Source organism: Psittacula echo (genome assembly GCF_963264785.1).
Source record: "Psittacula echo genome assembly, chromosome: 3".
In the NCBI taxonomy this organism is placed as follows: Eukaryota; Metazoa; Chordata; class Aves; order Psittaciformes; family Psittacidae; genus Psittacula; species Psittacula echo.
Window position 1 is genome coordinate 117,403,946 of NC_137736.1, and position 128,428 is coordinate 117,532,373.

General features: G+C 39.7%; 2 protein-coding genes across 2 annotated transcripts; one reads left to right on the top strand and one right to left on the bottom strand.

Annotated features, from left to right (window-relative positions):
* Positions 1 to 5,598: 5,598 nt before the first annotated feature.
* SMCO4 (single-pass membrane protein with coiled-coil domains 4) lies at positions 5,599 to 5,778 on the top strand (the record flags this gene model as incomplete). Its single annotated transcript, XM_080613217.1, has 1 exon — positions 5,599 to 5,778. One exon carries the CDS (start codon positions 5,599 to 5,601, stop codon positions 5,776 to 5,778), a length of 180 nt encoding a protein of 59 aa, XP_080469343.1.
* Positions 5,779 to 14,222: 8,444 nt separating this feature from the next.
* Positions 14,223 to 62,723, bottom strand: DEUP1 (deuterosome assembly protein 1; the record flags this gene model as incomplete). Its single annotated transcript, XM_080613216.1, has 13 exons — positions 14,223 to 14,393; positions 20,892 to 21,111; positions 27,682 to 27,881; positions 30,824 to 30,910; positions 31,913 to 32,104; positions 33,666 to 33,771; positions 34,386 to 34,522; positions 38,289 to 38,501; positions 40,834 to 40,947; positions 43,489 to 43,623; positions 51,467 to 51,562; positions 53,775 to 53,946; positions 62,680 to 62,723. 13 exons carry the CDS (start codon positions 62,721 to 62,723, stop codon positions 14,223 to 14,225), a joined length of 1,887 nt encoding a protein of 628 aa, XP_080469342.1.
* Positions 62,724 to 128,428: the final 65,705 nt, after the last annotated feature.

The following is a 128,428-nucleotide window of genomic DNA, read 5'->3' on the forward strand; positions in this document are numbered from 1 at the left end:
GTTTAGCATCTCTTCAGGCTTTACCTTTAGCTCTGCACTGGTTCCTCTGTGCAACTTGGGTTGAAAGGGAACAAACTGGGTGATCCAGAGCATGGGACAGTGCAGAACCTGGAATTAGGTGTGTGGCTGTTCCGGCAGAGCCCTCATGTGCTCAGGTTGTTTCATTAGGGGGTGGCTTGTACAAAGGCTGTTTCCTTTTTGAGCACGTGATAATCATTTCCCCTTGTTAGCGGTGGCACAGAGCTGTGCTTTGGGACCAAAAGGAATCATCCTGCAGTTGGAATATTCACTTTGTCACGAGGCCACTTTTGTGTTGCTGAAAGTGGGTTGGCTGGGGAGGTTTGAGGGGAGGGAGGAGGATGTGGCTGGGATTAAAGCGTTCTGTTAATCCTCTGGGCAGGCGTGCTCTTTAGGGTTCAGCTCTCTTAGTCAAATTGGCAAATCCCTGCTGTATCCATCTTTGTCACCCACACAAGTGATTAGCCAGAGCATTTTGCTCCTTTAGAGCCTGTCAAATAATGAAGATTTAACTATCATTTTACATTTAGTGTTTAAAACAGAGTGTAGCAATTGTGCTTGAATGGGATTGAAATAATGCTGGACAACCACTGCTGCAGTTGCATTAAAACTCTTACAATCAAGCTTTCCAAAGCAAAATCTCCCTCTTTGGAGCCAGGTTTGTGTCTGACACAAACACAGGAGCAGGTTTAGCTTCTGTCTCAGTGCAGGAGTTGGGTGCAAACTGGTCTAAGTGCTCCTTGCAAATCATACGCAGGTAGCAGACACCCAAGAGGGTGAAGATGTTCTTTAGAGAGGGCATAAGGATTGTTACTCCACACTCTTAGACCTGCCAAAACTGAAACACCAGTTTAAAAACAAGGACAGAGCTGGACATGGGTGGATGGATGGATGGATGGATGGATGGATGGATGAAGGCTGCATACGGAACTGAGGTCTCTGGAGATTCCAGCAAGAGCTTTGTACACAAGTATTCCTCTTGTGTAAATCTGTCCCAACCTTCTACTGAAATACTCCTTAAAAAGTCCCATTTAGCTGCATTTCTACGCTGGCCAAATCACCTTAGAAATTGGTGACCTTGCTGATGCTGCTCTAGCAATGGCCAGACCTTAAAGCTGCAGGAAGGAAAATTCCACGTCCAGATGTGGTATTTCACCTCAAGGTAAAATCAGTTCTGGAGTAATGATAAAAAAATATGGGGTAGCCTCAAACAAGTCTTGTCCTTTATTAAGGAGTACCGAGGGTTTGTGTAACAGTGTTTCAGTTCAGTCATTTATTACAAAAGCCCCAAACATCTGCATGGTTTCAAAGGTAGGAAATAACCTGTATCTGTCGTTTAGACCTCGCTTTAATTAAGGGTAGGAGTAAGAATGATCCTACTTCAGTCAGTGTGGTGTGCCTGGCTTGTGTCTGGTCTGCTGGGAACGTCCAAGCAGAGCACCCTGTGCCCATGGCCCGGGGCTTGGGCAGCACTGCAGGGAACAGTCCTGCTTCACTGGTGGGAAGCGTGGTCCTTAACCACCAGGCCAGGGAGTGCTCCTGTTGCAAGGACTGTTCAGCATGGAGTGGTGGTTCCTGCTAACGAGGCTTCCTTCTGCCCCTGGGGTCCCCACCTCCGCCTCTTTCCATCTCTTGGCTGCAGTTCCCTGAAGCAATCAGCCCAGCAGCAAAACAGGTAAAAGCCGATAAGCTTGTTCGTTTTAGTTCTTGACTGATGCTGGGGTGTGCTGGTGATTGGGAACTGCTGGGTTTGGGGCTGTTTAACACTCAGATAATCTGATAATTGTTGCTGCTTTGGTGTCTTGTGTCCTTTCTCGCTGCTGTTGGCAGACAGTTTGAATACAGCCTGTCCTGATTGCTGCTTTGTTGTTTGGGTTTATTTTTAATGTCTCAGTAACATCCATGGCCCCAGGGGGTAAAACTTAAATGATAAAAATTAATTCTTGTCAGATTCATTGTTTGAATTTCGAGATGTTTTGCTGTTGCAGAAATGTTACAGTGTCAGCAGCAGGATCATGAGGCCAGCTAAATCCAAATTGCCTTGCAAACTCTTGTAATTCGGGATTTGGAGGAAAATTATTCAGTTTAACACCGCTAATTTGTGCTGGAAGGCTGGTGATAATAAGTTCTTTAGACGTCTAGGCGTACGAGTACACTAAGTGCAGATAAATGAAATCATCTGTGCATGTGTTGCATGTAGAAGGAGATGCAGAATTACAATACTTTATAGCAGATTGCCATTAATTCTGGTTGGGAGATGGTTGATGTGTTCTGAATGGTATCAATCCCCCAAGTTTCACTGCAGCCTTTTGGTACAAAATGATCCCTGCTTAACCATAGCTGACTTGCTTTAAGATGATGGCAAGTGCCTCAGCATTGGTATGAGTGACTTCAGCAAGTCCACTGATTGATGCTTTTAGGTTTTGAGGTTAGCTCTGCAAAAGCAGTTCAGAAGTGACTTAACCCAGAAGGTAGAATGGAGAGCGCTTATATGTATAGGAATCAATGTGGATGATGGGCGAGGAGGGATATCATTGCTGTAGATGTCAAGGCAGGGTACTAAATTTGTGAATTTTTATTATGTTGAAGAATGATGTGTTTAGGTTTGTCTTCAGTAGATGGAACTTCTTAGTGATTTGCTCTGCTTGAAACCTCAGCCTTTCAGTGTCAAGATGGAGCACTGCAGTGTCAGAGAAGAAGAAAGAGTTAGGCTCTGCAAAGCGACTGCTTCAAACATGTATCAAGTCAACACTCTATTTTCTTGACCATTGGGATGGTTTCTTTCTAGCCAGCAGGTTCCTGCTTGGGGAGGGGGAAGGAACTTTGCTATAGTGAACTTAATAATAATCTCATCACACCAGGCAATTCTATTACCAAATTTTAAATTGCAAAATTCATAGAAGGAAGGTGAAGTTCCAGTCTCTGGTTAGTGCCTGGCTCCTGTCATGCTGTTGTAGACTACAGATATTCCACTTCTGCTGGAGTCTCTTAAACTCTTCTGTTGCTATTCCTACAAGTACCCCAGTGAAGGGAATTGCTGATTTTCCTAGTGTGATAATTTCCAGCCTTGGCAGATACTTGGCCCAGGCTGAGCTGTTAAGAGAAATGGGAATCAGCCTTAGTAGGATGTGTGCGGTCTGCGGCAGTGAGCCCTCTCCTGTTCTGGGAGACTGGGAGTGGGAAGCTTGTGTTTGAGGAGCAAAGGTGAGTTTCCATTTCTTCTGCAGTGTGAGTTGGCTGGTCACTAAGGTTAGAGTGTGCACAACATTGAAGGACCTGCAGGATATTGCTTTCTTATTGCCCTTCTGATACCAGTTTGCTCGAAGATGTTTTAAATGGACATTGCTGACTAGCCTAATGACACCCATCCCAGTGCTATAGTATTTCCTTCTCTTCACTTGAGTTCAGCCTTCTCAGGGCACAGGCAGGGTGATTGCTGGCCGAAGGAGGACACAGCTCAGTAACATGAGATAATTTATGCTCATGGGCCATGCACACCACAGGGCCTGAGACCCTGTGTAACCCTCGCTCTGGCCTGGTGTACTTCATGGATCTGTTTCTCCCTTTCCACTATCAGTAGTTACTTGCCTTCCAGCGGAGTCCATGGGTGGCTGGTAAGAGCCTTGGCAGCAGAAGGGGATACCTGTGGCACTCTTACTCTGCCTGCACAGCATGGGCTGTAGGATTTAGTCTTGTGTAACTGAGCACCAGATTTTAAGTGCTGTTTCATACCCACATGAACACGGCAGCATGTACAACATCCCAGACCTTTCCTGTGTGGAAGCGCTGTCTCTTGCAGTGATTGTCTAATCCTGGCAGGAGCCCCCGGGCTCCTACCGGCAGCAGGAGCCTGGCAGCAGCTTGCAGAGATTCACTGCTTCCATTTCATGGTTCAGTTAAGATGAACCCTAAGGCTCATCTCTGTGAAAACGAGGGGCCAGTTTCTGTGCAAGTCCTTCTCTGCCAGTAGCAAAGCCAAGTCACCCAATCTACTGGAAATGTACTTGGAGATTGATGCCAGGTCCCCAAACTGGAGAGCATCAGCTCACAGCTCAAGTGGTGCTGACATTTGCAGGAAGGCTTTCTCTTCTAAGCCATCAGATGTTAGCTAGTGTATGTAATTAACTTGGTATAATTTTGCTTCAGAATGAAATACTCATTCAAAAGAGACTTAAAACCACACTGATGTTTTTAATGTCTAGGTAGCTAGTGATGCTGTGTGGAGCAAGGCATACATTATTGTTGGAGAGATTAGTTTTCATGGCAACCCTGTTCGTTACTGTGGCACACGGAAGTTCCAAAGGCTTTTACTGTCCATCACTTCTTGAGTCTTGTGAGAAATCTGAATACAAACCCGCCTGACGTACATTAACAGTGGAGACAGAAAACATTAGGAAAACACTGCAGCCGAAATGCTCTGGTTGTCTGATTACCCAAAGGGCAAACATCAAACTTTAATTTTGCACAGTCATTTTTTTCTAGAGTTTGAAACTAAAGCTCATGACCAAGCAGGAGGAGAGGGCATGGAAAGGGAAGGGGTAAAACAGATTTCTTTTGCCCCTGAGGAGATTCAAGAGTTAGCTATTGGAAGTGATAAGCAACAAAACCAAACCAAAAGCCCACAGCTCACAGAAGGTGGAATACCAAAAAGGCTCTGCCCTGAATTGGTGAGAATTGAGGATTTGCTGAGGAGAAACAGTTATGAAAGTTTAGAAAGGAAGTGGTCCCATTTGACTGAAGGATGGAATGGGTGGTGTGTGTAGTTACTCCATCCAGTTCCCATTTACCTCCCCCTTATGAAGTCCACTGACCACTTCTGGTCTCTCTAAATCTGTTCTGTGTTTTAAATTTAACACTGCAGCTGGCATTGTTTCTTCTTTTGCAGGCGGTAGATTTAGATTAGATATTAGGAAGAAATTCTTTAGAAGATTTACCAAGTGGAGCTGCAAATGGCTTTAATAAATAATAGAATCCCAGACTGGTTTGGGTTGGAAGGGACCTTAAAGTTCTTCCAGTTCTATCCCCCTGCCATGGGCAGGGACACCTTCCACTAGAGCAGGTTGCTCCAAGCCCCTGTGTCCAACCTGGCCTTGAACACTGCCAGGGATGGGGCAGCCACAGCTTCTCTGGGCACGCTGTGCCAGTGCCTCAGCACCCTCATAATGAAGAATTTCTTCCTAAAATCTAATGTAAATGTCCCTTCTCTCAGCTTAAAGCCATTCCCCTTGTCCTGTCACTACCTGCCCTTGTAAAAAGTCCCTCTCCAGATTTCCTGTTGGCCGCTTTAGGCACTGGAAGCTTCTCTGAGGCTTCCCTGGAGCTTTCTCCAGCTCTCTCAGCCTGTCTCTATAGCAGAGGTGCTGCAGCCTTTGGCACATCTTTATGGAATCTAACTGGAATGCATGTAGATCTTGTTCAAAAGAATTGTTTTCTTTCCTTCTCTTGCAGTTTCTTGGGCAGCCAACCCCTTGAAGGAGTAGGAATTCTTCAACCTCTTGTTTCAAAAGACTGTGGACTGTTTCCTGCTGTGCAACTCCCTTCTCTCTCCCATTTCAACAAACAAAAGATCCTAAGAGGAGGATGAGGCAGCTGAGAGGAAAACCCAAAAAAGAGACCTCCAAAGATAAAAAGGAGAGGAAACAGGCAATGCAGGAGGCCCGGCAACAGATCACCACCGTCGTGCTGCCCACACTGGCGATTGTAGTACTGCTGATCGTTGTGTTCGTGTATGTAGCCACTCGCCCAAACACGACAGAGTGATGCAGCTCCTCACACTCCCAGCCTTGGGGTTTTAACTGTTTTATTAAGAGCCAGAAGGAACCCTCTGCCGCTCCCTTAGTACTTCACAGAGGAACTTGTCAACTTCTCACTGTTTCTCTCATAGGGTCCCGTGGAGTCTCTTTAGGAATGTAACATAAAACGTATTTGTGAGCGTGCCGGTACGTTTTATGGTCAGTTCATGTGCCTTTCAGACTTTTAAAATGGTGTTTTTCTGAAATCCATTGGAAGCTCTATATTGTAAAAGGAAATTGGGCTCTGCTATAGATTTGTATAAAATCAGCTTTCAGCTTTTATCACTGTTATGGATAATGTTGCTCCCATGAGCTCCTGGATGTCTGTTTCAGAACTTCCAAAGAAGTGCATTTCTTCTTTGTACTTACTGTCATATGAAGTGCTTTGATTCAGAAAGGAGATATTTATTTTTTGAATAAAAGAGAGATGTCTTGGAATCTTCAAATTATTTTGCAAAGAATGTGACTTACTGTGAAAGCTGACATTGTGTAGTGATTTTTTTCATTAAACACACTAGAGTTCACCCAAAAAGAGTTCCTTTTGCTGTAAGATGCCACCACATCGATTGAATTCTTCAGGATCTGCCAAAAGGAATCTTACAAAGGTTGGAAATGGAGGTTTCTATCAGTTTATGGCAAAGTAACTAACAATGAGTGATGTGAACACAGTTGTTTATCTGAATGTTAAATATTTAAATCTGTGTGAGTGGCAATAAAAGATGATTTTGGATACAACCCTTGATTTGATTTGATTTATTTTAAAGGAAGGAAAAGTAACAGTGGTAGAACTTAAGTCTGCTGTGTTTGCTGCAGTGAGCTGCTGTCCGGTGACATTCCCCTCTCTTCCTCACTCCAAGGAGGCTGTGAGCAGAGCTTGGGTAGTTTTATTCTAGGAGATCAAGCTTTAAGTGCTTCCAGAATCCCATATTCCTCTACAGCCCTTTCTCATCCAAATATTTTAAGGCACTTGGTAAGCATTTACCTTCAGCAGACTTGAGGGAGGGAATCCGAGAACCCTTGGCTGCTGCTTAAATACAAGCCAAGGAAGGAAGAATGGGATGCTGCAGTGCACTGGAGCACAACAGGGGATGTTTCTGTGCCAAAAGGGGAAGACCTCTTGAATCATCCTTGTAGGTGCTACCTTTTGGCACGGGGATGACCCCAGCCCCTCACATGTGTGCTAGTGACAGCCCTGCTTTGCTGCTGCGTTATCCTGGGTATTGGTCCTGTGTGGAGTGATGCTGCCACCCGAAGCATGATCTAGACTAGATGGCCCAGCACTTTGTCCAGCTGAATCTTAGAAATGTCCGACACTGGGGAATCCACTAACTCTCCGGGGATATTATTCCAATGGCTGGTTGTTCTCAATGTGAACATTTTTCCTGTTGTTTCCAGTTGGAATCTCCCCAGGTGTAACTTGTGCCCGTCACCTCTTGTCTTTTTCATGTGACTCCTTGTAAAAAGAGAGTCTCTGTCTGCCTTGTAGCTGCCCTTTAAATACTGGAACATGGTGATAAGGTCTCCCTGAGTCTTCTTTTCTCTAGGCTGAACAAACCCAGCTCTCTCAGCCTTTCTTCACATGGCTTCCCAATCACAGGATTTTCTCTGTGGCCCTTCTCTGGACCCTTTCCAGGCTGTCCACATCTATTTTGTGTATCAGGGACCAAATCTGAACACAGTATTCAAGGTCTGGCCTGACCAGCGTTAAGTATAGCAGGACAATGACATCTTAACCTGCTGCTGATGCCCTTGTTGGTGTCACCAGCACCCTGTTTGCTTTCTTTGCTGCAGCTGCACACTGGTCACTTCTCAAGCTTGGTGTAAAAACACTCTAGGCAAGCAACATGTAGTTCCCTGCAGTGGACTTTGCCCTGAGGCATCAAGTGGGTGAGTCTGGCCAGCTCTGAACTAACCCAGTTCAGAACAAGACACACACCTGGTGATGCTGGGATGTGCTCACCAAACCATGCTCTGCTGCTGGAAAGTATTTGTGCTTTGGTACAGGAGCCACTTCCTTCAGCTGGAGAGATCTGAAACGATGCAGCTGTAACAGTAATTGCTCAGTCTGTGCCATTTTCCAGCTGCTCCTGTTCTCCCGGCACCAGATCCTTTCTGTCCTATTTTAATTTTATCCTCACTCCGGAATAAAATGACATGGATCTCCGGTCATTTGCCTGTTTCTGAAGGGAGGTGTTGAATAAAGCTATGCCTGAGGATGTGAGCAGATGTGTGTGTGGTTTAGTTAGGTACTCGTGTTCTGCAGCGTGCTTGCTACCTTGACTGTCTAGAAGAGAAGCAAAGTTCCTGCTAATCTCTTCTGTAGGTTTGTCTTTATCATCTTCCTCTTTGTACATTCTTTACCAGGGTTTTCCTGGCCCTGCTCATTCCATGGTACTGTCCGACAGCTCTGTCGTAGTCCCTGCGATTTCCCATCTCAGAGCAGCAGGTGTATTTCAGCCCCTTCCACCTCAGGGCTGTTTTATCAGCACAAGCAATAATTTGCCTTTGGAAAGCCTGTTCAGAGCCCTGAGGCATTTCCTCCCCCCTTCATTTTCTGCAGGAGCCCAGTCTGTGACACATAAGAGCAATTAACTGGCTGGTAACAACTGAAGAGGTAGAAGGTCAGCTGGGTTAGGTAGTATTTAAGATTACTTCTCTAATGAGATGTTTCATTTCTGCTGCCTTCTCTTCTGCACTCCCTTTCTCTCTTGTCATCTGTGAATTCCTCAGGTCACAATAATAATCTTCTCTGAGCCAAATGTTTATTAATATGAACTATAGCTTAATGCTAATAAGAGACACTGTTGATTTCAATCCCTGAAATGTGCAATTTTACTGGGTGCTAATTGAGAGGAAAACTGTTGCACATTTGGAATTGTTCCTTATGGAGAAGCCAAATTGATTTCACAGTTTGATGCTTCAAATAAAAAAGAGGAATGTATTTTTCTCTAGTAAACAATGAAGTTGCATTCTGACATTTTCAACCAAATTCCCTTTTGCTGGTGCTGGATGTGAGAATACACGTTTGGAGAAGTGGGGGGGAAGCCTCTGTAGACAGGAGCTGTCAAAAATCTCTGGGAAGTAATGGGCAAGTAAATTAATGGCAGTTGCCCAAATGTCAGCTCCTGTGAACCTTCGCAGCCCAAGGTGTAAGTGTGTCTCTGGTTTTTAACAGTGTGTATTACTCCAGCTGTCAGTTGCCTTCAAAACTGTTTTGGACATAGGATTTCAAACTTTTCCCCAGCACACAGCAGCTCGTGGGCAAAATGGAATGATTTATTACAGGCATTTTACCAGAAAACTCATGCTGAGAGACTTCTTCCGCAGTGTCTGTGGTACCTTTTGCTTTCCGTAAGTGCTCATTATCAGGTCAAGTCATTAAAACTTGCCATTGACTTCTGGTAAATCAAGTTATAGAAGCAATTTTTTTACACCCCATTTTTCAAAGCATAAATCAAATCTGAGTCATATACTTGAAGATCATGGTTTGAATCGAGTTTTGTAAATGTCTTCTAAGTGCTAAGAAAACGGTGGAATTGTGTCAAGTATCCTTGCCGTGGGTATCCTTGCCCATTGGTGTCATCCATGGCCCCACTCCCCAAAGCCAAGCAAGAGAAGCCAGCACCAGTGCCCATGGTCTGAAGGAAGAACAGCACATATTTTCAGAGCTCAGAGAAATTTGCTCTTGGTCTTCTGCTTCAATCCATCTACAAGAAAATATTTATTCACATCCTGATGTTCAGAAAATGGTGCTTTTAAATACAGGCAGCAGAGAAAACGCACTGTTCTTCCTCCAGACTGTATATGTTCAGTGCCTGGATAGTACATGCACAGGCCTGGATGCTCCCATAGCTCTGGAAGGTGTGAACTGGAACCTGCACTTGGATTCTCTGGATTGAATCTGCACCACAGAGATATTTCTTACCTGGAGAAGTTTCTTCCCAAGGCAGGTGGTTCCAGTTCACATGCCACACACCAGCAAGCTAAATCCTGCCATGCATGTCCCAGTCAAGTATCCCCATCATTGCTAGAGGTGGAGCTGCCAGCTGCTGTTGTCTTCTCTGCACCATCTTTATTTGGCTGAAAAGTTTTAACCAGAACTTTTCTTGTTACGGAGCTTCCATGGAATGCTGAGAACTGGGACTTCATAGAATCCCAGACTTCATAGAAGCCCAGACTGGCTCACCCAGTTCCAACCCCCTGCCACGGGCAGGGACACCTTCCACTAGACCAGGTTGCTCCAAGCCCCATCTAACCTGGCCTTGAACACTGCCAGGGATGGGGCAGCCACAGCTTCTCTGGGCACCCTGTGCCAGTGTCTCAGCACTCTCATAGTGAAGAATTATTTCCTAATGTCTAATGTAAATCTCCGCTCAGCTTAAAGCCACTTTCCCCTTGTCCTGTCACTACCTGCATTTGTCAAAATTCCCTTTCCAGCTTTCTTGTATCCCCATTCAGGTATTGAAGACTCTTATAAGTCTCCCTGGAGACTTCTGGAGGATTTCTTGCTCCATCTGGGATTGTACAAGGATTCACTTCAAGTAAAGTAAATCCTACAGCTGTTGCAGAAATCCAGTGAGAGCTTGGTTTAGGACTGTTCTTTGCATTCAAACATGTTCTCTTAAGGTAACTGGACAAACATTCTCAATAGATCTGTTTTAAAGCCACTAGCAGTTTGCTGCAAAGTAGATTAGAGGAACAATCCGATGGCTTTGTTGGTTCAGGGACACCGCAGTGCGGTGTATCGGTGTCCAGGGGTATTGCTCAATCCACTAGCAGTAATTTAGATGCAGTACATTAAATTACAGCCTATTTATGGATTTGAGGGGGCCCATGTGATTAAATAGTAACTCTGACACAGTGAACTTTGAGATCTGAACCCTGCAGTGAGTTAAAAACAAAGGAGTTCCCGCATTGTTTTGGCCAATTCAAATGAGCTCTGCTATGACACATCTTGCACCGAGTGTTTTCTCAACAGACTGCGGTGTCTGAGAAGAAAAAAAACTTCCCTAGCAGAAGGCTGAAGGTGTAAAATCTAGTGGATAGCTATGTTGCATAGAATTACATGGGAAATTGTGGTCGGGAATGATGTAATTGGCTGTTGTAGGTTGTAAAGCCACCGTCTGTATAAGGCCAAGGACCTTCTGGCCATGCCCTCAGCCTCCTTCCAGCTCTTTGGTCTCTGGGAGCCGCTGGGCAGAAAGTGATGGGACAGAACAGAACACATATCGGCACACACCTGAGCTGGATGCGTAAATAAAACTATGATGACTCACTGACATTCCATAGATGTAAAATCACCCAGGGCTCCTCCCATTAGACAGTGTCTGGGGACGACTTCTTTCTCATTCACAGTGGTGGTGTTTAGTCTACTTTTGAATTGTTAAGTGGTGGTGGGCTTGTTCCTGTGCACTGCCATGCCACTGTGAAACCAGGAATTATAACCAGTTACACTGTGATAAAGCCAGAACAGTGGGATTGGAGGGTTTAGGTGCTTTGCGTGAAATTTAGCTCCTAAATTTCCCACACAAAAAGGAAGAGAGTACAAAATGGTAGGAAGAAAGTGCTCTAAATACCCAGCGTTTATGTGAGCCTCTTTCAAAAGGTTCTGTTCAGTTACTGGCAGCCCCGTCAGAGTAAGTCTGGGGAAGTGAATTGGCAGCAACAGTTTGGTAGCTCCTATACCACCAAGTATTTCAGTATCATACCTCAATGAAACATAGTTGGCAGCTGTGTGAACATGACCTCTGGTTTTCCTTCAGCCAGAAAAGCTGGTGGCAGCCTGAATCGTTGTTCTTTTTATTTAAAACAAAGCCTTCAACTGGGAGCCAAAACCATCCTTTCTGGTAAAGCTTTGAAAAATCATAAAAGAAGTCCAGCAGCTCACAAGAATTTTTCATTGCTTGGCTCTTTACAAAGCAGAATAGTGATTTTCTGTATGTTTTGGGTAATCTGTAGCTCTTGAACATTGCACCTTGTCCTGTCAAATGATTGTACAATTAATAATTCATTTTTATTGGTGATTTTAGACATTTATAGCCTTGGACCCTCCTGGTTATTCTTTTTTGTACAATATTCACACATTTCCCACCCCTCTTCATAAGATACATCATTCTTGGTCTTTATTATTTCTGCTGTCCATCATTTTTTCAAAAGTTTTTCGAATAGCTCGAAATGCGGTACATGTTGTACAAACTATTTTTGCCACATTGACATCAGGAATATGTATGTGCCTTCAGAAACCTCTCAGCAGTTCAATCACATTTCTACCTTTCAATACAATGGAAGTATTCAGAACCAGCGGTGTGGCTCCAGCTGTGGTCTGGCAATTGACTCGTTTAATTTGGGGATTGTCAGATGAGCAACTTCTCCTGGTATTGGCTAGCAAGGAGAAGGGCACTTTGATCCATACTGTCTTGGCATATTTGTGGCATAGTATGTTCTGAGCAGGACATAAGAGTAAACTCAGGTTGGAGAGAGCTTTGAGCATCCTGGTCTAGTGGAAGGTATCCTGGCCCTTGGCAGGGGGTTGGAAATGGGTGAGCTTTAAGGTCGTTTCCAACCCAAACTATTCCATGATTCTATGACAAGGCAGGCTGAAACTAACTGTTATTTAATTAGCCAAAGATAGTAGTTTGGTGAGATGTCACAAGGATTTAGAAAAAATTCTTACTCATTTTTTGATCATTTCATACATTCATTCTGTATCATCACACAGACCCGTGTCATGAGATGTATCCTCAGGCCTGGACTGGACTCAGACCTGTTGGTTCTTTGAAGATCAGGAGCACACTGTCTTGTATTTTTAAACGGTGCAGTTGCGACAGAATCTGGCCAACTGCTAATATCCCATATTTTTTTTCTCTTGCCTCTCTGAAAGACAACACTTTGACATCTTTTTGCTTCTACAGATCTTTCCCAGCTTAAAATTTAGCTTCATTTTCCAGAAGTTCGTAAATTTCTTCATTAGTTCTTTTGAGACGCCCAGCTGGATCTCCCCTTAAGTTGAGGACACATATATATTTAGTTTGTTCAGATGTCTTCCCATCATCTTTTCATTCAGTCCTCGTTCCTCCAGCTGAGTCTAGCAATTTTCCTGAATTTTCCTCTAAAAGGTTCTTTGATGTTCTCATTTGCATTACTCATTTTATTGCAAACTGAGCCAAACCCGTATTTAAAATCTTGGTATTTTGTGTGAGTGTGATGTAGTGTATTTTGTCTTAATGGAAACAGAGCTTCCAAAACCAATTCACATTTTTTGCTATGATCTTGAATATTAATGAGACTTCTTTTACTCACAAACTGGAGCTATTTGACAGTCTGGTATTATTTTTATCCATATTTTTCCAGGAAGTTGCCAACAGTCTATGCTGGGAGGCAGTTCTTCAGTATCTCGTTCACTGAAATTGGTGCTTCATCCACACCGTCTGTAATTTCTGTTTCACTTGCACAGCAACAGAGTTCAGGATGAATTGCAAATAAAAGGAATCTCAACATTATGCAGTTTTTTGGCACATTGAACTCAGTTAACTCTGCTCAGTTTTGCAATGTTTTCCTGTGTTGTAGAGAACTATAAAGACTTTAGCCCCTTACCTAAGACTGACCACAAATTGTCTAAAGTATTTCTCCCTGTTCCAATGTATTTAAACAAGAAGCCAACAAAGCATCAAAACACTGTTACAAGAGTTTTTCACCAAAAAGTGAAACATCAAAAGTGTTTTTCAAGATAGGATTAAAAAATTATGCAGAATTACTGTAAAGCATGGAAAGCACCTGAGATCATGCTCTGTCCCGGGTGAAGACTATAGGTCTGGTAAAAGGGGCAATATGGGTGCCTTCAAAATACGTGCTTTGTCTATTCATGTTCCTCTCACAGACCTGCATGGCTTAGAGGTAAGAAAGAAAGAACTTGAACTTCTCATTTCAGGAGTCCCAAGGGCTGTTTCTATAGCCAAGAATAACTAGAGCATAGATAAGCTCTTTATGCCAGGAGCTATGACATGGCTAAAGGCCCCTGTTATTCTTGTTCTGTGCAATCTAGAGAATTTCTTTTGGCTGATTGTATTTTCAAGAGAATAATTCCACTTATATATATATTCCACTCTGTATATCACAGAATTCAAAGTATCTTACTTAATTCACAGTGCTGCACCAGGGTAACTGTGGCACATAATTTAACTATGCAAAACCAACCTGTATATTTTAGAATATGTTTAGAGTACAGTATTTTGTAATGTAGTTGAGTTACAATATACCTAAATCCTAAAATTATTATCTCACTTGAAACCTTGGTGTTAAAAATACATGCTGTTGGCAATGGGCCTAAATATATTAAGCAGCTCGTTCCAGATTTTAGTTCTAGGAAACTCATGGGTGATTACTTGGTTTTATTTCCTTAATTTTGTGACTGGCTTAAGTGTGTCTGCTTTGCTGTAACCTGGTATATTTTTGGAGGGTATTTTCAGATTGTCTTTGCAGTTCTTCAAGGTGCAAATTTAAACGTTCTTCAAACTCTCTTGTGTGCTTCTCTTCCTCTTGAAGGAACTTTTCTGCTGTTGCAAGAAAGGACATCTCAGGGGAGGACTGAGCAATGAATAGAAAATGATGGTTAGTAAAAAGCAGATAGTACTACAACGTGTTTGCATTATCAAGTTTATAGATCTGAAAACCATTTCAACCTAGAGCAGCTAATAATTCTAAAACACTTTATAGCTCTCCAAGAGAGCATGTATTTAGTCATATATTTTTAAAGGCATAATGCGAACACGATGTTTGAATACCTGTGATATCCACAACATTAGGATGTAGACTTGACATTAAAAACTTAAAAATCCCATTAGACAGAATTAAGCTGCTTCAGAACCTCCAGAATCTTTGAATCAGCTACAGGTTATGTTAGTCACTTGTGTAATTTAGACCAGGACAGAGGACAATAATCTGTTTCTTGGGATTACAGTATTGGATATGGCTGATTGCCTCCTATAATATTAGCTCTCTCTTCCCGTGATGTGCTGCTTTCTGAGGAAAGGAGGAAAACCTATGTTCATTTCAGTGCCATCAACTTCAGACCCTGACATTCTGGAGAGTGTACTAAATTTTATTCTCTGCAAGTAGTTCACTAAAAAATCTTCTTTCCATTTAATGAGCATTTAGTAGACTGAGACATAAACCATACTGAAATTGGTCTTAAAATGGTTGTCACAGGATGCAGAGTTGTATAAAGCAAAGGACATGAGTGAGTTTTTGATGGAACAAGTTCTAAATTTTTAAGCAGCAATTTTTCTTAGTTCTTTTGCTAATACTTATGATGCATTCATTGGAATGTGTTTATCAAAAGAAATGTGAAGCAATTTTTCTTTGCCTAAAGACATTATGCTTGTTTAAATAAATTCAGTGTTTGTTTGTATAGGGAAGTAGTTTTATGACATGAATTTTTAAGTTGACTGAGAAAAAAACTTAGTATAGGAGCTGTAACACTCAGTGAGAGAGATCATTTTCTGTCTTTATATGATCATATATTGAGAAAGGTGTTTGACATTATCTTAATTAAACCATATGTAAAATAGTTTTAATAACGGAGTTGTAAGTCTAGAATCTCTAGTTTTGTTCCTCCTAGAATTTAAAAAGGAGAGTTTCTCTGTCAGCACATCAAATAAGAATGGCTTCGAATGGTTTATATATTCAAATGTTTTGTGGAAAGGCCAGTTCTATGATGTCTGTACATTTTTATTCTAAGCTGCAGTCCATCAGAATGGGCCATTCCCTATTTCCACAGCAACTAGAGGCAGATTTGGTCTTTGCTTTCAGCCAAGTTTAAAACTGCCCTTTAGCAGTTTTTGCAGGCCAAAAGATACTAACTAGATAAATTCTTTAAAGCAATATTCTCTCCACACTCTTTGCAGCAGACCTTGAGATAAAATGTAGAGATTTCCTATAAGAAACTCCTTTTCTTTTCAAAGGAGAGCAAGTAAGTGATAGGTGGAAATAAATTCTGAATGAAGTACTATCCTTCTAGAGTGAGGCAGACTTTCTGATGTATAGGGCTCCTAAAATGAAATTCACAGATAAAGCAGAATCTTCCTTTTCTCAGTCCCTCCAAATATTTAACAGGACAGGGAAGAAACAGTGATTTAATCTGCCACATATAAAGAACCCAAAGCTATTAGATCACTCTGTGCCACAACACTATTGTATCAGTCCCTGCATTAGCAGTGATTAGAATGAATGTTAATCTTCTAATGTTTGAGAAACTCTGGAGGGAGATCACCTGCCTTCTGGTTTTCCTTATAGACACATGCATGATGGCCCAGTCATAAATCATCAATGTTTTCACATGAAGAGTTGTTGCTGACAGTTTGAGTGCCATGGCTACATGAACATCGATTCTTTCATGGGCTGGATCACAAACCTATCCTTGCAACATTTGGATTCAACGATACAGGTGGCACTACTACTATGAAGTATTGAAGAAGGCCTTTGTATTATGAAGAAGACACTGGATTTGGAGGCTTTACTTAGGGAATCACCATGTGTTTCATTTACTGAATACCAGCTCTGAAATTACTGATTCAGCACTGTGCAAATAAAATACTTCCAGTGAGACGCATGAGAAACTGGGAAAATGTGAATCTGAAATACAAATATAATAGGTGGCGTCAAGAGAAAAAAAAGTTATGTTGGGCTTTTCCATATGGACAGCAAATTTACATGAGTGTGAGTCTTCAGAAATGTTGCATCAAGTTATGAGAGATTCTCAAAGATTCATTATAACACTGTTTACAATTGCTGACTTATCATTAGAAACACGTTGACTTGATGACCAAGCTATCTTCCTAAAAAGCTAGTGTCCTTTGCTTTAACTGGGGCTTACTTTGATGTGTTTTTTCTTCAGATACACTGTAAACTCCAAACGAGACATTTCTGAATTTCCTCAGAGATCAGAGAAGAATGTTCATCACTTAGAATAAGCAGATCATGGTTCCCTACAGCTCCTTACCCGAGGGTCAGACATCTGATTACCGTTTCAGATAGGTCCCTAATGCAATGGGTTTTATGCACTTTGAGAGTAGGTTGTATCTGAACAGGTCTAAAAGGCAACATTTCTTGTTAGCAATTAAACTTTGCTTTCCAAGCCTCTGGTCTGTTCTTTCACTGTGTTCTTTATTGTCTTTACTTTTGATGCCTGAGGAATTAAAACTAAAGAAACTCCTTTAATCCATGTCTCAGCTGAGATTCATGGTCCCTAGGTTTGAACTTCTTTTCCTCAGATAACACTTCTTTATGTCTTTTGGTTTTCTGACTGGAGCTGAATAGAAATTGGTTCATTGGTAAGCTTTCAACCTAAATTGTTTGGGGAGTTAGGCAACAAGGACTCTATGTCTTCATTTCTACAGACTCAGCTGATCCCATATTTCTTTGCTGTACACCAAGAATAGTAATCACCTTTTTGCCTCATGATTTGCTGGAAATGAAGGAGTGCACTTGACAGAGATGTGTATTTCCATGTTTGAAATATGTGCTAAATATGTCTTCTCCTTAAGCAAGAACTACCCAAAGTGCCTATGAATTACCTCTGGATTGCTGGGGAGAGGCACTACAGGAAGCTAGGTCTATTCTCTCTCACAGACTGCCTAATTAATTTGCTTAATCTCTTTCTTTCCCCATGAGTTGTTTCAGCATTCTTGGATGCACCTTCAGCGGGGGCAGCAACAGAGCTTTAACATTTGGGATATTACAACATTTAGCGGTCAAATCATGAGTGGTCAAATCCCAGAGTGTTAAAGTCTCCTGATGTTTAGCCCCTTCTGCTTTCCAGGAAAGTTCTTGTAACACCAAGAGTAGAAATTGGTCTGGCTAATTTTAGTCTTGCTGTGACTACATTTGAGGGCTTTGGTGAGCAGTTTTCTCCAACCCTACACTGCAATACATCCTAGGTAGCAGATATAGATGCCTGTCTTCAACATGCTTCTGCTCATATATGAAAAATAAAAATCGAGATGCCTAGGAAATTGCCAAGAAACACAGGAAGGCTTTCAGAGGGCCTAGCAACCTCATCAGCTAAGTAATCACAATAGCTAAGAGTAGGGGCATGGACCACACCATGCCTCAGGGTAGGATCAAGACTGTCAAAATCAGTCCTAATAGTGTCCAGTGTCAGAATTTCCACAACTTTCCATTGCAATCTACTTATCAAGCAGTTTTCCATACTTAATATTACAAAGTTTCCTAATGTCTCATTTAATTTTTACTTGCTACAGCTTAAGTCTTTCTTGTCTATCCAAGCCCCGGAAGCAAGAACAGACGATGTCTGTCCACCATATGAAGAGAAACATGAGAAGGTATTTGTGACTAAAAGTTAAAGCTCTAGATTAAGAAGCACAGTGTACACAACTGCTTGCTGAAATGGAGAAATTGTGTAGAAACTCAGTATTCTGAAGCTGCAAATAATCTTTTTGGGTATCTATCATCTATCTATCTATCTATCTATCTATCTATCTATCTATCTATCTATCTATCATCTATCTATCTATCTATCTATCTATCATCCATCTATCTGTCTATCTATCTATCTATCTATTTTCTGAAGCAGGATATTGGACTGTTCTATGGAATAGCCTTCCCAGAAACTGGGAATAGATCAGGCAACCATTTTCTGAAGTTGCTAATTTCAGAGGGAGAGCACAGCTCGAAGTACTATTCAGAGAAAAAGTATTTCCGTAGATTTGGAAAGCCTTAAACCGAGAAGTATGGAGGTTATGTGAATTCCCACTGAATCCCAGCTCAGCTTTCTAGTTCAAGGTAGGAGTGACTTTCTCCTATGTATATGTATATGTATATGTATATGTATATGTATATGTATATACAGATATGCATATATGTAATATATGTATATACATATATGCATATGTAACCTCTAAGTAAGAATGTGAAAGGACAGAGATTCCAGTGGAACATTTACTAAGGTTGTCTGAAGATTCATTACTGAGAGGAGAGATATTAGTCTCTGAGTAAAGCCCTAGAGGCTATTTTCTCTCTTCCCTAGATACTGACAGAGTAATTTTGGTAGGTATCAGGACATCACCTGCAATGCTGATGCTACAGTTGGTGCTACAAATATTCTCCATAAAAATATAACATCTTTAGACATTTTGAACATACTGGAGATTTCACTTAGGTGAAACACCAGTCCTGAAAATTCTGTCAGAGAACTCTGTTTACAACGTATTGTATGTTTTTTTACTCTTTCTCCTTGATGCAATGGCTTCTCATTTGAACACAGAACTCCAGAGTAATAGACTTGAGTATTCTCTGCACTAATGCTGTGGTATCCAATGTCAGTCTGAGTAATTTCTTCATTCTGGGGATCTTCTGGGCTTGTACTTGCTTCAGTGTCACTGATTTGGACTTAGACTCAGTATGAGAAATATACCTTGCTTAATAATTTCATTTTGTACTTTGCCACACAGGAGCTGGAAAGTGTTTTCCTTTAAATCTAGTCTTGGCACCAACCCTGTCCTGAGTGCCAGATGGGAAACAGTTCCCCTGCAGATTGCAGAAGTGTCTCAGAATGGATGTTTTACCTGGGTTGGCTGGAAATAGAAGCTCTGGGGTCTGTAGTCTGTAGTCTCTGTCTGACACTTCTGACAGAAGAGAGGAGGAGACCTGGTATTTATCAAATTCTGCTGAAAAAGTCCAAACAATTATTGTCATGATTAATAATTTAAAGAGAAAAACTCTCAAGCCATAAGGCTCAGCCACACACCTGCAGTTCAGGACCTGCTGGGTACAAAGATGCATATATCACAGCTGGACAGAGAGATGGCTACGGTCTATTCCTACTGATTTAGAGAAAACTCCAGGAACTCGCCAACAAAGTTTTAGGTTGACAAGTGGGTATTCTTTATTGTGGCGCTGGAAGACACGGGGGATAGCTCCTCCAAGCGTGTCTTTCCCAGGTATCAACCAGGCTGTGCTTATATTGTCCTTGAGTGTACATATTCTTTAGATTACATACATTACATCATACTTTTTAGAGAATGCCTCCTGTATGCATACAAAAATGTGGTAGTGGACTTTTGAACCCCCGGTGGTTATTTCTTCATCATTTTGTTTTAGGATCGTTGTCGTATCAGTAACCACCAGGTGGTTCTGGCAAAGCTTATCTTAGTAATTTCCTTTTCTCTATAGTGGCTAACAAAGCCTAACGTTCTTGAGGTTACTTATTTACAACCCTATTCTTCAATCAACCCCATTCTTCAATCAACCCCATTCTTCAATACGAATCTGTTAGTTCCATTACTTAATGATGGTGTGGTTGTATGGTTTGAGGTCTGGAAAACAAGTGCTAGATTTTCTAGCGGAAAACCATAGTGGCCTTTAGTGGAGGCCTCAGGAAGAATACAAGATACTAAGGAAGAGGATAAAGCTCAAATTTAAAGATAGATCTAAAGTCAAAGAATTATGGAAAGTTTTTCCTAAGAAGTTGCCCCAGGTAAAGGGAGATTTATCCCACTTGTCATGGAACTTGGTAACCTTCAGCCTTTGAAGACTGAAAGGCAGAATGCTGCACTATTACTCTTTCATTTCAAAAAAAGAGAAAGATTGCAGCAGTTATCGTTTCTGTTCCTTTTCAAATACAATAGCTAACACATAGAAAATAGTTGCTGCAATTCCTCTAATTTCATCTGTCAGTGGAATGCTGTAGAAACTTGATTTGTCAAACAGCACTTAAGACAGTAAGTTTGCTGGCATTATGGAAATACACTTAAAGCAGAGTGCCCTTACAAAAGTCAGTATGAAGGAGTGCCCCAATATAGAAGACAGTAAGCTAAAATGTAGAAATCTCTCTCACAGTCACATAATGGCAGGTAATTATCACCATCGTTATTAGAACAAAGGTATGGCCCAGCAGGGGATGTTTAATTTCCAGAAAAAACTGCTTTATGTGTTAAGGTATTTCCATTTTTGCTGGGCTGGCATTGTATATGTACTAATGACAACAGGGGTGATCTAGTTTTTGGCTCCTCCAGGGCTGCGGTTGGTCAACAGATGGATTTGTGTTACAGGAAAATAGTTACTTACTGATAATTTAATTTCTTCTGCACTGTAAGCAGGGCTCAGTAAACTGCCTCTTCTGCCCTCTTCAGGAAAGGTCCCACTGAAGCCCAAAGGATACTTATCATTTTTCGAAACAGTGATACTGCCTTGGCCATATAAAGCAGGACTATGGTTTCTGTGGTATCCTGTGAACGTAGCAGTCTGTTGACATTCCATTTCCCATGCATCTTTCTTTTGAGAAGTTCTAGAAGAGAAAAACAAATCAAAGTATGAAAACCAGTTGTAACTCTGAGCTATCACAGCAAAGCCAAGCATGATTTTACTTTTGTTTGTTTGTGCAATTTTGATTACTTACCTGTGCAAACTGCTTCATGCAGATCAAAAACTATCAAGCTGCAGCAATTTTGCAGCTTTCTGACTAAGTTGCCGTAAACATCTGAGTGTGCATTCTCTGTCTGCCTCGGCTATGACTTAAATCACACAAATTTAAACCTATTCACTGGAGGTGAAGTTGAATAGCCTTGCCATATAATTATGGCAGGAGAAGAGCTAAACCACAGACCTGCTTCAGGTATTGAAAATACCAATATTCCTTAAGTATTTGTTGGCCATCCTTTGCCAAAGGATATCATCCTGTTAGTTTTCCAGTGGGAGAAGCTAAATAAGCAGTCTTCAGCCAGGTCTTCACAACCTAGATTATAGTCTGATAGGAACTAGAGTGAATTTAGCCAACAAATAGAGGAAATGAAATATGAATGTGAGATGAGAAACAAAACCTGTTATTAGTGGTTGAATAATTAGTCAATTTTGATCTAATATAACTTTAAACATATGTTCAAATAGGTAGGATTTTGCTGAATAACAAAATGGTACAGGTATCTTTGATCCTGCATTTTTACTGCAATACTAATTTTGCCACTGATTTAATGATAACATATAGAACAAAAGAAAGCTATTTTCTTCTCATTCAAAATATCTTCTTGTCCTGATAGTTAACTGAACAATTCTGAAACCATATTGACAAGAGCAGCTTACCCACATGCCTGCTTGATTAGACTAATTTTCAGTTGCATCTTTCCTTGTATTTATTATTATGTATTTACTTCAGCCTGAAGAAGAGAAAGCTGCGTGGAGACCTCATAGCAGCCTTCCAGTATCTGAAGGGGGGCTATAGGGATGCTGGGGACAGACTATTCATCAGGGACTGTACTGTACTGTAGGACAAGAGGTAATGGGTTAAAACTTAAATGGGAAGTTTAGATTAGATCCAAGGAAGAAGTTCTTTACTGTAAGGGTGGTGAGGCACTGGAATGGGTTGCCCAGGGAAGTTGTGAATGCTCCATCCCTGGTGGTGTTCAAGGCCAGGCTGGACTGAATCTTGGGTGACATGGTTTTAGTGTCCGAGGTGTTACAGGAGAGGTGTCCCTGCCCGTGGCAGAGGGGTTGGAACTAGATGATCTAAGGACCTTTCCAACTCTAACTATTCTATGATCCTATGATTATACAGCAAAACATGCAAAAAAAAATTATACATTTCTGTTACAATATTTCTGACTGAGGTAAAAATTTCCATTGTACTGAGGCCTGTGCTTATGATAAAATTGGAATTTCAGTCTTGGGAGGTAATGACTATACTTAAACATGATAGCTGTTTGAAAAGATTCCATCATTGCAATATCCTAAAACACTTCACTAATTCAAAATGCAGTTATAAAAGCTTTTAAAGACAAGTTCTCTGACACTAAAGTATAATTATAAATATTCAAGACTATGCATTGCTGTTCAGATCCAAGGAAAACAACTCTTTTTTTATAATAAAGAAGAATAATTTGCCAAGCACAGGGAAAGGACAGCATTTCCTGCAGAAAGAGCACACCATGATTTTCTAATCTTAATTTCAATATTTGGTGTTGGGAGAGGGTGGCTGTGGAGTCTTAATGAACCCTGCTTGTATTTAATCCCTTGTGCTGGTTTTGGCTGAGGTAAAGTTAATTTTCTTCACAGTAGCTGGTATGGGAATGTTTTGGATTTGTGCTGGAAACAGTGCTGATAACACAGGGATGTTTTAGTTACTGCTGAGCAGCGCTTACACAGAGCCAAGGCCTTTTCTGCTCCTCACACCACCCCATCAGTGAGTGGGCTGGGAGTGCTAACTGCGGCTGACCCAATGGATATTCCAGTCCATATGGTGTCATCCTCAGTCTATAAACTAGGGGGAAAGCTGGCTGGAGGCCACTGCCTGGGAACTGGCTGGTTGGTGGGTGGTGAACAACTGCACTGTGCATCACCTGGTTTGTATATTCTGATTGTATTATTATTGTTGTTGTTATTGTTGTTACTATTATTATAACCATCATTATCATTGTTATCATCCCTTCCTTTTCTGTAACCATTAAACTCTATCTCCACCCACAAATTTTACTTTTTTTTTTTCCAATTCTCTCTCCATCCCACTGCAGGAAGGGAAGGAGAGTGAGGAGAGCCTGTGTGGTGTTCAGCTGCCTGCCAGGTTAAACCCTGACAGCCTTAAGCATGAAACTGAGCACTCCATCAACAGACTGTGCAGAACGACTCAGAGAACTAATGAAGAACGTATTTTTCTCTGGCTTTAAAAGAGGTAGTGATTAAGATACTCTGAATGCTACAGGAAAGCAAATTATAAGCATGATTCTGTAATATTATTATTATTGTATTATTATTATACGTTCTAAAATAAAACTCTCTGAGAACATTCACCCAGCCTTCCAGTTTTCTAACCAGTTAAAATGTTTACTTTCATGGGGGCAGAGTTTCCTCCTTTCATTCATTCTCTTCTTTAAATAAACACACTCTGCTCTTTGGCCACAGATGATTCTTTAATTCCCCCCCCCCTTTCAAATTCAATTCCATCTATTGTTTGGATGAAGGGCTCAGAAGATAGATGGTATGAATAATAAAATCACAAATATTTTTTTCATCTTGTGTTCTGACCTTTTTGGAAGTAATTTTCTCTGTAAACCCACAGTAAAGTCTGTGATCTGTGTTCTTTTTTATTTTCCCCCAGAACTCCTTCTCTGTGTATTTCATAACAGTTATTACTGTTATGCTATAGCTTGCTTCACTAAGACCAGAATTTTCTGACTCAGGTGCCTACAGTTCTGGTGGCTTTTAGATAGCAAAATCAGATACCTGCCAAAAAAGGACTGACTTTTTAAAGGAACTTCATTCCTACTGTAATCCATAGCATTGCTGGGGCTGTTTGCTATCGTGGAAAAACATGACACCTACATTTAGGTGCTTTGATATGGATACTGTGCCTTCACTTCAGGCAGACTTCACAGTTGGGTTTTAAATATCTGCCAGTTTAGTGCAATATAATATGTAAGAACAGAGTTCTTCTTTGAATGCAAATGTAAAGGTAGGTAAATATCTGCAATTTTTCCAAACTGTCCATTTGTTAATACTGGCAATGCAAATACACTATAACTGCAGTTGAAAACTTATGCTTTCAGTGGGTTTATTGTCAGAGAGTATTGAACATATCCACATACTTCACAAAAATAATATCACTGTGGACATGGTGACATATGGGAAAAGAAGTGAAAGAACAATGTCCTTATAAAGGGAGTTTATATGGACAGGATCGATTTTTCCAGACTCATATATAAAATCAGCCTGGTCTTTTTGTGATCAATGACTTTAGTGGTGCAAAACAAATTCCTTACACAGCTTGTGCTGGTTGTCGTACCGGGTCTTGAGAAAGAAAACAACAGATCTTCAGTGACCAGAATGTCTTCAGAATTTGTTGCTTTTCCCTCGCAAGTGTAACTGCTGGCTTGGTTTGTAAAAATGGTTAAAAAGTATTTTCCTAAGAGACTGTTTTCACTGCTTCCAGTTTATCTACTGCAACACCCCATCCAGGGTGAGCATGACGAAGAGTCTGTGAACTCCAAAAGGTAGTGAAAACTTCCTTGAGACACATAGTTCACTGTCAAGAGAGATCCTTTAAGTGATTCCTAGCTACCTTAGTAGACATTCAGTCCTAGCCTTTACCCCTCACTTTTGCCACGTGATGAAAGAGCACTTTGGCTTGACCAGTTACCTGGTTTGTGTGTATTTTTGTGGTAAATAAGTAGCCTTTCATTGGGAACTCACATGCATGTTTTAATTTTGGCAGAAACGGGCTAAATAAATCAGCTTCATCAGAGAAAGCCCTCTTCAACCGTGCCAAACTTTAAATGAACTGCATGTGGCTGAGGTCTAAATAAAGGATTGGAATCTTGAGGGCGGGGAAAGCTTCTGTGAATGGCAATCAGAAGTAAGTCAACTACCATATATGAGAACAGTAGTTACTTAAAGTGGTTGTAGGTAGGATGTGACTACAGGCTTTTTTAGGTAATAGATGCCACTCCTGCATATCTTACTCTGTAATATTTAGAAATTCCCTGCATACTGAATGAAAGCAGAAATCAGGGCTCTTTCTAAACTGCCAATAAAACCTCCTGCAATTTCATGTGTTTTCTCTAGAGGTCTCCTATCTAACTAATGCCAGTGCCCATGCCTTGCAGTCTAGTACTGGTTGGGAGACATGACTGAAAAACACTATAGAATATAGCTGGTTGAAGACTTCACTTTTTGTAGTTGTGCAAACCTTCCTAGGTTTCTGAATGCAAATAGGAAAAACGAAAAGTAAAGCTTCTGAAAATGACTCTGTAAAACACAAACACCCCCCTTGCACAAACACCATGTTTTCTACTTCTTTTATTCTATAAAAAACAGTGGTTTTGTTCTTTATTCAGTGCCATAATTACCATGGAAACAGAACTGGAAATTAAAACAGAAATAACATGGTTTATGCTCACAATAAAATAAAATATACCCTAGAGTTTGACTCAACCAACATAAATTGCCTGAATTATCTGCACACATTTGATTGTTGAAAATTTAATTTTAGTTTTCTGAGAAAATCTTGAGGTAGTTCCTGTTTGGGAACAGAGAACTGACAGTACAGAGAGGGCTCAGTCTTAAAGAGACTGGCTGGCTGATGTGTGTGTACACTACATGTGGAATTTGTGTATGTATTGATTTAGCTAAATAACTTTTCATTTAGTGAATCAATCACAAGTTTCAGATCTTGAAAACCAGGCTCAATGGATCTGTTTCACCAAATTCATTAGAATCATAATTTAAATTGTGTTCAGTTATGTGGTTGAGGTTTCTGTTGTTAGAAAGGTCCTCTCTCCCAGGTTTCTCCCTCCCAGTTTTGGTTTAATGTTGGTCTTCAATAGCTAAGTAATTAGAATCCTGCAAATTACCTGCATAGTTCTATTGTCTCAAACACTTACATTCTCATGAATGAAATTTCACAGTTCCTCATGTACAGCAAGTTTAATTCCTGAGAAAATCTGTCTTTCTCTCTATTAAAGAGAGTGGAAGCATGAGCAAAAAAGGTACTCACCAATTTTTGTTGAAATTATGAGACCTAGTGGTGCAGAATACTCTGTAACTTGGTTTGTAAATATTTGTTTCAGCAAAACCTTCAATATCAGGCTTCCTAGGGAGGTGGTGGAATCACCATCCCTAGATGTGTTCAAGGTCTTCAGTGACATGATTTAGTGGTGGACTTCTCAGTCCTGGGGTAAAGGTTGGATTTGGTGATCTTAAAGGTCTTGTCCAACTTAGTTGATTCTATGATTCTATCATTTGAAACTTAGGAAAACAACCATACCTGCCATTTCCATATATATATGTGTATTATGCATATGCATATATATGTACATGGACACATACTATATATATATATATGATTTGTATACACCTGAATACTACCTACAACACTAAACTATATATTTAACAAAATATTCCAAAGGAAGTTTTAAGCAAGAATGTAGCTACATATAATGAGCTTTCTACTTTGCAGCAAGAAAATGACTTCAAATTTTGCCAATGACTGAATGTATGAGCTTGAAATAACCTGTGTAATTTTGGCTTCAACTGATCCACATTAGTGTTACCATGTAAGTTCTTTTTACAAATGATCAAAATATTTAGCTTCTTATTAATTTTTACTCTCGTATACTGTGAAATATTGTTTAGCATGGAGCTTAATTTTCTTTTTATTACTGCAATGCCATGATTATAACATGTTTGAAGGTAATTCGGTGCTTCACTGAATACAGGGAAATAAGAAGGAAGTCATCACTACAATGTTTTCTGTAGCCTGAGTACTCTTGTCTCATTATTTTTCCCTAACAAGGAGTTTATTGTAGTAATTATTTATTCAGGGCACCTGAAATTATGTTTCATTTAAAAATCAGGTCACTCAAGAACACCAAAACTAGACAAGGCATTAAAATACATTTAATGAAACTTCCAACAAATGAAACTGGTGGGACAGAGAGGTTTTCAGCAGCTGCTGTAGTTCAAACTGCTTTTTAAGATAACCTCCTGTGGAGCAGTTTACCTCTCATGTTGGTTTTTATATTCTTTCCTTGTCTTGTTTTTATTTGGCAGTAAAAATGCATCCTGTCCTGTTTTGCAAAACCTGGAACTAAGAATAACTTATGCAGCACATAAAAAGTTTTTAAAGTCATTTCATGTGAAAAACATTTAAAAAATTATCAAATATGTCTAGGACTTCATTTATTGTCACATTCAGTCAGCCACCTAGAAAAATGTAGGGAATTCTTACAAATATACTAACTAGGTCTGATGTTTATGTTGGTGGGAGCTCTGAATGAGCAGAATCAGGAGAAAAGCTTAACAGTTCAGCCCAGTTAGATGCTTCCAAAAAACTTACAGGAAGATTCATGTATATGTACAATTTAAATATTACCTCTCTTCCTTTTCTTTCTTCTTTGAGTGGGTTTGGTAGCTGTGCTCTGTTTCTCCATATGTACCCATGTGACCCAGCAGTGATGTTTCTGTGTCATTTTGAAGCTTAACAAGACTACTTTGTAATCTTACATTCTCATGTTCCAGTTTGTGAATGGAAGATGTGAAATTTCCATGTTGTTTGTTACATAAATCTATACTCTGTGCAAGAAGATAAAGCCATCATTATATAGTTATCTTTTCCACAACAAATGGATGTTAGTATTTTTAACAAGCAAACACAAAACAATGTTCTATGCTAAAGAAAGACCTAGCTACTATATATAATCCTGCAGCACTTAGAGGAAACCAAGAGAATTGCCTCCGGAAAAAAAACCCACTGTCAATAAATGGAAAAGAGTGGATAACAGCCTCTATAACACAATAAAACAAATTAAAGTTTCTCAACTAACATGCATCCAAAATATTATTATTGTAAATTCATCACTTGCTTTGTAAAACTTATGACATAAAAGAAACCATAACAGCTATAGCTGCAGACTGTATTGCTCCCTCCAGTAGCAATCCCACAAGAAATAATAATAAAAAATTATCGAAGTTCATTACTTTACTAGATACAGGGTATGTCTACAGGCACAATTTAATATCTGTGTCAAGATACAGTCACCTTCAGCTTCGGAAGCAGTAAAGTAAAGCCACATTAGCACAGTGCTCTCTGTGTTACTAAACCATGCTTCTCAGTTGAGTTAGTCCACATGGTATACAAGTCATAATACTGAAAGTGTAAGCAACATGTGCTCTGCAACTAGGGCTTAAAGAGGCCCATCCACTAAGGTATAAAGAAGGGAAGATGGAGATTAGCTCTGGAAGTTGACTAGCCAGGATACTGCATTCCTTTTTTGTCCTGTCACTTTTTGTATAAAGCCTACGCTGCACACCAGAGCTAGCTAATTTGGAACTACTTCTCTGCAGAATACTGCATTGCATTGTGTTTGTATATCTGCAATAGCAGCATAGTGTCATAAACAGAAAAATCTCAAACGATTTCATAGAACCATTGAATAGTGTGGGTTGGAAAGGACCTTAAAGATCATCTATTCCAACATCTCTGCCACAAGCAGGGACACCTTCCACTAGACCAGGTTGCTTCAAGACCCGTTCACCTTGAACACTGCCAGGGATGGGGCAGCCACAGCTTCTCTGGGAAACCTGTGCCAATGTCTCACCATCTTCACAAAAAAACCACAACCAAACAAAACCCTTTCTTATGAACAATCTAAATATCCCCTCTTTCAGTTTAAGACCCTTGCCCCTTCTCCTGTTACTACAAGCCCTGGTGAGAAGTCTTTCTCCATTTTTTTTACAAGCTCTGATTAAGTACTGAAAGGTTGCTCTCCATAGGAGAGATGGTCGAGTCCTCTGATTATTTTTGTGGCCTCCTCTGGACTTGCTCCAACAGGTCCATGTCCAGATTATACACAAAATACTAAAATCCAAAACATTCTATTAAGTTTTGCTTTCATGTATTTCTAGATTTACCTTATTCTTTTGGAAGTTGGTAACTCATGAGTATTAATGATTTGGATCTTAGTATACTGTTAGCACAACTGAAAGCTTGTCTATTCCTTGCACTATCTGGTCTAATGTTATCTTTTCCTGTAACCCTTGGCCTCGCTTAGCTAATTTTAGGGGAAAGTTATAAGCCAAGCTGTCATGGAAATGCCAGAAAGTAAAAGGAAATCCAGTGTTTATTGCAAGAATGGCAGACAGGGGCTCAGCTGTGTCTCCAAAGTGAAGTGGCAGAACAGAGGAAGGACAGCACTAAGTCACACTACCACTACTAGCTCTCAAGTCAGCAGTACAGTTATAACAGCATGAACCCCAAAACTGAGCTGGCACAGCCACATTGCTTTTGAAATCTAAACAAGTAACCCTGCCTGGTGATGCATTACACTACACTGACTTAAGCTAGCGTTACTTTGAGGAGTCTGTGTAGTACTCTGCTGTACTATGCAAACACATCTCTAAAAATCTCTCCAGTTCCTGCAGTCTTAGAATGAAATACCTCACAATCTTTAATGTTTAGATTTTCCCAATACATTAGTAAAGTAAGAAAGACTTGTTAAGTCCATAAATGTATTGATATGTAGTGACCTTGGTATATCTACTGACTGGATTTTACCGTTCAAATTTAACAGACGTGGTATCTACAAGGATTCTTTTCAGACAGTTCTTCTCAATCTTTGTGAAGAATACCATCACAGAGAAGAGCTAGACATGCATACACATATCCATCCATGTTTCCACAATAATGTCATATATACACATACATATATCCATAATAGTGTACATGTATGTATAGGTAATACATCACCGATAGATGTATATGCTATTTTAAGGGTGTGGAAAAATGTGGCATTCTTTCATACATTTGTCAGTCTACAGTAAGGCAATTAACAGGCTACAAATCCCCCAAAGATGTATTTACAGCAGTATTTGCAAGCAACATTGCAGTGTTTTTTCTAGTGATAGATAAAATAACTGCAGATGTTCCGTAAGCAGAAGACATTTTGAAGCTTTGTGTGGAAGGCAGCATATGTAATATTTATTGTACCCACAAAAACTACAGTACTACATGATATTAAGGCACACTTTTTATGAATTAAACTTTAAAAATCCCCTGTTTGAAGAAAAATAAATGCTGAACTCCAAAAATAAGCTGGCTGGGGGCAAAATACATCTGGTTTTTACACTATTGTTTAAACATCATATGAAGAAACTGGTAATATAGTAAAACCAGGACATATCTTCATATCTGTGAGAATGATGACTGTTTAAAAATACATATTTTCTGAAATAAGTGATGTAACTTACAATAAATAAGCTCCAAGAAACTGTTTATTGTCTAGACAGTTACTGAAAAATTTACCTTCTCCTTTACTACAGTTAAGGTCAAAATTATTCCTAGCTATACTCACCTTCAGGCTGAGTTAAATCCTCTTGGTGTTGATTATGTCTCACACCTTATTTCTATTAATTTATTTTACTTAGGTCAGAAATCTCTAAATCTGCCATGATCTCAATCTGCATTTACAGTAAATGTAAGTAATTGTTCTGTGTATTGCATAGATTAAAAAAAATACCATGCAACTTTTACACACCTGGTTTTCCACCATCTCTTTTAGATGTGTGTTTTCAGAGCTCATAACTTCGTATTGGGAATCCAGGAACTAGGAAAAGATTAAACTCTCTGTTAAATACAAGAATATTACTGTTAACTTTAAATAACACTGAGTATAGATATATATGTTTAATTTTACAGAACATACATAATTATGAAACTAAATACAATGTTTTTTAAATACAGCAATACTAAAGCAGAAAGAACTCTTCAACCACCTATAAAAGATACACAGATGCAATGCTTCTGATTTTATTTACCTTTTTTCACTCAGGAAAATATGGGAGTTCCCTTGCATTAGGAGATACAAAGAGAGTTAGATTTTGCAGGCCACTGAAACTGGATGAAATCTTAGTCATGGAGCCTAGAAATGACATCCACTCTTTTAGTGCTATGGTAGAGAATATAGGCTGGTAAAGCCACAAAATAGGAGATGTCTCGTTTTCCCAAGCACTAACTTTCCTATTGTCAAAAATGAAGTATTACATTAAATACAACTTTCAATATGCAGTGACCTTCTCAAAAAACAGAGATCCCCAGAAAGCTATAAATATGAAGGTTCTTTTTGTTTACAAAACTAAGTAATGAAGGTAACATATTTGTTTTTAATAGTAAAAATTGACATTAAAACACTGGTATCTTACAGTTTTCAGCTTTCAAATTATCAGAATTTTCTAAGCAGATACGTAACATTCTTCAAAAAGCTTTAAAAAAACCCTGAAAAAGTGTTCTAGATACTTTAACAAACAGTTCTAATGATAAGGTGCATATAATAACAACAAACTTGAAGTTTTCAAGATCTTTTGCATGATAAAATGATAACTACAGTCAATAGTCAGAATGAATTGCAATTTAGATGTACAGTTGACATTTGCCAGTGCATTCTTGTTCCAGTATCAATTTGGCTGCTCTGCTTTGTAATTCACAGATATTACAGCACTGCTGACAAAAACTACAGCAAGAAATGTAATGTCTTTTTTCACAGATAATGTATGTCATTATCAATAGTGTGTAGTAAAATGATCTACACTGGTTTTGCCTGCTTACATACCTGTTTTGCTAACAATTTGTCTTTTATCTCCAACTCCATTTTTAACTGTCTTTCCAAAAGACTAGCTTTCTCCATGATAGTTGCTATAGTGATCTCCCGATGAAGCTCTTCTGTCAGGTCAGAGATTTCTGTCTTCATTCTTTCCTTCTCAGAGTGATGGGACTGCTCCTCTCGATGAACATGGTTTCTTATCTGGAGCAAAATGTTTCAAGAAGAGAAAATGTTATGCAGTATATATGATTGCATCACTTGCTACCTATCAGTGACTATTTTGCTGTTGCTTCCAAGGTATCAACTCTTCTAACTGAACCAGAGATTTTTGACATTGCATAATAAAATGTCTTCATGAATCACGGCATACAGCTTTATTTATTTTTAGGGTTTTTTTTTTTCCAACCCTTCTGTTGTGCTTTCATTTACCTATTCAGTATTAGAAATGAACAAAATACAAGACATTTAAATTGAAATTTTAAAAGAATGTACTAAAAATAATGCTAAAAATTGGTATTTATGGCAAAGACTATCCAAGGAAATATCCATTCAATATACCTAAGTCTGATTTAGTTATACTGCTCCTAAGTTAATTTAGGTTTGAAATAAGTTTAATGCAGCCTAAATTAACTTAGGGCAATATAAATAAATCAATCTAGAGACTCTTTGATGAGAACCTATGTTAGAAATAAGGAGCATATACAGTAAATCACTTTATGAGAATTTTTCCTACCATTACATATAAAATTTAAGGTCAAACTTTCTGCACTGCATCCTGTGCACAGTTCTCCAAAGAATCAGCACAAAAGTTGTTCTCATATCTTTTACTATAACCAACAATTCAGCACTGATTGATAGATTTTTTTTATTATGTAACAAACAAAACTGCGTAACCCAGCAAACAACCTTTCAACCCTATTTTAATAATTCCTTGCAGGACTGTACATGATCAGTAACAGATGGCATTTCATTTTTATTTCTGCACACTACACAGAAATACTAGAACTGTAAACAAATAGATGGAGATGCAAAAAAACCCTTAGAGTTAGATTATGCCTATCATGCCAAAATTGCTGCATCCGAGTCAGCTGCATGCAATTAGAGATATTCCTGCTTCGAGTGCTACTGAGCAAAACCACAACATGCCTGAAGAGGAGTTCTGAGCACCCTCTACTCACAAAGTGTTTTGGCCTGCCAAGCCATATGCCAGTCCACAGTGCTATGCCACCACTGCTTGCACACAGCACTTGAGAAATGTGCAATGCAATGCGATATGTAGTTCAAACTAAAGAGTGCTGCGTAGATTGTGCTGCAGGTGACTGACTAAGACTGGCCTTGTGTAGCTATCTGTCCTATTGACTTGTAGCAGTTGATCTGTTGACATATCTTACATCTGAGACCACCTACAAACTACTACTTACCTCCTAAAGCCTATTAATTACTTTTAGCCTTAGACGGTTTATTATTTGCATGGTATTACTCGAATCACAGTGATGCTTGAGCACGGTCTCCTCCCTCACTTCAGTGAAGTAGCTAGCTCTGCACAGAATCAGAATGTCAATTTTACAGCTATACACCTACCTCCAGAAATGCAACCATATATGAAAACTTTCTCATGTATGAAAACCTAATGCTCTCCTAAAACCACAATTTATCTCCTGCTCTCTTCTACATATGATCATACCCATGGTCAGTACTTTTCTCTCTTCTAAAAATCCTATATTGCAATTAAGATCTGGAGATACTTAATGATATGAAATACCTCATTTAGCTCTTCTTGCTGGCGTTCTTGACTTTGTGCCAATAGTAATAACTTGGTGTTTTTATTTTCTAGTTGCTCAGTAAGTTGTACACAAAATGGCTGATGCCTTTAAGAAATAAACAAAACATGAAACAAACAGAACATTCAATAACCTTTACCTTACAGCATCCTCTTTACAGTGTAAAACCGTGGAAGAGCTGTGTGCTGATGAAAAAATAGAACAATCAAAGATTTGGCCTAAACCAGGTTGGATCTTGTGAGATTTCTAGAGATTAAGGACAATGCGAGTGCATGTAGAAAGAATCCTGAAATCTCTTGCAGACTGGTATTTCCTATAACCTCAAATAGCTGAAGTAGATTAGATAAACCATAAAAAGATGAATGTTTTACTCAAGGGAGGTTAGAGAGAATCTTAATTACACTATTTCCAAAGTGATTTAATGCTGGGAAAATGGAAAAAGCTTGTAAATATATAAACAGAAATAGATTAAATGCATTGATTTGTAAAGATCTAGGCAGCATTAAAGCCTTTTTACAGAGCCTGCATCTATTGCTGCTGTCTTGTTGTATATAATTGCCAATGAAAATGTTTATTCTAATATTGTTTAGAATCCAACATTTGAATCCAGAGTATCTTAAAACAGCTTTAATTTATATCAAATGTAAAAATAAAAGTTATTAGCTCAGAAGTACTTAATTTATATATTGTCTTCAACATACATTTCCTGCATATCTTTATACTCTCTGATTTTCTGTAGTTCTGTATGCATCTGTTGGCATTCCAGTTGTATCCTTCCCCAGAGAGCATCCCGTGACTGCAGCTCATTCCTCATTTCTGAAAAGCCTGCCTCCATGTTCTAAACAAACAAGCAAATACATAAATAGTTAAATAAATTTAGATGGCTCAAAAAGGTGTGTGTTAACACACCAGTTTCAATACCTGTATAATTTGGACAAAAGGACATATATGGTTTTGTTATAAGTTTTATTTCTGAAAGAGACACTGTTTTCATGTCAGTTCTCTTCTCCAGAAATGTAATCTAAAAATCAGATGCTGAATATTCTTTAGCTCTTGCAATGTTCCATGCATCTGCCTCTGAAACCATCATAGGAAACATCATTCAGAAGTTCTTTGTGCACCTAAAATACATAGTTTGCTTGTTTCAGCAGGTTCTCCACCCTAGAACATGCTTCACATGCAAGAATAAGTGCCACAAGTAACTTCCATTTTCTGTTTTCCTAACAGCATTTCCAAATTTATAAGCTTGAAAACTACAAGGCTATAGGAAGGCAGGATTACATGCATGTCTTTATTAAAGACTGCCTGGAAGCTCGGAGCAGATCCATCTAGACATCTGTACTTAGCCAAGGTGTATGCTCAATCATCTTCAAAACTAGTTCTATCTGCATGGAGTCATTGCTTATTTAAATGAACATCACAAAATTATTGAACTATCACAAAAAGATTCTTCTTAGGGACTCCACAAACCTTACCTCTATTTTGCCATTAATTTCTGACTGATAGACAACCTGAAGATCTGTTACATTCGGCATCACAAACTCTGGATTTCCCAAATATACTGAGAACATACTCAAGAACTTGGAAATATAACCCACAAATAACAAAAGTAGCAATAATAATCAGATTCTTGCAATAATAATATTCAGAGAATACTTATTTCCTCTCACCCAAGATCCAAAAGCATCTTCCAGATTAAAAGAATGGATTTTCCAAAGATGTTGATCCTTTGCCTTTAAAACCATTACATTAAACCCATTAGTATTTTTCATAGTTTCTTCATTTTATATGAAGACTGTTTCCATGTTTAAAAGCAAAAATAAAGTCTTCAAACTTTCATAAGACATCTGGAATCCAGAAATGACACTGCAAGCAAGGAACTTCAAAGGTTTGTTTTCCTTAGAGCCTTATATGAGAATGACCTTCCTTCCAAGAAGCCTGTGGTTTTTCTTCAGCTAAAAGGGCTGCTGCAGACAGATACGAAGTGCTTTTGCTGCATATATAGGTTCATTCATTTTATCCTTTGTTAATATAAGGCTGAGAGAGCTTTTTTAAACTCTGAAATGCAAATCTGGGCATATTCATGTGAAATAAAGCTTAATGAACTGTTAAAATTCTCTGCAAGACTTGCTTATGATCATCTTCATGACTTCAACATTCAAGAAATAGCCACAATTATTTTATAATATATGAATTTGGGGGAGGGTTATCCCCTTGACTTCATTCTGGGGTGGATAAGAAGGATGAATGCTGCACAATTGTGTGGTAGAAGCCATATCTGACTGCAGTCATCATACAGATTTACATAAATGGTATTTTCTTCTGTGAATAGTAATAATAGCAGGAACAACAACGGCCACAGCAGCAGCCACGATAATAATTGAAACAGAACTTCAGGTCAAGAGTTTCACACATCACTGCAAAAAAAAAATCATTTAGATATGTACCACTTACTATTTTAGGGAATATCTCTTGCATCTAGTTAAATCACCAAAAAGAAAAGTAATTTTGAACCAGAAAACCTTAGGTTTTGTTTAGAGAATATTTAATGAAACACAAGTTTTTAAAGAGTCTGTTTCAATCTGAAAAATTTTTTCAAATCCTCTCTTTTCTTCCCATGTTTGATATCAAAAGGAAGTCTCAAAAATTTCCTCATCAAGTCCTGTTCTAATGCTACTCAAAGCTGTTTGTGGTGGATTGACCCTGGCCAGACTCCAGATGCCCAACAAAGCTCTATCACTGCCCTCCTCAGCTAGACAGGGAAGAGAAAATATACCAAAAGGCTTGTGGGTTGAGATAAGGGCAGGGAGAGATCATTCAGCAATTGCTGACATGGGCAAAACAGATTCAACTCAGGGAAATTAATTTAATTTATCACTAATCAAATCAGAGTGGGTAATAAGAAATAAAACCAAATCTTAGAACACCTTCCCCCCACCCCTCCCTTCCTTCCGTGCTCAGCTTCACTCCTGATTTCTCCACTGCCTCCTCCAGAGCAGCACAGGGGGATGGGGAATGGGAGTTACGGTCAATTCATCACACACTGTCTCCGCTGCTCCTTCCTTCTCATGAGGATATATGGAAGATATATGAGGCACAATACTAGGCTTGCTGCCATTGCCATCAGCCTTCTCCCTACCTAGATTCCCATTTACCTCCCTTCTTTACCCACATCAGGTCCAGCTATTTCCATCCTCCACGTAGGACTCCTTCACATAAACCTGCTTACTTCTTCTGGCTGACAACAGGCCTTGTGCTTCCTGCTTTCTCACACAGACATTGCTAAAAATATATTTTGTCTCAGCTACACCTTTTCACCATACCTTGAATTTACCTCAGTGTTTTCCGTCTGCAGCTATTTGCAAATGTGGCTTTTCTAACACAGCAGCATTCCACGCTACCAGCACAGTTATTCTGCAACTTTCTGCCCTTTAGCTGACAATGTTATGTACATCTATCTCCACTTCTACTTAGAATATCTTCAGTGCTTCCTACAGCTCCTGTATTCTATTCACATGATTCCAAAAATCCTTTCTCTGCTGTACAGCATTTATTCATCTGCTCCGATTGCCATAATTTCTTCCACTTTGTATTCTAATCCTACCACTTTTGATGGTAGACTTTCTAACAGGCCCCAAACCAGAGATTTTTGGTTGCATACTGATAACTTGTGTACTAATGTGAAGATGAAATGTATAAACATCACGTGAGCTAAACTTGGCTGTTCAGACAACACCTGAAATTAACCTCCACCACATATATGTTAATTCGCATGAAGTATATTGCGTATGCAGTTATAACTCTGCAAGTTTGTCTATAAACAGAAATAGATTATCCTTCTCCAGAAAGAGTTGAAGTTACTATAGGCCACTCAATATTTTACTGGACCTTAAAGTGCTTCAATAAATAAGCAAAAGTGTAATTTACATTTGTTACCAGAAAAAAATATCAACGAGAATCTCATTCCTGATCTATTTTAAACATAGCTAATAAAAAAGTCTGTAAAGATCTTGTATTATCTCGGGCTTGTCAGAACTCACATATCAAGACCAAAAGAAGAGGCACAAACGGATGTCTTCAGACGTCAGTGCTATGTTGAAAAATGATAAACTAGGGATAAGATAAAAGCTGAGGGTTCTTTACATGGTTGGCAACTTAAAAATTCATTGACTGAAAAATCTTCTCTCAATAATAATGAAGTGTACCACACACGTTTCTATATACTTATTTACTAGCTATGTGGCAGGCACAGTGCACAACAAGGTATAAATCAGATAAAGAGATTTCATAGAAGTCATTTAGGCACAAGAAACTAAGTGAACTAGGCTGAGTTTTTGTAGATGCTAGGGATATAGGAAAGTTACAAAACCCCTAGATAAACAGACAAGAATAAAATATAGCACTACGTATCAAACATATTTCTGTTTTCTTTTTAAGTGCCACTAAAAAAATGTACTGTTCACAGCTCATTCTGTGTTCCTGCAAACTATATACCTCATGTACAGATCTTTTATAAAGGCATCTCAGTACAACTTTTTAAAGTATATTCCTAAGTAACCAATTAACCAACAGTCATCAGGGGAAAAAAGAAAACCCATCACTACCTGGCACTGGTTTTGGTACATTTTTAGATCCTCTCGAAGTTTCAGATTTTCCTCTTCTAGTTTCTTCTTTTTTATTGCTATTTCATTCACAGTTGCCTTCAGTTTTTCAATCATCAACTCATCCGTTTCACTTTTGGGCTGGTCACAGGTAATTACCTCTTCTTGTTCATGTTTCTTATTGCTTATTTGAAATTGATAATTCTGGGTCTGCTTCTATAGAACAAGAAAATCTTTGAAATGAAATTCAGTAATTCTATGTAAATTGCTAAGACCAAACCACTCCTATTTAAAACATAAAGCTATTTCCATCTTCACTAGAATCTGCTTAGAAAAAATGGCACAATTGAAACAGCTTGGATTACTTCTCTAAAGGATTCTTCCTTTATTTAGACTCATGTTCCTTGTCCTCAGTTAAAAAAATGTTTCAGAGACTTTGAAGGGCACAGAATTTTTTCAAGGATATTTCTCTTCTGCTGTGTATTTCCCTAGTACTTAATGTTAATTAGCCTCAAATGTGGAAAAGGTGATTCTGATGACCTACACAAGGCAGTTACCTATAAAAAATAATTTGAGAGAAACGTCCTCCTTTGATTCATTGAACTCAGTAGGAGTTGTGTGTGTGTGCACCTCAGGATAGATATTAACCTTTGACTAGAGGCTAGCATTACGTAGTTCATGTATAAAGAGCTCAGTTACTACAGGAACTGCACTTTGATGCCATTATCCTTAAACTTGGGGAAGATTCATCTGCATGTTCTGCAGAGTCCCACACTCCATTCAGTTTCGTGTACTAATTAAAATCCTAAGACAAAACCTTCAGAAAACTGGTATTGCCAGGATTTGTGAACTCACAGGCCTCGTGAAGAATCATAATTACTATGGTAACTGGGTTTGCTGTTTAAAAACTTATCCACATAGATCCCTCTACTGGGACATTAACAAGCACCAGTGATTTTTCAGAAGACTAAGAATTCACCAAAAAAAGACAACAAAATATAACCTGGAAACCATATTTCATATGCAGAGATCAAGTGAGCAAGAAAATGTGTATTAAAAATAAATAGGGTTACAAATGCCGTATGTCATTGACAAGGACTGCAAAAAGACGTGGTTTAGACAATTTTTGATGTAATTGATTATGTTCCCATAATTTGTGTTGGCTGAACACCCAAGCAGAACTGGCCACTGGCTGCGTATCAAATGAAAACCAAAAGAAATTTGCAGGTAAGTTTCACTTCTATAGTTGACAAATTAAGGTCCCCTTGACATGAAGTTATGGAGTCTGGCATACTAAAATGTTAAAACATCCTGTGAAAAATATAGTGCACTCCAGACTCCAGCTGGAAATGAAAGACCTCAGAAAAGAGGAATTTCAGACAAAGATACAGGACCAGTTAATGCTTTCAGGACCGTTAAGGGGTAACAGTCCATCAGACTTCCGTTTAATAAAGTAGTCAGTATTATGTTACAGTTGTGAAGAAAACTGTTTTCAAAGAAAGTTCACTGACATCAGTGAAAGCCTCAACAGAAAAATGTGGATGAGCACTGTGAATACTGTACTTTGACTTGTCTACCTAAATAATCAACATGCATCCCTCTGGTTTGGTCTAGTCAAAGTCTTGCTCCTTTAACACATTTGTAAGGAAGTTAGAGATACAATATAATGATTTCAGCATTGAAAACCAAACCTTAACTGCCATCCTTGGAAACATTAAGATTCTCTTAGGAATTGTTAAGAAAGTGTTTCACTAGATTAAGATCCAATGATCTTGGTAACAGTGGAAAAGAGGTTTACCAGTCAGCAATGTAATTGGCTTCCCCTTAGTTAATTTTCGAGCTGTCTTGTGGCCCAGTTCACTTGTAAGTTATTTTCTAATATTATTTTAGAGCAGGATAGGTCATCAAGACATCATTAAATCAATTTTCTGTTCTTCATTGGAATGAATTAAAAAAATAAAAACATGCTAGATCAATAAATTGTCTAAAATAAGTACTAGAAAATTGGCAAGTATAAAAGAATCAGGAAGTCAGGCAAGAACTGAATGCTAACTTCAAATTGAAAAGTATGATAAAAAAGGGGATAAATGATCTAAAAAACAACTTCAAGTTGTGATTTTGAAGTAGCATATAGAAACTATTTTTTGCATAAATGCATAAATGATATTAATACATAGTTATGACCATAAAAAGAAAAAGAGCTTTCTTAGATTTGAGAGAACTTTGTATTTGAGTCAAGCTAGTAATGGCATGCACTTCTTATTTGGTAAGATACTTTTCAATAACTTGTCATCACTATTAACTGCATATTAGTAAATAGCATAAAAGGTAAAATTATCCCCAAACTATATTTGAAAAGGAAAAATTAACATGCCTTATCTACAGGCCTGCCTTGCCTAAAGCAATGTATTCACTACCAATATATCCATGTATTGTGGCAATTCTCTATAAGCTTAGTGGTGTTCAGATTTTTTTAGATTAAGATAAAATAACCATAGCTGAGCTAACAGATCATTTTCCTCCTAAAGCAGGAAGATAAGAATTTTACCTGAAATAAATTACATTTCTTGGACAATAATTTTTGTTGAGCATCTAAATAATCAAGATAATTTTGGCAGATTGTCCCCGTCTTATCCCATTCTCTTGATTTCGCCTTAAATTCCTGGAAGACAGCAAAACAAGGCTGGTAAATACAAGGCGAAAATCTTGATGTAAATAACTTTGCAATTTGTATAGTTCTAAGAAAAATCCAGTTGTTTAATTAACACATAATCTTTCCACAATTTTGGAAAGGAATAAAAAAGAACAATGATATAAACCAGCCATCCAGTCATCCTCACCAGAAAAAAAGTTAAGTATTGTTAATCTGAAAAAAAAAAAAAAAGGTGTTAATAATTGTATAAAAATAATAAAATATTTTAAATGACTTCCAGCGCTGTAGATCTTGGAGTTATGACTATAATACACCCACTTTAGTGGAGAGCAGTTCCTGTGACTTTAAAGCTATATCAGTGTCAAGTAGAGTAATCAGCAGGAGCTTACACCTTTAATGTACGGGTTATTTTACCAAATTGCACAGCAGCTACTGTGAATAAGTTTTACTTCTTGCTCTCTTTACATTTGTTGCTTCTAGTTCCAAGTTCACCTAGCTTAAGAAAAACTTGATAAAGAAATTCTATCATATCAGATTTTTTTAATACTGAGTTTGTATTTGCATTTATATTCCTGTTTACAGTGTTTGAATTTGCTCTTAAATTGTACCAGATCTTGTATGTTCACAAATAGACTTTAAAGACAGTATCCTACAAAACACATAGAACTCCAGTTGCTAGAGCTGTTGTTCTTTTATTTTGAAGAATTAACCAAATTAACAGTATACTGTTTTATACAGTGAAAACTGTAATACTTATAATGTAATACTTATAAGAACTTCCTTTTCCAGAATAGAAATGTTGATTCCAAAATGATAGATCATTTTTTACAATTGTCCTATACTGGTGTATTTCCCAAATTAAAAAGATAAGATTTTATGTGCTAAATCGATGTGCTAAAGCAGAATCGATTGCTTTCCAACATGCAGGGGACACCACCTGGAGTACTCAGTTCAACTCTGAAGACCCAACACAAGAGGGATGTGGACCTGCTCAAGTGAGTCCAGAGGAGGCCACAAAGATGCTCTGAGGGCTGGAGCACCTGTGCTATGAAGACAGGCTGAGAGCGCTGGGGTCGTTCACCCTCAAGTAGAGAAGGCTCTGGGGAGACCTTAGAGCAGCTCCCAGTGCCTAAAGGGGACCTATAAGAAATCTGGAGAGGGATTTTTTACAAGGGCATGTAGGGATAAGACAAGAATGGCTTTAATCTGAGAGAGGGGAGATTTAGATTAGATTGTAGGAAGAAATTCTTCACTACAAGGGTGGTGAGGCCCTGGCACAGATTGCCCAGAGAAGCTGTGGCTGCCTCATCCCTGGCGGTGTTCAAGGTCAGATTGCACAGGGCTTGAAGCAATCTGGTCTAGTGGACAGTGTCCCATGGCAGGGGGATTGGAAATAGATGATTTTGAAGTCCCTTCCAACCCAAACCAACTTATGGTTCTATGATATATTAATACAAATCCTCTCTTACAGCTTTCTTCATATCTGCTTTGGCATTTTAAACCAATAAACATCGTCCCTTTTTACAAGATGTGATACAAATGGAGTTTCAGACTCCTTAATGAGGACTGCTGGTTCAAGGCCTTACTAAAGCGCTGCTGAGCTTAGTAGATTTTCAACATGGTAATTATTTTCTGAATACTAGAATTTGCTCAATATATTCCAAGCACACATTTTTCATACTGCATAATTAATCAAATTACTGCATTGTGTTACATTATTTTCACATCTTAATCTTGACAAAGGTTATTCTCAAATTAGCTGGATAAGATAGCTTCACAGTAGTGATATATTTAGTCAATGATAGATGTATAACCCATTTATTATTCTTATAGTAGCAGATGCTGGCAGCTGTGCTACAGTCCAAAGTGTAGTAGCTCTTCTGATGGTAAGGACTCTTCCATGTGAAAGAGACAGCAACATTATGTAAAACTAGAGTGTGTCTAGGATGTGTCCCGTTGTGTAGGCAAAGTCACCTGAAGATTGCAGAGGTTAGTCCTGTATCTTATGGAAAACGTAGAAGACAGGCAAGTATGCTCAAGTCCTTACCTTCTGGGGTACTCTCAATTCCTTCATCCCCCAGCCTGTACTGAGGTGTGTGTTATAAACAGTTTTCCAGTACTAAGTCCTGTATTATCTATCCCTACATGGTTGAGGTTGTCCTGAGATCAATAAAATTTGAATTAATGGTAGGAATTACATGACTGTATCCTGCATATGTAAAAGATCTCATGCCTCAAGAGATTATATTATCCACTACAGGATAATATAATCCAGGATAATATATCCAGTAATCAGGAAAAAATAAAATCAATTTATAATTACACTTATGAAGAAAATTATCTATATTAAGTCATATAACTATTAAAAAACCTAATAAAACTTGGATAAAAGAGCAAAACCTGAATATTAATTATGCACCTTTTCTTGCCAGAGCAAGCAAATGATATAATTTTTGTACAATTATCGGGAAATTGAAGTTTACAACTGTAAGCCACAAATTAGTTCTAAAGGCACATTAAGATTAGAGTATAATAACAAAGTATTCTTACCTGCAGTTTCTTGTATATATTGCTCAGTTCAGATGGTGTCTCTATCCTTTCCTCACATTTTTTTCTACTTTCAACCTTTTTTTGTTTTAACTGATGTAACCGTAGCTTTTCATAGCTATGTGTCAACTTTGAAAGCTAAAAATGAAAGCAGAGTTGAACATGCAGAACCTATCAAAGATGACCACGTAGCCAAAGTTTTCCTTAAACTATAATTCCCAACTGCAGCTTCAGCATTCCAAATATTTAATCAGTGTAACAAAGAGTCAATCAATAAAGTTAATTTATTAAAGATGAACAAGAGTAAGCTTTTGTATGAATGTTAACTAACTGTTCACATGGGTTAATCTGACAGCAACTTATTTCTTCTGAAGTCCTTTATGGCACTGTTACCCACAGTGTCATTTCCTCCACTATGTCTATATGGAATGTTCCATACTTGTTTACTGCCATCTTGTGTTGACATTTTAAAAGGGTGCTTCACTATCCAGAATGAAGGATTAGCATTAATGCATTTTAAACTTGAATGTTTTTTATCACGAACATAGTTGAAATGTTATATGTGTGATGATTGCATTCTTCTGGAATCAGTAAGCGCCAAAGAGTGTCTATGGGAATTAGACACTAAGTTCTGCCTATGGATCTTACCATGGAAGTATGCCTTGGGAGTCAGAGGCAAAGGAGTCAGGGGCAGAGGAGTCAGAGGCAGAGAAGGGAGGGGACCAGTAGAAGTACCAGTCTCTTCAGAAGGTATCAGATTCTTCAGAAAAAAACAGCCAGTCTTATCAACAGTGAGCTCTACTGCACAAGCAAAGGGACTGTGGCCATTAACAGGCTTGACACAACAAACTGATATTTACTGGTAGAGATGTGTACATCTGGGTTTGAAAGAAAAAAATGAGAAAATCAAGGATATTGACAAAAGAAGCACTAAAGATATGGTCTTGATGGATGCTGAGTGAAAGAACTTTGTGAAGAATGTTGAGTTCTTTTCAAAGCTGACAACTATGAACACCGATCATGTTGTTACGTTCTTTTAAATTCAGGTATATATGGCTTACAAATTCTGGCTGTAACATAAACTTATTTGACTAAGCAAATAAAATCCATAAAATCTCATGGTTTTGTTAACTGCCCAAGTGAACTACTGTCTGGAAAAGAAATTACTTCCAAGGAAGTAATTGGAAATGGAATTGAATCCTATTAAATGGACCAGGAATGAGCACTTGAGATCTGTGCAGATAACAGAGATGGCCAGAGTAGTCCAGAAAAGATACAGAACAGAAACTGGAGTTTAAAAATCATCTGGAAACTTCCTAGAGACATTTGAGATCATTTCGGGAACTCATACTGTGGAACAGCAAAAAAGAATTGAAAAGATGACTAGAAGACAGATTGCCCTGGACTACAAAGTTTCATGAAATAGGAAGGCTGGAATAGAGTTAATTTTCTTCCTAGTAGCTGGTGCAGTGCTGTGTTTTGGATTTAGTCTGAGAATAATGCTGATAACACTCCGATGTTTTAGTTGTTACTAGGTAGTGCTTAACTCTAAACCAAGGACTTTTCGGTCTCTCATGCTATGCCAGTGAGGCGGAGCACAAGAAGCCATGAGGGAACAGAGACAGGACACCTGACCCAAACTAGCCAAAGATATATTCCATACCACAGCACGTCATACCGAGTATATAAACTAGAGGGAAGTTACCCAGAAGGGACTGATCGCTGCTCGGATCAGGCTAGGTATCAGTCAGCAGGTAGTGAGCAATTGCATTGTGCATCCCTTGGGTTTCATGAATTTTATTCCTCTTCCTTGCTTTCTCCTATTATTGTTATTATGATTTCTATTATTATTATTATATATTAATTTATTTCAATATTAAACTGTTCTTATATCAACTCATGGATTTTCCCTTCTTGCAATTGTCTTCCCTGTCCATCTGGTGTGTGGGGTGGGGAGGAATGAGTGAGCAGCTGCATGGTGCTGAGTTACCAGCTGGGTTTAATCCATGATACCACAACAGGAGGTCCAGGGACAGATTTGCCCAACTTCGAATTTCTGAATGTAAGTCCAATAACATGTGCTTACAGAGTTGAGATACCATCTTCAAAACAGAATCAAAAGTCTTGCAGAGAAGTTGCCTATATTTGAAATTGACCTTGCCAGAGAACACAGTTAAGATAACATATTTAAAATGGGTCAGAGTATCCAGGTTCAAGCAACATGGAACTAATTGACTTTGGAAGAAATATATTCTTTTTCAAATAACAGGAGTTTTGCTCTTGAATATTATGGAATATGTGAACTGCCTGGGAAGAGCGAACTCACATGAAGTTATTATACTATTTGTGTGAAAAGGTAAGGAAATACAGGATCCAACACTTCAGTAAACCAGTCCAAAAAGGAACAGAATATCCAAAATGAGAATATATAATTATTTTAATATTAAATTAAAGAAAGTAGGATTTTTTACACATTATTGTCTGGATGTTATCATGACCAGTAACTAGACGAAACCCCAAGAATCCTTCAATTTAACGCTAGATATTTGATTTAAAAATTACATCCAAGTTGTTCTTTTTGCATACAGCACAAGTGAGTTCTGGCATTTTAGTGAGCTCTGGGGTAGAAGACTTTATCTAAGTTTAGTAGCCATCCAAGCCTGAGTTACACTGCATTAGAAAAGCTGCCTTCAAAAGCTTAGTCATTTCAGTTATCTGAAATTCTTGTCATAAACTGACATGAATTATATTCTAGGGGTGCCTATTTCCTTGATACTAAAGGAAGCCTGAGCTAGCTCAGATGTAGCCATCTAGCTTTTAAATGTCCAAGTGGGGCAATTAGTTGCCAAAGTGCTTAGAGCAAGAATGGATTCTTATTCTTTTGCTGAAGGATTTCTGTCATTTTCAAAAGGAGAATAACTACCAAGCATTAATATTGAAAAAATTATGGAGAAAAGTAATGAAGATAAACCTCTGAAGTTTTTGCTATTTAATTATGAAAGTGTTGTACATTCGAATAAGTGCAGCAGTGCGCCCTAAGAGCTTCAGGTTATATATCAGGAATTATTTCCCCAATATAAGAAAAACACAGATTTTTCTGCATTCAAGAGACACACAATCAATTCAGTGGGAATGTTGGTTATTAAACAGCTGCTTTTATCAGGAGCAAGGTTAAAAAGCACAGAGGACCAGAGAAGCAGGAGTATAACGGAGAAATTTGTTCTGAATAGACTATCATTCTGAGAGTGAGAAAAAGAGATTCTATTTCTACTAAAATTAGGAAGGAACAAAAATTGGGAAGGATTTTAAGAATACATCTGCAGAGAAAAATACAATGTTACTGGTAAATACTAACACACCAGTTTGTGCAAAACTAAATTGTAGCTTTTAAGATTATACAGCAGAGAAAGAGGTCTAACTTTCAAATGAGGGTAAGAACCAAAAGAGACAAAGGAAATTCGGTATTGTCAGGGAAGCTTGAAACTTTAGTATGAGTTTGTGCAGCTCAGAGTCAGAGAAACTGAAGTCATTCTACTGTAGACACCACAGCACTGTAACTTCAGAAAGAAACTGAATGAGGAGACATGGCAAAAGCTGGAGGAGGAGAGCAGAATAGACCCACTGTCTGTCACAGGAATTTTTCTGGAATGCATTGGAATTGTTTTGACAGGCAAGTTTTCTGTTCATCACATAGGGAATCTAGTCAGGCCTCCTAACTTAGGCACTTTTCCAGATGGGTATTTCATGAAGAAATACGGTATGGTGAAAGTAGACGAATGGGAATTGGCCCCTTTCGAAAGATATCGGGAGAACTGGCTACCCTGGATTTGGAGAAGGCTGAGGTTCTTAATGACTTCTTTGCCTCGGTCTTCAATGGCAAAGTCTCTGACCACACCACCCAAGTCTTGGAAGGCGAACGCAGGGACTGTGAGAATGAAGACCCCAGGCCCACTGTAGGAGAGGATCTGGTTCAAGACCATCTTAAAAACCTAAACATACGCAAGTCCATGGGACCTGACGAAATCCATCCATGGGTCCTGAAGGAGCTGGCGAATGAAGTTGCTAAGCCACTGGCCATCATATTTGAAAAATCATGGCAGTCAGGTGAAGTTCCCGATGACTGTGTGACATGGTTTAGTGTGGGGTGTCCCTGCCCATGGCAGGGGGGTTGGAACTGGATGATCTTAAGGTCCTTTCCAACCCTAACTATTCTATGATTCTATGATTCTATGACTGGAAAAAGGGAAATATAACCCCCATTTTCAAGAAGGGGAAAACGGATGACCCGGGGAATTACAGACCAGTCAGTCTCACCTCTGTGCCTGGCAAAATCTTGGAGCAGATTCTCCTGGAAGAAGTGCTAAGGCACATGAAAAACAAGGAGGTGCTTGGTGAGAGCCAGCATGGCTTCACTAAGGGGAAATCCTGCCTGACCAATTTGGTGGCCTTCTATGATGGGGCTACGAAACTGATGGACAGGGGCAGAGCAGTTGACGTCATTTACCTGGACTTGTACAAAGCGTTCAACACTGTCCCCACATGACATCCTTGTCTCTAAACTGGAGAGACATCAATTTGATGGGTGGACCACTTGGTGGATAAAGAACTGGCTGGATGGCCGCACGCAAAGAGTTGTGGTCAATGGCTCCATGTCCGGCTGGAGACCGGTAATGAGTGGTATCCCTCAGGGACTGGTGGTGGGACAGGTCTTGTTCAACATCTTTGTTGGTGACATGGACAGTGGCATTGAGTGCACCCTCAGCAAGTTTGCTGATGACACCAAGCTGTGTGGTTTGGTTGATACGCCGGAGGGAAGGGATGCCATCCAGAGGGACCTCGACATGCTTGTGAGGTGGGCTGATGCCAACCTCATGACCTTATGAAGTTTAACCATGCCAAGTGCAAGGTCCTACACCTGGGTCAGAGCAATCCCAGGCGCAGCTACAGGTTGGGCAGAGAAGAGATTCAGAGCAGCCCTGCAGAGAAGGACTTGGGGGTGTTGGTCGATGAAAAAATGAACATGAGCTGGCTTCAGTGTGCGCTCGCAGCCCAGAAAGCCAACTGTATCCTGGGCTGCATCAAGAAAAGCATGACCAGCAGGTCGAAGGAGGTGATCCTGCCCCTCTACTCTGCTCTCGTGGGACCTCACTTGGAGTATTGTGTGCAGTTCTGGTGTCCTCAACATAAAAAGGACATGGAACTGTTGGAACAAGTCTGGAGGAGGGCCATGAGGATTATCAGGGGACTGGAGCACCTCCCGTATGGAGGCAGGCTGAGAAAGTTGGGGCTGTTCAGCCTGGAGAAGAGAAGGCTGCGTGGAGACCCCATAGCAGCCTTCCAGTATCTGAAGGGGGCCTACAAGGATGCTGGGGCTGGACTCTTCATCAGGGACTGTAGTGACAGGACAAGGGGTAACGGGTTCAAACTTAAACAGAGGAAGTTTAGATTAGATATAAGGAAGAAATTCTTTACTGTTAAGGTAGTGAGGCACTGGATTGAGTTGGTCAGGGAGGTTGTGAATGCTCCATCCCTGGTGGTGTTCAAGGCCAGGTTGGATGAGGCCTTGGGTGACATGGTTTAGTGTGAGGTGTCCCTGCCCATGGCAGGGGGGTTGGAACTAGATGATCTTAAGGTCCTTTCCAAACCTAACTATTCTATGATTCTATGAAAATAAAATGCAAATAGCATCAGTGCAGGAACTTCTTGCAAAATAAACAGACTGACTAATAGAAAGAGGAATGTTTGGACACATAGATTAGGAAAGTGATGCTTATTCTTACGAGCTAGAAATACAAACTTGTTACATAAAGATAAAAGAAGAAGCAACCAGGAAATTCGAAGAAAGGTTAGGTGGTCTGAGTGGTGAGTAAAATGAAGAAGCCTGGCAAGAAGTATAACCAGGTTTACAGAGAGAAGCTTGTGGGTTAGGAGGTAAAAGATTGTTAGAAAAAAACCACAGAGAAAATAAATAGTACTGACCCAAGGTAAAAAAAAAAAAACAGAGAGAAAACAGACTGTACTGACCCAAGGAAAGGACTTACAGGTAATGAACAACTTCACAACAGTTTGAAAGTTTCAGTTTCAAAAAGTTCCCTTTCAGTGAAGTTCTGAGCAATAACAGGTAACATAAACCCATTTTTAGCATATGATAAATAGAACTTGAATGAAAAATATTTCAGCAATGTGAAAAAGGATGAGAAAAGAGATCTCCTGTATTTTGAAGGATAGTTCTACATTGCTAAAAGTACTTTACAACTGCCATGTAAAAATTCACCTTTTTTCATTGTATGCTGTTTATTTTCCCAGTGATCATGCTAAGATACTGTTTCTTTTCCTGTAATTTGTGTCAATTATAAAATAGCTTTTATTTCTAGGTACTTTGCAAAATGATTTAAAAAAGTGTTAATTATATAACAACCAAAGTATTTACTGCTTACACACAGAGCTGTTTGCCAAACAGATTTCCATATATAAAAAAAAAAAAAAAGAGAACATGAACTTAAAAGTAAGCTATACATTTATTCATTTCATGGATTTGGGTGGTAAGTGTTATCACCTCTAAATGAATATAATGGTATCCAATTTATGCAATCCGATGATTCCATGGTGTTTGGGAATTTTTAATTTTAGCACTAAATCCCTGGTGGGAGAATCTAGTGAAGGAAACAGTAGAATAGCAGGAAAAACAAAAAAACCAATGCAGAATTGTGTATGTTAACTTGTTAAAATCTGCAAAACAGAATAGGCTAAAGTTTTCTAAGAATTTAGATTCATGATTAAAGTGGAAAATAATGAAGAAACAAAAATACAGACACAGGGCAAACACAGCCAAATACAATCATAAAATCATAGAATGGTTTGAGTTAGAAGGGGCATTTAATGATTGTCTACTCCAAGTCCCCTGCAACAGGCTTCCACTAGACTGCAACACTTTCCACTAGACCAGCTTGCTCCAAGCCCTGTCCAACCTAGCCTTGAACACTGCCAGGGGATGGAGCAGCCACAGCTTCTCTGGGCAACCTGTGACAGTGCCACAGCACACTCATTTAAAAAAAATAAATATTATTCCTTATGTACAATCTAAATCTCCCATCTTCCAGTTTAAAAACCTTTATCCTTCTGTTACTACAGGCCCTGGTAAAAAGTCTCTCTCCATCTTTCTTATAAGCCCTCATTAAGTACTGAAAAGCTGCAATAACGTCTTCCCAAAGCCTTCTCTTCTCCAGGCTAAACAGCCCCAACTCTTTCAGCCTTTCACCATAGGAGAAATGCTCCAGTCCCCTGATCATCTCTGTGGCCCTCCTCTGGACCTGCTCTAACATGTCTTTCCTGCGCTATGGACCCCAGAGCTAAACACAACACTCCAGGTGGGGTCTCATAAGCGTGGAATAGAGGGGGAGAATCATCTCCCTTGACCTGCTGTCCATTTATCTTTTGATGCAGCTCAGAATATGGTTGCCTTTCTGGGCTGCAAGTGCTCTCTGAAATAAATAAAGCCAAACCAAATTCCCAGCATTAATAATCCAAGTTACTCTAGTTTTGATACTACGTTCCCTTACGGACAGCTATCAGACCACTTCAATAATCCCTGTAAATCAGGCAGACTAAACCCAGAAAAACTTGTGGCAAAGACATGAGGAGAGCAGTTTAAGTCTAAATATTCCTAATGTGTATCAGAATCTTATTGACCTGAATCTAATTATGTATTTTATTCATTCACCAAGGTTTTGGTTTATTAGTCCAAAGTCAGGACATCAAGTATCTGTCTTTATAACAGATGTTGCAATCACATCAAAATCCATCAAAAGAATTTGGACATGTCACTACAGAAATCATACTGGAGCCTGGTAAGAAGCTGAAGTCATTATCATTTCTATAACATGATTCAGCTTTCCCAAATCCATAAAGGTACATCTATACCATTAGGCATTAGGTTCTTTATAGTGCAATCATAAAATAATGAAATTGACAGTTTTCTTACCTCCCATTTCAGTGCTTGAAGCTGAATTTCATAATTCTGAGCCATTTCATATTTAGTTTTCTGTAAGTCTTCCAGTTTCTGTTGAAGTAGTCTCACCTACAGTTACAATAAGCATTCAAACTCACCTTTTATGAAGTGTTCCAAAGTATGTAATTTTCTGATTAGTAATTTGAAACTTTGAAAGCAGGCGTGTGCTTAAAAGATAGATGCTAGAAGTATATATTCATTAAGTAACTTAATAATAAAACTGGATACCACGAACCCAGGTTGTGTCAAAATCAAGTTAGGGATTTTATAGTAAAAAGTCTAACTGTATGCTTATGCTATGACTTAATGATAATACTGTATGAGTCTGTCTTGAAAGACCATTTAATGCAGTTTTTCTGACCCAAATTTATGAAGGAACTGCTGTGCTCCATTAAGCAAGTTTTGCTTGAATGGCTTATACAACCCTATTAATTACTTTCAACTAGTTATGTCCAAATTATTGGGAGATACAGTAGTCTCATTTCAGCTCCCTAAGTACAGTGCCATTTGAGATATCTTGAGTTACCTGAGTTGCACAGAGATCTGAGAAATATGACAAAGAGCATACATGACATCTATATTTTTCAGGTGGGAGCAGCAAAGATAGGTAGAATATGCAAAAATATTTCAGGTAACATCTCTGTACAGGCAAATAAATTGATGCTTTAAGGACTGGATTAGCTGAATTATTCTCTTGGCTCCTCTGGCTGCAGTGACTAAGGTCAAGTTCCTAATTGCTCATTAGGGAGAGTTATTTCATTTTCAAAATTCCCTCTGGCAATTCAGACACTTAGCTCACACAATGATGCCCAACTGTAAACACCTAACTTCAGATGTCTTGAACTAGAACTGAATGTTGTGCTAGGATTTACTGATGCTTCTAAATGAATATTCAGCAGACAAGAAGAGATGTCATCCAGAGGGACCTCGACACGCTTGTGAGGTGGGCTTATGCCAGCCTGATGAAGTTTAACCATGCCAAGTGCAAGGTCCTACACCTGGGTCGGAGCAATCCCAGGCACAGCTACAGGTTGGGCAGAGAAGAGATTCAGAGCAGCCCTGCAGAGAAGGACTTGGGGGTGTTGGTTGATGAGAAAATGAACATGAGCCGGCTTCAGTGTGCGCTCGCAGCCCAGAAAGCCAACTGTATCCTGGGCTGCATCAAGAGAAGCGCGACCAGCAGGTCAAAGGAGGTGATCCTGCCCCTTTACTCTGCTCTTGTGAGACCTCACTTGGAGTATTGTGTGCAGTTCTGGTGTCCTCATCATAAAAAGGACATGGAACTGTTGGAACAAGTCCAGAGGAGGGCCACGGGGATGATCAGGGGAGTGGAGCACCTCCTGTATGGAGACAGGCTGAGAAAGTTGGGGCTGTTCAGCCTGGAGAAGAGAAGGCTGCGTGGAGACCTCATAGCAGCCTTCCAGTATCTGAAGGGGGCCTACAAGGATGCTGGGGAGGGACTCTTCATTAGGGACTGTAGTGACAGGACAGGGGTAACGGGTTAAAACTTAAAGAGGGGAAGGTTAGAGTGGATATAAGGAAGAAATTCTTTACTGAGAGGATGGTGAGGCACTGGAATGGGTTGCCCAGGGAGTTTGTGAATGCTCCATCCTTGGCGGTGTTCAAGGCCAGGTTGGATGAGGCCTTGGGTGACATGGTTTAGTGTGGGGTGTCCCTGCCCATGGCAGGGGGGTTGGAACTAGATGATCTTAAGGTCCTTTCCAACCCTAACTATTCTATGATTCTATGATTCTAAGACTCTGAAGTACGGGAAACATCAGGTACACTGGGGCTTTCAGTTTGATAAGCAAGTCTAAGTGGTGATACAATTTGAATCTTCACTTTTAATAATTAAATTATCATACACAGACAGTATATCAAGTAAAATAATAAAAATCAGGTATAAACAGGAAACACAAAAATGTAATTTTCTGAAACTTTTTGAACTGTACATTTCTATTTAAAACTTTTGATGAAACTAGAAGTGTTGGCACTTAGAAAAACCATCACATTATCTTTTTACAGGTAAATTGAGGATATTCAGTTTAGTCTTTAGGGAAACAGAAGGAATATGAGACTTTCAATGACATTTTTACAATCACTTTTTGGAACAGAGGCACACTTTAAGGCATAACACTAAGGATAATTAGTGACCTTTAGAAGGTGTTTGGTATTTTTACATGCTAGAACAAACACGTCTTCTTATAGAGCATTTAGAGCATACTATTAACGAACCACCAGAATAAATACTTTCTTTATAGAATGTGATATTCTTAAATACCTCTTGACCTTTTTGATCCAGTTCACTTTGGGCACTTGCTAATTCTTGATTCTGGATATCCATCTTTGCTTCTAAAGCTTTCATCTTCCTTTCCCATTCCACTTTCTTGCTGTTTACCACAATATCAATTTGATGCACTAGTTCTGGAAGATCATTTTCACATGCAGAAGTTCTAATAATGTTAAAAAAAGAGATTTATTTTTTCAAATAAAGAATAAGGGAGAAAACAATTTTTTAGTTACATTGCTAAGATTTCATTTTAATTCTAGTGGAAATAACTACTTTTCAATATCAGGAAGAAAGAAATGGGAACGTTAAATGATGCCTTCAAATGCAGGTAGAATCTCACTTCACCCATCTTAATCTTGCCTGAAGTCAAAATCAGAGTATTTAGCATATTCTGAACTATTTGTCTAGCTTAACTGCTGTTTGATATCCTTTTACTCCTTCAGGGATGAACTGTATAGTAAGCATAAGTTGAGTTGAAAGTATCCAGGCCCACCCCTCAATGGACAAGGGCAGGAGAAGCTGAATATTAAGTTGCTACTGGGCACAGGACTTCCCAATAAGAGTACATAAGGATGAAAGCAGTTTGTTATTAAACAGCCAGCTTTAAAGCAAAGCACAATTCTTAATTGCTAGTTCAACTTTACACTGTTTTCCCATTTGTGTGTGGAAAATGGACTTACATAACAAGGTGATTTGTATAATAATAGTAAGGTTTTATTCTACTACAAAGCACAGAAGTGCATTTTGAAAAAGAACTTCTCTTTGGGGGACTGTGTGGTGGTTTTCATAGAGATTTGTATAATATCTGCAACATATACATTTTATCTTTTTTCCGAAGTTCTGAGGTTAAATTTGGAACACATCCCCTGCGTTACAACTTCATTATCAATAACAGGCAGTGTCTTACTCTGTTGCTTTTGGAATATGATGTGTCCTAAGTAGCAGAATAATGATGTATGATGAATTTATGCTATATTAGAAACTGCCTTTGTCTGGACAGTGTGAAGCAATGTTTAAATCAGCTGATGTATACCATCTAGCACATATATACGGAGTATCTGAACTTTAGTATGGAGATTTCTTTATTCTAAATTCATTTCATACCAACTTTGTATCTGATGATGAATAAAAAAAAAATTGAAATAAGAAAGATACAGATTACAGAAAATTTGGTTCTGGATGCTTTTTTATGCAAGAGATTGTATAATTCTTTCTACTCTCTAGAACATTTTATTTGTAGAAAATGACAATTTCACATCAAAATGACACAGTCTTTCTGGGGTATATGACATTTCTTTACTGAAGGTTATTGCCCAGTTAAGATCAATTGTTTTATGAGCTGGTAGCTTGTCTTAACCTGTACATTTACAGCTGGCATTTTACATTTGCAATTATTTATTTAAAAGTCAGACTCTTTCTAGAACTCACAGATCTCTTCATCTTCCAGGGAAAAATTCCAGTTTGATTTTTTTATTTTTATGTCATAATTGAAAATGTTTATTGAAATGTTCCTGGACATTTTATTTTCCTAATTTACTGCTTCTTATTAATTATTGTTATTCAAAGATCACCTGCTCCGAGCTCAGGAGTGTTGCATCCCAACTAGAAGGAAGTGCAGCAAGAGGGCCAGGAGACCTCCTTGGATGGATAAGGAGCTGCTGAGGAAAATTTGAAGGAAAAAAGAGGCTTATAGAAGGTGGAAGCAGGGACAGGTGGCCTGGGAAGAATACAGGGATGCTGTCCGGGAAGCTAGGGACCAGGTGAGGAAGGCTAAGGCCCAGTTAGAATTGAACTTGGCTAGGGATGTTAAGGATAATAGGAAGGGATTCTATAGGTACGTAGCGAGTAAAAGACAGACTAGGAACAACGTAGGCCCCCTCCGGAAGCTATTGGGAGAACTGGCTACCCTGGATTTGGAGAAGGCTGAGGTTCTTAATGACTTCTTTGCCTCGGTCTTCAATGGCAAAGTCTCTGACCGCACCACCCAAGTCTTGGAAGGCGAACGCAGGGACTGTGAGAATGAGGACCCTAGGCCCACTGTAGGAGAGGATCTGGTTCGAGACCATCTTAAAAACCTAAACGTACACAAGTCCATGGGACCTGACGAAATCCATCCACGGGTCCTGAAGGAGCTGGCGAATGAAGTTGCTAAGCCACTGGCCATCATATTTGAAAAATCATGGCAGTCAGGTGAAGTTCCCGATGACTGGAAAAAGGGAAATAAAACCCCCATTTTCAAGAAGGGGAAAATGGATGACCCGGGGAATTACAGACCAGTCAGTCTCACCTCTGTGCCTGGAAAACTCATGGAGCAGATTCTCCTGGAAGGCATGCTAAGGCACATGAAAAACAAGGAGGTGGTTGGTGAAAGCCAGCATGGCTTCACTAAGGGGAAATCCTGCCTGACCAATTTGGTGGCCTTCTATGATGGGGCTACGAAACTGACGGACAGGGGCAGAGCAGTTGACGTCATCTACCTGGACTTGTGCAAAGCCTTTGACACTGTCCCACATGGCATCCTTGTCTCTAAACTGGAGAGACATCAATTTGATGGGTGGACCACTTGGTGGATAAAGAACTGGCTGGATGGCCGCACGCAAAGAGTTGTGGTCAAGGGCTCCATGTCCGGCTGGAGACCAGTAACGAGTGGTGTCCCTCAGGGATCAGTGTTGGGACAGGTCTTGTTCAACATCTTTGTTGGTGACATGGACAGTGGCATTGAGTGCGCCCTCAGCAAGTTTGCCGATGACACCAAGCTGTGTGGTTCGGTTGATACGCCGGAGGGAAGGGATGCCATCCAGAGGGACCTCGACACGCTTGTGAGGTGGGCTGATGCCAACCTTATGAAGTTTAACCATGCCAAGTGCAAGGTCCTACACCTGGGTCAGAGCAATCCCAGGCGCAGCTACAGGTTGGGCAGAGAAGAGATTCAGAGCAGCCCTGCAGAGAAGGACTTGGAGGTGTTGGTCGATGAAAAATGAACATGAGCCAGCAGTGTGCGCTCGCAGCCCAGAAAGCCAACTGTGATTAATTACACATCACCAAACCCAAGCTGTTATTTCTCAGTCACTGAAGACTTTAATTTAATCTCAGTTTACTTAGACTGAGATACTAATTCTATATCAGAATTAGTTCAGACAACGTTTGTGATAAAAGTCTTTAGCAGACTTACTACTGTATCACTTGCTTTGTGTCATTTATCAACTTAATTTGGTTTTGCAAAAGTCATACACAGAACGTTGGCTGTAGATAATTTTATACTAAGCACGTATCTCACTGGAGCAAAAGAAAACCTTTCCCTGACTGTTTTTAACCAGTGAATTAATGTGTTGAGTTTTAAACTTTTGAGGGGTAGCATATCTTTCATTTCACTTTCTGTAAACATTTAGTTCCCACACAATTGTTTTACAATCTCTTACCTGCACATCCTGTTCTCACGAGTTAACTGTTGATAAACTTTTCATCTTCTTTCTCATTTCTTTTTTAGAGCTTTTCTAATACCTTTGTCCTTATCTGTTCTAGTTTTAATTGCTTTACTTTTTTTTCTAAGTAAGAGGTTCTATTTATGTTACCTTAATATACAGCTTTATTAATGTCTGTAGAAGACACACTTTTATCTTATCTTTATCACATATTCTTTAGTCATTGCAACCACATCTTGGCCATGAAAAAGAGTATTCCTCTTTAAAATCTTAAAATTACTCTTATCAATGGCATGATCTGATCTTTGTGCAAATTTCTGCATATTTCCCTTTGCAGCTATTTAGAGGTTAGTGTATCCAATTTACTGCCATATCTAAATGAAGGTACAAATATAATCAGTGTTGTTTCTCCACTGTCAACTCTCTCACATTACCTCAACCAGTTACACTGTTAGTAAACTGTCAGTGGTACATCAGCTTTATCTCAACTTTTTGCACTTGTCATAGTGTGTTCACAGAATCACAGGGTCATTAGGGTTGAAAGGGATCTTTGGAGATCATCCAGTCCAACCCCCCTGCCAAGGCAGGGCCACCTAGAGCAGGTTACGCAGCATTCATTGTACAACTGAAGTTTAATCTACATTTCTATTTCCTGACAATGTTGCATAATTTTCAAGTCTCTTCTTACTTTTTTTTTGTTTTGTTTTGATTAGAAGCCTGTATTGAATTCCCCGTTGATAAAGCCAACAATTATATTATTTCATAAATTTATTAACTATCCCTCCTAATAGCTAAACTGATGCAAAAAAAAAAAAAATGCATTGTAACCTATTAGTTTTCATGGTAATAAATTTAACCTTCTGTAACATGAGTTTCTTCACTTAAAATAGTCTCAGGATGCTGTGACATATAATATTACTTATCTCACTGGCATTTTCCCCCAAGGTAAAAGTGATGGCCACTGGTTATAATTGAATTGGTTCTTTCATTTATAAAAACTTAAATGCTATGTATTCTCTTGACTGCTGACGGTACACACCTGTGTATGCCTCTGTGTGCACATAAAGTGCCTTTCTGATCGCTAATCAGTTTGCAGCCATTCTAATACCTCTATGGCACAATGGTTCATTAAAATGAGCATAGTTATTTCCTTAAAATGAGCATAGCTATTATTTTATGAAATAACTGCCATAGAGACAGTCACACAGAGACAAAAGACCATGCAGCATGTGAATAATGAAGCAGGAACCTAGGAAAGGGTTAATGATAAAAAGCACAGCAGTGTGCCTGTATCTGCTGCATCCTAGGAAGTGTTGGAGAGGCTTTCAGTACCCAAAATTAGCACAGAATGTAATTTTGTGTCATGAACATTGCAATCTTGCATATGTTTTTGGGGGACAAAAGAGAATGTGCCAAGCAATTAGGAGCTCTACTTTAGCAGAACTGCACTTAACCAAACACAGAGCCAAGTGCTCAGAGGCAATATCCCTCTTGCTAGTGAGCCTTCAACTGCTGAGTGGGCTGCCAGCACAGTGCTGAAGAACACATAAGCCACCTAAAGTGATCCTCACTTTAAGTGACTATGCAAACCAAGACTTCATGTAAGCGGGTGCTTTTACTCTTGGTAGTTGATGCCACCATCTGTGTGAATGCTAGCATGAAAATGCTTCCTTTCTTTTCTGGTAATGTTTCGTATTGCGGCAGTGAAGCCAGCTCTCCAAATGTCTGCCCTTCTTGTGCCCATGTTGAAATCCCCTGTCTGTAGGTTGTGCTCTGGGTCAAGCACTGGTCCCACACACCCTGTGTTTCATACCCTGCATGCTCAACTTCTGACTGCACTACACGAAAAAAAGAGTTCCTTAACATGGATAGGTGTCTATTGAATATATATTTTTTGTTCTTAAGTGGTGCATGTTGCTTGTTTTGATAATTGTTACAGTAAAATGGAGCAGATTTGTTAGATTTACAATATTATAATTAAAACTCAACATGATCTTCTATCGTAAAATTCTTTAAAACTTTTTTATCAACAAAGCCTTAAAACTTCACCATTATGCTAAGCTTGGAAAGGCTTTTTAAATGCAAATATAAATCTTAATATCTTTTTAATGTTAAAACTGTTAGCAATGCCATCTTAAAAATTTAATATGAGTCACAGAATGATAACCAAAGTGCAAGCAAGTATTACACTGTGATGTATGGATCACAAAACAAAAATGCCCCCCCTTCGAGGGCCTGAAACTCATCTCAAAATAGCATTAATGATGCAGTAAGCTTTGATTCCCTCTGGCTGGAATATTAAATGGGATTTTGAAAACAGAAGATGAAGTGACAACGCATCAGGACTACCTTTTATACGATATTGCGCTAAGGATGTACCCTTCCCGCCTCATGTAATGTCAGGTGGCAACACTTTGATGAACCACTAGCAAGGACTCAGCTATGTGATTTTAGCCATCAGAAACAGGCACCTTATTACATGTCACATGTATCACCTAAAGATGGTTATGCAAGTGCAAATGCAACTTCTAGCGTGGATCATCGGGTTACCCATTCAGATACCCTTTCAGATGTCATGGCTGACATTTTTCCCTCTTCAGTTTCACCAGTCTCCTTCAGATCATTCTGAAGAAAGCAAGTCCTGCAGCTGTGGCTAGAAAATTTTCTCTCAACAGCTCTTGCATGCTTGTTAAACACAGAACCACCAACATATAAAAGGGAGTGTTGAAGGAAAAATCCCTTCCGAAATAGCTTCTCAGTGTATCTTCAACTTCTTTCTTTAATTCCTTACTTAGATCCTGTAGGTACAGCTCCAGCTGAAAAAGGAAAGCTGTACCCAAAGCTGTAGATTACTGCTGTTGTTCTACTACCAGAACCCCTCTGTATTGTGCTTGTGGTATTACAAACAGATCTGCATAAGAATGTCTTTGGTAATTATCCCCACCTACTAGCATAGAGATACTACTAGCTGCTGTAATTATTATTAATTACAGGCAGGGGGCTTGGAACTAGATGATCTTAAGGTCCCTTCCAGCCCAAACCATTCTATGATTCTATGATCACTGGATGTGGAAAGTGGAAAATATGGAAAACTGATATATTTTGTTTAATATATCATCAGGTAAACAAACACACAAAGGAACAAGTATTCCCATAAAGTGAAGAAGTATGCTTATGGTTTTTACTCATATGCATTCAGCATTCCCACTTCGCTGAAGGCATACACCAAATGGATTCTTCATACATTAATGACTTGTACTTAAACAAGTGGCAGCTCTTTTTTGCTTAGCTGCATTTACTTTGAAACAGCTCAAAACACTTAAAGATATCTCCATTTTAAAGTGTCGTAGTCAAGCTCTTAGACTTGTTTTATTCTCTCTCCATATTAGTGAAAATAGAAATTATTAATATTCTGCTGTCATTAATGACTGTTTATCTTGATGTAAAATCTAAATGCTTCCGAATTTCAACAACCCAAAATCCAGATAACAAGTTTTGCCATCTCTGAGCCTTTATCACAAACGATTTTGCACTAGTTAGGCCTTTCTAGCTCGATTTATGTCCTTTTCTTTGGAGTTCTCCACAGATCTCTGTTTTTCTGATTGTTTCTCAATAGACATAGAAAGATTATTATTGTCCATACACTTCAGAATAAAGTTGTAATTTAGAAGCTGACATTTTAAGAAATGTTTGATTCATGCTCTCAGTCTTTCTCTCATGTCTTCCTCCCTTATTACTCGGGTTTGCTGACAAATAGGAAAATATGTATGGCTATATTTAGGCTAAACAAGCAAAACTTATGCAGAACAACATTAACAAAGGTTTCCATCTTACATAGTTCATTCACTTGCTTTTGATCCTTAACCCAGCTTCTAGACCAATATTGATTCATTTTATGTTCTTTAAACTTGCTTTAAAAATAGGAAATATATAAACCTCTTGTGATACAATAGTCCTTTAGAATCTTCTATCCCAAAATTCCATTACATGAATTAAACCAAATTTATTTAATAATTTTCAGCCATACAGAATCACACACAGCTGTGGATGGATAATTTGTGACTTACGAGTTCTTGCAGCTGGGATGTAATTGTCATGATTTCCACCAGCATTATTCAACCACCTTCCCAAATTGTAAAGCTATCTGCATTATCTCTGGAATACTCTCAGCATAAACTGAAATGAGTATCTCCTGCCATTAGATGTGTATTTCAAACTACTCTTCCAGGTTTGTTTTATAGTTCATGGAAATAAATAGCTACTGAGAGTTGCTGGTTTATGATGGGACAAATCACTTTCTAGATTCACCTGCAATAACCTGAAATTTCCCATGTGTCAGTTACAACAAAGACAAGACAGAATCTGGACTCCTGAAATTGGCTTCTGATGTGTTAAAATAGTACCCAAAGAACAGTGATATTTTGATTATTTTTAAAATTCAAGTTTTTATATGACTGTATTTACCAATCATATCACTAACAAAAGGAATTCCCCTTAGAGCCATAAAAAGGGACACATTGTTCAGAATATAATATTTTCCTGCAGCAATTTTTTCCTATCTTGAGAAGTGCACACATTGTTCTTCAGTACAACAGAACACACTTTCAAATCCTATTAAAACTTTCTTGGTCCAGAATAAGATGTGATAGAACATGTATTTCTGCTAGTTTATGAAATACTTTACTCTTAATATGTGTCATATTGTCATATTACTTTGGACTGCTTCTTGGTAATAATGATAGATTAAACTATTTTATATGAAAAATGGGTAATAAGTTTATTCACAAATTAGAATAGGTAAATATTTTATTTATATGGGGAAGTACTTTTTATATTGTTGTGTTCCTTGATCAGTCTGAATGGGATGAAGTCTTATATCAAATCTCACCCATTTTTACACTTCTTTAGAAAGATCTTGTGCTGTACTGATGTTTTTTTAGATAGCACTAAAATAAGTAAACTTGGATTATGTCAAAAGCAATGATCATGGTGTGATGCAAAATGCACCTAATAATTAGGAAGAACTTCTGTGGTTCTTACCTGTGCAAAATAAGACTAGGGCTTTAGCAATCAATAGCCTTGTTTTTAAGGATTTTGAATGTTTTAAGAGCTGTGATCTGGAAGTTTGTGCTGCTGTGGCCCAGCAACTTCAACTATTTTTTAAAACTGTTTCAAATGCCATTTCTTAACATCTTAATAAAACCCCACATAACTTCCATTTTCCCCCTTTTGTTCAGATATGAAGATTTAAAAAAAAATAAATAACAGTCAGTAGATTATTGCCTAAAGCAATAAGGTTTGCTGTCTTAATTATCACTAATCTCTTTAGTTTGCATAGAAAGCAGCAGAAGAAATTGAAAAATAATCATGTTTGCTTCTAAAATCAGTAATATTTTATGTTTCACTTTTTTAATAAACTCTCATAACTCAATCTCATTGTATATTCAACTCCCAGACACTAAGCCATTACTTACTTAGTGACAGCTTGCTCCTGAAACGCTTCTAAGTCCTGCTCCATGTTATTCTTCATTGTTTAAACCTGCCGAAATAACAAAATTTACATAATTCAGATTCTTAAATGCATGCATTTACACAGCCAAATAGTGCATACTGGGTAGTTCTATGCTTTCCTTTCAGTTTCTGTGATTCTTCCACTGCAAACAACAGGGGAATGTAGCTCTAGTTACAGGCTGGAATGGGCAAGATGAAAAATCTTCCAAAGTTAGTTCAGCTCAGTGTCAGCAGCTCTTGCACTCAGTGCAGCACTGAGATGCTAGAGGTGATGCTAGCTTGAGGATAACCCTGGATTTCTATCCAGGGAAGTCTGCTTTGGGTCATTCTCCGTTGTATGATGTCAGTGATTTGCCAAGACACATTGCAACACATAAACGCAAATATGTCATTGATCTATGGCTGCATTCACCAACACACCCCAATTAACCTATACCCAGGCTATAGTTGCTCTCCAACACAATTTTGCACTCCTATTGATGATTCACTCCCTTGATCAGCAGACGCAACACTGAGATACACAAGTACCTTGGCCAGTCCAGTTCTGTGGGGCCAGCTGTACATAAGGACGTGGGGCAAGCCTGGCATGCAAGAACAGGAACCAGACACATTAAAGCCCTAATTCCTCGTCGTGGTTAGCAGAGAGGCTCCCAAAGGCATGGATACTAGTACGGACGGATGTGTGGACTCTGCCACATGGCACTGCAGCCTTGGCTCCAAAGGGCACCAGCACTGGAGGTGACATTGCCACAGGGCAGCCATGGCTCTAACAGGGACCAGCACCGGAGGTGACACTGCCACAGGATCACCACCCTCGGCTCCAAAGAGCACAGGAACTGGAGCAGCCCTGGCCGTGCCGGGCACCTGAGGAAACCGGGCCACTCATGCCACGTCCCGGACCCCGCGGCTGCCCCTCCCCTGTCGTTACCTGCCGCGCTCTCCTCGTCGCTCTTTTCGCCCTCGGTGTCACTACGGCCGCGGGATGGGCTCCGCAGCCCGGTCTCCCCCTCTGCCCCATCCCGCCCCAGCTCCCGCCTATGGCCGCCCCGGGCTGCCGCTCCCAGGGGCCGTTGTGGACCGTGCCGGGCGGCTTCTCCCGTCGCCGCGGTAACGCGAAGGGCGGCAGGGCGAGGCGGGAAGGCGGCGGATGGCCAGGGCGGGACGGAACGGCCACGGCGCAAGGCAGGCGTCGGGGCAGGGTCGGTCACCGGCTCCGGATGGGTGCTGGAAAGGCGGCGGGGGCTGCCGGGGGGCTATGAGGAAGGCGGCGGGGGTGGGGAAGGGCCCGGCGGGCTCAGGAGGGACAGGGTGGTGGATGCTCGCTGCGGAGGGAAGGAGGGTGCGAGAGGACACTGCGGGGCCGCAGGGAGCTGCCGCGGGCACCTCCGTGTCACACGTGTCCTCTGCAGGGCGCTGCGTCCATCCAGTACTCAGCCGCTCATGGATTTGAAGGAAGCTGGAGTGAATTTCACCTCAGGAAGTAGCACCCAGGGTAAAGAACATGTAGTTTGCTTTAACATTAAGTGAGGATTTGCTTTAGCATTAAGCAAGGGTTGCCCAAGAAAGTTGTGAATGCTCCATCCCTGGCAGTGTTCAAGGCCAGGTTGGACAGAGCCTTGGGTGACATGGTTTAGTGTGAGGTGTCCTGCCCATGGCAGGGGGGTTGAAACTGGATGATCTTAAGATCCTTTCCAACCTTAACTATTCTATGATTCTAAGTCCAGAGGAGGCCATGAGGATGATCAGGGGGCTGGAGTACTTCCTGTGTGAAAACAGACTAAGAAAGTTGGGGCTGTTCAGCCTGGAGAAGAGAAGGCTGCGTGGAGACCTCATAGCAGCCTTCCAGTGTCTGAAGGGAGCCTACAAGGATGCTGGGGATGGACTCTTCATCAGGGACTGTAGTGACAGGACAAGGGGTAACGGGTTCAAACTTAAACAGGGGAAGTTTAGATTGGATCTAAGGAAGAAATTCTTTCCTGAGAGGGTGGTGAGGCACTGGAATGGGTTGCCCAAGGAAGTTGTGAATGCTCCATCCCTGGTGGTGTTCAAGGCCAGGTTGGATGAGGCCTTGGGTGACATGGCTTAGTGTGAGGTGTCCCTGCTCATGGCAGGGGGGTTGGAACGATGATTTTAAGGTCGTTTCCAACCCTAACTATTCTATGATTCTATGATTTTAAAATGGCTTCAAATACTGTCCGGATTATTGTGCAAATGACCTAGCTTTGGATGACACTTCTCTTTACACTTTTGTTGGCTTCAGTCTGTCTCACTCAACAATAGAACACTTTTAAGAATCACGGTTATTTCAACTTTTATACAGTAATAATTTGTGCTTCCAAACTTACGGTTTATAGGTGTCTTCAAACTCCAGGGATCTTTTTTCTGCCAGGACAGTACAATTCATGGTTTTTTTTCACAATATTGCATGTGGCATTTTTGAGAGCTGCTAGTCTATTTATGCACACTAAACTTCATGCTTTTGGTTTGTTTTGCTTGGACTGTTTACTTTATTAGCCAAGTGAACTGCATTTTTAATACCAGTTCTAAGGCATAATCTATTTCATTTGGTTCCTACCTGCTGTGCTGAGGCAGATGGTTTTCATGTCAGCAGAAATCCTGTTTCAAGCTATGAATTATGAAAAAAGTATATTTTTTTAAATGAAAGAGTAAAATAAAATTAAATGCAGAGTTTCAGGAAAGCTCCTGGTAAAGTTTGCTTACTGTAGAAAATAATTGAAAATTTTCCCTTGTTGTTTTCTTAAACATCACTAAAATTGATTTTATTTTTGCTTTACACTTTATTTTCGTGGCTTTATTTCATTTCAGGGATATCCCAGGGATGCTTCATATCTTTCCGTGTCAGGAGCAGCTGCAGGGTGAGGGCAGGCGAGCCCTGAGCTGATGGGTAATGGTGAAGTGTCGGGCAGCGCTCTCACCAGCACAGTGCAGTCCCGCAGCACCTAGCCAGAGACAGGGATGGTGACCAGTGTCCATCACAGCCCGTGGTGATGGGCAGGACTGAGGTGACTCTGGAAGGCAAGCCAGCAAAAGTAGAGTGAGGTGCAGTGGTGAACACAGGCACAGCTACAGCATTGCTCAGATGGGGCCCAGGGGAACGCCCCCGAGCTGAAATGCTGCTCCTGACCTGAGGGCATCTCACGCGCAGCATCTTGCTGCTCTTTCTTTTAGCAGCACTGACCCCAGGTTATGGCTACACAATGTCAGAGCTGATTTTGAGGCTATTAGGGAAGAGGGAAGGAAGTTGCAGGACTTGTTTGCTGCACTCAGAGGCCTGAAAACGTTTTCTGCATTACATTTCTTTAATTACACTTTTCTTCATTATTTACTTACTATAATAGAAATAATGTAAAGAAATCTCACTGAAACATTTGATTTTTGATAACCTGAAGTGTTCCAAGTAAAATTTCTTCTACTCTACTATTTTAAGCTATTAAAAAAATGAAATTTAGGTTGTATTATCTTAAATACTTAAGTTTATGTTGATTTGAAGTATTATGCACTAGAGATAATTTTTAATGTAACTGCCAGCAGATTTTCATTTGCTTATCTGCAGCAAGTGAGGTGAACTTTTCAGCCATATTCCCAGTGCATATATTTTAATTTCTTTCCTGTCTCATTGTCTCTCAGTGGTAATCAGTTATTCAGAAATGCAACTTCCATGTGTCAGGCCCAAATAGAAATGGGAGAGGTGGGCAGCTTAAAAAAAATACAGAAAAAATTGCATATCAACATTTCCAAAGCTTTTTAGAAGAACATATCCACTGCCATTAGCCAGAGGTGTGCTTCTAATGCCCTGATGTGTCTTTAAATACCTCATTCGCTCTATTAAAAAAAAATGCCATATCAAAATGTTGACATTTTCTATTTGCTTTTGCGCATCCACATCATCTCTTGACTAGAACTTGTTTTATGAGATGCAAAACCTTTATTTGTTGGCCTTAAAGAACATGCTTTACAAATTATGATAGCCAGCAAAATCCCAGGAAAATACTGCAAAGTCAGCTTATATATCAAAATTAATGGAAAGCTATAAGCACATTTCTGCAGAAAAAAAGGAGGTAGATCAGGGCAGGGACACAACAGAGTATGACCAAATGTCAAACGAGGCAAAGTGCAACACTGATATTCATATAAAAACAAGAGGAATTAGTTAGGAAGATGCCTTGCAGAGGAATCTAGATAGATTGAAGCATTGGGCTATAATGAATGGGATGGAATTTAAGAAGTTGAAATGCTGGATTCTGCGCCTAGGATGGAGTAACAGTGAGCATGAGTATAAACTGGGGGAGGAGTGGCTGGAGAGCAGCCCTGCAGAAAGGGATCTGGGAGTGCTGATTGACAGCAGGTTCAGTGCGAGTCAGCAATGTGCCCTGGTAACCAAGAGGGCAAAATGTATCCTGGGGTGCATCAAACACAGCATAGCCAGCCAGCCAAAAGAGGTGATTATCTGAAGTCTTCCAGATGTGTTATTTTTGTAGTGTAAAATGTAATGGTAGGTAAAAGTTAAGGCATTTGTGTATTTAAATACAGTTTTTATTTAGAGGATATGTTCATACCTTACCTTGCAATCTTGGATGACTGATTTGATTGAATATTTTGTTGAAGTAGGCTCAGTGTAGCTCTCATAAGAAATACAATCATTCCTTCAGCATAGAAATCACATGGGTTTAATGGTATTTATGTGATGGATTCGTAGAAGCTCTACGTTAGTTTAATAATTGCATTCTGTATGTTAGTTTGAATGTTTATGAACATAGCAACTTAATTTACAGAAGCTCTGTTGGAAGTGACAGACAGAAAGGAAAGGGAATAGCTCAGCATAAACCATCCATCAACAAATATGCAGAAGTCACTGAGAGACAATAAAGCCTACCAAAAATCCCTAAGAAATAAGCAATAACAGAAGAATGACATTTCAAAAAGAACCTTTGCAAGAGGGATTTCTGTTTCTGAAAATTAGGCATGCATAAAATCTGCCTGAGGATTCTGAAGGTGCCTAACTAATTTACTGGCAGGAGGTGATAAATCCTGACATAATACAGACATAGAGGCAGAGAGATGTTTCTAAATGTTTTGTTTCTAGTTTAAACTAAAAACTACTCTTTTCATAAGCAGCTTATGAAATCACTGAAGGGAAGAAGAGAAAGAGCTTGGATTTAATTGTATTTGCCAGGTAAACCGATTGCTAAGTCATACTGTAGGCTGGGACCTTGCCTAAAAGTGGAGAATTGTAAGCATTTATCCTGTGATAGGAAACGTGAAAATTAAGAGTATTGCTCTGAGAAAATGCAGAAAGGGGATAAAGGTGCCATTAGGTCTGTTTCTATGACAATTACAAGTTAATCTTTCTGTGTCAGTCTTTAATGATGCCAAAAATTAATCATATAATCAGGATCATTTAGGTTGGAAAAGACTTTTAAGATTGTTGAGTCCAACTAACGCTGCCAAGTCCACCACTAAACCACATCCCTAAGTGCCACATCTACATGTCTTTTAATACCTCCAGGGACAGTGACTTGTGTCCCTGGGCAGCCTGTTCCAGTGCTTGACAACCCTTATGGTGAAGACATTTTTCCTAGAACCCAACATAAAACTCCCTTGGCACAACTTGAGGCCATTTCCTCTTATCCATCTCATCACTTGTTACCTGGGAGAAGAGACCAGCACCCACCTCACTACAACCTCCTGTCAGGTAGCTGTAGAGAGCGGTAAGATCTCCCTGAGCATTCTCTTCTCCAGACTAAGCACCCTCAGTTCCCTCAGCTGCTCCTCATCACACTTGTGCTCCAGGCCCTTCACCAGCTCCGTTGTCCTTCCCTGGACCCATTCTGGCACCTCAGTGTCTCTCTTGCAGTGAGGGGCCCAGAACTGAACACAGGATTTGAGGTGCAGCCTCACCAGTGCCCGGTACAGGGGGGCAATCACTGCCCTGGTCCTGCTGGCCACACTAGTGGTGATACAAACCAGGATGCCATTGGCCTTCTTGGCTGCCTGGGCACAAACTCTGTCAATCAGCATGCTCAGGTCCTTTTCCACTGAGCAGCTTTCCAGCCAACTCTTCTCCAAGCCGGCAGCATTGCTGGGGTTGTTGTGATCCAGGTGCAGGACACAGCACTGAGTCTTGTTGAATCTCATCTAGATAATATATGCATAAAAGAAAAATCTCTTTTTTAAAGTTTTCTGCTGACATTTTCTGGAAACTCATAATAATGCTTAGCATTATAAAACATCTTTTAGAATGGCATAGTCTTTCCTTTGTAGTTATTGTACTGCAGCACAAAAATTCTACTTTATGGTTTAGCAGTATGGGAATGGTTTCTACTGCTAGGCAATATTTCTTGGTTATCTTGTTTTTACTTATAAAATAAAGTAGCTGCTTTTCTGTGATCATGTCTGCAATTAAAAAGAAAAAACTGTTAAACTTCATATTCTGCATTTCATCTGTTTCTGTATATCGTGCCACAAGTTGCTGTACTTGCTGTATTATGCCACACTGACATAAGGATTTATTAAAAATCCTTCTAGTTAAAAATAGGCAAGATAGAGAAACATATAAGCTCTCTTAAGCATATATTTGAGTTTGTACTGTCTGAAGGGGTGACAGGAAACAAATTGTGCATTTTGTTTCATGTTACATTTTAATTAGTGTTTATCTCGATCGTTTTAGTATTCAATGGCATTTCAAATGTGATAAGGATTGTAGAAGCTGCTTTTGGCCACATTTGAGTTTGACAGCTGAAAGGTGGATAATTGGAACTTTTGTGATCTTGCATAGACTCAAGATTTACTTTTTGACTCAAGCACATTAAGTGAATATTCTGTTGAAATAACTTGTAGAGAAATAATTAACAGTGCTGACATTTAAGTTGTCATTCAGGGTTTCAGAGTTAGCACTTGGGGGGACGACGTGGGAGTTCACATTACTCGCTTGCATAAGAATGTATTCATATAGAATGCAACACTATATTGGTTATATTTAGATGGTATTTTCAGGTTATGCTTTGATGATCATCTACTCTGCCGTAATTAATTTTATTTATTTTATCTTTGGGTTCATCATTTAGTTTTCTAGTGATCTGAATACTGTTATTTTTAGAATTGGGGTACAGTGGTAGAACAATTAAAATGTATTGCTACGGTGCCTTCTACTGAAGTTCATTTAGAGGCCTGAGCTATTTGACTTGTTCTGCAAGGAGAAGCCCTCCTTTGACTTGGCTGTAGGAGGGTATTTGGTCAGTCAGATTAGGGACTCAGAGACAGGCAGATTGGATATTGGCTATGCCACTGTCTTGCTTTTCTCCAGAAACAGAAAAGTGCTTTTGAACAATCTCACATCTAAACTCAACCTTCTGACCTCAAGAGTCCTCATTCTATTTAGAGTGCAAATAACAGTAACACAGCATTTGCTTACTTTCTTTGCCCTCTGCAGGCTCTTCATTATTTACATGCTCAAGGTTGAGTTTGGGCTGAGCAAATACTGCACCTACTTGAACCTCAAGTTTGTGTAACAATTGTTAATACCCAGTGATGAAACTGGCTAGTATGAGTACTTCAGATACAGAACAGCAACAGCAGTCATGAAAACTTTACTTCAACTTACTGAAAAAACATCAAGCAAGGCTTTCCTATAAAATCTGAGATAACAGGAATACAGTACATTTTCTAAAAGCTGGAAATGAGGGTTGGAGTGCTCTCCCACTCTTCAGCAGAGGAACCACGAGCCTGTTCTGGTTTTGGCTGGGATAGAGTTAAGTTTCGTTCTAGAAGATCTTTAATCTTTGACTTTCCCTCCCAAGCTGGACAACACCACTTCATAATACGACGTTACAACTTTATTGAAGGCATCACTAATTATTACATTGTGAGCATTATGCTGTTACTCAAAAGACTAACTAGTCAGATACGAGCCACAGTCAATGTAGCTTTTATTGAGAGTAGCTGGTCAAATTAGAGGGGAAAATGTCAAGTACCCATGGGGAAACATGCAGACATACAGGTGTGCAAACATACACAAACACAAATGTGCACTCTGAACCTTACACTTGTTCTGGGTGATTGACTGGCCAGGAAAAAAGATTCTTGGAGAGATATGGCTCTTGAAACACCCAATCTCTCAGCTCAGTTGGTGTGACAAGAAAAGTGCTGCAGCTGACTCTGACCTCTGCCTTTTCATAGCTTCGGGGTTGCTTGGCCAAGTTGCTGCTGGATGTTTCTGGGGCATTGGGCAGAGTTCTCCTCAAAACAGCTGCTCTGGCTGACCTCCCTGCCTGAACTTGGCTGAGCCCTCTTGGTTTGGGGGCTGTGTTTTTCCTCACTAGTACATTCAAACCTGCTGCTTTATGCTACTTGCTGGTTCCAGTCTGACCTCGACCAGATCTCAAGGTAAAGCAATGAAGATACCAACAGAAAAGACAGTGTATATCCAGGGAATGGTTTTCTGATGCTACTGATAGCAAAGGTTGATTTTACCTGGACGTTGTCAAATTTTATGTTTTTCTTGTGAATAACTGGCCATAGTTTGAGCCAGTTTTTCAGTAGCATGAGAAGGAACATCACTGTTGAATTTCAAGAACTCCAACCTCTGATTAGTCACCTTTTCCATTGCCCTTCCGATGAATCATAGAATCATAGAATAGTTAGGGTTGGAAAGGACCTTGAGATCATCTAGTTCCAATGCCCCTGCCATGGGCAGGGACACCCCACACTAAACCATATCACCCAATGCCTCATCCAACCTGGCCTTGAACACCACCAAGGATGGAGCATTCACAACCTCCCTGGGCAACCCATTCCAGTGCCTCACCACCCTCTCAGTAAAGAATTTCTTCCTTAGATCCAATCTAAACTTCCCCTGTTTAAGTTTGAACCCGTTACCCCTTGTCCTGTCACTGCAGTCCCTGATGAAGAGTCCCTCCCCAGCATCCTTGTAGGCCCCCTTCAGATACTGGAAGGCTGCTATGAGGTCTCCACGCAGCCTTCTCTTCTCCAGGCTGAACAGCCCCAACTTTCTCAGCCTGTCTCCATACGGGAGGTGCTCCAGTCCCCTGATCATCCTCGTGGCCTCCTCTGGACTTGTTCCAACAGTTCCATGTCCTTTTTATGTTGAGGACACATTGAAACAGCAATTAGATCTGGTTTTCTTCTGTGTGCCTACTATAGGAACTGATACAATTACTGTAAAGTGGTGACAAGAAAGCAGAAAAGAAATCAGCCCTGGTTTTATTTGTATCTCTGGCCTTTGAGAAGAGGGATTAATTTTCTGCTTCCTTCTTTACTTCTGAAACCCAGGGCTTGAGAAAAAAGATGGTCCTGTAACAGCCCTCACAGACGTCAGCATGGTGTGTCAAAAACACCAGGAAGGACTAGGTAGATGAAAGAATAAGGGGAAGGGAAGCAGACAGGGTGGATACAGAACACACATGTGAAAGGGAGGTGAGAGAACAGTACTTTGCTGTCAAGTAAGATGAATGAGATTCTGCCCGTACAGACCAAAATCACCTTTGTATATTTGGGGCTGTTTGGGATGCTAGTTACTAGCTATACACACACTGGTGATGGGCAAAGGAGCATTCAATGGACAAATTGCATCCATAATACAACATTTATGGCATTTGGTCCAGTTTCATGATGTACCTGTGTTGTGTAATTGTCGAGTCCATCATGCATAGAAGCGCACTGCCTTTCATGGCTCCATTGGTGCTGGAGCAGTGAAGGTCAGATGAAACAGGACTGAACAAATATCAGATGGAGAATCAATCCTCCTTTCAAACTTTTGCAACAGGTGTGAAGGAGAAAGCCTGAATGGTGAATATAGCTCTATTTCCAGAACTTCATTAGGTACTGTTGTTACATTCCATTAAAACCAGATGTACAGTGGACATAGGTCTGCAGAGAAGACCTTAGTTTAGTAAGGACTTAATTGGTTCCTAAATAACTAAATAACATCATTATTTAGTAACATGAAAGCTACCATGGAATTATTTTATAGTGATCCTTTCACAGTCTTGCATATTCTTTCTCTGCTCTAAAACAATTCTAGTTCTGTATCAATATCTTCCATATCAATTCTTCACAACAATTCCATACATTCTTCTTTCGGAACATTCAGATAAAAAATTGGCTTGACTAGAAATGCTGTATTCCTCTACCATCTTCTACCATCCCAGGAAAGGCTCCATGTTTGTTCCCTTTCTGGTGCCACTTACTTTTCAAATCCACCCGTAGGGTAATTAAGTTATTGACTTTCAGGGTTGCCTAAACATACACTGTAAACACAGGGGTTTGCATATGACACCAGTGTCCTTGTATAATCTTTTGTTCTAACAAGTTTTGTATTCCTGACTAATATCTGATTGCTGTAATCTATAATTGAGTGAATATACTTTTACTTATGAATAGCTGATTGATGACCGAAGATCCTTTGGGACAAAGGCAGCTACATACATATAAGGTGATATTATTATTTTCCATCTTATCAGAAAAAGTCCACAGCTGGGGAGATATTAAAGCAATATTTTCAGCTCTCCACATTCCCAGTAGTTTAAATAGAAAACCCAACTAAAAATAGCTTTCTCCCCTCGATTCCTATTATTATGAAGAACATCCTGCATTACTTCTCTCAAGGCCATAATGATCTTTAAATGCCAATTCTAATGATATTCATATCCAGGCTAGATTTTATTGACTGAAACAGTGGCTGTCTTCTGGAGATTTTCTTTGACAGGCAGATAGAGCTCACTGGGTAAGTATTTTTCGGGTCTTTATCCAAGATTTTCTTTTACTTAGTTTCACTTCTCCCACCCCAAAAATTCCTTTTGCTACATAATGTATAGATCAGTGAGATGGGATCAGCTACACCTATTTTTCTGCAATTTTCCTGACGCATTTTGTGCTTCATGCCAAAACCATACACTTAAGTCAGTGGAACTTAATTCAGTAGGATAACTGATTACCCAGTGTCAGAGGATGCTTGAAAGCAGTCAGTCTGTGTGGAGTTTAGGACTTCTTACATATGGTTACTGCAGAAAAAGAAACTATGATGGCCAAATGTATAGAGTCATGACCTTTAGCAAATAGAGAAGGAGGGTGATTCTGTGAACTCGTGAGTTCTGGACTTAACTCTGAACTTTGTCATAGGCTTCATATGTTTTTCAGCAAACCATTTGGATTAATTTCCAGATACGGAAAATAGATGCAATTAATTATATTCTCATTTGTCTATCTATCCTTTATCTTTGGCTGTTGCAGCAATGACCATTCCTTATTTATTGTACATGCAATATTTAGGAAACAGAGCCTTGGCTTGGTTAGCAAGGTCCCATTACATGCAATAATTCTCTTGGCTGGGATTCAATAACTCAGTGGCCATGACATTAATTATTCATGTACATTCTTCATTCACAGATTGTTCTTCTTACTCACTTCAGCAAAATTAGTTTAATGAAATTTCATCTTGCATGATAAGGAAAGATAAATCTAAGCCAAACTAACATTTCTGTTAATAGGCTGTAATGAAAAGGCATTCTGCATTCTCATCCTGTTTTCCAGTGCAGTTCAATGCATATCATTGATCATTTTACAAAATGACTGTTAGAGGTGTTTTGAAACCAGAAGGATTGCATTCAGATTAGCAGAATCAGTGGGATACTGGAATTTCATATATGGCTTTTAAACATTTCCACATCTAGAAATTAGGTTTTTAATATGCTTTTCAATTTATCTATTTAAATAATATTTATTTGCTTAGAAACATTGTGAATGTCTCCTTTGCAGTTTACCATCTTTGTGCTAAAAAGCAGAGAGTTTTGACCATATAAGATTAAGCTACTTTGATGGTTCTTGTTATACAGTGTAAAGGGTTTTTCCCACAGAGTTTTCTGCTGGATAAAATCCACAGATCAAAGCATCAACTGACATGCTGATAAAGACTTTTTTTGTGTTCTCTTTGCATTCTTTCAAACCTTGGCAAAAAAGCTTGCTTTCTTTTGAGGTATTGAATTCTTTATCAGTGCATAGAGAGTAACTATATTTGCAAATTTACAGAGTGCTTTCCAAAAGGATTCACTTCATTGCTCTCCTTTCCTTAAGTTTTGGGAAGTGAATGTGACTCCCAAGCCACATGGTTAGTCATCTGTTACTGCCACATGGAGCCAAATCTGCAAACATTTCTATTCCTGCCTCCTGTATCTTTTCAGGTTCTAGTAGGTTATTTTTAAATAGTTATAAAACTTGACATGTGTTGTTGTGCAAATGGTGGACTTGGAGATATCTTCTATCACTTTTAGCGTGTACTCAAGCTTAGAATTCCGCATCCTTCTCGCTGCCTGGAAAGCCGTTTATTGTTGGTATATCTTTGGTATATGGGTAGTTTGGTAAGTTATAGTGTGCACAGTTGGTGTAGCACAGAGTGAAGTAGCCTAAGGTGAAATCTTTGAACCAGTAAGAGAATTTTACTCAACTGTATTTGAAAAAGGGAATCACTAGTCAAATGCTAATACATTATTTCCTTATTAAGCAGTTCCTTGTTACAGCTATCTTTTTATTATCTTTCATTTAGCACATATTAACCCCCATACTATTACCTTCAGTAAAGACATTGCCTGTTGCTACTAAAGGTTTTACCCAGGCCTTATCACCCTTTGTATCTCAATAATGCCTTGCAGTGAGATACATGAAATAATTTTGTAGCTGTTTAACTTATACAGGGCCAAACATAGATTTAAAAGCTATTCTGTAGTTCTTTGGAGCCAACTGTGTGACCATTTTTTATTTCAGTCAAGCCAGGTTCAATTGCATTATTTGTATTCCATTAAATGTATTTTTTATAGCAGTAGGTTCAGGGTGCCAAGTGGTGTTCTAGACACTTTCACAAGTTACTGTCTAACTGTCTAGCAGCTGCTTCATAGTAGTTCAGCATTTTTGTGGTCTTGATATGCAACAAATGGGAATAAATTTGAGTTGGTTTAGCCCTCAATTAAGGAAGTTTCTGGTGAGAGATTTCTCCCATAGGAATTTTATAATTTAAGAGACAAGTCGTAAAAAGTTTGTGTTGGAAGGGATCTTTAAAATCTACTTAATCCACACACCCCCTGCAATGAGTAGGGACATTTTCAGTTAGATGACAATGAAGAATAGACAAAAGAGGGAAAAAAGAGATTGCAGGGATATTGCATGTATATTCCATGATTTTTCCACTGGCTTTTTGAACCCAAGATAAATGACGTGTAGGAAGTAAAGAATAACACAGACAAACTGTGTACAACATTTTCACTTCCATTATATCAATTTTGTCATATATGTATTTCATAAAAATGGATTTCTTAAGGTACCTATATCTTTAAAACTACTTTTAACATAAATATCTCGATGTCATGTAAGCATGCAACAGACTCTCAATACCTGGTTAAAAGTACTACTTCTTTCCTACAATTCTAGGTCAAATGAAGTTAATCAAAGCCTCAAGACCACGAAGGTCTATGTAGTAATTGTCTACAGCTGAAATTTCTGACTTCGTCTCTTGACAGTCCATGAGAAGAGACAGGCATTTGTAGGCCCAATTCATGTCTTCCTAATGTATGTATCTAAAATGAGGTTGATGAGACTTGCCTTCAGAGTTCCTATTTCTCTCCAATAATTGTAAAAGGAAGTTAGGATGCCTAGTTCACATAGAAAACTGTATATTATATGTCTAAAGCTAAGTGAACTGAGTCTTAAACTCAGACAACACTTTTCACATCAATGCGATACTTCCCACCATCTAAAGTAATTAGAATAGCAGCAAATACTGCACAGGCAGTTTGAATATAGAGCCCTACTACTTAATGTGACATTCCTTTCTTTAAAAATGCTGCTGCTAATGAAATGATACAGGGAAGCTTGTCAAAACAATGTCTCAGGAAGTGAAAAATGTGATTTAATAGAATTTTGATTCCTTGACTTGCTGTCTTTTTTCTTTTAAATACTGCTTTTTGAATACGGGTTTGAATGCAGGGGAACAGGAAGTGGTAAGTACATAATCCCATCTTGAAAAGTGACCTTGTGACATTTCTAAGGGTAAGTTTTTCAAATATTGGTTTTTTTGGTTTAACTGTAGAGGACTGTAGCCTCTCACAGGAACTCCAAAGCCAGTTGATTATTGAAAGTTTATTTCTACATAGTTTATTTTGAGATCTAAGACTTTATAATATAAATATATATTATAATATAAAGGGTGTTTCTACACAGCAGACAAGGAGAAGTTTCCCCACTTCTAAGGTTCTTTTTAGGTGCTTTACACATAACTAATTCTGATTAAGATACTAGTGCAGTTGGGGTTGTGTGACTGTTCAGGTATTTTTACATTCTGTCATTTTCACACTCTTTTCTGATGCTTTTGGAAATTATTGCTAGTTAGATGTGGAGTGTTTGGCAAACTTGGTATTGGTTGCTTTGGATATTATAGATCATATTCAGACATGAGCGTTTCCAGAATACCATTTATCCTTAGAGAACAGTGGTTTATGAGTGGGACAGTGAGCTCTCTCTGTTGAACGTTTTTGTTCATTCTGAGGCATGCATGCTCATTAAGTAAAAAGTAACTTTAAGGTTTTTATCCATGATAATTCACTTTGGAAGCTGAAGGTTTTATTCTTATTTTTATAATTTTGGAATACTTCTAATAAAAGTAAATATTGAAACAAACCCATCAGAGTTCTACAGTTCATTGCTCTCTGTATGTCTTTACTTGTGGATTTTCAATAACAACTGTGCTGCTAGGGTCCATAAGTCATGCTTTTTCTGTAGTATTATTGGCAGATCTTTTGCCAAGGTTGCAGTCATGCCAGTAATTAGTTGCTTAGATAATTCTGTCCAAATCCTTAGGTTCTTTTTCTAAAATTCATAACTTAATTGACTGTATTATTCTAACATTGAACAGTCATTACCTTTTCAATATTATGAATTAGCTTTTACTTCTGGCACAAAATTAATATGAGTCCATGCTGCTTTCTCAGATGTTTATTCCTCTGTGACTGCACTGCTTATTGAAATCTAAGGAGCTTTGTGTCATTTTTTTCTTGAAGCTCTGTAACTACCAATAATGCAATAATATGCACCACTAATTTCTTTCTCATCTGGACATGTTCCTCTGCCCCTGATTATTTTCCTCTATGTTTGATATATGCTAGCAGGTATCTCCATTACCTTATGGTGTCTATGGTACCATATATCAGCGTTTAGGCACCTAAACCCTACCTCTTTTTTCCTGCTTGGCCTCATCAGACAGAACCAACTGATTTTCCCTCTTTTGGAAATAGGATAAAAAAATCACATTGGCCTTCTTTATTTTGGCCTCTGCAGCTCCATGGTTTACCTAGATGTTCCAGCATGCTATGGCTCCCTTGAAGCTCATGAACCAGTCTTCCATTTCTTTTCCTTTTCCATCCAGACTATGCCTTATAACACCCTTTCCTTGAGGCAAGAGTGTTAGAAGAGAAAGCTGTGCCGCTCTAGTCTGCTCTCATGAGATCTCACTTGGAGCACTGTGTGCAGTTCTGGTGTCCTCAACATAAGAAGGACATGGAACTGTTGGAGTAAATCCAGAGGAGGCCACAAGGATGATACAGGACGTGAAGCACCTCCTGTGTGAAGACAGGCTCAGAAAGTTGGGGCTGTTCAGCCTGGAGAAGAGAAGCTACATGGAGACCTCAGAGCAGCTTTCCAGTATCTGAAAGGGGCCTATGTGGATGCCAGAGAGGGACTGTAGTGATAAGACAAGGGATAATGGGTTTAAAGAGGAGAAGTTTAGATTAGATATAAGGAAGAAGTTCTTTACTGTGAGGGTGGTGAGGCACTGGGATGGGTTGCCCAAAGAAGTGGTAAATGCTCCATCCCTGGCAGTGTTCCAGGCCAGGCTGAACAGAGCCTTGGGAGACATGGTCTAGTGTGAGGCATCCCTGCCCATGGCAGGGGGTTGGAACTAGATGATCTTAAGGTCCTTTCTAACCCAAACCATTCAGTGATTCTATGATTCTAATTGTCTTAGATATGTGTTATTTTTTGATATTTTTACTGAAACTTATTTTAACACAGAAAGTCTGTGATTAACTGACATCAATTTTATTTCTACTATTTGTTTCATCTATCTCTTTTTCACCTTGTCCCCTCCATGCTATACTTACTTGCACTGTAGTGACTCCTACAGGATACACACAGGACCTGAAGCCTCATTAATAGACATTATACAGAGATCCCTGCTTTAAAACTTAAACCAAGAAGCAGTGAAAACAGAATCAGAAGGCATGGACTTTATTGCTTGTTCAAAATTCAGAATTCCTTTTACTTTGCTTATTTATGGCAAATATCACAGGAGATATGCTATGTTAAAAATGTATACTTCAGCAGAGTGTTCAACCTGACCTTCATTTGGCAGTTCTCTTAGATATGTTTCACTTCAATAATAATACTTTTTGTAAGCTTTGAAGTTTCCTCAGGCTTCCTTAAATGAGAAAGTAGGCTTTTAAAACAAAACAGATTTTTTATTTCCTTTGATTTAACAGTCTGTTATCTTTCCTTGCAAGAATATGTTCTAGTGTGATTCAAGATGACTGAAACTCATAATTCTACAGAGGATTTTGGTTTCCAGAGCTACAGAGTGTTTCTGTAGAAACATTGTGCTTTTATTTCAGTCTTTTGTGACACTAGGTTTTCCGTAAGACCAAATTGCTACTTTATTTCCTGAGAATGAGGCATTCAGCAAGTTTTACTATGTCTTAATTCATGAATGCTGTCACTTTTGGAGAAATTAGTTGATTTTTCATTGCTCTTCTATCATAGAATCACAGATCATTTAGGTTGGAAAGGACTCTTTAGATCATCAAGTCCAATTCTCCTGCTCAAGCAGAGTGAGTGAGAGTAGATGGAGTTTAATATTTTTTAATTTGTGCCCATTATCTCTTGTCTTCTCAGCCTCTGTAAGGCACTACTCTAAGGAGTTCAGCTTCATCCCCTCCAACCACGCATTTATAAACATTGATGAGATCACCCTGAGCCATCACTTCCACAGGCTGAACAGTCCCATCTTTCTCAGCCTTTCCTTGTATGAAAAAGGTTCCAGTCCCTTAACTGTCTTTGTGGCCCTGCTCTGAACTCAATCCGGTAAGTTCAATTCTGTCTTGTATTGGGGAGTACTGGACTCAGTAATCCAGATGTGGTCTCACCAGCCTTGAGTAGACCGTCAACCTGATGGCAGCATTCTTCCTAATTGCAGCTTTTGAACTTTTTTGCCATGATAGTCAATTTCCTGGCTTATGGTCAGCATTGTTATCCACCAGGACACCCAGGTCTTGTCTGCCAAGCTGCTTTTCAGTCAGTCAGCCCTCAGCATGGAATGTTGCCTGGAGTTATTCCTTCCCAGAGGCAGAACTTTGCATTTCCCTCTTCTGAACTTCATGAGATTACTGCCATCTGATGTCTCCAGCCTCCCCTGGTTCATGTCAATGATAGCACATCAATCTGGTCTATTAGCCACTCCTCCCAGTTTTGTGTTATTTGTGAACTTGTTGAAGGTGCACTCTGTCCCATCATCCAGGTCATTAATGAAGAGGCCCGAGTATCGCCTCCTGGAGCACACCTCTAATGACTTGCTTCCAATTGGACTTTTTGCAGCTGATCGCAACCCTCTGGACCTAGCTGTTCAGCCAGTTTTCAATCCACCTTGCTGTTCAGTTACCTAACCTGTACTTTGTCGGGTTGTCGATAAGGATGTCATGGAGACAGTCAGTGTCAAAAGTCTTAATTAAGTTGAGTTAAACAACATCCACTCCTTTCAGTTTCAGTCCCAGTCAATTTCTGGTCCTTCATGGGTTTGGAAATGTTTTAGAAGATTATTTGCTCCGTTGCCTTCTGAGGGACTGAAGTGAGCCTGGCTGGCCTATAGTTCCCTGCATCTTTCTCCTTGCCATTCATGAAGGTAGAGTGGCAATTGCTCTCTTACAGTCTTTAGAAACCTCTTCCAGCTGCCACAACCTTTCAGAGATAATCAAAAGTGGCTTGCAGTGACATCAGCCAGCTCCCTCAGCACTTGTGGACTTCTGCATGTCCAGTTTGTTTTAAGTGCTGTCTCACCTGGTCCTCTTCCTCTGAAGGTATGTCTTTATCTCATCTCAGATTTTCCCTCTGGTCTCAGAGGTCTGGTATTCCTGAAGGCCAGGCTTAATAGTAAAGACTGAGGTAAAAGGAGACATTAATAACCTCATCCTTCTTTATGTCATTTGTTAACAGTTCTTCTGCCCCATTCAGTGGCGGGTCCATATTTTCCCTATTATGCTGCTAACATACTTGTGGAAACCTTTCTTGTTGCCCTTCACATACCTCACCAAATTCAGCTCCAGACTGGCCTTCATTATCCTAACCCAACCCTGATTCCACCTCTTATATACTTCTTTTTATGCCTAAAGTTCAGTTAGGAGCTCCTTCCCTACCTCTTCAGGCCTCCTGCCACCTTTCATTGATCTCCAGCTTGTAGGGATGGATCTTTCTTGAGCTTGGACATGGTAATACCTGAATATCAACCAGCTCACTGGACCCCTCTTCTCTCCAGGGCTATACCCCATGGGATGAGGCCCATTCTCACATTTTTGTGTTCAATGGCTGCCACATTTTTACTACATTTTGAAGCTTTTGATTATAGTTTGTTGTCTCCTATTTCTGATGGCAGAAATTCTATGTACAAAAACACTGACTGATACAATGATTACAGAATTTTAGAGGTATTTTAAAATCATCACAGTTTATTTAATGCTATTGCTATTATTCTCCTGTTTTCACTGCCAGAAGTATTAACATGAACATTCCCTAAAACTGCTTGTTTACATTACACTGACAGTCTTCTGACTCTTCATATCACATTGAAGGGCCCAACTGGAGAAAGCATTAAGAAACACAATATGCAGAGCTGTATTTGAGCTGGAACCTGGCTTTACCAAACTGTGTGCCTGTTTTATGTCTGATTCCTTTATCTTTCAGGAATCAGAGAGCCAAATGTTGGACTTTGGCAGTAATGTTGTGAGATATTTCCTGCACACAACCTTGTGGTGAGGAAGTTTTAGTAAAAAAACCCCCAAATTTGCAAAACTGGTCTTACCATTTTAAAGTCCAGAGGACCTCTGACAGGTTGTGATTTCTGTCACTTTTACTGGAGCTTGGTCAAGCTACTGTGTGTAGAAGAATTCAAGATTAATGTGACCAGAGGAGAAAATAGACAGTTGTAGTCTGGTGAGAAGAGGACATACTCTGATGAGAAGAAAGGAGTTTTGCATCCTGGTCCTTGTTGCCTGTCTTCATGTATTTTATGTGACTTAAAGACTAAATGACTTCCAAAAACCTTCTTATCATTGGATTATAGAGCTTGGAATATAAATATACCCAACAGAAAGAAGAGACAATCTAATGGTACAGTGCAGTCTGAATAGGTGGGTTAGATAAAGGCTTGAAAGAAAATTACAGCTAATTAGTATCATGGTTACATGGTGCCTGCTGGTTTTAGCTCCTGTTTCATCCACTTCTGTATCAACTTTTTTATTAATAAAAAGGCTGTCTGAATTTCTTCATGTTACTTGAGGAAGGTGGAAAAAGGGAAAGGTAAATGTGTTTGAACGTGTGGGGAATATTCCTTCATTACAAGTCATTAGTCTCTCTAGTCTATATTGCCACCCAGCTGTGATCAAAGAAACTAAGATACTACAGGCCTTGAATATTTTGCTTCTGTTCAAGAAACAGATTACAGGGTATTCTTTATTTGCAGTAGGAGAGAGTGTAAACAGACTAAACACAAAGATGGAACCAGGGTATTTGTAGCATTAGTAGTCACAGTTTGAACTTGTAAAGAAAGAGAATTCTGTCAAGGGAGCCCAGGGATCTGTGGGGATCCTTATCCTGTAGGACATTGTATTTGAACATGACAGCTGTCTTTTGCTGCCTGTGGTAGCTCCTCTTTTCTCCCCTTTCCTTTGAAACATCTAAGCTCAAGCCCATAACCTTAGTATGCATTTACCTTTTCCTTTCACTGAGTCCAAAAAACCATCAAAATATCCAAGTACTTTATTCACTTTATAGTGGACCAAACTGTGTATCAGTACATCAGATCTCTGTTCAGCACTGAAGTAGGACCGAAAGGAAAAAATAAACATATTGAGCACATGATGAAATGCATAACAATCACTGTACAAATAAGAGAGCTTGGATAAAGTTTCCAGGTTTATGAACATACGTGCTTAGAGGGCACAGAGAAAAAACATCATTACCCATACTTGATGAGTAGATAAAGTAAGGAATACAAAATAAAGACAATTATGTGTCCATGTTTCACTTACTTTTTCTCCTCTCACTTTTTTAGTTTTGTTGAAGCTACAAAGATTTTTCCACATTTGCAGGACAGAAATTGCCCTGCCACACAGGTACCTCTATAAAGGTAGCCAAATTACGGATGTGTATTTCCTACCTTGCTAGGTGCATTATTTTGTCATGCCATTGAACCAACTATTTTCCATTATGATAAACCTAAAAGAATAATACAGTCCTTGTGACATCCAATTCCATTAATTTAAACACCAGTGTTAGTGGCTCATCTTTGCACAGCTTCTTGCAGATCAGCTGCACTCTTCAATCGAGTGGTTTTTTTCTATTTGCTCTTTCTGGCTCTCTTTATCCACACCTCATGCTAAGTTTGTTGTATGGCAAGCTGATTTCCATTTCCAAATCAACTGCATATTGACACTGAGATTAGTAGCTCTTGTGTTGTGATATGCCAGGATCTCTAGCACAGGAAAATGAGTCACAGTGGTTCAGAATGTGTCCAATGCAATATAAAGAGTAATTTGTCAAGGAGTTGCAAAGTTTGAAAGTGGATGCAAATGGTAACATAGCTGAATTTTCCAGAGGAACACTGACTCTTTTTATTTACATTTGTGGTAATTGCATCTAAAAAATCATTTATATACTGCGGGAAATATGTGCGGTAGATTTCTAGATCACATGATTTTGAGTCTTTCTCAAGTTTAATTTCTTAAAGGCAGAACACAAGTTTATAATTAACAAAGGGTTGAAATTAATCTTTCTGTTTCTGGTGATCTGCTTTTCAATGTCAACTTTAGAGCATTGTGCCCTCATCAGACCAAACGCATCTCTGTCAAGGACTGAAAGTCAGAAAAGTAGACAAAATAGAATGGTTACAGTTGTGTGAATTCAGAAGTGCAACATACAGGAACCATGCTGAGTGTTTCATAGCACTTTCTGGACACATAAGATTGATAAAAGTTCTTTCACTCGTACTTTTGTGAGTGCTGCACAGCAAAAGGCATTCCATTCCTTTACTGGCACTGATAAATGGGTTGAATTATTAGGACTGAAGACATCAGAAACAGAAAGAACTTGGCATGATTATCAAATCAATCTGCAGCAAGTTTTAGGACAAATAACAGTGTGGCCTTTCAAATATGCCAAAGTAAACAGCTTGCATTAGAGGCAGCAAGGAGACAATAAAAGGTTGCATCCATACAGTGCCATTTGAGGTTCCTTTTCAGAATATTAGTTTTCGGAATATTACCGCCTTTCAAGCATTATGACCATACTCACAATTCGGAGGTGAATTGTGAATGTACCAGAAGGCAGATGATACTGCATATAAAAAGAAATGTGAAATCCTGAAAAGGAGTAAAGCCAGTGAAGTTTTATTTCATCAGGGATTTTAGGGATTGTTTGTGCCCTTAAGGAGATCACAGTATCCAAATACTAAGGAACTGGGAGTGCACGGACATCTGGTAATTAAAATGGGTAGAAGGAATCCAGAAATGTGTTGGAGGCTGTGTGTCTGCTTTGCTGTAAGCCCTCCTGCCTGCAGAAGAGAGAGAGGAGTCACACATTCCCTTTGCTCCAGGATGCACTGCCTTTTCCAGACTGGCTTGTTCATATCTTGGAGAAGAGAGCATCTTGTTTGTAATTGCATATACTGAGCAGTTCATCTACCTGTCACTAGAATGACATTCGTTGCCTGTTTTCCCTCTGTAACAAATTTGGCACAGAATATTTCCCATATTAGTTCACATTTCCTCTCATTTATTTGTCATATCCACAGTTTCCCCCCCTTTTTTTTGTCTTGAGAATAGGTTCAATTATTTGCTATGTATTGCTGGAGTGTGTAACAAGATGAAGCGCTGCAGTGTTTCTGCAGTACAACTAATGAGCAATAATCATGCTGGTAATAATAGAAAGACTGGTTTGTTTAATAAATTTAAAAGGGAACTGGTACAGCTGACCTAGAGAGGAGTGAATGCTGCCTGGCATTTTCCAGGGAGATGTTAATCATGCTGTCTTCCCAGAAAAAGTACGCAAAATAAGAAAATAATAACAATAAAAAAGAACTACAGACTAGCTATGCCCTTGAGGCAGGCAGGATATATAGCTCCTACTGTGAAAAGGTACAGGAGGCCAGAGTGCACAGAGATGTTAAATGGCTATTAGATATTAGAGGCTGTCACAACAACGAGCTGTTGTGGGCACCTCAATACCAAAAAGAGGTTGTGAAGAATTCAGAAATGAAATAGCTAACACCATTATGTCCTTAAGGATATAAATTTTTTTGCAAAAATATCACAGAGCTAGCTCACTTCTCTTGTTTGATTTGTTACATTTTCTTCTGCAAAGAAATATATGGATCCAATTTAATAACAATGGTGTTTTGTTGAATACTTTTTATTTAAGCAAGGTTAAGACATTTGAGATCTATCTGCTTAAGTATCTTAAGTGGACCTCTGAGAAGCAGTGCAGAGATGCCTAGGTGAGCACTCAGTGAAAGCCACTGATCTAATAATACAACTTTATACAACTACTTACGTTAATATCAGCAGAAGCGAAGCAGAAGTGGAAAAAACCTACTGCATGTATTCTGCTACATGGACAAAAAGCATTCATTGGGGCAACCAGGATCTGTTCTATTCTGCAGTTATCTGAAAGGCTTAATGTGTAGGGTGAAGCAGAAGTGTTCAGTGTCAGCAAGACACATAAGGCACAGGGAGGTGATTTGAGACAGCCAGCATGGTTTCATCAACGGCAAATCTTGCCTGACTCAGTGGCTTCTGAGTTTCAGTGAATTGGGTGCTCTGGAAGCTTGATCTGATCAGATACTATTATGAAACACCAATTTTGCATGTTAAAATTGAGACAAAGGGCAAATGACAAGAGAAGTGGAAATGCCACACCTGATGGACATTGCCATGGTTAGAAAGGAAATGCCATCTTGTGAATAGAAACGAAGACTGATTTAATCTGCTTTAATGATAGTTCCTTTTTTGTTCCATGATCTCAAGAAAATTACTGAGTCTTGTCGTTCCATTTTCTTGTGTTTTAAATAGGTTACACTAATACTTTGCTACCTTGTTGGATTGTTGTGAGGATAATTAAAGTTTCTCAAGCACTTTGATACCTCTGGGTAAAAGGAGTAAATAAATGTAACTACATGATTTTTCTAGGTTAGATTGAGGAGTTGCATGTGGCAGGAGTTTTGGTGGTTGGCATAATGAGCCCTTTACATCAAAGTCTTGTAATGCAGCTGGTTATGTGAAACTTATGACTGAGTGTATAAATTAGATCTTAATGCCTTAAAAGAGACTGGATTAGTGTTGTTCAAGAAGAGACTGATTAATTTTCTTTTTTTAATTGAATAGGAATGATGGGATAATTCCTCTAGGATGCGGGAACTTCTGCATTCTGGATTCATTATAATGAAATATACACTTGAAGGGTATGGAAAAAGCAGCTGTAAACCATCAGTTAATTTCTACTTTTCTGCCTTCTCGATCTTTTCACTTTCTACCAATCAAAGAATCTAAGCAGTTATTCAGATCTACAGTTGAATGCCATATTTTTTGTTACCAATCATGTTAAAAAAGCCCTCTATGAAGTCCTCTTTTTCCCTAACACACAATCAGTGGTAGGGATCATGACGGACAGCTCAAAGGGCTGTTATAAAAACATATCAAATTGTGTTTACTAATATCCAACCTAAATAATCCTTCCTGAGGCTTAATCCTGTGACTTTTCATCCTGTCCGTCACAGTTATGCAGAACAAGTAGGTCCTTTCGTGGTTTTGGTGCTATTTCATATAAAAGAATGCAAACATTTTCTCTTTTGTTTGATTTAGGCTAAACAATCTTGATTCTTCCAACTTCTTATGGCAGGCCATATTTTCTGAGTCTCTTACCATTACTATTTCTCTGTTTCTGAGTGTTTCTGCTAACCTGACTCCTTTGGGAGTACTGACTGGGGTTCCAGTCTTTTCTGAGAACAGTATGTATCTCAGGAGGGGGATAAAGGGACTGTCAGCAACATGAGAAAAATTGTCTCACAAACCAAATTCGACTTTCAACCCCCAAATTACACTGATTAACATAGAATAAATGAGAATATAATCATATAATGATATAATGAGAATATAAAAAGACCCCCAGTGATGCAAGTATAGACTTTTTCTATCCTTAATAGTAGCTCAGTGCTGCTAAATCCTAATATTTCCAATAAGTATGATTTTGGATTAAAAAACCCTACAGATTTAATTGATCTTTTTGTTAGCTGTTTGGCACGCTGTTTTCTCTTTAGCTCTAGGGATTAGAAACTTAATTTGGCTTCCAATGAAGCCTGGAATTGCTACATTATTACTGTATCCAAAGAATCTGGAACTACAAGAGAAGCACTAAAAAATTATAAGAAAATAATCAAATTTAGAAAATTGGTAACATTCTTTTTCTAAAGAATATAAATCTGGTATTCTATTTGTATATAAGTATATTTCTGTATAATTGCTGGTAATCTACAGGAACACAACTTAAAATAGCTTTCTCCCATACAGTTTAAAATAGCAATTATTTCTTTGTCTTTTTTATTTCATTCAAAATCTTAACTTTCCCACTTGCTTTCAGGCTGCTGTATTTGAAGTTGAAATAGCCTATATATAAAATGCAGGAAACGAGACGAAACATGAAGAATGTTCATTTCTTTGTGCAGATTCCCCTGCATATGTAATTTCACATGTCAGAAATATAACTTCCATAGGGTAGTTTTCCAGCTGTACAAGATCTAAACCAGTGACGGAGAATTGAGATTGCTTTTTGGAGTATTATTTATTTACTATTAATCTGTTTATGATTCAGAAAGATTTGTTCCAAAGTCTATTAAAATAAGTGGCAGACTTCCACAGGCTTTGGATCCAGCCTTAAATAGCTAATAACACGGATGTATTTTCACTTGAAAGCAGAAGTTTGGCATAGTATTTTTTGTTTCTCATATGGGCGAAGCTGTTGACTGAGATCTGCAGTTTGCCTAAGCCAGTTCAATTTTAACAGAAAAATTAAATTTGGGACTTACAGCTCCTCCAAGACTGGTTTGTTTCTGTTGTTCAGCACTGGCAAAAACCTCGCTTGATTTACAATCTAGGAATTTTCAGTAAAATACCAAGATTTTACTGTGCTCATTTGAAGGCAGAATTTGGCCCAATATCCTAAAGTTTATTTATGTGTGTTTTCAAAGACCAGTTTCCGTTCAGGTATGAAAACCCAGACCTACTTCTTTTTTTAAATAACTTTGAGGCTCTAAAGCACAACCTTAGAACATCAATAATTCTCACAATATGTAGAGACTATAAACAACTCTAATCTAGGGAGCATTGTCCTCTGCTGCAGAGTTATTTGCCACAGAAGCAATAATAATTTCACAAATGTTTGTTTTCAATATACAGAAGCACAATGTATATTGTGCAAATGTACTTCTGTACATTTTATGTTACTTCTCTGTTAAAAAGCGTATTTGAAATGAGTGGAATTAGATTTCTATAGGACTTTCTGAAGATCCTGTTGAGTACCCTACCTGCAATTTGCACATCTAAAACCCCTGAAAATCTTGCAGCATGGCATCAAACAAATATAATAACTCTAGTGAGCTGTGAGATGTCTACTGAGATGTATAATAACATCTGTTCATTCGCAGCTTGCTGAAAAAGCAAATTTTGCACCTGTGAAAATAGTTCTGAGAACTGGGATGAGAATTTAATACCCCAGACATTTGAATGGAGCTGAAAATCTCAACATTTAGCTGCAGATACACTTCAGGGATCTAGAGGGCTCCTGTTCCACAATATGTTGCTTGGGGGCCTGTAAGAGTCTGATAGTTTTGGGGTTGGAGGTCCAACAAGCTTTCTTGTCTGGGACAAGATGAAGCTCTTAAGAACCTGAAGGTAGAGGTAATGACTCAAATGTATTCTCTTTCATTACTCAGCCAGCAATTTTCTGAAGAAACAGTGAATTTAGCTGTCATGTTTAATCCTCTGTAGTCACAGAGCTCAAAAGGTGAGGAATCTGAAGCTTTTTTTTGTCTCTTGGTGGTTGCTGAGGAAGCAGGCAAGCTGGCAGGAAACCAGGCAAGTAACCATCAAAAAAGTAATCTGAATAAAAGATGCCAGTGCAACAATTTATTACAGAAAATTACTGACCAGATCTGGTGTCATTTACAGATTCTTGGTATGAATGAAAAGCACAATCAAAAATAATCTGCCTCTACTGATGTATAAAGATCTTAGGCAGTAGAAATTTAGTTACTCTAATTTGGTCATGAAAGAGAACAAAGACTACACAGAAATAATACTTCTTGTCCATCTCATCTTGCTGTTCAAGGTATTATACTTATGTGATGATGAAGAAAACCATGTTCTGCTGTTCTCCAAGCATAGAGTGTGGTAACTCTGAAAGCTGAAATGGAAGAATAGGAAAAACCTAAGACTCTCCCAAGTCAAATGTCTTCAAGGTGTTTGGTAATGTTTCAAGATACTTGAATTATCTTCATGGTGTTCAAGCAGTGTGTAATTGAAATTATTTGCAGTTATGTTTAAACACTTTGAAAAGATCACACATCAATAAGTTTCTTGGCAATATATGATATTACAAACAAGTGGTACTTGGAAGCCAGGGCAAGGAGCTTGTCAAAACAATATAGGGAAACAGGTGAATTAATAACTTAATCTGAGCAAGCCATGCTAATCCCTAATTTAATGTTTAGAAGTCCTGGGACTGATCTTCTTTTATGTGTCTGAATTTTGGCACATACTAGAAAAACAGTCTTCTGTACCTACTTAAGAGATAATTATGTATTGACATGTATGGACATGTATTTTTAACATGGGAGGCATTGCCCTTCATTGTTGATAGAGCCACAAGAGACTTACATGTGTATATTAGACTGGTAAGGTTACATGAAATTCATTCTATCTTTACATGTGTATATTAGACTGGTAAGGTTACATGAAATTCATTCTATCTTTAAGAAAGAATGACTTATAACAAGATCATAGTTGGGTTTCAAGTTATGAATATATTTCATTACAGGCTCTTGAACAAATAGTAGGCCTGTTTTCTCGAAGTTGCGTGTACTTATATATATATATACACACACACACACAATTACTTTAAAATCACCTTAAACTGATTTGCAAGCAACGAGTAATTGGGGAGCTTCTCTTCTCTAAGGCTACGTACTGATCTTCATTTCTCCAGTGTGGACAAATGTTTTAAATGAGCCTCATGTCATATAAGTTGAACCGGCAGATGTTAAACATAGCTCCAGTTATCAAAGAAACACGTAGATGTCAGTGAGTGACCAGCTTCTAGGTGTGTTTCTCCAAAGACCTGTCCATCAAAGTGCTTTGGTATTATCAGGAAATAATGTCTGAAGTTTATGACACAGGTACATTTCCATCTGTCCTCCAAACTGAGGGGGGCATGTGTGTCTATCCATGTGCCATTTCATAATAAGCTGAAGTTTAGAACCATAAATCATTCTGTTGCTGTGGTAGTGACAGGTGCAGAATAACAGATGCAGTCTCCAATATATTAGGAGAATGCCATGATTTATTTGCGTTAAGGCGGTCTGGGGTTAGCAATCTGCTTGAAAGTAGATAACCATATGGTGCATGGCTGCTAAATGAGAATATTTTCCTGTAATAATGTACTGTATTAAAATGCAAGCTCCAATATTTAGCCTTGGGAAGCATCTCTTGACACCTATGTCAGCTCCTTGGGATGCCTGAAGACTACATTATGTGAGCTGAAGTGCAGAATGTCACTAATTTTGTGACAGCAAGCTTGGCAACTGGGTGCAAGTGTCCAACCGGGTGAAGTGTTTAAGCATTTTTTCTGCTGGCCTCTAAGTTAGGCATAGAATCATAGAATCAACTAGACTGGAAAAGATCTTTAAGATCATCAAGTCCAACCACTACCCCAGGACTGTGAAGACCACTGTTAAACCATATCACTGAAGGCCTCATCTATACAGTTTTTGAACACTTTCAAACACAGCCAGTTTCCAACCCAGCGAAGAATCCACTTATCCAGACCATGAGCAGCCAATTTCTCCAGAGCACTGTGGGAGACAGTGTCAAATGCTTAAGTCCAAATAGACAATGTCCACAGCCTTTCCCTTATCAACCAGGCAGGTCACTTTGTCATAGAGATCAGGTTGGTCAAGCAGGATTTGCCCTTCATGAACCCATGCTGACTGGGCCTGATTCCTCCGTTTTCCCACATGTGCTTTATAATCTCATTTAGGATCATCTGCTTCATGACATTCTCTGGCACTGAGCTCAGTCTGACAGGCCTGTAGTTTCCAGGGTCTTCCTTCCTGCCCTTTTTGCAGCAAGGCATCACATTATCCAACCTTCCATCCCCTGGGACCTGCCCACTAGACCAGGACTGCTGATAGATGATGGAGAGTGGCTTAGCCAGCTTCTCTACCAGCTCCTTCAGCTTTCTTGGGTGTAATCCATCTGGCCCCCTAGACTTGTGTACACCTACATGGAGCGGGAGGTCGCTAACCATTTCTTCCTGAATTATGAGGACTTCAGCCAGCTCCCCATCTCTGCCATCCAACTCAGGGAACTGAGTACCCTGGTGTGATTATTAAAGACTGAGGCAAAGGCAGCATTAAGTACCTCAGCCTTTTCCTCATCCTCAGTCACGAGGTTTCCCCTAGTATCCTGTAGAGGATGAAGGTTCTCCTTGGCCCTCCTTTTATTGCTAACAGATTTGTAAAAGTATTTTTTATTATCTTTTATGACAGCTCACTTCTGAAGCCTGCTGGGCTACCGCATCCTTTCCACTCACCCTGCCCGCAGAGAGCTGCCCTCTCCTGGGCAAGGCCTGGCAAAGACTTGGGGCTCCCTTGGTGGCTCCTGCTGTTCAGGATCAAGACTCTTGGACGCTGTGTTTTCCCCATACTCTGGTGCTGAAGGCGTCCTCTCTGGAGCTACTCACGTCAGCATGAACCTAACAGCCTAGCTGGATGAAAGGAAGTTTTCTGATGAAGCATTAACTGTTGTACTTCTCAGTTGTTACCAAAGATGACGATGAGGAACATATGGGCAAAGGCAGGACAGCTCTGTGATTAAGAGTATAGAAATAAATCTTAGAGGTGCACACAAAAACGTCAGAGAGATTGATGAGTTCAGGTCAGGGACAGGCTGTCATCTCCATTACAGAGACATCTGTAAAGAGACCTGAGAATACACAGAGTTATTGGTCTAATAGCAGTACTTCCAACACAGAGCTCAAGTCAGGGGAAGCATGAAAATGCAGTGGCATTATTAAAGCATGGTTAAAAGTGTTATTTATGTAACTGCAGGCCCATTACTCTGATCTCAAAGGTATGAGAGGTTTAAGAACACATTGTGAGAGTACAGCCAGGGGTGGTGGTTACTGGAGGAGCTGGAAGAGATGGCTGGAGGCCTCAGGCAGAGCTGCTCAGGGCAATTAAGGCCTGTTAGTGCCCTCAGGGCCCTGATGTATTTTGATGGAAAAAGAAACAGGAGACAATGAAAAAAATGAAGAATGAGATAAATTGCAGCTTGGGTTTGCTGAATGTGTAGTGCATTTAAATAGCCTGACATCCTTCTTTGCTAATGCATTTTCTAGACAAAAGAAATGCCATCAATGTTATCTGTCTGGGCTACCATGCCATATGGGGAATTGGAGAAGATGCAAATTAGTGGAAGAAATTTCAGGTGAATAAGGAATTAGTTAGAGGAGAGACAGCAGTAGGTGCTTTTGAAGGGGAATGTACTGTGTGGAGGAAAGTCAGGAGTGCAGTTCCTCAAGGAGTAGCCTAGTAACTGATTTCTTAGATATTTTCACATTATGTTAGGATTAAATGTCAAAACATGCTGACAAGAATTGCTTATGGCATTGTGTTATGGGAACTGATTAATATAGAAGAGGTTCAGGCTATCTCACAATAAATAAATAGATGATCTTTAAATTCGAAGTAGTGGAAATGGGAAAGAAATTCAACAGCATAAAATGTCAAACTATGAATTTAAGAATAGTAGAATGAATTTCTGCAATCACCCAAGAGGACATCTCTTGAGAACAGCTGGAAAGAATGGTTTCAGCAGGCTACTTTTTCACAAAAAGATTGTAAGCAATCAAAGAAATGCAACTACAAAACTGTATGTGTAATGCTAGGATGTTGCAGTTACAGTATGCTTAATAGATAAGCAGATACCAGCTAAAAATGCCATTGTGCATAGTAGAATCTTAACAGCTGGATGGACTGCTCTTCAAGGAATCTGTCTCCCTCTCAACTGCAGCAGGAAACTAGATGTCTGAATTAGACTCTTACTTCTTAGATGGGTAAAACAGGTAAAATAAGTCACACTTGTAATGAGCTGTGAATCCAGAATGTTCCATTTGTACTGAGTGTATAAAAGCACATCAGTAGAACTTGACCAGGTAGGTATCTTTTTATTTGTCTCCAAGCAGCTTCCCTCCTGTCACCAGGTTCCTATATTTGATGACATGAAATAAGCTGACCTCTAATTTTAGGACCTATTTGTTCATAAAGATTTAATTGTCAACAGGCTGGATCTAACAAAAAATGCTCATACTTATCTAAATCCCTTCTCATCTCCAAAGTCAAAGTACTTTGCAGATAACAATAAGAACCTGGTTTAAATGCTCTCTTTACTACAGATAAAGAAACTAAGACACAGGAGTGTAATAACTTGCCAAAACCACAGAAAAGGAGATCGCACAGATAGGGATAGACCCGGCAGTCTTCAGTCTTTGTACACCTCCTTGTCTACTGGTGCATGCTGCCTCCCACCGACAGGCAATAAAACAGGTTTAAGGGATGACCAGGAGCACTTCTGACACGGTAACTATCCAGTAGGTATTCCAGGCTGTTAAATGAAAGTAAGAGAGGACCGGTTTTTGAAGGGAGAAATGTTTGGCTCATTTTGTGGATGACAGTTTTTAAATGCAAAAAGAACAGACAAGCAGAAGAAAGACCTTTTAGGCTTATTAGACATTAATTCAGATGAAATAGTTATAAATTCAGATGAAATTGTTGCAAACCTGAAAGTGGAAACCCTGGGCATCCTAGGCACCAGCAATAAATCACTAAAGTGACTGATTACCCAGCTGTTTTATCCAGCAACGGATGTTTTATAGAGTGTATCTGGATATGACTGATGATATGAAGAACTGAGGGATATCAGCCCTGGTGGGAATGGCCATTTTCAAGGAAAGACTGAAAAACCTACAAATTTAACAAAGGGGAAAAGAGAAAAGGGAAAAGGAAATGGGAAAGGAAAAAAGGAAGATGAAAAGAGATATAAGAAAGGAAATAGGAAAAGAGAAAAGCGAACCTTTCATGGCAGCTTAGCTGGGAGGTGAAGCAGTGGTGGTGCTGGTGGTAGTGAGCATTGCCAGACAGTCTTGCCCCCCAGTGCATCTGGTGATGCCCCCCAGATATTCTTCCTACAGTAGCTATACGGTTTTACCTTGATGCACTTCACCTCTTTATTAGTCACCCTTACTCGTTGCGCTAATCATACTGCTCAGAGCACAAGCATTGCCCATGCTAACTGGCCCCTTAGCTTTTTCCTAAGATAATGCTTCTTGGGAACCTAAAACCCTGCTATCTCCTATTAGGAGCTACTAGGCACTACATGCTCCCTAACACGATGTTGTACACGAAAATCCCCAAAACAAAGGGTGAAGAGGGAAAGACAAAAAGGGTGGTTCACACAGTGGTAGCAAGCGCTTCTTGTGAGCAATCCAATGCAAAAGCCATGGCTGTGGTCCGGAGCAGGGAGTACAAAGCTGGGAGGATCACCGCATTTTGGATAAGGGTGTACAAATCTCTGCCCCAGTATCCTGGAGGCATGAAGGTGCACAGCTGAACAGGAAAGCGACTGTCAGACTGCAGTGTTGCAAGCAGCAGAGATACAAATAGAAAGCACTGCACAAAATTGTAGACTCCTCTGATCGGGGCTGCAGCAGAGCAATAAAACTCCTCTGACCCTCCAAGTGATTTCTGCATGCTTTCCCTAACACTGATGCTTGACAGAGGACTTCCCAACAACCTCTCCTCTCTCCTCCTGTCACCCTTCCCATCTATCTTGGCTTTTGGAAAACCATTCCTTCTCCTACATCCTCCCTAAGAGGCACTTGTATTTTGCTCCCTACCTCGTGGAAGATCTTTTCATGTTACTATGTGCTCAAAGCTGTATGTCTAGGGAATTGTTTCATTTGAAGATGGTCTTGCCTTCTCTGTCTTGTGGTGGGAGTAAAACCAGGGCTCACATTCTGTACTCACTGTTGCTGTTTATGTCCTGACAGAGCTGTGAGAGCCACAGGATTTATGTGAAATCCAGAGTTTATAAAGCAGGATTTGGTAAAAATAAAAGAACCATGACCTAGTCATATTCCCCCTTTTATCAAGAGCTAATAGCAGCAGAGCTGCAATTCTGTGCACGTATCCCAAGTTCACAGCTTCCAAGTAGGTCATCCAGAGGGTAGCAACAACTCACAAAGTCTCTGGCATATGATTACAAACTCTTCTAAGATGTACAAGTGGTCAGGTAGAGAAGAAGAACATTGTCCTTTTAATACTTCAGAAAACATAAAGAAGATCATGGTATGAATGACAAGCAGTTGGCTTTGCACAGGTGTTGCCTGGTATTCATGGATTCAGAGTTTAAGGCCAGAAAGAAGTCTTAAATCATTTTTATTGACTCACTGCCTTTTGGAGGTTAATATGTTTCACCCAGAGAAGTGAGCAATTTCTTCTTTCAGGCTACAATGAATGCCATTGAAATACCTTTGCCCTCTATAGTTTCAGGTGCTGCTAAAGCTATTTTTCTTGCACTAAGTTTCTCAGAGATCCTTCTGTTTATAATTCTTACAGGAAACTAAAAGCGATAGTGAAATATCTTTGACCTTCTGATCCTTCGGCCAGCTGGGCTTTTTTCCAGCTCTCACAAATGATCCATCTTCTCTTGTTAGGACTATTTCTTTAATACAGATTTCTCCCATTGCACTAACACAGTGTTCATTAAATTTCCGTTATTGTTTTTAATTAGACCACAGGAATGTGCTACTGGCTTTGACTTCACATACAATGGGATTCTACATTTGAATCTCAGGGGCATCCCATTAGCCATCATCATTTTGGATTGGCTTAATTGTGGTCACCTTCGGGGACAGAATATAAAAGTGATCATCAAATATTCTTCTGTCTCCAGTCAAGCTGAGTAATGAGGGACTCCTTTGCTGTCCATTTATTTTACAGTTACTGCTGACCCCAGATGGCTCTTTCATTGCTGCATAGCAATGCGCAAAGTGCCTGGCTTTGGAGAGGGTCCAGTTTCTCTGAAATAATGATGAGCAGCAGAGAATTAGCATTCACTGTCTAAGTCATCTTCTTTCCTTTCAACATCTCTGCTAATGATTGTCGTCCTCCTGTGTTCCTGTGCCATGTGAACCTGGATTTTTTTCTGTCTTGCAGCGTTCTCACAATCCTCACATTAATAAGACTACTTACTCGATGATAAGGACATTTTTTAGGATTCAGCTTACTTTGTATCCTAGGAGAACACAAATTCCTATATGCACCTTTGTTACGCAAGACTTTTGATATTAGTTACAGAGGACTCTGTACAGAAAAATGAGTAAGACAGGCATGATTCAAGTTAGGATACTATGATCTACATAGGGGTAAAACTGGTTGCATGACTGGGCTTGAAGGGTCAATTTTAATGGGTCAAACTCTACCTTGGAGGCCATTAACAAGTGGGATGCTGCATGGGTCTGCCCTGGGACCTGTCCCATGTAGCACCTTACCAACAATCTGGAGGAATCGACAGAGTGCTGTCTTATTAAATCTGCAGAGGCCACCAAACTGTGGTGAAATGGTGAAGGAAAACATATTTAAAGAGAAATATGGTGCAGAAGGACATAATTGAGGCTCTTTTGAAACTCTGAAATATGCTCAATGAGAGAGAAACAGGCAAATGAGATATAACGAGATAGGTATATATGAGATATACCTATATATGATGAGATATAAGGAGATAATAAGGGTGAGATATATATATAATGAGATAGGTGTGTTCGTGTGTGTACAAGGGCATGCACATGTGTGTTTGTTTATGTATATACACATATGAGTAAAACTTAGATGGATTCGTCAGCCCTACCATGGTACTTGTGAGCTACCTGGTGCCCAAGGCTACAACGAAGCAACCAGTGACCTCAATGCCTGTTAATACTTACTGATATTCAAATCTCCAAAGTATTTGATAGTAGCTTAACAAAAAGATACTTTCAAAAAGGTGGATCTCACCGTATGCAAAGCCTTACTTCATATTTTAGATGAATTAAGGAGTGAATGCTCTATCGTTAGGTGATCTGAGAACTCTCTCATGTGTGGTACCCAGCCAGAAGTAAATGAATGTTATTAAAATTGCAAGACAAGCACTAAAAAATGAAACACTGCATAATCCCAGGTCAGACTTCTTGTCCAGCTGCATTATTACATAGTTTTTAATTATCACACCCATTATCAAATTCTTTTTCTTTCTCTGCAGGACCTCTTTTATCATCAGCTTTTCCCTCATCCCACCTTTTGGTGGATGACGTCCATTCTTTATTGCTGTAAAACTTTAAAAACTTGCTCTGAAAACCAAAAATATTAATTTTCTTTTAAGATTTTTTTGTGGCTTTCCTTACAGCTTCATTCCATCCAGTCATTTCAGAATATCCAGGTGTGCACCTACTGCCACAAAATCCTTTAGGGTAGAGGGCAGCTAGTCTCATTTTATAGAATGGCAACTGAGGAACAGAGGTGAAACAAGGAACCTTCATCTGATGAAACAAGGGACCCAGGTGGGACTTTCTGAACACTCACCTTGAAGGCACTGCTGCATCTGTATGACCCTCCACTTCAGAGTAAACTATCAGGGTCAGCTTCCTAGTTGCTGCTCCCCCACCTGACTTACTTTTGACCTCTTCTTTAGTGGATCCCAGCCTTACTACAGCATGTCCACTTGAAGTGGCTGGCACTGCAGCAGGGTAGAGGCAAAGTGCTGCAGGGCAGGGCAGTGATGGGCTTCCTTCATCTTGAAGCCACCCTTCCTTGAGGCCACCAGCTGCCCCTCTGCGTAAATATTGGGCAGCCCAGGGCCTATTGAGCTCTTCTGCATGGCAGCAGGCTGCATGCCAGGATCTTCGTTCGAGTAAGGACACCTCTCAAGGTTACTCCTCAAGGTTGAGAGATTTCTTGTCATAGCAGATTCTCAGTAAGTGATTAATAGCAGGATAAACTTTGAAATCTTAGCTAAGTGATGTAAGAGATGGATAGTGCACATATAATCCTTTAGACATAAACCACTGACTAAGTCTGGGACTAAGTCTGGATCCAGCTGCACCTAGACTCCTCTCTGAGGAGTTCAGAAAGCAAGGGGGCCCTTTCTGAACCTCATGACCCAACTGGAGGGTCTCCTTGACAGTCTCTGACCCTGTCCTCTATGCAGTAATATCCAAGTGCACCATTGAATCTTGTTAAACTACTGTCACATTCACGGACAAACTTTATTAAATCGCTGGTTTACATCAGCAAACATAGTGCTACTTCTCTCTTAAGAGGGAAGTGCACCACTCCATCTGCAACACCCCTTCCCTTGCACCTTCCCTCTAACAGTGGCCACCTTTCTTCTTTCTTTACGCCTACCTGCCTCTTACTATTCCTCTAACAGGAGGAATAATTGCCCCATCCCTGGAGACATTCAAGGCCAGGCTGGATGTGGTTCTGTGCAACTTGATCTAGTTGAAGGTGTTCCTGCTTATTGCACGGGGTTTGGACTAGGTGACCTTTGAAGGTCCCTTCCAACCAAAACTATTCTAAGATTCTATGATTCTATAACAGTAGCGTCTTTCTGTGGCATAAATGTTTATGGCTTCATGTCATTCTCCACTGTTTTTCTCCAGCCTGATTTTCCTTACTTTTTTTCCCTTCCTTTATACAGCATCATGCACTGAGCTGAAGAGCTGTGCCCGAGTACTTCAGCAGTGTGTTTTGTGTCTCACTGGGTACATTTCTAAGTAAGTGTTTTGTAGCTGTAATCAGGGCCACAAATTTAACTGAGCTCAGTAGTTCTCATTATGACACTTCAGGCCCTGATTAATATTTAATTAACTGGTCCTTAAGCAGTGAGCCATTATATAATGTCTCTTTTGCAAACTTACCCTGCTTCTTGGTGTGATTCCTATAATCTATTGTGAACTCTGTCACACCCTTTACTATCACTACCTTTACTATCAAGGACAATAAGCTCCCAATTATAGCATTGCACCATTTCAGTAACAAAATCAGCAGCTGTTGACAGAGAAAATAGTATTTTGACAATATTGAACATTTGCAGTTTTTAATGCAGCTGGGAATCAGAAGAAGGTACCAACTGTATTTTTGTTTCCTCTACAAACTTCTAGCAAATGATGTATGAACCAAAGCTTGAAAACCTCTTTCAATTTTATAATTACAGCGTTACTGTCTCTTTTAAGTGTCTTTGGGAAGACACTTAATATGATTCCAAAAGTGGCAAAAAACCAAATGTGTTCTGGGCTGCATCAAAAGGAGCGTGACCAGCAGGTCGAAGGAGATGATCCTGCCCCTCTACTCTGCTCTCGTGATACCTCACTTGGAGTATTGTGTGCAATTCTGGTGTCCTCATCATAAAAAGGACATGGAACTGTTGGAACAAGTCCAGAGGAGGGCCACGAGGATGATCAGGGGACTGGAGCACCTCCCGTATGGAGACAGGCTGAGAAAGTTGGGGCTGTTCAGCCTGGAGAAGTGAAGGCCGCGTGGAGACCTCATAGCAGCCTTCCAGTATCTGAAGGGGGCCTACAAGGATGCTGGGGAGGGACTCTTCATCAAGGACTGTAGTGACAGAATAGGGAGGAATGGGTTCAAACCGAAACAAGGGAAGTTCAGGTTAGGTATAAAAAAGAAATTCTTTACTGAGAGGGTGGTGAGGCACTGGAATGGGTTGCCCAAGGCAGTTGTGAATGCTCCATCCCTGGTGCTGTTCAAGGCCAGGTTGGACAGAGCCTTGGGTGACATGGTTTAGTGTGGGGTGTCCCTGCCCATGGCAGGGGGCTGGAACTGGATGATCTTAAGGTCCTTACTGTCCCTAACTATTCTGCAATTCTATGATTCTGAAAATTATTATAATTTTGTTAACAATTAATGAAAAAGCTGTTACAAGTGTTACAAAACCAGACATTTCCCCTCCTTAGCTTGATTCTTCCTGCAGTGCTCCATGCACTGGCTGTTCGACTCCACTGACAGCGAGTTCCACATGGTGCTTATGTATCACAGAACAGATTTTCAAGTAGTTTTTCAAGGCTACATATTCAAGTGAGACCAACAGCTGTCACATTACCATGATGCTTAAGAACCCAACTAAAAGACTGAGGCTTCAAAAAAAAGTTTAATCAGTTTAATTTTCTCTCTGCTCCTTTTAGAACAGAAAGCAGAATAATGCTGCCAGCTCTTTCTGTAAAGGATGCAATGAAATCAGCATTGAGAGGGGAGAGCTGGGTTTGAGGAATAGCTTCACCCCCCATGCTGTGCTAAATGTTAATGCAGAATGAAGGGAAATATAAAGCATTGCTGTTTGATGAGCTCAAAGCTGTGGAGTTAACATCTAAGTGAAGTTATGTTGTTTTTTCCCCTTTCTACTTCTTTTCTTTTGCTTTAAGAACTTAGCAGGTTGCCTTCTGCTTATTTATTGACCCTGCTGTTTTCAACAGATCTGAATCCCTGTGTAAGACAAGAAGAAATAAAGTAGACTGGTATGGCACAGTAAACTTTGATAGAACAAGATATCACCATCTTACCAATAGGGAAATAAAACAGATAATGTCCGTGTTGTTTAAGCGTCTCAGAAGGGCAGCTGCTCAATTTCCAAAAGGAGCTGAGAAGAGCATTGAAGACATCAAATGTGACATTTTTAATAGGGTTTGTGCCACTGAAACACAGCTGCGCTCAACAGGCAGAGTGGCCAAGCTTGGGTCTCATTAATTCTGTTTCCTTGCGTTATTTGCACTGACGCACTTCAGAACAGGTGAATGGGTCAGACCAAGGGCCTCTCTCACTCAGTATCCTTCCAGAAGTATATCTGCAGGGAGCAGAGAAAGCAGACAATAAGCATTTGCCAAAATATTCTCCTAGCTTCCACAGTCTACAGCTCGGGGACTTCCTGAGCCAGAGATGAAGTCTGTGTTTTTAGTCATCCCTTAACATTTCTTTTCCATAAACTCATCCCTTCAGCCCATGTAATTTTTAGTTCCCATCATACTCAGTACTAAGGAATTCTACAGTTAAACTATCTTTTTTTTCCCTTTTTTTAAACTTCTATCTGCCACCTACATTTGATATTTCTTAGCTCTTGTACTGGGAGAAGCAGGTAACAACCGAGTCCTGTTCACCATCTCTATTTACTGGTCATTTTGCTGGTACTACTATCAAACAACTTTTTTCCCAGGATGAAGCATAATATGAGACAGATCCAGTACGTAGATGCGGACCATTTTGTTTTCTAAGGGTTAGTAACTTTGTCCAAACTGGACACTTCAATTAAGCAAACTGTGAGGTCATGCTGAATATAACAAATAGTTAAGACTGCAAAACAGGAGGATAAACTGTAAACATGTTAAAACATTTAATTCTGACATTTTCAGGATGAAGTATTTTGTATTGCTGAAATGTTTGTTTTGACATTACCTACCTGAAACCTACAAAGTTCTGAATTCTTAAATGCCTTCTAAACAAGACCTCTTTCCTAAACAAGAAAGTGGAGTGCAAGGCCTACAAAAAGACCAAATATTCAAAAAGACAACCAAATTAAATACTTCATTTAAAATTAAGTAAAAGATTTCCACTTAAACCAAAATTATCCATCCCAGATTACTTTGTAGAAACATTTGAATAGAAATGTTGTTCTGTTTTGACTCAGACCAAATTACTGCTGTGATTTTTCAGTATGGCTGTGGAACAAAGACATCCGTTATGTTCCCAGCCCTACTTACAGGGCTCTGAGTGGCTTCTTTTTCCCCAGTATTTTTGGTCTTTATTTTCAATTGTCATTCTGTTACTTAGTTGTACACATTTGTGTAATAGAAGGCAAGTACATGCTGATTCTATATTATTAATGCAGAAAGATGTGGCAAGACTTTGGCTTGTTTAACCTTCCAAGCCAAAGGTTAGCAAGAAATGTAGCTGCTTCCTATAAATGCATCAGGACAGACATGCCAAGGGAAGGACAAAATATTCACTGAGTGAACATGATCTAAACTGAAAGACAAAATTGAGAAAATATCCCAAACCACTTCATGTGAAACAATTCAGTTATGAAATCAGTAAACTTCTAAGAAGCAAACTCATAGAGTCTAAAGGGAACAGAAAAGAGTATGTTTAGGATGGAATCTGATCTGTGTATGAAAGACTTGTATGATAGTAGCCTGAGATAAAAAGCAGAACTTCCTGGCTGTTTTGTGCCTTACACACACAATTTATGGAAGTATAAGGGTCCAGTTCTCTCATTTGCTACAAATCCACATTAAATGTGTCAAAGGATCACTGCCATGCATCATTTCAATACCAGCATGGGTGAATATTTTGCTGAAATGTGTCTGTGTGCTTCACTGAATCCTTGACGGATGAATCCTGGGTGAACATGAACCGTAAAGGCTGTAGTCGCATTCCTAGAATGTTGAGCTTTGCAATATGAATTGTCAATACTCAGCTGAAAGCAAACTACCTCTTAGTGGGCAACATTAATCCTGAACTTCTGGAATCATACTTTGGTCTGCAGATGGGGTTTCCTAAGTTGGTTTAGGAAAAAAACCCTAGAAGCTGCCTTTGCTTCCCAGAAGAAACCTGCTGTCAGAGAGACAGGCTGTTGCCTAGAGCTGTTGTTGTAGGAGACAATACCTGAACACTGATTTAACATCTTGGGGTGCTTGGGTGGTCACTGTTGTTGGTGATGTGATTTGTGCTGACAGGTTGGCCACCCTTGTGCCTGGTGTCAAAAGGGAGAGGGGGTTGCTCCTGTGTGAGAAGCAGTTAATGCCCGTTTGCTGCTTTCCTTGCATTCATCGGATGATGTCTAGAAAAGATTTTTACAACATTTTCAGTCTTTGAAAACATGTCCCATCCTTAGCAATGGCTACATGCAATACATACTAGCATAGTCAAGGCAGAAATTATTATACTAATTTGTTTTTCAGCATATTTTCTTACATCTGTGGGGTGAATCTAACTCTAAATGTTGTAGCACACAGAAGCCAGCCAGGTAACTTTCTATGTACTGTGAATGGAACAAAGAGAAGTCGCCCTATGCCCTCAAAGATGGTGTACCAGAAATGTGTGTGAGGTACCAGTGGGGTATCAGAAGGGGAGCACTGGTAGTCTAAATGCACACTGCTGCAAAGCAGCTCAGCTCCAACAGTGGTGATGGGAAGGTGTCACTTGGATCAGCCTATACTTGTACTGTTTATTCAGGTTGGTGGGACATGTGAGCTCACTTCCCACCAGACTGAGGCCTGCCCATTGCCATGGGCTGGTCTGGCCATCCCTAGGCTGTGGCTGACCCCAGTTCCTGTCCCTTTCCCTGCTGTGGTCTTCTGGCAGGGCAGTGTGGGACATCACCATGTTGGGAAGGGCCATTGCCTTCACCATCATCCTTGACCCCCATGTCTCCAGTCCTTGCCCCACCACTGCCTAACACTCTGGAGGAACACATCAATCTAGAAGATATACAGATAGATATATGGAATGTATATGTATATGAGTAAGAAAGAAATGACTCTGCTGACTCAAAAACTGCAATGAGGATGCTCATTTCCCAAAAAGAATGGCCTTGCATGACTATTCACCACTTGCCCTGAGGCACAGACCTCACTGCAACACTTTGGAGGAGCTGGCTTTGCCATCAGCCACTAAGGGCAAGCTGCAGGCTATGCTCTGCTGTGAATTGTCCATCCCCATGGCCTCCGGGCAATAATTGAGGCATTAATACACCAGCACCCCCGAGTTTATGATATGGGGTCTAGTGTTTGTGCTGGTTTCCACTTGATGGCAGCAGAGCCCACAGCAACGAGGCGCAGGCAGGTCTGTGAGCAGTTTTCTGTTCATTGTTGATGAGCAGCGGCAGGCAATGAGCACTCATAGCAAAAAGCTGGCTCTTAAGAATAATATTGAGTATACTTTGGATTGTGAATGTAGTGACGATGGATTCCTCCTGCCTGCTTCCCAGTCTGAGGGGCACAAATACAGTGCCTTTTGTAGGAGATGAAATCCACCACTGAAACTATGTTTGAAACCAGATTTACTCCAGCTGAAGTCCGTCTTCCTAAAAAAACCCCTCAGTAGCTTGGAAAAATATTTCAGATTTCAGGTTTGTTTTGTCTGCTTTCAGTACAAATGGTTTGTTCTGAATTCCTGAGTGCTGTGCAAATAGGGAGCAGCCAGAAATCCATCACTTCCGAGGCTGAGCAAGTTTTTGCCATCGACCGTACAATTGTTTTCAGGGAAGTGTCTGCAGAAGAAACTAGATTAGAAGAACTTCAGAGAATAAACAGAGAAGCACAGAAAGGACATATAGGTACTGAAAGAACATTTTCGGCAAGACAATCAGCTGCTCTGCAGGCAAGTCAGTGTTTTAATTAGGTCTGAATTTGCAGATGTTTAGGTGATTCTTAACATGTAATGTGCAGATGATCTGCACCTAATCTATACCTAATGTGCAGATGATGAGGTGTTTCCTAAGAGCCTAATTAGCTTTAGGGGAAAGCTTTCTTTACTGTGAAGCAGAGGTGCTGTAATTTAGCTCTATGTCCAGCTCAGGACCCACACATATCACCTGGCAGCTGCTTAATTCACCTTGGTGTTGGTTGAAGTATATCGGTACATTGCAAGGTGAGGAATGGAGGCTGCTCTTCTTGTTCTTGTCTTTGTTCAAAGGTTACATTAACAGAAATACTATATGTATTTTTCAAATCACATCAGAAACCAGTATAAAAACAAGACCTAAACTCATTCTCATAGTCCTTCAAATGTTTGCCATCGCTATTATTATTATTTCTGTCAGGATAAATAGTTTTTAAAAGACTTATTCCTTGTTGTAAAGTTATGTACTCTGTAAACTGAAGGAAACAACCAATATGTCAGCTGCATTGGACACCTCTTTCACAGGTTCTGGTGGCATGTTCAGCCTGGTGCTTGGCAAGCAGGGCAGAAAACTTGTAATGGAGAAAATCAGAAGTTCTCAGAAAGCCCATTTACCACTTTCCCTGAGAAGTCAGTTTTGACAAAGTTTGCTATTTGTGAAGTTAGACACAATATGTCACTCCACCATCTTGTGTCCCTTTGAAAGCACATAACAACCAAATCCATGATAAAAAATTGGAGAAGTAAACAGATGGGCATCTAATCGCTTGTTCAATCTTAGCTCTTTATTGCAGGAAATCTGGCGTTTCACATACTGCAGGGGCCACAGGGGTTAGCAGGAATAGCAGTGATATACAAGACTGTGCATTACTGATTTTCAGGTTCTTCATCTGTTTTTCATGAGAAAGACTCAGGGAAATTAAGTAAGACCCTGTAAGTGAACGTCTCACTCCACCTTTTCCTTTTGTTTGGGTTTCTTCCTGCTTCAAGCCCTCCATTGGACTAACTCCATGGAGACTTTGCGAGCTTATGGGACATGAAGTGGGACAGCAGTCAAAGGAGCTGCCAGAGGCACTGGTCTGAGGCCCACAGAAGGATGCTCACTTTCTTTCACTGAACCTTTTTAAAGTTACTGCTTCCAATGATGTTTTTGTACTTCTTTAATTTACTGAAGCATTTATTTGTGGTTTGGTGTTTTCTGCACTCTACAGGTATCTCTTGCACTAGTCGGCGTTAACTCTGAATTGCTTATTCACTTCTTCGAGACAGGGTTATGAATAGTGGTGTCTGTGTGAGAAAATCTGTCCATCACCTACATTGACACACACTGGTTTTTGGCCTAAAAAGATTCTATGACTGCAGTGCATGACAAAATTTCTAATTCCATGAATCCTGATTTGTTTTCATCTTTGGTCAATGTGGGAAATGTGTAACAAGGCCCTTACACACCTGTCGCAGCCAGGAATGTCAAAGTTTTAAACCTGCCTAGGTCTTTAGATGCTGCTTATGGAGGGTTTATTAAAGGGTTAATACATTATTAATCATTACACATCTATTACAGTTGTAAATCAAGCACAGGTACATCAAAAGTGTTTATAACCTGTGGTCATGGACAAGCTGTTCCCCCGCCGGCGTCACACAAAAAAATCTATATTGGCTGAAATAACCATTTATTAGGACATTTATTACACATGCAGTAGCGTTTACAGCCCTCCTTTGCAGGCAACTTTGATTAAGATTGAGTTTTAAATTCTGAACTTTCTTGGTAATGATTTCTGTGAAACTTCTCAGGAGGTTGACACAGTCGGTGTGAGCACTAGATCCCAGAATGGGGTGGTCATCAGGCAGCTGTTGTTGGTTGTACAGCAACTGAGTTTCCCAGCAAACACACAACACCATTGCAGTGAGATGAGCAGATCTAAAGGAAAGTTGGTGGCACGTTCCAAAGAGTAATAACTGGAAAAAGCATTATTTTTCCCTTTGCTCTATTGCCAGAGTGGTTTGTTATGTATAAATAATTTAATGCTGCTGACAATAGTAAACTGTTGCTCTTACCTAAATATTTATTGCTTCTTAGTGAATATCAATCTATTGTTGTACATTTAATTACACATTAAGGCATTTAGTGTTTTCCTCGGTGTCATTTGATTGTTAATCAAGTCAAAACAATTACATAATAAAACTTTCCTTTGTCACGTAGTATAGTCTGCTTTAAACATGTTTCTCCTTATATAACATTATCATCTTTAATTTAATTAGATCCTTTCATATCTTCATTTGGGCATCTATTTTATCTTTGATATTAATTATATGGTAACAGCCAGTGGCATGGAGAGATTTCTGTTACTCTTACTCACAAAGGTTTGAAATTGTGGCATGAACTGGAAAGTGATCTGCAAAGGCATTTAGGTTAAATGCTACTTTTCTAATAGATAAAGAAAGCTAATATTAAAACCCAAAAAACCATACAGCTTTTTTTCCGCATTAAATCCTCAGGTCTTTTGACACACACACCCCCCACACCCCCCCATGGTTCTTTATGTGCTTGACATTGGTGAAAATATATAAAGAGATTTGGAGATTTATTTTTTGTTCTAATTCAGCAGAGAAATAAAGAAGCTCAGGAACTGTGACAGGATTTTCTGGATCAGTGGGTCCAGGTTCTCATGGTACAGAAAGCCACCACACATCATTCTTTTTGTTACTGGCAAAACTTAAAACCAGTTTTCCTTCCCTTATAAATCCTCCTTGAATCTTTTCCCAACCTCAGTCAGGGTTGAAAAACATTCTTCCAATCTGAAGAGTAAAACTTATTTATAACCAGTTATAACTACATGTTCTTTCTTTGGCTTAAATATTTCTTCTCCTTGCTGTTTATCTTCTAGGGCAGCTCTGTCTCAGCTCTTGTTTTGATACACTAAGCTCTAGCTCTGAGCTTTTCTCCCAAAAGAGGTTTTCTCTTCCTTTGACTGAAATAACCATCCTTCAAAGTACTTGTTTCAGCTCAATTTATCCTTCTAGGCCTGGGGTATATGGAGCTCTACATACCCCAGGCCTAGGGTATGTAGAGCTGAGGGTTTCAGATCAGAGCTCACTGTTGTTTCTGCAGTGTCATTACCACCTTTCTTTTCTCTCTGCCTGTTTCATCTAACACTAAAGGAGAACGACACTGGGAGAGCAAAACCTGCCAAGTGGAGTTTACCTGTGACAAGGCAAAGGCAAGGACTCTTGACACGACCTTCTTCACGAATCCACATGAGATGGATGGGGGCTCCTCCACTGAGAGAAGAGTAATTCTGCTCACAGAGACCCTTTCTAATGACAAGTCATCTTTTGGAGATAGATTTTCCCACCTTGTTTTCTGAAGAAGGTAATGCAGAGTGCCACAATTGGTGTATTTTACCTGGGAAATGAGTTTCAGATATTGTCAGCTTCTTTTGAGACCTCCAGTAGTGGCTGGGCCACTTGCATTTTGCTTTCTCTCTGACTCTGTTTTGGCAGTGTCCCAGGTATTCCTTGGGGAATGACACATCCTTGCCCACAGGGAAGCGTAAAGCCTAATGAGAATGGAGAATGACAATGCTTTGCACAACTCAGCATCTTCTCTCATCTCTGTGCCACATGCAGAAGTAAAGATGCTCCAGGTATTAGCTGGTAAGATGAGCTGCTCTTACAATCACTGCAACCACTCCCAGAGATCATGATACAGCCTGATGCTTACCTAACATCTGTATAAAATACTGTAAAAATTCTTAATCTACCTCTAGTGTTTTGTACAGCTTAGTGACTTAATAAGAAAGGGTTTTAAGGAACTGCTCTTGTGGGGTTAAAAGAATTAAAAAGTGTATGAAAAGATGTAATCTCAAGCTCTCAGTCAGTTGCAGGCTCTGCTGCTTGAACAGCTCTAGGATAAAATGCCAATAGACTTTCTACCTCCTCAGTTGCTTGGTGTGACCTGTAAATGGGTGGTAAGTCAGCAATAGAAACACCACTGCCTGATGCATAGGAAAATCCAGACTTTGTATCTCTAGTTATCTCAGGGAGTGACTGCTGCAATAGAACAAGGCAAATTGAGGGTTATTCTGAATAATGGCAACTGCTAGTTCTTCTCCCAGGGCTTTGTTAGGCTTTTTGTCTCACAGACGAGCAGGATCCAGGCCCTGCTGTCTTACTAAATCACATATTTCAAACCTTTCAAAACGTTACACATGACAATCAGCCATTCAGACCCACCCAGCAAGGCAAGCCCTGTATTTTTAAGTTTTCTTTGCCAAGTATGTAATTTTCTTGTCAGACTGAGTCTTCTTCATGCGCACACACAGAAATCTCCTACTGTAGCCTTGCTTTTCTGGAAAGGATTACTTTTATTTTCTTTTTAGGAATAGCCTAAGTAGCCCAAACACTTGTTTTATCACTTACTTATTGCTATGCGGGAGGATCTTCCTCCTGCAGGTGTTCTGTAAGTTTTGGTACTAACTAGAGAGCACACCTCAAATGTGTCCTCAGGCTGTGAAGAGGGCTGAAGACCTACATCTCATTACCATCCAGACTGGTGAAGTCACATTTACACAATTAAATGAGCGGGATCCTTCACTCCCAGACCAAATTCCAAAAGCTGAAGTTGTCCATCTGCTTCCACACTGCCTTGCACTTGGGCATTGGTCTCCCCTGGATGCCATTTGCTGCCCCTATAGCCCTTCAATGAAGTTACTGTTCTCTATATTCACATTTTGGGGTGTCTGTAATATTGTAAGAGCTGATTCTGTCTTAGCATGAAATGGCAGGTACACATTGCCAGGCCTAACACATGGCACAAGGACACTTGGGGGGTGTTTGGTGTTTCTGCAATAGCTCTGGACGAACCAGGCAAAAAGTAGTGTAGTCTCACCCACACTGTGTTTTGGGAGCTGTGCTGGGAGTGAGCTCAACCCTGGATCGCACTTGGGTATTGCCTTGCAGCAAGCTAGCTGGGATATTTCCAAATGTTTATTTGGAATTAGCTCCATAATCGGAACCACATTGTTGAAATCTTCAAGCTCCAGGAAAATAATGAAAATAAGGTTCCAAAAAAACACCTCAGCACTTGAAATGCACCCAAAAATATCTGACCATATATTTATGGAAGCTATTCTGAGAGTCTGGTCTTGTCTAAGAAGACATGCAAGTACAAAGCTTTTAAAACACACATTGGGTATAGGCACCCAGCGTGACCACCCTTACATCCAAATATTTATTTTATGAGAATTCCAAACCTCCAGTCCTCAAATCACATCATCATCTATTTACTTCTTGTTATTCCAGACACTGGTTACCAACAACTAGAAAATGGCTATTGATCCTCTCAGAGTCAGGTCCCACCATATTCTAATGGAAACCGATTTTAAAACCGCCATTAATTTTGCTAATTAATTGGGTGACTTCAGCTGAGATTGAAATTGATATTTCTAATTTTATTAGTTCCAGCCTTAAAATGAAGTTTCCTCAACAGTTTTATTAGGAAAACAAATGAGGGAAGGAGGACTGTGATAATTAAAGAGACACAGTCACTGTGTATCAGATGAGTCGTCGTCATCTTCTTAGTTCTAACTTGACAACACATTTTCATCTGGAAATATTGCACCTATCTTTGTTGCATTCATATTCTACTAATTAGTCCTGCAAGCTTTGCCTGGTCCAGGTGAACTTGCACAGAGAAGTATAACTTTGTCTATTTCCTTTCATATTGCAAATTCCTGAAACCATTTCTCAGCCTTCACTGAACTTCTGAAAACCTCCTGAAATGAAGATTTGGTCACCAGGATTCTTTGTTTCCTCAGAAAGGAGCATTACAACTTACCACACACTTGTCTACCTTGCCCCCAAGAAAAGGGTTCAGTTCACACATCCCTGGCTGGCAACCCAGTCATTGGCTTGGGCGGGTTACTTAGTCTGTAGTCAGGGTTTGGATAACAAAGCAGTAGGAAGGATGAGGATGGATGTTCTCATGTGCATTTGCATGTTTGATGTACAATGAAGCAGGCTGAAGCCTTTCTCTTGTCCTCTGTCGAAGACAGAAAACTGACTCTCAAATATTCCCTGCCTGGTTCTTTTCACTTTGATCCTAACACGATGCTTTACTCCACAAGGCTGCGGGATGTGGCATGTTCTGGCATGGAGCATGTGCTAACCCTGCAGATTAACTCCAGGAGGTCTCCAGCAGCCCTTCTCTGACATCATGTAGAATTCATCAGTAGCACTTGGACTCTTGTCTCAGCTTTGGCTCTACCAGCTCCCACCATATGAAAGGAGCTGAGCCTTCTGGGCATGAGACTTCTCAGCTGTGTTAATTAAACCCTACCAGCTAACCTATGTCAATATAATTTCTTTATACCCCATTCGAAATATAGTCAATAAATAGTTGGCAGGAAAAGATCTTTCTTTCTTCCTGAAGGGGGTCAATTAGAGAAATAATTTGAGCATTGCCCCCAAGAAAAGCTGGGAAGAAAATGACATTGCCACTGCTGGCAGATTTCCACCCTTCAGCTGTATTAACTGTGTGTGGGCTTTTGTCAATAGGGCTTTATTTTTGTCCAGTTTTTCCTTATAGATATCGGAATTCTTTGCAGCCTGTTAGGCTACTATTCAGATATATTTAGAAACACAATTAATGATCCTACTGCTCCATTCCTCTGTCCCCAGGGGAACTACATTGAAATTCTTTCAGGTTTAGGCCTGTGCAGCAAAATAATATGGCTTATCACATGAGGAAAACTGTGCAAATAAACAGAAAGTAAAATATAGTCAGCAGGAACTGCTTTCTTCTTGGGTACAGACAGACAGAAGATTATGTTGTAATAAATGCATCACTATCCAAAAATGCAGCAAGAACCAAACAGAACTAAAATGCAAGAGCAATGCATGAGAACTTGCTTTCCATTCCATGTGAATCTGGAAGACTGTATTTTTTAAATAATTTCTGTCCAGTTAGCTTCTCACCTAACTTTTAAGGAATATTTGGACTATTTCTGACTTACAGGGAGTTTTCAAACATAATACTGAGGGCTGAATAGCACAGCACAGCTTCACTCCTCTGCCATCAGTACTCTCTGACTTGTCTCCTATGCCTCCTTCAAGTCCAGGCTACATCCCAGTACAGAGGTGAGAGCCTAGGTTATCAAGACCTATATACTGCAGACCTTCTGCTGGTGGAAGACCAGTTCACTGAGCACTAAATAAGACAATCAGTCATAAACACAGGATTTATTTGGCTCATTTAATTTTGAATGATGGTTCCCACTGTTGAGAGTAGAACTGGATGTTTTCTCTTCCATCTCTAGGAAGTGTGTGATAGACCCATCAGAGAAGTATTTTGAATTGAAACTAGATTCTTTAACATTCTTTTGTTGTTTAACCTCCCCCTCCCTTTTCCTTAAAGAAAAATAAGGCATTTTTTTCAGCACACTTAAGTATGAAATTGAAGAGGTGCTGTTATATTACTGTGGATAATGTTGCTGTATCCATTTCTGTTGATTTCATTGATTTAAGGGATCAGTTCCTTTCATTGATTTATTTGATTTGATTGATCCTCAGAAAGGCTGAGGATCCTCTTAGATTCCTTTAGCTGAAGATCCTTAAATTGTTGTACAATGCTTCCCTGCTCTCCCATATAGAGGAACATTTTCTTCATAACTGAAGTTTTCTAAAGCTTTTTTTTGGTAAGAAGAGACTGTATTACCCTTAAAAGTGGTGTCTGATAGTCACAGTCCATTTCTTTCTCTTTTCCCAACAGTTTAATGAAAACTCTAGGAGCTGGAGCAAGCCACGCGACCTGCCAAGGTCTGATATTCTTTATCTGTAAAAAACCCCCCTATCAAACTACCTCTGGAGGGTGTTGGGGGACTCAGCCTTTCAAGTGGCTGTGAGATGCCTGGGGCTGTTGCCAAGTGTCACGTACCCACCTGCTGTTCCATGAGTTCTGTGTTCTGATTTACCTGTCCTCTGCATTCAGTATAATGCTAATCAAAGAAATACAGTCTCAGATGTAGATTTTCCATTTCTCTGACTCTCCTCACTTAGCAGAGTGGGGCATTCCTCCAGGAGGAATCAGCAGAAGAAACCTTACCAGTTTACAACCGACTTCAATGAGCTTGCAGATGGTATTAAATCTGTCTGTCCCATGTTTGCAGGCAGCCCAAATGTCCCGCTGAGTCCCCTGTCCTCTAGTCTATAAAAAAAGAGAACTGTGGAAAAACCAGGAACATCTTTTATTGACTTGGGAATGGTTTTGCTGGAGTTCACCACCTGCATCACATTAGCACTTTGGGATAAACTTCCCTTGACATCTGTGCTAGCATGCTGACTGGTGACAGAATAGAGCCATGGGCAATCCTGTCTTTGCTGTCACCAAGCAGCACCACAGAGCAATCGTGTTAGCAGCTGTTTTCCTCCATGAGACATTTGCCATTTTGCTCTACTTTGTATGGTTTAAATCCTATAATGGTAGCCATTACAGTATTTGATGAGGACTGTTCCTTAACCACAAACTCCTCAAGGAGCAGAACATTACCAAGCAGCCACAGCAGCTAAGACCAAACAGTCCTATTTATTGTTTGGTTATGTCTTCACCTTGCAGGGATTAAACCCATTAGGGTATCGTTGTTCAGTCATAGCCATGACTGAACATTAATACAAGCAATAAGTAACCATAAAAAAACCCCTTATCTTTAAATAGATGCAAACATGTTTTTTAAGCAAACATCAGTCATGCAAATGCCATTGGAACCTCCAACTGATTTTCTTCCAGAAAAGTATCCAAACACACATGCTTTAGAAGCACTATTGGCTTATATTAAAACATGTGTTGTTACTATCCTGTCCTTCTGTATCTAAACAGTATTTAGTCATGTGCCGTATGTCTAGGAATACTTATGCTTTTATCTATCTGCTTAGAAATGCCCTAATATTTTGTGGCCAGCAATGTACTGGAAGAGATAAAGACACTTTTATTGATTGTTAAATGGCAAACTAACCAAGTCTTACAAGCCCAAGAATGGCCATAACTATTGGCATATTTACCTCTATTACTGACATCTCATTGTTGAATAGAAACTAATTCCAAGATCAGTGAAGGCCAGAAAATTTGGGTTTTTTTTTTCTGAATTGCTCAAAATGACCTGATTGAATATGTATGGATATCTTTTCTGGGATCTTTCTGTATGATGGGAGAGAATATTTAGAAGGGATACAGCTAACTAGTGCTGTTAGTTACCTACACATATCTACTGCTCTGACTGTCCTAACTTTGAGATGGAGCAGCTCAAGATGTAGAGATGTACAGTTGCTATACACAGGCATTCTTTGCAGAATATGTGTATGTCTGACACAGGCTTTTTAAAGCAGAAGAAAGGCACTGAGAAGGGCATGCACATAGTTCTTCACACACTGCGTATCAACTCTATGATTGCCACAACATCATTGCAAGGAGCACAGATGAGAGCTGTGTTCTGATACAAAGTTCTACCTTTATGGATAAAAGTCTGAATCTCTGTAATACACCAAAGGCAACTGATTCAGATCTACAGAGAATTCAATAATCATTTTGCAGCATAAATTCGAATGGTGTTATATGTCTTTTCCTTCTCAAAGGCTTGTTTACACAGACTTGTGCTTTAACACGTCTGGTGTTTATGTAGAAATCTTGAGTTCACTTAAACTTGCTTTCCAGAGCTTGACTGGAAGCTGTGAAGATGTTGGGCCAGAGCTGAGGAACTGCTTCCCTGTTCTGATTCCCTGCATAATGCTACACAAATATGAAAAATAGCTGATGCTCCTTTCTGAGCAGAAACATCAGTTCATGATGCTGAGTTCACATAAAAATCACTTATGGAAACCATGCTTTTATACAGAATATATTTCACTGTATCACCCAAACTCTGGATCACTTGAAATGCTACCAAGTCTCAGCTTCTCGAGTGTTCCAAGATATCTGCTTTCTTCTCAGTCTGCTGATCTCTAGCTTTAACATCTAATGGTGGCTTGTTTTTTGTTTTCCTGTATTTATTCAAAGTGGAACTTAAATATATGAAGGTGTATCTGCTTCCCAAACTCCCCACAGTGGTCTTATAAGTATCTCACTATTCACGCCTGAGAAGTAGTCTCCTGTGTCAAAACCACCAGCGATTCCCAAGAGTGTGATGTGAATTAATTGAATATGCAACCAAGACAAAGATAATAGACAGAAAACCTTTACTGAAATAAAAGGAGTTAAAATGTCTTTGTAGCTAATTGCTTAGAGGTAGTTAGAGTGTGTTAGAATGTAATACAGTGTAACATACCGATATATTTCCTCCTTCTCAGTGGAAATAGCATTGCTTGTCTGTATTTACACTAAAATTCACATCAGCACAAACCATTATCATCACTGAAGAATCATGTACCATTTACACAGGCTTCAACACGTAACAAGTTGTATGGTTTGGATATAGAATCATAGAATAGTTAGGGTTGGCAAAGACCTTAGGATCATCCAGTTCCAACCACCCTGTCATGGGAAGGGACACCTCTCACTAAACCATGCCACCCAAGGCTCTGTCCAACCTGGCCTTGAACACTGCCAGGGATGGAACATTCACAACTTCCCTGGGCAACCCATTCCAGTGCCTCACCACCCTAACAGTAAAGAACTTCTTCCTTATATCCAATCTAAACTTCCCCTATTTAAGTTTGAACCCATTACCCTTTGTCCTATCACTACAGTCCCTAATGAAGAGTCCATCCCCAACATCCCTATAGCCCACATAAACGCAGTGGGCTTGCCGTGTGCTGGATAGCTGTATGCTATCTCTGTGTAGACATCACAATAAAGACCCTCATTTGCTGAAATCTGCAAGGACCTTTTTTATTTTCCAGTCCATCTCAAAACAAAACTACTACCAGAGATAGAGACAGCTGGGGCTTTGCTGCCAGTAATGCTTCAAACTATCTCAATCACAGCACCAGTCACACCATGCCCACCACTATAGCACAGTGTCTAGAGGAACTCAGTTTCCAGCAGAACAGCTGATTTCAGTGGAAAAGAAAAGTATACCATGGTGACTGTTAACATGCTTTGAATTTTTTCCCCCGACAACCTAGATCTGGCTTTTGACTGCTACAGAGGTTATGGGTTTGCGCACACATCGTTCATTAGTAGAAACTGGTTTCAAGGATCTTTGGGCTGTATGGATGTTTTGTTTGAGGACTCTGCCTGAAGTATCATTTATTAAACAAATTTGGTTGGCATTTATGATGATAGTATGTTGTTTTTCCAAACTTGCTCAACTGCACTTCTGCCTTGGATCAGCTATGTTAATACTTATTCCAACGGGATCTCATTAGTTGCAAAGCAGGAAATTACTGCTAAATTAACTGGCTCAAAGTATTAGTTCTTCACATATGTACGCATAGAACTATTGATAAAAATTGTTGGGGTTAAGTAAGTATAAGATCCTTCATTAATGAAGTGATACATTCACATTAGTACTGTAGTCTTTTGGATATGTCACTATTTAAGGCCTGACGCTAAACTTACTGAAGCTATAGGAAAATTCCCATTATCTTTGGCAGACTTTGGATCAGATTGCTTATTGTGAAGGTCCTTTAGATTACATTAGATGTGAAAGAGAGTAGGGTTGCAAAAGACAGTAAGGTTCAGTTTTATCCATTTGTAAGGCTGCCTTTTAACTTTCAAAGACAGATCAAGTAAGATTTGCAAAGTAAAAAAAAAAAGGCTGATTTTGGAATAAAATTTAACTTGGTGACTTCTTAGGGAGTTTCAGACATTTCAGCATTATCATTTCAGTGCTTTCTTGCCAGTACTTCTTTTCAGGCCGATTGTACTTCAGGTAGTACTTTTAAGATCAGGATACTTGGTGCATTTAAGGGCAAGCAGATAGAGGACTCTACAGTTGTCCAACTTTCTGTGCATTCACTTATTATCACTCAATATTAATTATTTACACATCTATACTACACTGGTCACTCCTGTAATTCTCTAGGTAAAACCCATGCTTTTCTTTATACATGGTCTTTATTAGGTATTCAACTAAACCAGGACTGGTTAAAAATGATGGACACTTTCTCAGAGTTATCACTTAGATCTCTTTGGAACTAACTGAACCAAATGAAACAGTTGGCTTCATAAAGGAAATGCTTCCCTATATCACTATTCCATAAAGATCCAGAACCAGAATACTATTTCTTATGGAAGAGTACACACTGCCAGGGGATTTCTTGTCTTTAATTTAAAGAATAGCAAGACAAATAAATTAAATCTTCATTTAAATTGTACTATTTCCTTGCATTCTCAGGAGAGAGGAGGGGGTTTACACACAACTGCTACAAACACTGGGAGCACTTTTGGATTCTGCAAGCTGCTTATTTCAGCAGAAAAATATGTTCTGATCTCTGCAAACCATGGTGAAGGGAAGCTGCCTACAGAAGCTCACCAAGCTCCAGAGCTTACAGATGTAGGAGGACCTTATTTAAACTTTCAGTCTACCTCTTTCATTTCCCAGCCAATATGTAGCTGAAGGCAATGTCCGTAGTACCATGCTAAATGCCTTCTTTGGCATGGGAACTGACTTTCAAACTCTTTTTTCCCTCCAAAATAGAGCAACCATTTAACATGTGCATGGCCTGTGCCAAGTCCTAAATTATACCTGGGAGTTGTTTAGGAACCTTTGAACACTAAAATGCCCCAGGCTCTATCCTAACAATTAAGCAGTATAAACAATCACCTGCTTGTGTCTTAAGACTGTGCCCTGCCATTGTTTAATTTACTGTTACTACTAATAGGAGTATCTGCTGGTAATACAAAGTATCTCAGATTCTATCAGTTCTGAGCCATTCTTAGGTGCTGAATATAATTCAGAAATAGATAGGCCTTATATTGGAATAAACACCAAAGGAAGTATTTCCTATTTAAGAACTAATTGTATTTAAATTTTAGCTCTATATGTCAGCATGTTCTCACACAGGATAAATCCCTGCTTTGTATTCTGCTTGCTATACTCCTCAACAGGGTGAATGATTAGTATTCATAGATGTCCAATAAAAGTTATATTCATTTGGGCAGTTACCCAGCTGAACCAAGGCAGCCAGAACAACACTCCTAGCTATCCAGACCCACTCTAGACCCTGTTATTTCCTAACAGCATCTCTGCTTTGCCCTCCCTTTCCCACCTACAGCACTTTCTCCCAAATGCTGGATGCTGTTTCTAGCTGCAGGCCTTCCTGTGAACATGCGGTTGCTTTTGGGAGCAGTGAGGATCTGGGGTTGGCCGTTTGACATCCTTCCTGCTACCTCCCTGCCCCAGCTCTGGCAGTGTGATCCACACTCAGGCCTGACTTCACCTGGTTTGGTTCTCAGATCAGATGCTGCAGCTACACTCTGCCCGCTTGGGAGATGACTTGTGCAAAACAGAGGGAGATCACCTTGTAGATGAAGAGAAGGAATTCCATATTCACTGGAGGTTTTCAAGATGCGACCGGACACAGCACTAAATAATCTCATGTAGGCTCCCCTTCCCATGGAAAGTTAATGATCTTTTGTCTCTTCCAGCCTGGACAGTTCTATGGTTCTGTGGTTGTTGCATAACGTGAAGTCAAGAGTCTGTGCATGCCTTTGGGATTTTATTGTTGTTCTTTCAGTCTCTTAGTTTTTGCTTAGAGGCCACTGTTCTGGCAGGAGTTTTCCACACAAGAGTTTAACCTTTCACTTTGAGATGAAAAGTAAGCTTTCTGTTTTAATAGTGAGAGATTTGTGAGCATGGATTCCTTACAGGGCTCAAAAAAGATGGAATAGAAGAACTCCACATTCAGATTTCTGTTTTTAATCTCCTAACACTAAAGCTCCTGTAGAGACTTTGAAGGAACCAACAATATTTGAGTGACTGGAGTTACTGATACATGGTGAAGTAGAAAACTCTGAGGCTGTGGGCTATTGGCTTACGTTATTCTAGCACAGACAAGGTTCTTGTTCAGTCCATTCATTTCAAAAAAAAACCTGAATAAAATACTTGGTGTATGGAGATAGCCACTAGATGGGAGGCAAGAGCTGGTTAGGAGCTAGGATCATCAGTTGGAGCGCACTTAGGGAGCTCTCATCAGCTGCACTGCCAGCTGTGACATGTCACACTGGAAATGCACACTGGTACATCTAGGACCACTTTTATAAGTGTACACAAGCAGGTTATTGACTGAACTGGAAACTTTTAATATGAATTGGTTGTGGTGGTGCTGCATTGTTAAGGGAATGGGATATTTTAAGAATAACTCAATTCTCTGCCCCTAAATAGCTTTGCCGTAGGAAAATCTACGCTGTCATCTGCGGCACTGATGCAAAGGAACATCTTACATTATCTCATTTACATGAGGTCTATTAAAAATACAGCTGCCAAAGGCTTTTATGGGGCAGGAACGGTATTAGCCTATGTGTTAAGAGGGTGGAATTCTTGTGATATCACAGACTTTCTGTGTAGCTTTAGGCCAGATGCTTTTTTTTTCCTCCGTGTTCTTCCTTGTCTTCTTTTCTTCTTTCTTCTTATTTAAGTGGCATATAATGGAACTTTCTTTCTTCTTCAGTAGAAATAAATCCTACAGACTGTGCTATCATAACAGTACAATATAGAAATGTCTGAGCAATTCGTGAATATGTTTTTTTTTAAGAAGAAAAGTCTGAATATTGTCACAGTTTTGTGTGGCTCTTTATATTGAACTTCAGCCAAGATAAGAGAAAGCTGGTCCAGCCTGTTGCCTAAAGCTATTTGTAAAGACTGACCAAAATAAAAAGATGAAGAAATGTAATAATTTGAAACAGAAAGACATATTAATCTCAGCCAAAAGGGGTGTGAATTGAATAACCAGTGGACTAAGTGCTCATGTAAGACATTCAGAGTAACAGATTAATAAAATAAGAAAAAGGGTGGGTTAGCATCCTTGGCCTAACCACTGTGACCCTACTGCTCATTGCTCTTCGTTATCTGCTGCTGCCTGAATTCAGACAGGTGTGTCTGCATCTCCAAAAGGAGTAATTGTCTGGTCTGACCCTCAAGCTCCAACCTCTAATAATGCTGTAGAGGTGAGAACTTGATTAATGGTATACAGAGATGCCCAAGGAAGCCGCTATCTCTGCAGTACCTGTGATGCCCAGGAAGGGTGAAGCAGCCACTGTGCTGCTAACACAGGAGCATTAATCTACATTGAAAAGCCTTCAGTGTCCTCATTATAGAGTCTTAAAACCCTCATGGAGGACTAAATAGCATTTAAAGCCCAGGTACTCTTTGTCTAGGCATGAAGCTAGCCTTTCTGCTCTCCCTCTATGTTCCTAAGCCAGCTTTACTTTGCAGTGAAAAGAGGATCTGGCCAGCATAATTTCTTATCCCTGCAATATTTGGTCTCCTCCTCTGCTTCTGCCTCTCCTTTTCTATGTTAATAGACTTTCATCAGCACAATCTTACTTCTGGCTAAAATGTGACAAACTACTGCATAACTAGAAAACACATATATAAATGGACCTGGCTCATTTGCTTCTCTCCCCTCCATTCCCCAAGAAACTACAGCCTTTTTCATGAAAAACAAAAAAGTGTTGTGCTGAAGAGTGGAACAGTTTACTCACTTTCATTTGTGAAATGCTGTTGAACTGCTACTAATTACAGTTCTATAGTGTACATAGGGGCAGTTGACCCACACTGGATGAACTGAGCAGAAATCACATCCATACTGCCTGTAAAAGCTCCCACTGATGGGCTGCCAGAACCAGCAGCTGGCATATGTCAACAGCCAATATTTTTTTCGTTCCATCTTAGTTTGTCTGAACAGGACAAAGTAAACATAACTATGTCCTATTTTCACTAGTGGTTACCACTATGCAGCGAGCCATGACTGAAAAAAGACCTTACAAACACTTTGACTAGGAGTGTTAGGGAGAACTGGTCTCAGGAGATTCTGACCTCTGTTGTGTCCATTGGCTGCACAAGAGATGGTTAATCTGTAACTCCTGGTATGATTCTCAACATTTCTTTACCAGGAATGAAGCATCTTGCACAACAAGCACCTTCTTCCTCTCTCCACCTTGCCCATGCTTTGTTCTTGTTCCAGCTACAGACAGAGGAGACTCTGCAACTTCTTGGCTCCTTCAGGAATCATCCGCTTACTGACCCTCTCTTCAATGCATCTATACCAGTGAACAAAATCTAGACTAGTAACCAAAACAGGGCAGGGTCTTCTTTCCTGAGCATGAGGTACATAAAACTAATGGACCTAACAGAACACAGCCCATATAGCTAAAGTCCATCACCCTCCAAAATGGACTAGCTACATGCAATTTCCTTGTTGGGAATGATTTGCGTGCAAGCTGTGTCTGAGAAAGTGCAAGCTCAGCTCAGAGCCAACCAGGTTTTTCATTAGAATTTAATATAGATAATCATGGAACAGTGGTTGTACCCACCATCTAGTAAGCTTACTGGTACAGGCAGTCCAAACGGCTTCATAATAGGGCATGCAGCCCACCCACAAACCAGGACTGGCACACATGCTATCACCTTTAAAATTCTGAAGTCATGATCGCCACTTTGTAACCAATAGCAGTCATCATCAAAATATTCCCATTGAGAACACAAAATAGTGATGTAAATTGGTGATTCTTCCAAAGATATGTCTTTTTTTTTTATTTCTAGTTGGTATGGAATCCTTCAACGCAAACCAATAAAGGCAGAGACCTTACTTACAGCAATGGCTTCCACCAAGAAGCGGACCTTTTGACTCAGTCCCTCTTTGTAGTGTCACCTTTGCATAACTGTTATATGTTTTGTTGCTGCTGACATAAATCTTATCTCAGAACCTAAGTTGAGAAAGTAAGAGAAAGAAATAAGGAAAGGGTTACTAAAAATAAAAAAGGGATTAAGATAACAGTGTAGTTTATTTTAATGTTAATTACAGCACTGTAGCTGTAAATGGGTACCAGTACTGCACCAATCAGCTTTCCATTCTATTGTCAGAAGTCCAGAGCTAAAAGTATAATGTTCAGCATTAAATGCACACAAATTATTATTATTTACTTCTGTCTAAACATACAGCACTTGCAAAAGATGGATATAGTCATTATTTTGAAAATTCCTGTGTGAAGTAAAGAAGAGAATGAACTTCTCCATTGAAAAGGAGGTGTTCACTGTGTTGATAAATACAATTCCAGGCAAGTAATCCAGAAAAAGACAAAGGTTGTCAGTGCATCCTTTTGTTCCACTAAATGCTCTCTTTCTGGGGTTTGGGATACAGAGTTTTATGCAACTGACAATTCAAAAGCAAACACTGTAGTCCACAAAGAAGGAGATCTTTAAGGAGAAAAATGTTTTTTTGTCAGGATGTAGTATGATTTGTTTGTAATTACAGTGCAGCAGTACTGCTCTGTGAATGGAAGACACCACTTCATTGTGCTTATACAGAAAACCAAATGATGGCTGCTCATTTGTGGCACTGACATTTCACAAATCAAATGGGCTGGCTATGAAATTACATGGGGGAAGCTTCTGGCATCTTCTTATAGAAACCACCCCTGCAGCCTCTCCTACTACCAAAAACTTGCCATATAAAGCCAACACATCCAGTTTCATTCATCCTATCCTGATACCATTTCTTACATACCTGGGATGCAGTACTGGTTGTGGCTGGGATAGAGTTGATTTTCTCACCCATGCTGGGGCAGTCTGTCCTGCAGGCTGCACCCTGTGGGAAGGGTCCATACTGGAGCAGCTAATAGAGGAGGTAGGAGTCAGGAGTGAAGTTGAGCCCAGGTGGCATGGTTTAAGCCCAGGCCGTAAATTAGAACCACGCAGTCTACTTCCTCCTCCATGCTTTCTTCCCCCTGCTCCTGGAGGGATGGGGAAGAGAAACGAAACAATGAAACTCCCACAGGTTGAGATAAGAACAGTCCAGTAACTAAGGTATAACACAAACCACTACTGCTACCACCAATAATAATGATAAGAGAAATAACAAGGGAAGAGAATACAACACCTCACCACCCGCCGACCAATAACTCACCCCACCCTCCAGTGAGCTAGCCCTTCCAGGTAACTCCCAGTTACATCCAGGGCATGACGTGCTGTGGTATGGAATACCTCTTTGGCTAGTTTGGGTCAGGTGTCCTGTCTCTGCTTCCTCCTGGCTTCACCTGCCACCTGGCAGAGCATGAGACTCACAAAGTCCTTGGTCAGAGGAAACATTCTGACCAGCAACTAAAAACATTGGTGTTATCAGCGCTGTTCCCAGGCTGAAAGTCAAAACCACAGCACTGCACCAGCTACTAAGGAGAAAAAATGACTGCTACTGCTGAACCCAGGACACCAGGAACAAGGGAGGGGTGGGAGGAAGGTGTTTTTAAGATTTGTTCTTATTTCTCATTATCCTGCTTTGTTTAATTGGCAATAAATTAAATTCATTTCCCCAAGCTGAGTCTGTTTTGCCTATGATGGTAACTGGTGAGTGATCTCCCTCAGCCCATGAGCCTTTCAACAGCTTCTAAATGCTTCCTGAGTATCAGCAGCTGACCAGAGATTCTAAGATGAATGCCAGGTGGCACACTCCTTAGTTTTCACAAAGCATTAAATAAATCTAAGAGCAGATGAAAAAGAGCTGCATTCCCATGTTCACTGAAGAAATCAGTACCAGTGCAGGTACTTGTAATATGGAGCAATAGCAAATTTCAGAGTAATAAACAGATCCTGGGGATATCCTATGAATGTACTTACTCCCATGTTCAGCTGTCTGATGACCACAGGTTTCCTAATATCCAGTACTTTCTGGCTCTTTCCAGGAGGTGCTATTTTTCAGTTGTTTGATTTGATCTGTTTTTTCCTCAGAACCAATGATCTATGCAACTATTGCTTAATTCCCATAATTAACATTTCCTGCAGCTTAAAAAGAAATATTCTCAATATCATCTTTTAATCCCTAACTAGCCATGGTTTTACAGTGCCCTACAACTACTTTTACTTCAGGAAGCTCAGTAAGGCAGATAATCCTCCCTCCTTTCACACTCCTCTTTGAATGCTACTTCACAGGAATACCAGGGCTCTGAAAGCCTTGCAGCTGGTGGAGGGAGAATCCCCCAGGATGCATGAAAGGAGTCCCTGCAGTGCATGCCGCGATGTGGATTTGCACTTGCTTTGAGATGTAGTTCTCTGGAGGTTTTTCACAAATTAGAGCAGACTCTGGCACAAACTTAAACAGGGGAAGTTTAGATTGGATATAAGGAAGAAATTCTTTACTGAGAGGGTGGTGAGGCACTGGAATGGGTTGCCCAGGGAGGTTGTGAATGCTCCATCCTTGGCGGTGTTTAAGGCCAGGTTGGATGAGGCCTTGGGTGGCATGGTTTAGTGTGAGGTGTCCCTGCCCATGGCAGGGGGGTTGGAACTAGATCTTAAGGTCCTTTCCAACCCTAACTATTCTATGATTCTAATGCTTTGGGCTGTAAGCTGTGCTAGTTCCCAAGCTGACGTGAATCACAGGAGTGGGAGGGTGGCTCATAGCATTAGGGCTCTGCTGGTGGCCGTGTCTTTTTGTGATGTTACAGCCATGAGCATCAAAAGAGACCTGGGCTGATGTATTATATTTAGCTGTGGAAACGATGAATGGTAGAATTCCCTTTTAAAATGGGAGGGATTTTTCTTGCACTCCCGACAATTCTTTTCCCTTAAATTCTGTCACCTATTTTCTGTCTTTGTGTGTATACTAAATGCCCTGGAAGCGTTGTACAAGGACACGCAGGCTCTTTGAAGGCGCAGAGCCCACTGGAATAGTGTTGGGAGACTGCGGAGCCAGGGTTTGTGCTTTCTTGTCCACAGTGCTTTTTGGGAGCTGACTTGAAGAGGACTGTCCCCTGACAGTGTCAGGACATAGTCTTGGAGAAAGCCAGTTAGAGGACTAAAACAGGGTCACAAAGTACAAACTCCATGATCTTAAGGTCCTTTCTAACCCTAACCATTCTATGATTCTATTACTGAATACTCTAGTACAAGACAAAACTGACCATAAGCTGGAGACAGTTATCAAGACCTGTAGTGTATCTGGTCATATGCACACCTTTAGACACCTAGCTAATTTCACAAGCATAAAGGTAGGTCCATGCAGATGCTTAGAGTAAATGGAGTGTTGCATTTCTAGGACAGCCTCAGAATTTCAGCACTGTTTTTCAGACTATAGTACTGTGAAGTTAGCAGGATTATAAGGAAAAGCATTGAAAATCTGAAACACTGCCCAAAATTATCATAATGATCTTTAGTACAACTTGTTAAGTCTGTCATCCACTGCATCTGTTTCTATTTAAATATTTAAGATAAATAAGACCTGACAAATCTGCACATTTGCGATATATTCCCAAGTGATTTACTGAAGTGATGCTGTATGTCAACTTTGAACTGTACTGAAAGGAAGTTGACACTGGCAGCCCACCAGATTAAACAACAAAACTGAGCCTTGTTATTGGCAACACTTGACTGGTTTGTCCCAGTATATACGGATCAATATGCAAATGTAGATCCTTTATTTTCATTAAGTGACAGATAAAATATTGTACTTTAGCCACGTGAAAATGATTCATGCTGGGAAAATTCCTGGCGGCTTTCTCCATGTTTCTGATATTTGAATATTTCTATTTGAAGTATGAAACACCAGCAGCACTTCTGACAGCTGCAGCATCTTCTGCAATCATATTTATTCTTCATCAAAGTCAACACACACCAGGCTTTTAACATTTTGTTACTCAGCAGCTGTGTTTTACAGATTCCAGTGGGGACCATCTAATATTTCTGGGTTCATTACCTCTGTAGCAATCAAAGTTGTGAACAGCAGTTTTGGAGTTTGAAGCATAGCTGTTGAACTCAGTGGTTGTTTCATGATCTGTGTTCTTAATCGCTGACGGTGACAACACGACTGTCAACTCCACACACCTCATAAACACCCCCAGGCACAAGCATATGCTGGAAAGCAGCTTGGCAAAAAGGGACCTGGGGTCCTGATGGACACCAAGTAGAATATGAGCCAGCAATGGGCCCTTGTCACAAAGGAGTTCAATGGAATCCTGGGCTGCACTAAGCAAAGTATTGGCACCATGTCAAAGGAGGTGATCAGTCCTTCTCCGCTCAGCACTGGTGGGGCCATGCCTGGAGTACTGTGTTAAGTTTCAGGCTCCCCAGTACAAAAGAGGCATGGGCATACTGGAGAGAGTCCAATGAGCAGCCACAAGGACAACGTAGGGACTAGAGCATCTTCCCTATGAGAAAAGGCTGAAAGAACTGCAACTGTTCAGCCTGAGGAAGAGAAAGCTCAGAGGGATCACATCAACGTCTATAAATACCTGAAAGGAGGATGCATAGAAGACAGGATATTTGTACCAAGAAAAAGCAAAAATTGGAATCCTTGGAAACGGCCCATTATAGATCAGAGCACTGAACATAAGGACTTTGTGTGAAACAAATTGGAAAGAGGTAAGGAGAGACATACATGTTTCCATGTCAGTGATGAAATCACAGGAGCTATTGCTTTTTGATACACAGATGAGCAAAATGCTGTCCAGGATCTAATGAAATGTGGATGCCATATTCATATTCAAGGTGATTTCTAAATGTGCTCTTAAATATAAACCAGTGATATAAACCTTGGAGGAATGCCAATCACCTGCCAATCAGGCAGGATTACAGTCTACAGACAGATGGTAACATAATTGAGTTCTACCAATGGCTTATTAAAACATCACACATAGTAATCACCTGGCAAGAAAAAAAAAACCTGAGTAAAAGTTAAATACAAACCGTTATAAAAAGCAGAAGTAAAAAGCAGTCAGATGTAGGCAGAAGGGTTTTTAGAGTCCTGTATTGCTGCAGTTCTGGTGTCCTCATATGAACATAGGAGATCTAGGAAACACAGAGGAAGGGACAAGAATAATAAAAAGTATGGAATGGCTTCTCTGTGAGGGGAGATTAAATAGACTGGGACTCTTCAAGCTGGAAAAGAGATAGGAGAGAATGACAGTGATCTGTAAAACCAAGAATGACTTGGAGAACTTAAGTGCAACAATTATTGTTAGATTACAAAACTAGGGGTTAAATATCAAGTAGTAGGCTCAAAGGCACACTTTTTTGCACAATGCATAATTAAAGTTCAGGACTCACTGCCATGGGTTGGTCTGGAAGCCAAATAGAAAGTATTGCAAAAAAAAAAATAAGATTCCATAAAGAAATGGAAGAAAAGTCCCTCAAGACTTGAGCTAAAGAACTAAAGATAGCTAAAGATGTCAGCCTGAAAGCTAGCTGACATCTGTGTGGTGGGCCTGTGTGTTTCCTGTATTTTTTTTTTCCTTAAACAAGTGTGGAAAATTAGCCATGGATTAAACTGAGGTTTAGCCAGACCAAGCAGAGCAGCTACTCTAATAAGGAGCTAATAATCAATTCTCTACTTGATTTAAGTAGAGAAAAAAAAAAAAAAATCCTGAAAACAGCCCCTATAGATTTCAGGCTTAGCTTTTTATAAAAAAAACAAATAAAAATGGATGAAGTGGGTATTGTATTGCATCTGGCCTTGTTCTGAACCAACATGAGTCGAATCCATGATTTCTAAGAGGCAACTTGTATATGCTGTTCAGAAGATGAAGCCTTGCGTAAACAAGCATTTGGTGACTACAATATTCACATCATAAAGTAGTTTTGCATTGATGGATGGATGACTAGGATTTGACCAGATGTTTCGATTAAAGTAAATCCTTCTGTTTTTACCAAAGAGGAACAAAATGCATATTACAAAATCACAAATATCCATCACATTATGGTAGCTCCTATGTTTTTTGAATATTCTGGTCACCACTGGTTACTTAGATACTTGATATAATTTTTTGGAGCCTATCAGAAAAACCTCTCTAAACACATAATAAACATCCTCCTGGATGAAGAATCTTTGATGTCAACAGCAGCATATAGTAGAAACAAATCATTTTCCATTGGGTAGGATGTAAAACACAGATGTGTTTTATATCCTGAATGTCTTTTCAACACCTCTACGGGATTTACTGTGAGCCAAGTCTGGAGATGTAATGCCAAGGGAGAAGGAATGAATACTCTTAACTGAATAAACATTCTGAATATACATTAATGATCTGATAAATTTTTCTCAGCAAACTTTGGCATGGTTAGAAACAATGAAGAATAAAGTATATCCAAGATTATAAAGAAAAGACATATACACCGTGTAAAGTCTTGATGCAAGCATTGTAATTAGTGACTCAGTTCCTTAAATCAGTGACCTCCAGTCACAGACTGCTGACTGAGAACCCTTTTCCAAGACAAATTTGAGGAAGCCAAGCAGTAGCTCAATCACATGGCTCATTCTTTTTAATTGAAGTTTGGAGGACTGTGGTATCTGGAAATACATGTTGCCAATTGAAAATGCGTATCTTCCCCATTGGAACTTATTAATTGTAGATAAATGAAGGAATGATGCATGTCTGAAGTTGGCTGAAGCTTCTGAGGGGCTCAGAAGATTCCCACATTTCTCCTGTGTAGAGAAAAGCCAAATAATTTATCATACATTTTCATTGCAAA